This window comes from Felis catus, chromosome A1, assembly GCF_018350175.1.
Source record: "Felis catus isolate Fca126 chromosome A1, F.catus_Fca126_mat1.0, whole genome shotgun sequence".
Taxonomy (NCBI): Eukaryota; Metazoa; Chordata; class Mammalia; order Carnivora; family Felidae; genus Felis; species Felis catus.
Genome location: NC_058368.1, coordinates 196464591 through 196576065, shown reverse-complemented (window position 1 = coordinate 196576065; position 111475 = coordinate 196464591). Strand labels below are relative to the sequence as shown.

At 46.5% G+C, this 111475-nt stretch overlaps 4 protein-coding genes across 12 annotated transcripts; 2 read left to right on the top strand and 2 right to left on the bottom strand.

Annotated features, from left to right (window-relative positions):
* The first annotated feature begins 2159 nt into the window (after positions 1-2159).
* Positions 2160-22164, top strand: SLC26A2 (solute carrier family 26 member 2). Of its 2 annotated transcripts, XM_019810737.3 has the most exons (5): positions 2160-2428; positions 5767-5915; positions 11661-11838; positions 12916-13645; positions 15128-22164. In XM_019810737.3, exons 4-5 carry the CDS (start codon positions 12941-12943, stop codon positions 16646-16648), a joined length of 2226 nt encoding a protein of 741 aa, XP_019666296.1. In that variant the 5' UTR covers positions 2160-2428; positions 5767-5915; positions 11661-11838; positions 12916-12940; the 3' UTR covers positions 16649-22164. The 2 variants fall into 2 exon arrangements, with proteins under 2 accessions (XP_019666296.1, XP_011284417.1); XM_011286115.4 differs by lacking the exon at positions 5767-5915.
* A 5083-nt stretch (positions 22165-27247) lies between these two features.
* Positions 27248-33521, bottom strand: TIGD6 (tigger transposable element derived 6). 2 transcript variants are annotated; one of them, XM_003981401.6, is made up of 2 exons: positions 33386-33521; positions 27248-30249 (listed from the first exon to the last, which is right to left on the bottom strand). In XM_003981401.6, exon 2 carries the CDS (start codon positions 30164-30166, stop codon positions 28592-28594), a length of 1575 nt encoding a protein of 524 aa, XP_003981450.1. In that variant the 5' UTR covers positions 30167-30249; positions 33386-33521; the 3' UTR covers positions 27248-28591. The 2 variants fall into 2 exon arrangements, with proteins under 2 accessions (XP_003981450.1, XP_044892921.1); XM_045036986.1 differs by having other exon boundaries at positions 27248-30271; positions 33386-33511.
* A 442-nt stretch (positions 33522-33963) lies between these two features.
* HMGXB3 (HMG-box containing 3) lies at positions 33964-81144 on the top strand. Of its 7 annotated transcripts, XM_045036972.1 has the most exons (21): positions 33967-34100; positions 36749-36887; positions 37764-37938; positions 41495-41992; positions 43038-43136; positions 49062-49193; positions 53577-53723; positions 53820-53995; positions 55610-55785; positions 55926-56023; positions 58224-58322; positions 60920-61069; positions 64968-65269; positions 65786-65913; positions 70282-70413; positions 71320-71504; positions 74772-74991; positions 75831-75964; positions 76784-76900; positions 78510-78719; positions 79730-81144. In XM_045036972.1, exons 2-21 carry the CDS (start codon positions 36751-36753, stop codon positions 80195-80197), a joined length of 3783 nt encoding a protein of 1260 aa, XP_044892907.1. In that variant the 5' UTR covers positions 33967-34100; positions 36749-36750; the 3' UTR covers positions 80198-81144. The 7 variants fall into 7 exon arrangements, with proteins under 7 accessions (XP_019666259.2, XP_044892907.1, XP_006928059.2 ...); XM_019810700.3 differs by having other exon boundaries at positions 33964-34100; positions 36164-36887; positions 53577-53995; XM_006927997.5 differs by having other exon boundaries at positions 53577-53995.
* A 171-nt stretch (positions 81145-81315) lies between these two features.
* On the bottom strand, positions 81316-110511 carry CSF1R (colony stimulating factor 1 receptor). Its single transcript, NM_001009231.1, is given in 21 exon segments — positions 81316-82282; positions 82381-82489; positions 83355-83454; positions 83997-84108; positions 84189-84311; positions 85237-85334; positions 85433-85524; positions 87605-87767; positions 88362-88472; positions 88961-89065; positions 89189-89315; positions 94269-94384; positions 96137-96324; positions 96418-96538; positions 96692-96807; positions 99128-99314; positions 102925-103084; positions 103735-103871; positions 105520-105804; positions 106243-106500; positions 110359-110511. Coding segments are annotated over 21 exon segments (2943 nt in total). The 5' UTR covers positions 110408-110511; the 3' UTR covers positions 81316-82096.
* Positions 110512-111475: the final 964 nt, after the last annotated feature.

Here is a 111475-nt window from a genome sequence, read left to right as displayed (position 1 = left end):
AGGCAGCTCTCAGTTAGGAAATCCCCCACCGTTCCACCTCAAAATCCACTACTTGTCAGTTGCGTGACCTTGCTGAGTAACCTAATACTGTGATCCTCAGTTTCCTCACCTGTAATGTAGATTAAAATGGATGGAATGTGGGGTGCCTGGGTGGTTTAGCTGGTTGAGTGTCGACTCTTGATTTCAGCTCAGGTCACGATCTCATGTAACATGAGATTAAGCCCTGCACTGGGCTCTGTACTGACAGCTCGGATCTTGCTTGGATTCTCTCTCTCTCTCTCCTTCTGTGCCCCTCCTCCCCCCCAAAACAAATAAATAAACTTAAAAAAGAAACATATACTGTTTTAGGGGCACCTGGGTGGCTCAGTCAGTTGAGCATCTGACTTCAGCTCAGATCATGATCTCACGGTTCATGAGTTTGAGCCCTGCATCCGGCTCTCAGCTGTCAGCCCAGAGTCCGATTCAGATCCTCTGTCCCCCCTCTCTCTCTGCCCCTCCCCGGCTTGCATGCTCTGTCTCTCTCAAAAATAAATAAACATTTAAAAAAAAAAAGAAAAAATATACTATTTAAAAACTACAATGTATGGAATAAGAGAAAGAAAATGATAGCTGTTGTTACATTAAACCAGGTTGTACTGGTGTCTGTTACATGCAAGGATGCAAGGTGTACTCTTACGTTTGACAATACGGTGGATGTAGGGGTTAAGAGTGGGCTTTGCAGTCAGGTGTAACCGGGACAAAATCATATGACTGTCACTTATTAACTGGGACCTTGGGCTAGTCACCTAACATCTCTGAGTCTAGTTTCCTTACCTATAAAGGGAGAATCATAATATAGCACCTCCTTGAAAGCTGCTCTAAGGATTAAATAATGAATGTGAAGAGTTTTGTGCATCCAGAAATCAGCATCTGTTGCCATCGTATGTTCTGCAGCCTATAGGGAGTGACAAAGTACCCTACACCCACTGTCTTACTTGAGCCTCTCCACGACTGGGAAGGAAGGACACATCAGGTGCGTCTGGCAGGAAGGGGGCAGGCATTAACTACCTTTGATGCCCATTGACTTATGTCCAGTCACAAGGGACAGCATCAGGAGTAAACCCAGGTGTTCTGATTCCCCATATGACTTGTGACTTCCGGAAGCTCTGAATCTGATGGTTGACAGAACCTTGAGGATCATCTCTAGGCAAGAAAGGGAGTTCCTTAAAATTAGTGTGAAGAGGTTCATTGGAAAGGGAAGGAAAGGAAGTTAACCGTTTTTGCTTCTTTCACAGGTGCTCTTGACCTTCCACTCCTGTCCAGCGAACCCCCGCAGGCTATAAACAAGAGAGAATGAATAAACATATATTTGACGTCAGATAGCGCCCAGTTACGGGGCAGATCATTAAATCAGGATGGCACGTTCAGATGTGACTGGAAGGGTAGGGGAGAGAGGGTGGGAATTTAAACTGAGACCTGAGACAAGAAAGAAACCAGGCAGCAGAAACCAGTGGTCGGTCCCGAAAGAGAACAAGCTTGGCTGGCAAAGGAGGCCAGGATGGGTGGAGAGCAGAGAGAGAGGGACGGATGCCAGGTAAGAAAGGCGCCGGTCCAGAACATTCAGATCCTCGAAAGCATAGGGAGGAATTTAATTTTATCTATAAACGTCAAGAAAAGCCACTGAGGATTTTAAGCCTAGTTGGAATTACGTCTCATATTTATTTTTACATTTTTATTCACATCTTAAAAGGCGTCTCTGGCTAATTGGGACCTTCAGTGGAGAGTAGGTTACACTAATGGTAAAGCCCCTAACTTTCCAGCTGACCTTTCCCCATTTAGGATCTTCATTCCACATCTACAAAGGGAGAGTGGGAGGGGACAGGGTCCCAAGGGATCAGTGATAAAGGCCTTCCAGCTCGAAAAGGCAGAACACTTAGCCGCTCTAGACCGAAAGCTTCCGGGTCTCTCCGGACACCTTTGCCTTGCCACGCTTTCAGGGTTCAGGTGCAAAACCGCCGATAATTCCTCACAGCCCCCAGCGGAGAAGGAACCTCCCGAAGAACCAGGGACTCGCGGCCCTGCGGGGCAGCCAATCGTGAGGAGGAAAACAGCCAGGGGGCGGCACCCCCGCGGTCCGGGCCGCGTCATTGGCTGGCGGCCGCGTCGCTCGCCCGCGGGGCCACGTGACTGCCACCGTCCGGGCTGTCGTACTGGCTGGGTCTTCCGCACCTCTCCGCCGGTGCTTCCAGGCCGCTCTCCGCGGTCCCGCCCGGTGGGGCCCCGCCTTCCTCGGGGGCCGGGCGATGGGCGGGGAAGGGGACGGGCCGGTTAAAGGGAGGCCGGCCCGGGACCGGGCTACCTCTGCCGGCGCTGCTGTGTCCGCTCAGCCTCGCCACGGCGCAGGACGTGCCGCGGGGCCTCGTCGCACGGGGAGGCCAGGGACCTAGAGGTGAGAAGAGGGGAGGGGACGCGAGAAGGGGGGACGGAGCGGTGCCGGCCTCCATGCGGTCGGCGGGCCCCTCTTAGGGTCGTTCTGGCCTGTGCCGGAGACGTGGTGGCAGGAAGCCCGGACCAACGGTCGACGTGGGCGTCGTGGCCAGGCCGTTGTAGGTGGGTGTGCGTCAGGGTTGTACCTTCGGTCCGCAGACCCGGAGCAGGGTGAAAGCCCGCGTCTCTCGCTGCGGCGATTCCGACCCCACTCCTCGGCCTCAGGGCTACCCACCTTCCACCCCACATCACGCGGATGCCCCGCACCTCGTAGATAGCGGTGCTGCTCTGGTGTTGGAGCCCTCGTCTAGGCGTCTCAAACTCGGAAAACTGGGAGAAAGACCTGGGAGATAGGAGCCGCCGCCACCACCCACCGTCCCACCCTCGGACAGATGGGGAACCAGGCTTGGACACGCGAGAGGACCTCATTCTCTTGGTTTTTAAAACCACACATCTGGTTAAGTACAAATCAGGGACTGTACTTCGAGACTCATAGACTAAGTTGTAATCTTTCACTGGATAGTTGGGAGCACTGAAAGGACACAGAGAGGGAGGGCCGGGTCCTCTCCTGAAATTATACAGCATGTCATTTGCAGAGCTGGGACTTGTACCCACCTCTCCCCAACTCATAGAATATAAGGCTGAGGCCCCCCCCCCTTTTTTTTTGCACGGATTGGGGACCACATGAGTTGGGAGCATTCAGGACTTAAACTTTCTGGCACCCATTCTAGTACCTTTTTTTCCGCCCCCCGCCTTTTCTCTAGGGCTCTTTATGTCAAATCTGGAACCAGTGTGCTATCCAGTATTGGGTTAAGCAGAAGTTCTTTGTTTTTGAAAATCAAGGGGCGCCTGGGTGGCGCAGTCGGTTAAGCGTCTGACTTCAGCCAGGTCACAATCTCGCGGTCCGTGAGTTCGAGCCCCGCGTCAGGCTCTGGGCTGATGGCTCGGAGCCTGGAGCCTGTTTCCGATTCTGTGTCTCCCTCTCTCTCTGCCCCTCTCCTGTTCATGCTCTGTCTCTCTCTGTCCCAAAAATAAATAAAAAACGTTGAAAAAAAAACTAAAAAAAAAAAAAGAAAATCAAGAGAGAAAAGGAAAGCCAAACCTACCAGAAGACAGGAGCCCATTTTTTTTCCCCGTCAAGAATCTCGAAGGACGGACTAGTAACTGTCGTTTATTGAACAAATGCTATGTGCCGGGCACTGTGCTGGGTACTTGTGCTTTACAACAGCCCTGCAAGTTAGATAATGTTATCCCCATTTTACAGGTGAGAAAATGATGCTGAGTAAAAGGAAGTTTTTCACCCGTGCCATACAGTTGTTGAATAGTGTGGCTGGGATCTGAATAGAGGTCTGTTCAACTCCAGGACATATCCGGTGATTCTCCTAGTAGGGCCCTTACCTCACTGGCTCCGAGTCTCCAGGGATTCAGTCTTGGCTCTCATCCCTGGATTTGCCTGAGAAACCGCACTTGAATATCACTGTACTATAATGTGCTGCCTCCCAGGGGTAGATCTAGAGACAACACATTCAGGGCTGGGGAGAGGTCCACATTGGATTCACGAGGGGTGAGGATTTTGATCATTGACTTCACTTTTAGTGAGCATAGACCTCCCCCCCCAAGCAGATGCTTGCCACACTGAAATTTCATGACATAAACTTAGTTATGGCGCGTGGAGGCGGAGAGAGAGAGAGGTCACTCCTTTTTCTTTACTACATAGCTGTTCAACTGTCATTTCTCCATTCACTCAACAAATATTTGTCAAGCGCTTATTAGGTGCTAGCATGGCTCAAGACCCTGGAGATAACAGCTGTGAACCAAAGAGCAAATTGCTGCACTGATGAGAAAGACAATTAACCAAAAGTTAAATAAATAAATAAATAAATAAATAAATAAATAAATAAATAAATAAAGTATGAGATGGTAAGAAGGGCCATGGAGAAAAATAAAGCAAAGTAAGGGGGACAGGAGTACAGGGCAGGGATGAGGGAGGGAGGCGTGGTGGCAGCAGTGATGCTGTTTTACGTGTTGTGTCTGGGAAGGAACTGCCTAGGGTAGTATTTGAGTGGAAACCTAAAAGAAGCAAGAGGGAAAGCTATGAACACAGCCCCGAGCACCATTCTAGTTAGAGGGCCAGCAAAAGGAGACGGAGGTAGGCACAACCTGCTTGGCCTGTTTGACTCTTCGCTGGGATCTGAATTATTATTCTGGCCAAAGTACAGTTACAGAGATAAATTTTACATTGTTGCCGCTGACAGAAAAAAGAAAATGCAAACGTTACCAGCGCACGTGTGTAATGTGAAAGATAAAATTGATTTCATTCTTAATCCTCTGCCAAACCTGCTTCAATAATGTTGTGCCAACAGCCTGCAAGAGTTTTGCCACCTTCACTGATTAACATTAATAAGACTCAGAACTATGAGTTGAGCACTTGGCCACAAAATGGCAATTTGAACTAGCCCCGAAGACTTCTTAGCAAGGAAACAAATCTGGGGGGTCAGGTGGTATTTTGGAAAGAGAGGGGGCCTTGGAAATTGGAAAACGAGGGTTGAGACTTTGGTCCTCCTAGTTGAGGCAGTGACTACAACTTTGGTTTTTCTCATATTAGAGGAGAGGACTCATAATCTGTTCTCGGATCTGTTGAGGAGGCAAGTGGGAGGTGTATATGAAATCTTTTTGAAAGCTGTGACTGACTCTTCAAGGAACTATTATTTGATCGTGGCTTTACATGATGTTATTTTCCTCTGGTATTTTAGTTTTTCGTCTTACATTGATTGGGCTTTATACCAGAAACAATACGTCATAGTGGCGTTTGAGGTGGGCCTTCAAGGATTAGGAAGAGGACCAAGATAGATGGAGATAGGAAGGAAAGGCATTCCAGACTGAGTGAACAGCATGAGCAAAGGCCCAGAGGAACCAGGGATGCTTAATATTTTCCTAGATTGGTGACTAGAACACCAGAGCATGGAAGGAAGCAAAAGAAAGGCAGGTTCAGCTCGCTCAGAGAGAGAAGCCCGTGCTAAACTTTGTAGACCGTATGCAGGAGGAGGTGGGGTGCCATTGCAGATTTTCGAAGAGTGATCCAAATGGTTCGATTTCTTGTTAATGAATGAATGCTTCTTTTGAAAAAGAGGCAACACAGCATGGTGGTTAAAAAAAAATGACGGGTTCAGTTAGGTGTTTAAGGCTGAAGTACGTCTGGGGACAAAACTCCAAACCAACCAACCGGTGTGGATGGAGAGGTGCAGAAGTGCAGACGTAGCAAAACATTGACAACTGGTGAATTGTGAAATTGTTTAATAGGTGAGCTGTGAATATACCCGTGCTGCATGTATCATTCTTTCAACTTTTCTGAAGATTTGAGAAGTTTCAAAAGAAGCAGTCGAGAGACAGAGTGCGTGTGAATCACACAGGCTTTGCTTCCCGTCACAGTTCCACTACTTGCCAGCAGTGTGAGTACAGGAAAATTATTCCCAACCGCCCAGTCCACACCTGTTACAGCCTAGTTGTAACTGAGATTTTTCCACGTAAGTGAAGAGAGAGAGTCTTTTGGTAGGTGACTTGTTCACATTCGTATGAGGTTAATGTTAAGACTTCAAGTTACCCACAAACTTTAGATCTCGGTTATTTTATGGAGTCGCGATTTATTTTCCCTTCTGTGTTTTCTTTTGGATTGTTTCGTATTATTTTCTGTGATTCCATTTTATCTCCTCTGTTGGTTTATTAGCCATAGCTCTGTGATTAATGGAGTTGTATTAGGGTTTATAGTATGCATCCTTAATTTATCACACTCTACCTTCGCCGTTATTATACCATTTTGTGTATAAGAGCCTTTTAATACTCTGCTTCCTCTCCTCCTGGTTTTATGTTCAAATATATATTAAAAATGTAAAATAGACCACTTTAACCGTTCTCAATTTGCAGTTCAGTGCATTAGGTACGATTCACTGTGTTGTGCAACTGTCACTACTTTTATTTTTAAAACTTAAGGAGCGCCTGGGAGGCTCAGTCAGTTGAGTGTCCAATTCTTGATTTCGGCTCAAGTCATTATCTCCCGATTTGTGAGTCCGAGCCCCTTGCCAGGCTCTGCGCTGATGGTGCAGAGCCTGCTCAGGATTCTCTCTCTCTCCTCTCTCTCTCTCTCTCTCTGCCTGTGCACTTTCTCTCTCTCTTAAAATAAACTTAAAAAAAAAAAAAACTCGGAACACCTGGGTGGCTCAGTAGGTGTTCTCCAGCTCAGGTCATGATTTCATGGTTCGTGAGTTCGAGCCCCGCATTCAACTGCACACCGACAGTGCGGAGCCTGCTTGGGATTCTCTCTCCCTCTCTCTCTGCCCCTCCCCCGCTTGTGCTCTCTTTTTTAAAATAAATGAATGGGGGCACCTGGGTGGCTCAGTCGGTTGAGCAGCCGACTTCGGCTCAGGTCATGATCTGGCGGTCCGTGAGTTCGAGCCCCGCGTCGGGCTCTGTGCTGACAGCTCAGAGCCTGGAGCCTGTTTCAGATTCTGTGTCTCCCTCTCTCTCTGCCCCTCCCCCACTTGTGCACATGCTCTTGCTTGCTCTCTCAAAAATAAATAAACATTAAAATGATAATAATAAAAACCAGTCCACCCATTAACAACTTATTAAGTGCCTTCTGTGTGCCAGATTTTATGCTAGGTATTGTGAGAATACACGAAAAGTAGAAAACATCTCCTTGAACAATTCTTAATCTAGTTGGGAAGATAAAGCATCTCCCCAACAAATGTTTATTGAACATCTAAACAATGGGAATTCAGAGAAAAAAATGAGGTACCATTTATGTGCTAATATGTTCCTTTATGTGCAATATGTTCCTCCTCTCCCCATTTACTTTTCCAGTTTTGGCTTCTCTCTTGGGCCTGATACCCCCATTTCCAGTTGCTCACTGGACGTCCTCATGTGGACATTTGATAGAAATTCCAAACCTGTGAAACCTAAAGTCAAACTTTTTGTTGTCTCCTATCTTTTCGTTTCCTCCTCCGCGTTCCTATACATCATTCTTCCTTGTGTGTGTCGCACCTCACGATCCGTCTTGGATTTGTCCATCTCCTTTAGTGTCTCCGGTCTTGTTCTACCACTGAAATGTCAAGCCTCTCCCATCCCTGCCCTGCCTTGGAGTTTATGCCTTTGTCAGCCGTAGCTTACAGGATGAAATCTAGGCTTCTTGGGATCAAATACGAAACCAGTCTTTCACTCTAGTCTTAACCTCCTGCAGCTTGGCATTCTAGGTGACATTCTAGGAATGTCATTCTAGGTGACTTTTTCCTGGGTCTTGGATTAAACTGTGACCTTTTACTTGCCTGAGTTTCCTTTCCTTTCTTGTTTACAACTTGTTCACATTGGTCCACAGCTCATCCTCCACTCTCAGAATACGCCAAACCTCTGTTAATGGCACGTAGAGTGTTATAGCTTATCTGTTTATAATTGTCTTAGTCCTTTGATTGTTGGTAGAAACTGGGTTTCTTATTCATTGTAGCAAGAACTTACTGATCTATTATGTGCTAAGTATTGTTCTTGGTACTGTGGATACGAGAAAGACTATAAATAATAGTATTTTTTATGTATAAATACATTATATAATTTCAAAAGTCCCTGTGAAAGTGCTATGAAGAAATAAAGCCAGGTAAGGATTTAGAGAATGATGGAGTGGAGTATTATTTTATTTGGAATGGCCAAGGAATATCTCTCTAAGGGGATGATACACCGGCTGAGCCCTGAAGGATGAGAAAAAGCCTGCAAAGATCTGGGAGTGATTATTACAGGCAAAGAGAACTTGAGCAAGTGCAAAGACCTTAGAAAGGGAATCAGCTTGGCGTGTTCCAGAACAGCAAGAAGGCCAGTAGGAAATGAGGGTAGAGAGGTAGGCAGGATTCAGGTATTGTAGGCCATTAGAGTAGCCCAGATAAGATGTGATGGTGGAGGGGAGTGAAAAGTGATTAGGTTCAGGTACTTTGGACAGTAGGGAGCAGGTGGATATCATATTTGAGGTAGCACAGACATGACTTACTGACGGATGATATATACGATTAGTAGGTTAGAGGAAAGAAAGATTGACCCCTTGGTTTTGGGTCTAGATTCTAAGGCAGTGTGTCTAGCACAGTGGTTAGCTTATGATGCTTAGAAGGGACGCCTGGGTGGCTCAGTCGGTGAAGTGTCCGACTTCGGCTCAGGTCATGATTTCACGGTTTGTGGGTTCGAGCCCTGTGTCGGGCTCTGTGCTCACAGCTTGGAACCTGGAGCCTGCTTCAGATTCTGTGTCTCCTTCTCTCTCTGCTTCTCTCTCTCTCTCTCAAAAATAAGCATTAAAAACAATAAAAATTAAAAAGAAAAAGATTGTCCTCTGAAAAGGCACTTCAGTTTCACAAATTACAGAACTGTTATACATGCATTGTTAGTTAAAAGTATGTGCTGTAATTACCAACAGCAGAAATTGGTTTGCTTCTATCCAAATCTTCAAAAAGAAGTTGGCTGACTGCTATCAGGCTCATACAGAAAGGATGTAACCTCTCTTCTAGTCCAGTGCTCTAGCCTCTCAGTAATTCACACGGGAATTGTGTCAATGCTGCCTGTCTGCCACCTGGATCACACCGCTTTCTAGGTGTCACAGCTGCATGTGTGCAGCTTAAGAATAAAGTGAAGAAATGTCGTTCCTTTTTGTGTTACTCAAACTACCATTGTACTTTAATGTATGCATAGGTAAATGCACTGTTCAGACGTTTTGTTTTTTTCTTCCCCTGTGATTCCTGCCAGGTAATGTGGAAGGTTCAAGTATTTTCCTCTTGAACCTTTCCTTTTCTCACTCTCGATTATCAATGTTAATAAAGGGAGAAGCTGGCCCAGATGATACGGTAGACTTGTGTTTTATTGAACTTCATGGAAAGTATAGTTTGTATTCCAGCCTCCTTAAAATGGAAGTCTGGCTGTAGGCTCTATTCCAAGGATAAACACTGTCATGTCTTAATTTCCATGAAGCAATTGATGAATACTATAACTGAAAGCAGTAACTGGCTTAAGGAAGTGAGAGGATTTTTGTGCGAAAAGGGGTATATGAAAAACATATTCCAAAGGAGATATTTCCACTTGAAAATAAATATTGCTTTGCATTCTACTTTTCCTGTACTTGAGTTATTTGCTTAGCAAATATTTTAGCTCCTATTTTGGAAAGCATATACCTGGACGTGTTGGGGGATACAAAGATGAATTAGACTGGAGCTTGCTCTCAAGGAGCTTACTGTGTGTGAAGGTCACACCTACCATTTAGTGTAAAATAATTTTTAATGTAGTTTTATGTTGCTTTGTGTTTTAAAATCTGTGTGAAAAAGGAAAAAAAATAGTGTTGAGAGTTTTAGGAGGTGAGTAGAATAGATAAAGGAGACTATACGTGGCTTTTGGATTCAGACTGATGGCTGTATCAGTTCTACTTCTAGGACTGTTTGTGAATGAACACCTAAGTTTTTGAGAGTTAGAGGTGGAAAAGGGCCACGGCCAAGAGTATAGTAAAAGGAGAGTTGGGTACACATTTGTAGGTATCAGTCCAGGTCATTTGGGGTAGCAGGTAGGTGAAACTGGGATGTGTAGAGCAGCTGAATTCTAAAGTGTTTGGAATTATCTGAGGTTAGAGAAAGCTAATTAGATAGGTGATAGGAATAGTGCCTTGCTCAAAAAGAGCTATACTTAGAGTCCTAAAATCTGGATTTTATTAGCTGACTCAGTCAGTTACAAGCTAAATAAAGTCCTTTCACTTTTATAATCTATCTATATTTACAGTGAGTTTCTTATAGATAGCATATAGTTGGGTCTTAATTTTTAATCTAATCTGACACTTGGCTACCTTTTCATTGGCATGTTTAGAGCATTCACATTTGATGTGATTATTTTTATGTTTGTTTTAAACTCTACCATCCTGCCAGCTATTTTAAGTGTGTTCCATCTACTTTTGGTCTCTTTTTCCGCCCCTCTTTTTTTGTTTTCTTTTGGATTGAGAATTTTTTACGATCTCATGTTATCTCCACAATTAACTTACCGTTTATGCCTTTCAAAAAATTTAGGGGTTCCTCTTGGGCTTACAAATACATCTTTAATCAGAGCCTACCTTCAAATAATAATGAATCACTTCTCATCTAGTTTAAGACTTTACAATTCCCAATTACCCATTTTTTGTGCTATTTTTATACATTTTATTTTGCGTATGCTATAAACAAAATACATTCCTACCGTTGCTTAGATGTTTACCTTTTAGAGCAGTTTAAGATATTTTAAATTAAGACATGGATTTGACTTAACTTTCATTTGTTCCATTCCTTGACTTTATTTCTTTGTTGTGTTTTGTGTAGCCCTAGTTTCTGTCTGGTATATGTATACATGGTAGTGCTGGTCTGCTGGATATTCTTAGTGTTTGAGAAAGTCTTTGTTTCTCCTTCATCTTCTAAAAGATATTTTCTCTAGGTATAGAATTCTGGGTTGACAGCTATTTTTCTGTGATAAAGGTATTACGCAGTCACCATCCGATGTTTCTAATAAGTCCACTGTAACTTTTGTCTTTATTCCTCTGTATGTAATGTGTGTTTTTAATTTGGCCGTTTTTAGGCTGTTATCTTTGTTTTCAGCAGCTTGAATGTGATACGTGTAGGTGTGGGATTTTGTTTGGTTTTTCTTTCTGTATTTGTCGTTTTTGGTATTCTCTGAGATTCTTGGATCTATACTTTGGTGTCTGTCTTTAATTTGGGAAAATTCTTGGCCATTATGTCTTCAAATATTTCTTCTGTCCATTCTTTGTCCTCTCCTTTTGGGATTCCAAGTACACATGAGTTAGATTGTTTACTATCTTCCATAGCTCTTGGATGTTCTCTTACATTGTTGTTACTGATTTAAAAAAAAAAAATCTGTTTTTCTCTTTCTTTTTAAATTTGGGTAATTTCTATTGACCTATCCTCAATTTCATGGATTCTTTCTTTGGCTCTGTCGAGTCTGTTGATGATCCTGTCAGAGGCATTCTTCATCTCTATTACTGTGTTTTTTCACTTTTAGTATTTCATTTCAATTATTTCTTATAGTTTCCATCACTCTTGTACTTTCTAGTATTAATTTTTATCTTTTTCCTTCCCAGATAGCAGCCGTGTAGGGCAAGATTTGGATTTTCTTAGCTTTTTTTCTTATGCCTCTTTTGCATATCTTAGGTTTGGAAAAGCCCTTTGACCCAGGAATCACCAAGAGCTGTTCCAAAATAAAAGGACCTAAGAAATGTACTCCAACTAGGTTGACCTGAGTAGGAAGTAAGAAGAGAGTTACAGACCAGTTGCATTGAGGAATGAAGACCTGCTGTGTGTATCCACCAATCTGATTGACTTGCTCAGGGTAAGTTGTGATCTAAATCTGTTCTTTTCTTCTTTTTCTACTTAATGAGACCATCAAGTAACTATTATTTTACTCTTGTTCATTGGGAGGATCAGCTATAGCCCCTTCATCCAAACAAAATTAATGTGGATTACTTTGCAAGGGTGTATTTTTCTGTCAGTTCCGAAACAGGAAACTTTCTGAGTCTTCTGTCTAGTATATTTTGTCTCTGTTTGGCCACAGTCATAAAGTGTGTATTCATTTGTTCTTTGATCCATTCAAACATTTTGTAAGCCTACTATCTCGGAATTACTATATACCTGTTGGTGATTACAATGATGAGCGAGATATCCTTTCCTCCAAGAGCTGGAGAGACTCTTACTTAACTAACACAAGAGTATTATTAGTACTATAATGAAAGTGAAAAATACTATGGAATATAGAAGTATAGTGATTCACTTGGGCTAGGGGATTTGTCGGTGCTTTGTAGAAAGGGTAGTGTTGTTTAACTGGGTATAAAAATGATTAGAATCTTGATGGGCAGAGAGGTTGATGGCCATTCTAAGCTAAGCAAACAGCTAACACAAAGACACTGATTTGTGAAGTATCTGGTAAACAGTTTATGGTGTGTTCAAAAAGAAAAAAAAAAAGACCATCTTCTTTGCTTCAGGGACTTGCAGGTAGCAGCAAAGTTTTGAGACTAGATCCTGTTTTGCAGTATACCTGGGGGTGAAAAACCTGGAAAGAAGATAGTGATAGTAGGAGACAGGCCACCCTGATACCTTTTCTGGAGGGAAAAACTGCAGGGGAAGCCAGGCAGAGATGGGGAAGAATCCTTGATGGTTTTTACTTTGGGGAAGTCCTATACCCAATCAATTATTTGCTCTGACTTGGCTATTTTTGGTCTATATTTTGTGTTTGTTTTTGTTTTCCCTGATCAAGACATATGAGGCTCAACTAACTAAAGAAAGTGAATATAAGACACCTACCCTCGAACTGAACTCGTCTTCACTCTCATGGATGACAAATAGGACTGTTAAAATGTGTGAGCACTGAGAATTACTTAACCAGTTAATCCCGGTTTTTTCTTTGGGGCAGGAGGCTGAAGCATCTATCTCCAGAAATGTCTTTGGAAAGTAAAGAGCAACATGATCTGTCACTCACTGACTCATCTGAAGGAAATGACCAACACGGCCCTCTGTGTAACATCCCTCCGGAGTCTGCAAATGAATCAAGTACCGACTTCAAGCAGTTTGAAGCCAATGATGAATGCACACCTTATCGTAGGATCCATATGGAGCCTCAAGAGAAATCAAATACTAACTTCAAGAAATTTGTCATTAAAAAATTGCGGAGGACTTGCCAGTGCAGTCCAACCAAAGCCAAAAATGTGATTTTTGGTTTCCTTCCCGTTTTGCGATGGCTCCCAAAGTATGATCTGAAGAAAAACATTTTAGGGGATGTGATGTCTGGCTTGATTGTGGGCATCTTATTAGTACCCCAATCCATCGCTTATTCCCTCTTGGCTGGCCAAGAACCTATCTATGGTCTGTACACCTCTTTTTTTGCCAGCATCATTTATTTCCTATTGGGTACCTCCCGTCACATCTCTGTGGGCATTTTTGGAATATTGTGCCTTATGATTGGTGAGGTAGTTGACCGAGAACTACACAAAGCCGGCTATGACACTGCCCATACTGCTCCTTCTTTAGGGATGGTTTCAAATGGGAGCACATTAGTAAACCAGACATCAGACTGGATATGTGACAGAAGCTGCTATGCAATTGCAGTTGGCAGCACTGTGACCTTTATGGCTGGAGTTTATCAGGTAAGAAACAATGGAACGGGTGGTTGCTTCTACCAAAAGAAATCACCATACATGAAATCTCAGATCTGTAAGGGATCTCAGAGATCATAGTAGTTAAAGCTGTCATTTACTGAATGCTTAGGATATGTGAGGGATAGAGCCAAAATTCAGACCATAGTTTGACTCCACATGGAAGATAAGGCTGCTTCTCTTTCCTCAACCTTAGGCTGCCTCTGAACCAGTGAATTTCAGTCAGCCAGATTGTAATTATTTGGTTGCAAAATGTAGACCAGAAAGGGACCTCAGATCACCTAGTACAACTCCTTAATTTTACATGTTGAGAAACACTGGGTTTTCTTGAGATTGTGTGTGGTTCCTTATTGGCAGAGTCAGCACTAACAAGCAGGAGGAGGGTAACAGGATGAGGGTTGGCAGAGGGAGGAGTGCAGGAGGTTTCAAACCATAGATGCCCCCCCCCCCCCGCCACCAACCCCACTTTAGAATCATTGCTCTAGTAAGTGACTCTCACTAAAGACAGCACTTTCTGTGGACTGCTAGGGAACAAGTTGAGAACCACTATTTCATATGATTAGCCAGAAGAAAGGATTACAAATTAAATTCTCCTTGGGTCTCCCATAGAATCCGCAAACCTACCATTATCATCACACCCCTGTCTTTTAGCATCTGGGAGTCGATGCCAGCATTAAACCTTTTCTCCATTATAGGCATCTGGTTCCAATATGGGAAAGGGAAGAGTAGCTCACTTAGTTTGGTGCCTGGGAAAGAGGAAGAGAAGGGGCTGCTGTGCAGAGTGGTGCTCTTCAGGGTCCAGTTTTGCTTTTTTGTTATTATGTCTCACCAAGAATGAGGAAGGGCTCAGGGAAATTCTGAGGAATTATTGGGAAGAGGAAAAAAATAAAGAAGTAAAAATATTGTATCTTTGACGATGCAGAATTAATATGGGAAGCAGTTTGGCATAAGCACATACACACCGAATGAGAATAGTTTCTCAGCGTGAGGTTAAAGACTGTTCTATAATTTAAATGTGATTCTATTTTGATGTGAATCAAAATTTTTTTATTAATTAAAACTTTTATGGTAACAATTTATAATTTAATGGAAATACATGCCCTTGTCATTAGAAGAATTTTTCCAATTTGAGTTTTTGTAATTTTTTGTGGATCCTTGGAAATTGTTTTCTTGAGGTCTGAACTTTATTCACATTTCAGAGACATTGTACAAGAAGGTAGGAATCCTAAGTTCTTGTCTTATCCAGGCTGAGGAACAGTGGGACTTTGGACCAGTTGCTTAAGCCTCTGAGTGTCAGTAAAATGAAGCCTCTCTTCGTAAAATGAGAGAGCTGATGTATGATTGTGTTTTTTTCTACCTCTGACATTTTGTGATGCTCTGATGTATGTCTCCATGCAAGGCAGTGCCGGGATATTCGAGGATGTAGAAGCTCTTTTCCATTTATATTTAACACTTGTATATCCTTCCTTCCAGGTAGCGATGGGCTTCTTTCAAGTGGGCTTTGTTTCTGTCTACCTCTCAGATGCCTTGCTGAGTGGATTTGTCACTGGTGCCTCCTTCACTATTCTTACATCTCAGGCCAAGTACCTCCTTGGGCTCAGCCTTCCTCGGAGTAATGGTGTGGGCTCGCTCATCACTACTTGGATACATATCTTCAGAAACATCCATAGGACCAATATCTGTGATCTCATCACCAGCCTTTTGTGCCTTTTGGTTCTTTTGCCAACCAAAGAACTCAATGAGCACTTCAAGTCCAAGCTTAAGGCACCAATTCCTACCGAACTCATTGTCGTCGTGGCAGCCACATTAGCTTCTCATTTTGGGAAACTCCACGAGAAATACAACAGCAGTATTGCTGGACATATTCCCACGGGGTTTATGCCACCCAAAGCACCGGACTGGAACTTAATTCCCAGTTTGGCTGTAGACGCAATAGCTATTTCTATCATTGGTTTTGCTATCACTGTATCACTTTCTGAGATGTTTGCCAAGAAACATGGCTACACAGTCAGAGCTAATCAGGAAATGTATGCCATTGGCTTTTGCAATATCATCCCTTCCTTCTTCCACTGCTTCACTACTAGCGCGGCTCTTGCGAAGACTTTGGTTAAAGAATCAACAGGCTGCCAAACTCAGCTTTCTGCTGTGGTGACAGCTTTGGTTCTTTTGTTGGTCCTCCTGGTAATTGCTCCTTTATTCTATTCTCTTCAGAAAAGTGTCCTTGGTGTGATCACTATTGTAAATCTCCGGGGAGCCCTACGTAAATTTAAGGATCTACCCAAAATGTGGAAGGTTAGCAGAATGGATACAGTTATCTGGTTTGTCACTATGCTGTCCTCTGCACTGATAAGTACTGAAATAGGCCTGCTTATTGGGGTTTGTTTTTCTATGTTTTGTGTCATTCTCCGCACACAGAAGCCAAAGATTTCATTGCTTGGCTGGGTGGAAGAGTCCGAAATCTTTGAATCCATGTCTGCTTATAAGAATCTTCAGACAAAGCCAGGCGTCAAGATATTCCGTTTTGTAGCCCCTCTCTACTACATAAACAAAGAATGTTTTAAATCTGCTTTATACAAAAAAACTCTCAACCCAGTCTTAGTAAAGGCAGCTCAGAAGAAGGCTGCCAAGACAAAGATCACAAAGGAGACAGTGATTTTCAGTGGAATCCAGGATGAAGTTTCACTGCAACTTTCCCATGATCCTTTGGATCTCCATACCATAGTAATTGACTGCAGTGCAATACAGTTTTTAGATACAGCAGGGATCCACACCCTGAAAGAAGTTCGTAGAGATTATGAAGCCATTGGCATCCAGGTTCTGCTGGCTCAGTGCAATCCCTCTGTGAGGGATTCCCTGGCCTGCGGAGAGTATTGCAAAAAGGAAGAAGAAAACCTTCTCTTTTATAGTGTGTATGAAGCGATGGCTTTTGCAGAAGAATATCAGAATCAGAAAGGAGTATGTATTCCCAATGGTCTAAGTCCTTCCATTGATTGAGAAAGTAGATGGAAAGAATACTTATGTCTAGCCAGTAGGTTAGTTTGAAGTCTGTAACACTTTCCAGTTCCACAGCAGAAAATGTTGCACACTTGAAATTTTAACCTGATGATTAGGTATTATTCCTTTGAAGCTGATGGCCTTTGTAGATATCCACACATATGCAGCAGAGTAGAGCTTATAGTCAACCAGAATCAAAAAGAAGAAAATACCATGGTTTCAAGCTTTCTTGCAGATATGTGGTATTCTTGGAATTAAATGTCTATTGAATTGAACTGTAAAGTGACCCCCAAACTTTACCATCGTGTGTTTTAGAAGATTCGCATTTGGATTCTTCCTTCTCCAGGAAGTAAAGCTGTCGTTGACATTCTGAGAGGTGCTGGAGCCTGCTTGATAATGGCTCTTTGGAGAGGGAGTCGAAAGGAGGCAGGGAAACAGTGTTGTGCCTGCTCTTACACCAGCAGGTCGGGAGACTTCTGGAGCACCAGGTTCGTTCTTACTTGTGTTTCTCCATTCCCAGTCTTTACTCCCTAGACAGCAGTAAGATCTCTGGCTTTTAATACGAGAGCGCCATTCCTTGCCTTAAGGCAAGGAACCACGGGCACTATCTTATTAGGAGCTGGATGGCTGGGCAGGCTTGTGAAATCCTACCAGCCAGCCTCATATTACTTACAGCATTCTCTGCAATACACTTGATGTTTTGATTCATGCCTTTTTGTTTAGGATAAGTAGATAAGCAAAGGGCTCTTGCTCATAATCAGCCAAAATAATGGGAATCTGCCCTGTCTTTTCTGTGACCTCAATCAATCCCTGTTTCCGAGTATTTCTCTACCATTAAGCTCTGGTGTAGCTTTCATTCATCCATTGTTTCCCATGGAATCTGTCTTACACTGTTGTGGATTACCAGCAACTAGCTTGCCAGGTGGAAGGCAGAATGCCAACTCCACAAGTCTAGACGGCATTTTTAATGAGCTCGAGGCAAACTGTTGGATGGATTGCAAAAAGGAATGATTGACAGTTTCCCTTAAGAATTTGTATACTTAGCAGTGAATTTTTTTCCCCTTCCCTTGGCATTTTAGTGAGGGTCCACTGCGGATTGACAGTCTTTCTCAAGTAGGAGGTACTGTTCATCTTTACTCTGCAAGAATATTTTATTGTAACCAATGGAAAAGAATGCATGGAAGTGATAGCGTGCTTCCAGAAGAACATCAATAATTAATTGGTGGATGTTTTAGTGAAAACAAAGCTAATGCTTACTGTCAGGCACCCTATTGATGTCCAGTAAATATAGATGACAGTGACAGCTTTTAACTCTTTGGGCCACCTAAAGCTGTTATGCAAGAGGATTTAGAAACATCCCAAATTCTGTGGGTATATTATTTATGACAGCTGGCCACAGGTTGTGGCTCCAGGAATAGTTCCTTTTGAAAAGCAAGAATGTCTGGCATTGAAAGCTTATTGTCCTGTATGTGGACCTTGATAGACAAGGAAAAATACTGGTTTTCTAAAGTTAGGACGAGGAAACTAATGTAGAGGATGTTAAAACATTTAGCTACAGTATTTAAAGCAAGAAAAATAATTGCAAAAACGCAAATCATTTTTTAACCTGCACTACATTCTAAACAATTTAAATGTGAGACCCAAACCCCATGGGTAGGGCATCTATTAGAATGGGACACTTTAAAACATATTTAGCTTTCTTTTGGGCTCCATAAATTTCAAGTATTGCTTTTCTATTGGTGGAGCTCTGTCCATCTATTTACATGGAAAATGCCTTTCAGTTGTTAAAACAAAGCAGTTTCTCAGTAAAAAAGTTGGATTTCTGTCTTTGAGGTGATTGATTTCATGATTAAATATAATAGTACTAAATTTTGACATCCTTTTAGAACTTAAGTCTAGAATTTCAGAAATGTTAACTACCTTTTGTATTCGTGGGGTTTTTTGGTTTGCTTTCAGCCAATATTTGCCCTTTCTACCCAGTTTTAGGGATAGAAATAGTAAAATTCCAGTGTCTTGGTTGGTTATTTGTTTTTAATCCCTGTTCTCCCTCCCACAAGGCAGGTTTGAATCCCGACCATTATAGATGTCTAATGTCATGTGAGAGAGTAAATAAGTACATGTTCAAGATGACCCTGTCTGTAATTTAGCAAACACTAGCACAGCAAAGAAAAGTGTCCACAGAATTTGGAGAATCCCTTAGGAGTAACAGGGTCTGATTTTTACCTGGCATTTCTGTCCACATGTGGATATAAACAATTAATGGAGCTGTATGCAATTAGCAAATTCTCGAATTGTGTTCTGGTTTGTTCCTCTCCTACCCAAACAAACAAACAAACAAACAAACACAGATTCTGCTTTTGGTAGCTACTTACAAAAACACTTAAGATTTCACTAGAATTTATAGTTCTATCCTCTGCTTTGGTTGAGGTCCACCTATACTTACACATTGTTGATGGCTAGTGTTTAAAAAAATCAAATCCGAAACCAAAATCTAGTTCACCAACAAAACTATTGTTTTCATTTTCTTTCTTGCTCAAGGGCTTAGACCTTGAGTTCAATAACTGATACTTTACATACTTTATTGATACAAAAATATCTTGCATACCTTAAACTTTAGAGTCTAAATGAAGTGTTTTCTCATTGCTTATTGACAAATGTATAAAATTCTAAATATCTTAAAATGGTCATTTAATTGAAACGTAATGTGTACATTCTTGATGGTAAAAACTGGAAGGGGGGAGTATGCCAAAAACAGAAAGAGTGAGGGTAACTCTCAAGAGGAGTGAAGGGAATACACCATCGAAAAAAGACTATCTCTGACCAAATGGGGGAGAAAGGAGAGGGACTCAGTTGAATGGAGTCCAATCCCTGGTTGGTCCTGACTTTGGGAGATCAGGATTAGGAGCCACACCTTAGTTTTGACAGCAAGGTCGGAACTGGGTTCTGTTACGAGAAAGGGAGGGTAGATTCACCAAAGCAGAAAGAGCTGAGGAGCATGTGGTACCCCGGGGCTGGGGCAAAGGCCCAGTGGACCTGCTCCGGAGCACTAGACTGAGTGGCTATAGCCTCTGATGGTGGTAGAAGTGACAGATGTCTAGTTGACAAGTTTTGTTTAATAGGACCAAAGGAAAACAAATTTTGATAGTCTGACTTAGCTTTCAAACAGTAGTAGTCATTGAAGCCAAAATTTGTTGGTAAATTTACAGTATGGTACATGGTAATCTTTAAACATGTATCAAGAAGTTAGATGAGTTCATTAGACTAGTCTAATGCTAATGAAAATGTTTTAACCAGAACAACAATTCTCTGTAAGGGGATTTTTCTTAGCAGTGGGTCACTGAAGAATGCATTGTCTGGCTTTTAGCCCTGATCTTAATATGAAACTGAGAAAAACACCATGAATTTCTTGGGAACTTAAATTAGTCTAGAAGTTACAGTGATAAATTTGAGCTTTGTGATGCTTGTTATTGTTCTTAAGGATTGTTTTCCTTTGTGTATTGCTACAGATGAGCTATAGGGTTTTGTTTTGTTTTTTCAGCAATGTAGATAATATCTCAGTACTTACTGAGGATCCGTGCTGGAGTCTAGGGTCCTGCACCAAGTACTAGAACTATGGTACTAAATCTCGTAGATGGGCTATAATGGTAACCCTCCTAGGATAACACCCAGGACACTTGGAGGGGTTTATGGAGGGGCTAAGCTGAGCCTGGACTGAGGTCTGAGCAGAAGACCGGCAACTGAGGCAAACAAGGAGGCATGAACACTCCTGGTCTATTCAGGGAATGATTCCAGTGACATGGCAAAAATCCCATGAATAGGATTTAGACTTCGTTTAGTTTTTCTGTTCTTTGATGTTTTTCATTTTTTGCATCTGTTTTCTTTCTCTGTTTTAGTGATGCCTTAATTTGAAGCTGGGTTTAAAAAACTGCAAAGAAGAGGAAATCAGATCTAGAAAGCTTTTAGCCTTTGAACTAATTTGGCTTTTTTTTTCCTTTTGTACTAAGATTTTATTAGATAATCATGATTGGAATCATCAGGTGCTAATAACAAGAATGAAAATTATAATGGAACAGGCTCAAATAATAAGCCTACTGGTTTGTTATCATAGCCTATGATTAAAGTAAAACACTATTGAAATATTGTAAGTTAAAGGTACATTTTAGTTTTTAAAAAACAAACATTAGTAACTTTAGGGATGGAGAATTTAGATGTGGGAGTAGGAGAAGATTTATTTTTATAAGGTAATTTTTATCCTGACAAGGACTATTTTTGAAAAGTGTTTTGCACCTAAAATTTTCAAGTGAACATATTAAATACAGTTGGGAAAGTTAAATAAGCAATATACTAAATAGTGAATTTTTTTGATATGAGTTTTATTTTTCTCTTAATGACATAAGATAAGGAGATACTGAATTATGAAAACTAGAATAATGAAGGACACCAAATGCGTTCATTGGAGATACGATCTTTGCAAGTCTGCACTGGAGCATTGTACCTTTTTTGGACTTGAATTATAGCTCTTAAAAAGGCCAAATACTTACAATGTAATTAGTATAATCTAATCCAATATAAACAAAACACCGACGGCAAAATTTCTAACTGAAGGTTTTTTAGTTGGCAAATAGACAAGCAGACTTAGCCAGAAAGGATTTTTAACTGCAGCTTTAATGGACTTATTTTATGGGGCACGTGGGTGGCTCAGTCAGTTAAGCTCTGACTTTTGATTTCGGCTCAGGTCATGATCTCATGGTTTGTGGGATCGAGCCCTGCATTGGGCTCTGCACTGACAGCACAGAGCCTGCTTGGGATTCTCTCTCTCTCTTCCTCTCTCTCTACCCCTCCCCCAACTCACAATCTTTCTGTCTCTCAAATAAACTTAGAAAAATTTTTTTTACATTAACTTATTTTAGGGAAGTTCACACCCCCTTTTCCCCATCTCCCATCCCCCCCGTCCCTCACCCCTAAAATAATAAGATGCTGGGAATCAAAAAGTTCTTGCCTTTTCCATTCAAATCAGTTGGGGAATTAGTATTTGAATTCTGATGCTACCATGATTTCTCAAAAATTAGTGGGAACAAATCAATCTATATACAATGCTACCTTTTTTTGTCTCCTTTGCAATGTTATATACAAATCAAGACAATATCAGGGTGACAGGTGAATGAACGTAAATTCTCAGTTTTGCCTATTCCCTAAAAAAGTATACTGCCCTTTTTTTCCCCAATTGTTCAAGGCTAATGACGTTTGGGAACATGTTTTATACCACATATATCTTTTTTTAATTAAAGCAAGTGCCTTGATGCCATTCTATATAAATCATGCTTAACCCTCTATGGGATGAGAATGAGTTGATGGATTGCAGTCTATTGCGGGGGGGGGGGGGGTAGTTGGTTAATAGCAGATGTTTTTCTTCTGGAAGGATATGTTCATGTTGTTTATTATGTAAGATCCTGTACGTGTTGAGATCTAGAGGTGTCATTTCATTCTGCTAATAAATTGTTAATGCTAATAAAATATTACTCTGTGTCTAAATTATTTAACTGCTTCACTAAGAAATACATTTAGGTCACCAGTGATCTTTAAAATACCATCTCTTTACATTTGGAGAGGGATCCGGTCATTAATTTTTCCCAACTATGACAAGAGGATCTGTCCTTACAGAAAGGCATAATGCATAAAGAAACCCAGTTCTTTTGTCTTTGCTTTGTGATCATGAGTACATTAACCCTTTGGGGACTCAATTTTTTCATCAGTGAAGAGGGGAGGAGCACTAGATTGCTTGAGGAACCTTCTTCCAGTTCTCATGTTGCCTGACGACTACTACTCTGTACCATGTTGGAATCCAAAAATCCCAAACTGGCTAATGTCTCACTAGTCCTAACTCTGAATTTCAGTAAGTGAATTTTGCGCCACATTTTCCCCGTCAGTAAGTGAAGGCTAACACCTTATACACAGAATGAAGGAGTTGGACTGAATGGTCGTCTAAGGGCCCTTCCAATCTTGCTGTCCTGTGTACTCACCCTGTCTGCACGCAGCACCTGGCATGCAGAGCCTTGTGAAGTGCCTCACACACTCTGTAGCATCTCTGCAGGTGCCTTGGAGGGCTCTGCTTCCCCATCTGTCCTTTCAGTGCTCATGTTCTTGGTCTCTTCTCTCCTCATTTAGCATCATTGCTCGTTTTTAATTTTCAGATCTGATTGAGACCCATGAAAGTATGACTCTTGGAGAAATACCACATGCGCATGTAAAAATATCCACATCATTAAAAAGGTTGGTTCACAGACCCCACGTCATGACCATTTTACATTACAAACTCTCTCCAGATGACTACATCCACGTCTATGGCTTCCGTTGCTTTATTATCTGCATGCTCGTGGCAGCCAAACACGATTTCCAGCCTTTCTAGATAGAACACCAATCAGCCTGTCTATATATAAATCTCCAGAGCTTTTATTGGACAACTGTGCCTGGGTGCCCAGAGGCACGTCACATGCAACACATCCTCAAACTCCTCTTTTCCCGTTGACCTAGCTTGATCATGGCATGACCCAGCAACTCAAGCCAGAAACCTGGGAAATCCTAGAATATTCCTCTTCAATTCAATCACCAAATCCATCTCTTTCAACATCTCTTTCTTGCCCTGAATGTTCATTTATCTTCAGGACTATGCCACAGCCTGACTAGCTAATCTGTTTCTCCACCACTCAGCCTCCACACTAGTTATCAATTATTTTCTTAAAAAAAAAAAAAAAGAAAGAAAGAAAGAAAGGACATTTGCTACTTCTAAGTGGTTCTCTAGTGTTTTCAGAATAAGTTCAGAACTAATGCTGTAGCCAATGAGGCCTTAAAAACTTTGCCCTTGGGGCACCTGGGTGGTTCAGTCCGTTAAGCATCTATCGCTCATGGCTCATGGGTTCAAGCTCCACGTCGTGCTCTGTGCTGACAGCTCAGAGCCTAGAGCCTGCTTCAGATTCTTTGTCTCCCTCTCTCTCTGCCCCTTCCCCACTCATGCTCTGTCTCTCTCTCTAAAAAATAAACAGTAAAAAAAAAAAAAAAAAAACTTTGCCCTTGCTTACATCTTCAACCTCTTGTCCTGTCATACATCCCTTTGCTTGACATAACCTCTGACCTTAGGTGATCCCAAATGGGCCGTTTAAAAATACTGTTACATACGCTCTTGTTACGCTGTTCCTTCCACCAGGAGTTGCCTCCCAGTCCCATATGCCTAGCTTTTTACTAGTCTTTCCAAATACTTCTTACTAAATGTCCCTTGCTCTTGGCAAAATTTCCCACTGAATTCCTCTTCTCTCATGTAGGGTCTCCCTTTGGGCTTCATCTCTGTATATTCCCTAAAATGGCATTTACCATTCTGTTGTTTTTTCCTCTCTCCTCTCCTAACTGGACTCCTTGAAGATAGGGCCATGTATTTCATCCTTAGAGACTTCATGGCCAGCAGTGGGTATAAGGTCCAATGTATGACTATTACAAGCATGGATATGTTTGGTGGATAGTCAATTCTCTAACATTGCCTCATTTGCAGAGCATGTCTATCTGTCCAGGGTCAATTACACGGCCTGTGGTTATCAATGGTTGGAAAAAGTCCCTGGTGAAGGGGTAGATGTGCAATGGGGTGGATCACAAGGTGGTCCAAGTCACAGTTATTTCTTAGTTGCCCGAACAAGTCTCACATCCTGTGTCTTTTCTCTCCTTGTCATCCTTTTCAGTCTCTGCTATGTCAGAGAAATTACACATGGCCGCTTCTAAGGATTCTTAGATTGGCCATATTTTTCCATTATGTAGTCTTCCTCTGCCCTCTGGTGGCTAGAATATGCTACAACATTCCACTTCAAAGAACTATGGCCTCTGGCAGTAGGAACAATGAAGAGGTATGCAACTTTGGAATACATTATCTGAGCCTATTTGTTCTTTTGCATTGCAATTTTCTGGAAAGATTAAATGATAAGGAGTAAAACGGTTCTTGGAATATAATAGGCAATAATTCTTAGCTTCTTTCCTTTTTAATGAAAGAACCCATCTTAAGAACAGGACAAAGAAAACTTGAATTTTATCTAATGATTAGGCTGGGTGGTTCCAGAACACTAAACCCAGAGATCTGTTAGTGGAAAAAAAGGTCTGGCAAGGGAGGTCCCTGCCTCTAAATAAAGTAGCTGTAAAGTTCTGAATAGGGATGGAAACTAATGACCATAGATAGCATTTATAAAATACATAGTCTGGGCCAGGTATACTTTATCCTCTTAACAGCTCAGCTGAGGTGGGTGCCTAGTTCCAGAATATTGCCCTACAGAGTAGATTGGTCAACTGGGGTAAAATAAATCCTCAAGTTGGGGACGAGGGACAGGAGGGTCAGGGAGAAATCATGGCCTGATAAAGACAGCAGACTCAAAAGGGATAATATTAGATTCTTTTAGTTTAAAAAGCAAAGCATCAAACAAAAACCCTAATGTCCAACAGGATCAAAGGTTTATCCAGTGTAAACCAGACCGCAAAAGTTCTGCTTTAGATACGATTTCTATCTAATAGGATCTAATTCATATGATACATTAGAGTCAAGAATGTGAGATTTAAAAAAAATGTTTATTTTTGACAGAGAGTGGGGGAGAGGCAGAGAGAGAGGGAGACAGAGGATCCAAAGCAGGCTCTACACTGACAGCAGAAAGCCCGATGTGGTGTTTGAATCCACAAACCATGAGATCATGACTGATCTGAAGTCAGACACTTAACCAGTTGAGCCACCCAGGTGCCCCCTCTCTCTCTTCTTATTTTTTAAAACAAGTTTAAACACATATTTACTCAATATTACTATATGCAAGGCACTTAAATAAAGCCTTTCATACCAAAGTCTTGTGTGTGTAAATTCTGCAATACCTTTATATGGAAGGAAACAGTTGAAATTCTTCATTATCAAAGAACAGATGATAGCCTGGAATAATATATTTGAGGCAAAGATACTCATGGAAAACCTTTGTAAATTCTTTTAAATAGAGGACAGCCCCGCCCTATCTTCAAGTCATTTTCTGGTAGAATCAATGCTTCAAACAGCTTTTTTAAAAGGTGGCATTGACACATTACATGTGTATATCAATTCATACACAAATGTTTATTGAAGTGCCTATGAATGCCCAGCACAGTGCTAGGCACCATTAAGGTTACAAGGGTCCCTGCTCCCATGGAGCTTACAGTCTAGTCAAAGAGCCACAGAACATTGATAAACATTTAAGTGTTTGAGTGGTAGAGACAAAAAGTGCCAAGGACCTGAGAGACAGAAGGGTGCTTAATTCCTCAAGAAAGGCTGGGAGAAAGAGGACTCCAGTTAGTTCTTGAAGGGCCTTATGTTCAGGGCCTACCTAAGTAGGGAGCAGGGCAAGGCATTCAGGTAAAGGCACACCAGCAGACATGGGGTTGGAGTGGAAGAAAACGGCCTATCCAGGAGCAGCACATACACTGAATTGTAGGGAACAAGCAAGCTAGAAACGTAGGTTGTAGCTAACTCTAGAGGGTGCTAAAACTCAACTGAATGATCTAGTCTTTTTTTTTTTAATTTTTTTTTTAAGGCATTTAGGAGACACCAAAGACACGTGGGCAGGGGCCATCGCATGATGTCAATAGATCTGACATGTGCAAAGTGGACTTCAGGAGAAGAAAGGTGAGGGAAGAAACTCAAAATCATGTCAGTAACCCTGACACAAAATGGTGACCACAGGTAAGGTGCTGACAGTGAGATGGAACCCCAGGACTCAGCCAGAGGGCACTGTTTTCCTCTCCTAAGTATTAAGGATTTAAAAATATGTATAGTGCTTTGGGGGCGCCTGGATGGTTCAGTTGGTTAAGCGTCCAACTCTTGGTCTTGGCTCAGGTCATGATCTCGTGGTTCATGTGACTGAGTCCATGTCAGGCTCTGTTCTGGCAGCATGGACCTGCATGGGATTCTCTCTCCCTCTGTCTCTAAAAATAAATAAACTTAAAAAAAATTTTAAATAACGGGGCACCTGGGTGGTTCAGTCGGTTAAGCCAATCATGATCGGCTCAGGTCATGATCTCACAGTTTGTGAGTTCAAGCCCCGCAACAGGCTCTGTGCTGACAGCTCGGAGCCTAGAGCCTGCTCCAGATTCTGTCTCCCTTTCTTTCTGCCGCTTCCCCATTCACACTCTGTCTCTGTCTTTCTCAAAAATAAATAAACATTAAAAAAATTTTTAAATATGTATAGTACTTTTAATTATACTAGTTTGTTGAAAAGAAAAATATCCAAAACAAGGTTTTAAAAATCCATTTAAGCATTTTTTTGTGATTGTTGTTGTTTTGTTTAACATGGAAGCAATACTTTCTATAATTAATCTGCTTTATGTGTGTTTCAATTAAAATGACTACAGAAATAAAAATCACTGAATTGCCATGGGTTTTTGAAGTAACCACAAAATTAAGCTGTGTGTAGGCCGGGGGCGGGGGGGTGGGCACGGGGGGGAATCTACCCGACAACACTGACAGGTATTGTACGTACCTTCTAAAAATGAAACAGATGTCTCACATATTAGGAATAGATACCAGGGTTATAAAGGGTATCAAGGATATTAATAATATCCTTCTTTATGGGAAAGCAACTTTAATATTATAAATGTGGTCACAAGTTTATACAGTCCTAAATCATTTAAAATCAACTCAGCTCTAGCAGATATTTCTGAAGAACAAACATAAAGGCATAAAAGTGAAGTAATTTCAGTAAAGGTAAACATAGTGTGCCTTCATCTTAATCATAAAATCCAGGCTGGATTATCCACAGGTGTGGAGAACAGTGCAAATGATCCAAATAGAGGATGAGCCAAACCCTGTCACACATGTCCTCGCTACCACAAACTTCCCTCTCACTTTGTCTGGAAAGTGAGAGGTACACTGGGCCATATGTTCTCTCCCGTGATCCTGATTAGCAGGATTTTCTGATATTATACCATGCCTCCTGCTTTGTATTGTATCTCCTCTTTAATGCACCTCGTATTCCCCTGTGCCCCAGCTCCCTATAAGCAATAAGCCTCAAGTATTACAAGATGTGTCAATATGCTAGGTGGCTCCTGTTAATTCTTTGGGCACAGACAGATGTACCTCTACTGAATACCTGGCTAACTGGTGGGGCATATAGGAGAAAAGCTAGGAAGGTTGTAGATTACCAAGTCAGCAGAAAGGAGTCAACAGATCTGGAATAAGAACAGCTAAGGCTTTTCTTTTTTTTCTTTTTTGCTAGTGAGTGGGAGTTTTCAGATGGCCAAATGAAGAGAGAAGTACTAGAATCCAGCTAAACCAGTGGTTCTCAAAGTATGGATCCTGGACCACATCAATATCAGCATAACCTAGGAACTTGTTAGGATTGCAAATTTGGGGGCCCCACCTAAGACCCACTGAATCAGAAAATATGGAGGTGGAACCCAGCAATCTGGGTTTTAGCAAGCCTTCCAAGTGATTCTAAAGGGAGCTAGCATTTGGAAAACACTGAGCTAGACTTACTGGGAAAAAGTTGGCTCTAGCCCCACAGCGTGTTTGACTTTCCTGTGGCCAATCCAATAATCTTTTCTGCACATCGGAATTACCTGGGGAGCTCCACAAACTAATGCCTGTGACCCACCACCAGTGATTGTGATTTAATTGGTTTGGGATAAGGCCTGGGCTTTGCAAATTTCTTTGAAGATCCTCAAGAGACCCTAAGGTGCAGACAACTTGGGGAACCATCTGATGAATCAAAAGATAACACACATAGTAGTCAAATTTCATTTCCAAATACCGTTCAAGGAAGTTTCCTGATTATTTCAGAGGACTGGAACGTTGTCATCAAAATCTTAAAATTTAAGTTCCGTATCCTATCTTTAAACAAAAGCCAAAACTCACTTTATTCTTGTAAACTACATTTTCTAAATTAAAAGGGACAGTTAATTCCTACATTATTTTGTTTGGAGAAAATCTGTAAGTTTGGAGTCAACAAGAGTTTGTGTCACTTTTCTCATTAAATATTCATCTATGCCATTTAGTTGTCCAAAAACGGCATCAGGAACACCTGCACAAGTGGAAAGGAACTGTCTGAGTTTCTGTACACTTGAGATGGCCTCTGTGATGGTGATTTTTGGCTGCTGTGGTGAAGATGCCTCTCCCTCATCCTCACTTCCAGCTTCATCTGTATTTTCACCAGCCTCCGTGCCCTGGATGACCTCTGTGTCCATCAGATCTTGAGAGATGATAAGGTCATCGTCTGCAGTGACAAAGTCCTGGAAATTTATTTCATTTGGGACACAGGTGGCAATAGCCACGGAGTGCCACAACTCTTCAGTGGCTATCTCTGGTTCACTGGCTGCTGCTTCTGGGCCGGAATCCGTCAGTTCCATAGGGATGATGCCCGCCTTCTGCCAGCATCTCACCACCGTGGACTGCTTGACTGACCACCACGCTGCAGCGATCATGTCAATGGCCTGCCTCATGTCCACTTTTTCTTGATCCTCACTGCTGTGGCGCTTGAGGAGGATCTGTTTCAGGAGGTGGCTTCTATATAGCACTTTCATGGTGTGAATTATGCCAAGATTCAGGGGCTGCAGAACGGCAGTACAGTTGGAGGGCAGGTACCCCACCTGAATCCTTTCCAAGCGTGGCAGCATGTTGTGAGCCGAGCAGTTGTCAATCAGCAGGAGGATGCGGCGCTCTGCCCGCTTCATCCTGGCATCCACTTGCATCAGCCACTCGTTGAACAGGTCCTGCGTCATCCATGCCCACCGGTTGGCTCGGTAATCACAAGGGAGGGAATGGACATTCCTGAGACAGCGTGGGTTGGCTGACCTACCAACAATCAATGGTCTCATTTTTTCAGTCCCCGAAGCATTGCAACAAAAGAGTGCTGTCAACCGCTGCTTTGCTTTCTTGCCCCCTCTACAATGGTCCCCTTTAGCAGCAAGCGTGTGCTGGGGAAGCAACTGGAAAAACACTCCTGTCTCGTCAGCATTAAAGATATCATCTGGGCTGTAGTCAGCAATCAGTTTTATAATTTCCCCTGCATGCCACTCGTTAACCTTATCTATTCCTAGACCATTCATTAATCTGTCACTATCCTCTCTACAGACTGCTTTCAAAGCAATTCCGTGGCGATCCCTAAATCTGTTCAGCCAGCCCACACTTGCTTGAAAGTTGTCATAGCCAAGCATGTTGGCCAAGTTTAGTGCTTTTTTACGAATGACAGAACCAGTCACAAGAATGTTTTTGGCATGGATTTCTCGAAACCAAGCAAAAACAGCCTTATCGATGTCGTCATAGAGAGCGTTTCTCATCCTTTTCCGCTGGGGTCCTACGGATGCCTCCCGGACCTTCTCTTCAAACTTGGCGCGGTCCTTTAAGAATGTAGACAAGGTGGAAGGAGTGATACCGAATTCTTTTGCCACGTCGCCTTTCCTCTTTCCCGAGTCTACAGCTTCCACGACTTTCATTTTCTCCTCCAGGGAGAACTGCCGACGTTTCTTGTTCCCCTTGTTTGCCATGTCCGCAGAATGAGGGCCGGGCCACGATTACCAGGGCTGTGTGTGTCCCTCCTCCTGGCTTGTTTTGTCACAAGTGTAGAAAGCTGAGGAGACAAAATGGAGGACCTGTCGGGAACCAAAGATCACAGATTCCCCCTAAACGATGGGTCAGATTTTTCAAAATCCTACTAGGAAATGATAACATAAGGCCCAAATCAAGAGAAAACGGGATTCATACTACTGCTTTTGGTAGGGATTACTTATTTAGACTCATAGCGTGTTTGAAATAGAAGAGATCTTACAGAGGATCTAGTTCACTTACACTTTCCGAGCTTCTGTAGAAATAATAATGTCTGCTCTGATATGAGAGTAGATTGAAATAATAGACGGTGAAGAGGTTTGCAAATAGCAGTGTGCTGTATAAATTCAAGGGATTATTTTCTGACTCATTTTAAAAACAGAAACTAAGGCCAAGAGAAGGGCCTACCCAAGTTCACACAGCTCAGATTTCTTGATTCCGAATTCGTGGCATTTCTTCTACTCCATAGTCCTGCTTGAAATGCCAACAAAATGAGATCTTCAAAGCTCTACCCCTGTTTGGCTTGGAAGGATTTTCACTGTGGGGATGTTTGTGGTAGCCACACATTCATTTAGTGAATATTTATCGGTGCCAAGTGGCAAGGATATCGTGATGAACAACACAGTCAAGGTCCCCGCCCTTATGGAATATACAGTATGGTGGAGGAAGATCAACAGTAACTGAACAGATAAATAAGAGAATGATAGAGGGTGATATGGCTATGAAAAAAATAAACATGATCAGGCAGTAGCAGTTTTGCTAATTGCCTGTGCAGACAGTTTATCATGAGAGTCCTCACAAGACAGGGGGCTGTGACCTTCTACTGTGACTGCAACTTTCCAAGCGCTGACTTCTATCACCACCTCCACACTTATCTATTCATTCTTGGCATCCTCTACGTGCTAAGCACTGTGCTCGATGCCAGCCATACAGAGATGGATGGAACATAGTGCTCACCATTGAGGAGCGCACCAGGGACTCAGAGAAGACAAGCACTACAGTGTATGGAAAACTATAAAAGAGGTTACAGAGTACTCTGAGCTAGAACACAGAAGTGGGGATGATCAACTGGGTGGGGCATGGGCAGTGCACTTCAAAGAGGAAACCACTGATATTGGGTCTGAAAGTATAAACAACTAGGAATTCATGAAATAGAAGGAAATGGGTGTAAATGCAATAAAGTACTATATAAAACAAGATGGCATGGTCAGGAAAAAAAGTCTCTGGAGAAGAAAGCAAGAGCCAAATCATAGAAATTCTAGCTTGATCCTGGGACAATAAGAGGCCAGAGAGGTCTGTTTATTTGAATGACATGATCATATTTGCATTTTTTTTTCATATTTGCATTTTTTATTTAAAAAAAAATTTTTTTTTTCAACGTTTATTTATTTTTGGAACAGAGAGAGACAGAGCATGAACGGGGGAGGGGCGGAGAGAGAGGGAGACACAGAATCAGAAACAGGCTCCAGGCTCTGAGCCATCAGCCCATAGCCCGACGCGGGGCTCGAACTCACGGACCGCGAGATCGTGACCTGGCTGAAGTCGGACGCTTAACCGACTCCGCCACCCAGGCGCCCCCATATTTGCATTTTTTAAATGTTTATTCATTTTGAGAGAGAGAGCCAGTGTGAGCGGGGGATGGCAGAAAGAGAGAAAGAGAGAGAGAGAGAGAGAGAGAGAGAGAGAGAGAGAGAATCCCAAGCAGGCTCCATGCTGTCAGCACAGAGCCCTACACAGGGCTTGATCCCACAAACTGTGAGATCATGACCTGAGCCAAAATCAAGAGTCAGACGCTTAACCGGCTGAGCCACCCAGGTGCCCCAGATTTGCGTGCGCTTTAGAGAGTCCTTTGGTTGCAAAGTGCAGAACCTGATGGTTAAAATCATTTCCCCAAGAGGTGGCCCTAACTCTGAAGATGAAAGCAAGCTAGCCTAATAGGCCATAGACGGTTGGGATATGTTAATTTGAATGTAAAGGGAAGCTACTGAAGGATTTTAAGTGAGGAGAAAGATGACTGTTAGGTAAAGAATGGAACTGAAGGGGGTCAGAGAAAAGGCAGGGGAGACTAGTTAGGAGGCTGCTGTGTGAGTCCCAAAGTGAGAGAATGGTGACTGGGATTACAGGAATAGTGGATATGGTGAGAAATAGTTTGGGTCTACGTTTTTGTAGATCTTGCTGATGGACTGCATGTGAGGTGCAGGGGGAGTCAAAAGGTAACTCCCAGATTTCTGGCTGGAGCACTGAGCAATCCCATGGATGGTGGTACCATTTACTGAGATGAGAACTGATTACCGAGGAGATGGAAACCAATTACTGAAGATCTACTTCATAAACGTAACTTGTTACTTTGCATGCTTTACACAGCTTACACACGACAGGACTGGGATTCAACTCCTGGGAGACTCAGCACGAAGTCAGTGTTCTGAACACTTACAGAGTGCTACATACCCTGTTCTGGGAACTACCAGTATCGAGAGGAGACACGGAAAGAGAATGAAGCAAGAGCCAAGCCAAAGTCTCGTAGGTCAAGCTAAGTTTGAATTTTATTCTAAGTGAATGAAAAGACACTAAGTGATCTTAAGCAGAAAGTGACCGAATCAGACTTAACAGTGCAAAAAGATCACTCCGCCTGTTGTGTGGAGAGCAGATGGCAGAGCTACAGGAGAGGAGGTGGGAAGAGACTGCATCAGTCCAGGAGGAAACAATGGTGACCAGGATGTTGGTGACAGTGGTACATGGAGAAAAGTATGCAGATTGGAAATACATTTGCAAGACAGTGAGTGTCGTGCAGGGACTTGTACAAATGTGGAACATTCTGTGACACTGGCGGGAAAATAGTATACCATTCTTGTCTGATTCCAGACCGTCTCCACTTGGGTCATTCGGCTAGGTTTCACTTCAGGAATTCACTATCATAACTGTGTGTGGGGCAGAAGGACGGATTGGGGGCAGATCACCCGGGTGAGAAGGACAGCTTGATGCGGCACTAACAAGTAAGAATCCTATCCTGAAAAAGCAGGGACAGACTGGGCAAGGCTGGGGTCAGGCCTTGAACACCGTGCTGAAAGGGAGGTGCTGGGGCTCCGGACGGCCCGACGTGGCTTTGAGAGGTGAGGCGTGGCCTCGACCTCTCACGCTCGGCACAGCCCCGCCCCAGTTACCTGAGCGCCCTACGGCAACGCCCGAGGGCTAAGCGGCCCCGGCGTCCCACCGCGGGCGGCCGCAGCTTCCTCCTCCTCCCGGAACTTCTAGCCGGAAGCAGTCCGTCCGCCTTACCAAGCCCCCTCTAAGCATCTAAGGAGTTCCTATGGGCCCGCCTCTCGACTAGGGCTGGACTGTTGCGCTTGCGCAAAGGGTCGCACGCAGTCACGCGCAGGTGGCCGCTTCCGGCGCGCCGCGAGGGCCGCCGGGAAGGGTCTCCCTGGCGATCCGAGGTGTGCTGCTGCCGCTGCTGCCGCCGCCGCCGCCGCGGAACCGGTGCTGCGGCGACGCCCGCGTCCCTGCTGTCTTCCTCGGGTTCCCCGGGGCTTGACCCCCGGGGCCCTCGGCAGGCGTCGGTGAAGAGCCTGCGGAGCGAACCTGTGCTCCCGTACCCGCCTTCCACGACCTCATATCGCGACTCCGAGGAGGGGGAGCGAGAGGAGCTGTCGCGACTCCGCGCCGTGTGTCGCCGGGCGGGGCCGCGGGGCCGGGGCTCCTCCAGCCCCCGGGATGCGCGCGCGAGCCCTCGCCTCCACTTCCTTGTTGCCGCTGTCACGACTGGAGCCGCTTCTCGCCGACAGCGGGGAGCGCGAGTGCGCCGGCCAGCCCCCTCGTCGAGCCCTCGGGCCGGACGCCTCCGGGAATGTGAGCCGCGCGGCGTGCACGCTCCTCCGGGTAAGTCCCGCCCTCGGGCACCTCGCTGCACTGTGCCACCGACCCGCTGGGCCACCTCGAGTCGGGTCCTGCGGCTCTCGGAGCCCTGTTGCCACTTCCACAGAATAGGAGCAGTAAGCCTTAGTGTTCTTCCGCATTCGGAAGGGACGTCTGAGACCCCGAGAGGGGAAAGAACTAGCTCAAAGGCAAGCCATGGCCCTTAGTCGAACCGTCAAAGGCCATCTCGTGAGGTTATGAGGAGCGTCTGAAAGAACAAAGTGTCTCAGATTTCACGTATTGCCCTTAATCCTGTTTTACAGATGAGAACAGTGAGGCTGAGAGAGTAAGTAGGTTTCTCAAGGTCATAGAGCTCTGTGTGGATGCCGTTAAAATGGGTAACTTAGAATCCTGATCTTTTGCCTTCTAGAGCCCTTGGTTTTAACCTTTATATTATCCTGCCTTTTTTTGCACTGGTGTATTGAGGCCTAGGGTCTGAAAATCATCTTGGACCCAGGTTAAAATGGGGTAGTCAAACAAGCAAAAACCCAGGACAATCTATTCCTGCCCCCACCCCAAGGTGATTGTAATGACTCTGTTTCCTAAATTGTTTTTGCTCTGGGTGCTAAAATCTTATATGGCATTCTTTACAGATGCTTTCCTGCAGTTACTGCTTTTCTTTGCAAGACTCTCAAGGGCTGAAAAGTCAATTGATTAAGGGCAAAAAAAGGACAGTACCTACATAGCCTTGATTTGAATTCTAGCTACCCTTACCCTGTGAAGGCACTGGTCTGTCAACTTACCCAACCAAGTTGTGGGTTATATTCTCTTCCTGGGTTGCACTGTGACAGAATGCAGGGTTTATTTGTTTTAATGGGAAGGGAAATCATTAAAGTGACACAGAATGAGAAAGAACCTTGGGAAGAATGTGTTTTTGACTGGGGGTGTCTTTAAAGTTATAGGTGACACATTGTTTGTCTGCATTTTCTAGGGGAGGGTTTTTAGCTTTCATAGCATTCTCAAAGGTATTCTTGCCTTCCCCAAATTTAGCAGCTTACCTGTTTCAGCTTTTTCATCGCACATAAGGAACAACTGAAATTCGGGGTGGAGTATCGACTTGTCTGAGATCACATGGTTAGAGTTGAGCCTTGAAGCCAGGTCTTCGTGCGCTGCTCAACATGCAGTGCTCTTTTTCTCGTTATACCTTAACCAGGTAACCTCGTCATTTGTTGAGTGAGGTTTAAATGAGATGTGAGTGGGCTTTGTAATACACAGATGTCTCCTGTGTTTTCTGCTCCGACTCCCTCCTCCCAGAAGCCTAAGTTCTCTTCTGACAGATTTTCAGGAGCAACAACAGTGTATCATTTCTGTCTCATAAAATTGAAGTGGTTTCTGGAAACCTTTCTCCCTCTAAGGATGGAGTCTTTTGGGTAAAACTCCTACTAAGAACGTGGCCACAGATATACTAGCTCTTGTGGCCACAAATATACTAGCTCTTCTTGAACTCGTCATTCAGGTTTTTTTGTGCCTTTCTTTTTCCAGCAAAATCCGTTCATAGATTTTCTGTTTCTTAGGCCGGACAGTAATGTTGGTCTGTCAGATTGCCGTTTAAACCTAAGCTGTCCAATACTCTAGCCATATATGTGGCTAATTTAAATTCATTACATTTAAACAAAACCAAATTAATTTGGTTCCTCAATCATACTAGTCATATTTCAGGTGCTTAGTAGCCGTATTGGAGAGCACAGATACAGAACATTCCCATCATTTGCAGAAAGGGTATTGAACAGTGCTGGTTTAGAGGATTGCCAGTGGAGATGGGGAGCGGTGTAGTATAATGAAAGAAGGCTCGGAGAGTTGGCTTTTTCAATTAAAAAAAAAAAAAAATCTGTTCAGTCCCTATTTGGGTGTGGTGGCCTTAGGCATGTCATGAAACCACAGATTATTAATCTTTACTAATGAACCCTTTATTTTGTGTAGCACTTGACTATTCTCAAATAGACTTACTTCTATGGTATCCTTTGAGCCTTATCACTGTAAATCTGTAGCAAAGGTGGATGAGACATCTTTCTTTTTATATGTGAAAGACTCGAACCTGAACTAGCTGAAGGACCTACCTGCTCAAAGTCACACAAGCTGGCAGAGTGTAAAGAAATCTATTACATACAGCCACTTACTGCGTGTCTGAATGAATCATTGAAGCAGTTTGCTTAAGGTAATGAAACATGAGAGAGGGTCCAGAACTTCTGACTCCTGGCTAAGTATTCTTTTTACCTGTTACCATATGGAATTCTTATAATGTGGGGGCTATTCTTTGAGTTGAAGAATTATTACGTCCCATGAATGATTATAAGCAAATGGGCTGTCTAAGCTAGTGATCCTAAATTTGCCTAGTCAAAGGAATCACCTGGGACACTTGTTAAGCATGCAGATTTCCATACCCTCTTGGAGATTTCGGATTCTGAAAAGCTGAGGTGGAACCCTGGAATCTGTATGTTTGTTAAGTACTCCGCCCCCCCCCCTCCTCCTCCCAGTGCTTCCTAGGATCTGCTGAGTTTGGGAAATGACTGAACCTTAAGGGCCTGGCAGAGATAGGGGATCACTGGATCAAGTGCCTGCTGTCCTTTTTAGGATAGATTCTTGAAACTTGTTTGTGTTTGCCTTTGCTCTAGCCATGGATGCATCATATGATGGTACTGAGGTAACTGTCGTGATGGAGGAAATTGAGGAAGCCTACTGTTATACCTCTCCTGGGCCACCCAAGAAGAAGAAAAAGTATAAAATACATGGAGAAAAGGCCAAGAAACCCAGGTTAGCCAACACGTTTAGGTAGCTGACATTTATAAACACAAGCTGCTTGGAAAACTGTGTTGAGGAAGACCTTGGGCTGTGTCCAGATTCTTTGAGAGTGCCATGTCTGTTATTGAACGGGTGTGGTGTTGTGGGGAGAAGGGGATGGGAAGTAGGAAGTGATACCAGCAATTGCCATTCCTGGCCAGATTATGATCATGTTTTCCTGTCACTGGAAATTGTACTGTACAAATGGTGGAAGCTATGTACAAATGAACTGTGTTATGTATTATTGTCATTGTCGATACTGAAGCATTTAAAATCAGGCATTAATAAAACTACAGAATCATAAACAGTATCAGCGATGTCTATAAAGACTATCCATACTGTAGCTCTAATCTCCCTCTTAACTAAACACTCCAAACTTCTTGCTGAAGTTACCAGTTTCAGGTTACTTTGGTAGTTCATTTACTTCCCTTTCTCAACTCTGGGGAGGTGCTGTTCACCGGTGAGATGGCCAGAGGCTGTGTAGAGGAGTAAAGCATGTGAGTGATAACCAGATTGCGATCAGCCCCCTAAGTAACCTTTCCCTGAGAGAGGAGTGACAGGGCACTTGTATATCTTTGCTCATACTGGCCTTTAAAGCCAGTCATTCCTGTAGAAAATGCGGTCCATTGAAAAGTGAATCAGACAAGCTTCTGCTTCCAGCTTTCTGGAGGGAGAAACCTGTACACCGTCTGGGGCTGTTATTTAAATGTTTGTTTTGCTTCAGTCCCTGTTTGGTTAAATCCTTTGAAATAAAAAGCTAGGTTTTTGCCTCTTTACTGTCAAACCCTAACACTGCAGTATTTACTGGTCGAATGAGGGAAAATCTGAAGAAGTCACTGCTTCCTTTAGGTCGGCTTACCTTCTCTACTATTACGACATCTACTTGAAAGTGCAGCAGGAGCTCCCCCACCTCCCTCAATCCGAGATCAATAAGAAGATTAGTGAAAGTTGGAGGCTCCTGAGTGTGGCTGAGAGGAGTTATTATCTGGAGAAAGCCAAACTAGAGAAAGAAGGTTTGGATCCTGTAAGTAATTTTGTTTTCCAACTAATTTCTCCTCTGGGTCAGTGGTGAAGGCCTTGGGAAGACCAGCCTCCTATTCTCTTGTTTCCTTTTCTTGGGAAAACTTTGAGTCCGTTTTATCTTTTTTTAGTTTTTCTTTTTTAAGGTCTATTCATTTATTTTGAGAGAGAGAGCATGCACGTGTGAGGGAGGGGCTGAGGGGGGGGGGCGGGAATGAATCCCAAGCAGACTTTGTGCTGTCAGTGCAGAGCTCAGCACAGGGCTCAGTCCCACGAACAGTGAGATCAAGACCTGAGCTGAAACCAAGAGTTGGATGCTTAACCGACTGAGCCACCCAGGTGCCCCAAGTTTTGTCTTCATGTAGTAGCTTATATAGGCATTTTTCCTGCACAGTGTTCATGTTACTCATTGAACGTAATGCATGTGTGTCGTGCTGGTTGCTATCAGTTATAACATAATCAGCAGTTGGGCTTGGCTTGCAGAGTTTAGAAGTAGATATAGCTGCTTTGTATAATGTCACATTCTTCTGTTACCCGCTGGTGGTTGTGCACTGTGCCAGAAGCAGAAATGCAAGGTTAAAGCTGAAGATGATGGAGGAGACTGAGGCTTGAATTAAAGAATACTCTAGAGTGCCTTCCAGTTTGTGCCTGTCAGCCATTGTGTATTTCTAGTTCATAGTAACAAAACACACTGGCAACTGTTAATAGGGCTGGCTTATTTTTGTTTGTTTGTTTTTACTCTTTTTTAAGAGAAAGAGCTAGAGGGCACAAGTAGGTGAGAGGGGCAAAGGGAGAAAGAAAGAAAGGAAAGAGAAAATCTTAAGCAGGCTCAAAAGAAAAGAAAAGAGAAAATCTTAAGCAAGCTCCATGCTCAGTGTGGAGCCCAATGTGGGGCTTGATCCCATGACCTATGCCAAAATTAAAGAGTCTGGATGTTCAACCAACTGAGCCACCCGGGTGCCCCAGGGCTGTTTTTTTGTTCTGTTTTGTTTGTTTTTAACAAATTCCTGCAGGAAAAATATCCCGGTTACTGCAGGGTTAACCTTAACTCTTTTTTTCAGTTGAAACATTGTCTCTACTTTCTTTTTGGATAATATAGAGCAAAGGTTCTTCAGGAATGCAACAACTGTGTTACAGCAGAAGAGGTTGTGTTTTCCCTTAGTGGAGCCGTCTGCCAATGCCATTTAGATTATGTTGTCCTTAAATTGGCTTGGCATTCCTCTTCTGGAAGAGTTTTGTGCTATCTACGGTCTTGGAGATACCACTTTGTATCCCCTCCTTTAGATGATTTGTTTATAAATAATCTGGGAGACAATTCCTGTTGGAGATGGAAAGTGGAATTTAGGAATTAAGTGCATATACCCCTGTGGTTTCCCCATTATAAATTCAGCAACCTTTTGCCCTGATACGAGAAAATTTTCCCTATTCCCAGAGTGATAATAGCATTTAAGGGTAGACAGTAATATAGGTCCTTATTAAGACTTTAAAAAAAAATTGTTTTTAAATGTTTGTTTATTTATTTTGAGAGAGAGAGAGATGGAGAGCGAGCAGGGCAGAGCCACCGAGAGAAGGAGACAGAGAATCCGAAGCAGGTTCTGCACTGTCAGGGCAGAGTCCAACGTGGGGCTCAAACTCACGAACTGTGAGATCATGACCTGAGCTGAAATCAAGAGTTGGACTGAGCCATCCAGGCACCCCTTGTCCTTATTAAGACTTTAAATTTTTTTTTTTTAAGTAAATCATCTGCAGTATCCACATGGGATTTTATATATTTACCGTCATCTCTGCCACTACTGCCAAGAACATGAATAGATTATCTCTGATATTAACTAGCTGTGACCTTGGAAGAATCACTTAATCTTTGAGTCTTAGTTTCCTCATTTATAAAGTGGGGAGTAATAGTAACTGCTTACAGTGTTTAAAATAGATAACATAAAGCATCTAGCTGAGTCCTTGGCATACACTGCCTTCGTCGATAAATATCACTCTTTACTAGGTTAAGTGTCCAGTGGCCACATAATAAGAAAAGGTGGTATTTCATGAGCATCTGAACGTGCCAAGACTGGGGAAGGCTTTAGGTGCTGTTTTGAACTCTCCCATGTTGCCTGGTGTGAAGGTGAGACCCTCCTGCCTGCGCACTTTGAAAGCCTGTCAGAGACTTTGTGGCAGCTTGGCGTCTCGGCAGCCCTTCCAGTGTCTTGCCAAGTGGCAAGACCCGTGGTTCCAGCGTCATTCAGGCCAGCCTGGTTTCTCTGTGCGCGGATTTGTTGATTAAGTCCAGATCATTCTTTGCATTTGCTACCACTTAATCTTGTTCTCCTGACCTGTCTGCTTCAAAGGGTGACTTGAGAATGTCATTTCTCCATTATCTCTCCAGTAAAGGCTCCATAAAGGATTTGGCCTGTCTGCTTTTATGTTTCATCTGAGTGCTTCTTTTAACTTTCATCTCTGAGTGCTTCCTTTGTACCTTAAGTAGTCTCATCGACTTCTTGCTTTTGATTTATTTAAGGATCCTTTTGTAATGGACTTAGTGTTCCTTTTAAAAGATGCATCTGAAATTATTTCCATTTAATTTCAGTTCTCACTTAACTGTTGACTTTGAACTTTTCTGTTTTACTTATTGGGTAACTTTCAGTTTAATTTGAAAAAAGAAAACAAAAGCACCTTTTTCTTGGGTACCAATTAGCCATGAAGGGTTGTGCTTTTAATACCTGGTTTCCTTGCTCCTTAGAAGAGCTGGCTTAGAGTCCTAGCTTTATTACTTTCTAATTTTGTATTTTAAGAAAATTTACCTCCCTAAGTTTTGGTAGGAATAATTATAGTACCCAACTTAATAGTGTTGTTTTTAAGGTCGGGAAAGTGTTTTCTAAACTTTAAGATCCTAGTCAGTGTTCATATTTCTATCTGGCCCACTCCCCCACCCCCACCAGTATATTCAGGTCCTTGTCAGATATCCCCATCCATACACACTTTGTCTCATGATGTGATCGGTTCATCTTTGTAAGTCTGGGAGAAACCAGTGTTATCAGAATCCTTGCTTGCTGCCTTGAGTTCCAGTTTGACCTGTTGACTTGTATTTTAGGCGTTTTGGGATTTTACTGAACATTGTACATTCTCATGTTTCAATCTTCTGCCACTTTGGAATCCTAAAGTACCAGAGCTGGGAAGAACTCATAAATAGCTAAATTCAGCTTCTTCATTTTATAGATGGGGCAGCAAGACCTAAAAAGTGGAAAGTATTTGCTCAAAACTATGCAGATCTGGGATTCCAGCTCACAGTTCCAAATGCCAAGATCAGTGCCCTTTCAGAGTCTGATCTATTTTATCTGTCTGTCTCCTGTGTGACTGAGCAAGTAAGCTACATTGGTGAAACTGTGATTCAGATGAGGGTGACATTGCTGTTGACGGAGGCTGACCCTAACTAAGTCTTGGGGTCAAGAGAGGAGTCTTTCTGGTACCCTTTTACAGGGGGGGAAAAAAATCATCATACGTGTATGTCCATGCAGTCTCATGCCATTTATCTCTGCTTGTCTTCCCCTTCCTGGCTTACTCATCCTCAGAACTCTAAGCTCTCTGCACTGACTGCTGTGGTTCCGGACATCCCAGGTTTCCGCAAGATCCTCCCCCGCTCAGATTACATCATCATCCCCAAGAGCAGCCTACAGGAGGATCGGAACTGCCCTCAGCTAGAGCTTTGTGTGGCCCAGAACCAGATATCCCCTAAAGGGCCATCTCTTGTGTCCAGTGCTGCCCCGGAGGCAGTGCCCAGCCATGCAGGCATGGCAGAGCAGTGCCTGGCTGTGGAGGCCCTAGCTGAGGAGGTGGGAGCCCTTGCCCAGCCAGGTGCTGTACAAGAGATCGCTACCTCAGAGATCCTCAGCCAGGATGTGCTCCTGGAGGAGGCTTCCCTGGAGGTAGGAGAGAGCCACCAACCGTACCAGACAAGCCTGGTGATTGAAGAGACCTTAGTGAACGGCTCACCAGACCTCCCCACCGGAAGCCTGGCTATGCCCCACCCCCAGGTTGGGGAGAGCATGTCAGTGGTAACTGTCATGAGGGTAAGTGACTTTGGTACTGATGTCTCTTTTGCTTTATCTGAAATTCCTCCAAAGGCAGCAAGTGCCATGCGGTGGTAATTAAGAGTACTGGTGTGGACTTCTAGTAGGACTACAGTCCTCTTGAACCTTTTTGCCCCCGGGCTTACTCTAAAGTTCTCTTCAGTTTCTTAGGCACTCTTACCAACTCCTCTTGCCCATGATAGCTAGGGTTTTCTTCACATGAGATAGTCCAGAGGTAGATTAATAGCATTTAAATGATATGGGCTATCCATGAATCGAAGCCAGGATCTGTCAAGCTGTTAGGATTTTATGTTCCCTGAAGATTGTTTTGGCAAACACAATAGTACCTTGAACTGTTGAGGAGAGTGTTCAGATGGTCTTCCTGGGCATAGAGTGTGTAGGAAAAAGGAAGCTCTACTTAAGGCCAGATCGATGGGACTTACAGTTAAGAGGAGTCTCTCCAGTGGCATAAGTGTCATGCCCAGCTGAGGGGAAAGAGCAGCTTCAGTGGTCCCACTGCGTGGCTCCCCTCTATTACCCTGGGTAGTGTTGCATCCTTAGAGAGTAGGAGTTCTGCTTAGGCTGAGAGGAATGTAGGATGGCCTACATGTATGAGAGGAGAGCAGGTACCCCCTTGCGGAGGAATCTATGGTAGGCCTAAGTCCATTTTGTTTGTTGCCTCCCTGCTATTTATGATAATGAAGCATGCCACCTGCCTGCTTAAGGCAGATTGATAGGGTGTTAAGAACATGTGACAGGGTCAGAAGACTTGGATTCTTTCACTAAGTGCTTATGTGATTTTAGGAATCCTAAGTCTGTTAGAACCTCACTTTTCTCATCTGTGAAATGAGGATAGCACATTCTCTGCAGTAACAGTTTTCTCTTTATTCTAAATTAAAGTTTTGAGATGATCATAGATTCGTTTTTTTGGGCAAGCACATTGTTGTTATTGGACTTGATCAGTCTTTCAGTGTTGTGGGTGGCCCTGGGTGTTTGTTCTTTATTCCATCTCAGTAAAACCGTCCTTCTCTCCGTGTGCCCACAGGATCCCAGTGAGAGTAGCTCCTCTGCGCCAGCCACGCAGTTCATCATGTTGCCTCTTCCTGCCTACTCAGTTGTGGAGAACCCCACCTCCATCAAACTGGTCAGTGTGTGGGGAGCTGATGGAGATTAGGGCTCCGTAAGAATTCTCTTCCAGGTAGTTTTGTAAAAGTCCTAGTAACGTTAAGACAGTAGTACCACTGGCAAACTCAAATTATCTGGTCCAGGTATTTACTGGGCAGAGGGGTATGGGGAGGGTCTGTGAATGGGGTGCTGCAGGACCCTTAAACTCCTCAAGTTACATACGAACTTTTCTTCTTAAGAGCATTTACCTAGGATAGGTTCGGTACCTCTTTCCAAATTCTCAGAAGCATACATGATATAGAAAAATTGAGGGGCCACTGATCTGATTCAATCTTATTACTGTACCGATTAGAAAAAAGGGCCAGAGAAGAGAAAGGACTTGTTCTCCTAAGTATCCAAAACCACTGGGCTGCAAAACAAGCCAGAACCAGGACCCTAGTCTTTTGATTCTCAGTTAATGTTATTTTCCATCACATACTGCAGCATATGGGCTGAGATTTATCCCTAAATATTTCATGTTTTTTATGCTATTGTAATGTTATTCCAAAGCTTTTTTCTTTTTTTTTTTTTTTAAAGTTTACCTATTTATTTTGAGAGAGACAGCGAATGTGAGGGAGGAGCAGAGAGAATCCCAAGCAGGCTCTGTGCTGTCAGCACAGAGCCCAACGTGGGGTTCAAGCTCACAAAACTGCAAGATCATGACCTGAGCCAAAATCAAGAGTCAGACACTTAACTGACTGAGCCACCCAGGCACCCCAAAACTGTTTTCAGTATCTGATTGTTCACTACTAGTATATGATAATATAATTGATTTTTTTTGTATATTAAATTTGTATTTTGCAACTTTGTTAAACTCATGTTTCCTGGTAGCCTTTTTGTAGTTTCTGTTGCATTTTCTACATAGATGGTCATGTTGTCTGTGAATAAGGACAGTTTTATTTCCTCCTTTCTGATCTGGATTCCTTATTTCTTATCACCCTGTCTAGGACCTCCAGTATAATTGAATAAAAATGGTGAGAGCAGATATCTTTGTCTTGTTCCTTGTCTTACGAGGAAAGCATTCAGTCTTTCACCACTAGGTGTAATATTAGTTATAGGTTTTTCAAAGATACCCTAATCAAATTTAAGAAGTTCTCTTATATTCCTAATTTGCTGGGAGCTTTTATCGGGAATGGATGTTGGATTGTGTCAAATGTTTTTCCTATGTTTGTTGAGATGGTTGTAGGGATTTTCTTTTTTAGTTTGTTAACGTGGTTAATTTCATTGTTTTTCAAATGTTAAACCAACCCTACATTCCTGGAATAAACCCCACTTGGCATTGAGGTGTTATTCTTCCAGCATATCGTTGGATTTGTTTTGCTGAAGTTTTGCGCAGAAATTTTGTGTCTATATTCATGAAGGATGTTGGTCTCTAATTTTCTTGTATATTGCTTATCTGGCTTTAGTATCAGGGTAATGCTTACCTAATAGAGCTAGGAAGTACTTTTTCCTCTTCATTTTTCTGGAAGAGTTTGTATAGTATTGGCATTATTTCTTCTTTAAACATTTGGTAATTGCTGGTGAAGTCATTCTGGACCTGGAGACTTCTTTGTGGGAAGATTTTTAACTGCAAGTCCAATTTTTAAAATATGTATAGGACTATTTCGATTATTTTTTTTTAAATGTTTATTTTGATAGCGCGTCCATGAGTGGGGAAGAGGGGCAGAGAGAGAGAGGAAGAGAGAGAATCCCAAACAGGCCCCATGCTCAGTGCAGAGTCTGATTTGGGCTCTGAGGTCGTGACCTGAGCGGAAATCAAGAGTCGGATGCTCACCCGACTGAGCCACCCAGGCACCCCTAAATTATCTGTTTTTGAGTGAGCTTTGGTAGTTCGTCTTTCAGGGAATTTGTTCATCTCATATAAGTTGTGAAATTTATTGATGTAAAATTGTTCGAAACATTCCTTTATTTTTTTTTTTAAACTGTGGTAAAGTAGGCATAACATAAAATTTATCATTTTATCCATTTTTAAGGGTATAATTCGGTGTCATTAAGTATATTGACATTGTTGTGGAGTCATTACCAGTATCTATTTCCAGAAGTTTCATCATCCCAAACAGAAACCTTGTACCTATTAAACTATAACTCTCCTTTCTTCCCTCCCGCGACCCCTGGTAACCTCTATTTTACTTTCTGTCTCTGAATTTGCATGGTTTAGGTACCTCATATAATTGGAGTCATGCAAATATTGTCCTCATGGTCTCTCCTTTTTTCACTTAGCATAATGTTGTCAAGGTTCACCTATCTTGTACCATGTATCAGAATTTCATTCCTTTTTATGGCTGAATGATATTCCATTGTGTGTATATGCTATATTTATCCATTCTTAAACATTGATGGACATCTAGTGTGTTTTCACCTTTGGGCTGTTGTGAATATTGCTCCTGTGAACTTTGGTGGATAAGTGTCTGCTTGAGTCCTTGATTTCAGTTGTTTTGGGTATACACCTAAGAGTGGAATTGCTGGATCATGTGGTAATTCTGTGTTTAAAATGCTGAAGAATGCTTATCCTTCTAATATCTATAGACTCTACTGCTTTTACTTCTCTCATCACTGGTAGCAGAAATTTGGGTCTCTCTCTCTCCGCCCCGCCCCCCCCCCCCCCCAACAAGCCTGACTAGAGGTTATCAATTTTATTGACCTTCAAAGAACCAGCTTTTAGTTTCATTGATTTTCTCTATTGTTTTTTCTATGTTCTGTTTCACTGATTTTTGCCCAGGTCTTTATTATCTTTCTTCTTACTTTGGGTTTCATTTATTCTTTTCTAGTTTCTTAAGATAGAAGCTGAGGTCATTGATTTGAGACCTTTTTTTTCTAATATAGGTGCTTAGTGTTATAAGTTTCCCTCTAAGCACTACTTTAGTGGCATCCCACAAATTTTGATATACTTTCATTTTCATTTTGTTCAAAATACTTCTAACTTATTCTTTGACCCAGAAGTTACTTAAAAGTTTTTTTAATGTTTATTTATTTTTGAGACAGAGACAGAGCATGAGCGGGGGAGGGGCAGAGAAAGGGCGACACAGACTCTGAAGCAGGCTCCAGGCTCCGAGCTGTCAACACAGAGCCCGACGCGGGGCTCGAACTCGCCAACTGCGAGATCATGACCTGAGCCGAAGTCAGACGCTCAACCGACTGAGCGACCCAGGTGCCCTGACCCAGAAGTTATTTAAAAGTATATTATTTGCTTTCCAAATATTTGGGAGTTTTCAGATATCTTGTCTTTTATTGATTTCTGATTTAATTCCATTATAGTCAGAACTTTGTATTTTGTAAGACAATCCTTTTAAATTTATTGAGACTTATTTTATGGCCCAGGTTATGGTTTGTCTTGATAAATGTTCTGTGTGCACTTGAAAAGAATGTGTATTTTGCTTTTGAGTGGAATATTATACACAGATTAGGTCATGTTGATTGATAGTATTCAACTCTTACATCCTTAATGATTTTCTGTTGCCTTGTTTTATCAGTTATTAAGAAAAGACATCCACCTATCACTATAAATAGTATTTATTTCTTTTTCCATCTTTATTAATTTTTGTGTCATATGTTGACTCTTTTATTAAGTACTTAAACCTTTAGGATTGTTATGTCTTCTTGGTAAATTGACCCCTTCATCATTATGAAATGACCTTCTTTATCTCTGGCAATATTGTCTGCTATGAAATTTACTTTTTTTTTAATGTTTATTTTGAGAGAGAGAGAGAGAGTGTGTGTGTGTGTGTGTGCACACATGAGCAGTGGTGGGTAGGGAGGAAGAGGGGGAGGGAGAGAATCCCAAGCAGGCCCCACACTGTCAGTGTGAAGCCCGACAGAGGGCTCGATCTCAGGAACCATGGGGTCATGACCTGAGCTGAAATCAAGAGTCAGATGCTTAACTGAGCCACCCAGATGCCTTGTCAGTCTGAAATTTGAATATTGAGCTTTCTTTGCATTGTTGTTATTAGCAAGTTTTACCTTTTTCCAGCATTTTACTTTTAACCTATTTATCTTTGTATTTAAAGTACTTTTTTTTTTTGCAGCAGTATATAGTTTGGCTCTAAGAGCAAGACTTTATGACAACCTTCTATTTTTTAATTGTGGTATTTGGGCCATATACATTTAATGTGATTAATTATATGTTTAAGTTTAAATTTGTCATTTTACTGTTTTTTTATTCTGTTTAATTTTGCTTTATTTTGAATTGGATGTTTTTGATGAATCCATTTTATCTCCTTTATTGGCTTACTAGCCGTTAACTTTGTATTAGTTATTATGGTGGCTTTTTAGGATTAATATTGTACATTGTAACTTATCACGGTCTATCTTCTAAAACTTTGGATAAACAATATATTTTTAGATGAGAAAGTTGTATCTTAAACAGGAACAACCCCTGCAACCCAATTCAAAGGCCTGAGCCTTTGCTTTCCTGGAAATTGTTATTCTCTCATAATTTAATAAGTGTCAGCCAGACTCTTCCAGAAAAGCTTTTATAGATAATACTTAAGAATGAAACACCAGCCTTGAAAACTAGCATTTTTTTTCCTAAAGTTCTTTCTATAAGCTGCTGTTTAGGAGTCTTTCCAAGTTCATGGGAATTTATTTATAGAACTGACCTAACTTAAATTTTTACTCTGCTTTCTGGTGGTATTCAGAATGAATATTCTGTATGGAGCCACAGTCGGAGTGAAGATCAGAGAAGTTTTATATCCCAGTAATAATAATTTCTCACAAACCTATAGAATCTTCTACAGTTTACTGAGCGACATGTTTCCTTATTTCTTACCTCATTTGTTTTTCAAGAGATATCCATGAAATAGGAAGAATAGGAAGGGCAGGTGATTTTACAGAAGAGGGGATAAGGTGACCTACCCCCAGGTCATCCCGTGTGTCAGTAGTGGAGTTGGAACTTGAAACCCGGTCTCTTTCCCTCTTACCACACTACTTCACCCTCAACCTTGACTTGCTACTATTAGAATCACCTTTTCCCTAGGCATTCTGGCACAGGTAGCCTAGTGGCAGCTTGGTGTTTCTCCAAGGGAGGTTTTTGCTTTTTGGCCAGGCTAGGAAAAATGGGATTAATATCTGAGTAAACATCTGTAAGACACAACAAATCTGACAGGAAAATGTCTCCTTTGCGGCATTAATCAAGAAATGGAGCTTGGCTAATTTCTATTTGTAGCCGAAAATAAAAACCCATTGTAATCATGCTGTTCAAAGGGAAATCATTGGAGATGGTGAGAGCCAGTAGCTGAATATATTCGTATGCCGATAATTAAATTCAGTTGCATATCAAAGGACTTGATTTCTGTTGGAATTCCCTTTTTTTTTTTTAAGTGGCCATACTCTATTTTTATATCTCTGAACCCTAAGTCCTAGGTTCTCTGATTTTTAACTAACAGGAATGAAGAGGAAGCAAATTCTTCGAAGTATTTAGGGCTGTAGTGTGCAGCCACGTGCGTGGAAGGAATCTAGGACCAAGAATCAAAGACCTCTGGGTTCTAAGTCTAGGTGTGCCCTAGATTCACTATACAACTTGAGGTAAAGCATTTAACTGCTCTGAACCTCAGTAGTTACAAATACCTACTTCATAGAATTGCTGAAAGCGTTAAATGAGATATTGGTAAAGCGGTCAGCGCTGTGTGGTGCTTCATTAATTAGTAGCAGTTATTGCTGTGTCTATTCTTCTGATACCTGTGTAATCCTAGGCAGCTGTCTTTCCTCATTTGAACCCAGTTTCTTCATTTCTCAAAAGTGAACTAATTGTATCTTAGAGCCTTTCCAATTCTGACCATTTAAGATACCACGAATTGGCTATTCTTCTACAAACTGGTATCCTCCTGGCAGTTTTGTGCTTACAATGGTCTTCAGGATCTGAGAGGGCTTGCGCTGTGGTGTTGATTCTGACCCACTCTTTTCCTTACAGACCACTACATACACCCGCCGGGGCCATGGGACATGCACCAGCCCAGGTTGCTCCTTTACCTATGTCACCAGGCACAAACCACCCAAGTGCCCTATCTGTGGTAACTTCCTAGGAGGGAAGTGGATCCCAAAGGTAAGGTCCATTGGCCATTGCTGCTTTGGAAACCCCATAAAGTAGGCTCCCTGTTCCCCTTTAGAGCAAAGGACTTAAAAAATAAATATTTGTTTTTACTTTCTGACTATACAAGTAAGTCATTTTCATAAAATGTCATCCATAATCTTACACCATCCAAAGAAAAGTCATTATTAACATTTTGTTGTATCTTCTTCTAGTCTTTTTTCTGTGAATACACAAGTTCTGTAGCTTGACCTTTTTTTTTTTTTACTTCACATATCATGCCATTAAATATTCAAGACCATTATCTTTAATTGCTTTATAACTTCCTATGAATGACTACACTATGTCAGTTTATTCATTTCCTGTTAAATTTTTAACAATCCACCCTCCACACTGGCTGCTTAGTTACTCAGATGCGTAGCTCACATCTGCTCACTTTTTAGCTCAAAGTCCTTTCAGTATCCTATAGCTGCTATTAAAAGTAGAGGTCCTTAACCAGATATCTAGGTCTTTCATAGTTAACTCTCCAAATGTATACTTCTGTCTCTGTTTCTAAGTAATTGATGCTTGATAAATAAATGAGCATCAGAGCTGTGCCCCTGTGAAGTTCAGTTCAACACATTGCTTTGTTACTTGTTTTATACTTCATATTGACTATATAAATCATACATAACTTGTCACATTTTTGTATGAGACTGTAAATTGTTTAGGGTCAAAAGAACTAGAATCGTCCAGGATGGGATATAGAGGAGATGGTCTTGAAGGATCACTGGAATTTGGGTAGGTAGAAAAGGAAAGAGAGAGCATTGTTTTTGTGACAATAACTTAGGCTAGGTTTGTGTTTGTTAGGTGTCTAGCTCAGCAGGGTCCACATTTATCTGTATAGAGAAAAATTCTATAGTGCCATACCTTTTAAGTTCCTTGGGGGCAGTTTCCATAGAACATCTCTGAAAAATACTGGGATGGTGACTTTTGCCCTCTGGCTGAATGTTGGGAGTTCAGGGCATCACTAATTCCAGGAGACAGAATAAGTTAATACTTAAAAATACACTTCTGGGGGTGCCTGGCTGGCTCATTTGGGAGAGCATGAGACTCTTGATCTCGGGGTCGTGAGTTTGAGCCCTACATTGGGTGTGGAGACTATGTATGTATGTACATACATACATAAATACATAAGTAAACGCATAAATACATAAACTTCTAAAGGGAAAGAAAGAAAGAGGTATTTGATCTCTGTACCGGATTCCTGGCACTGAGTTCCTAAAACCCTAGAAATTTCCAGAGTGTTAGAGAGAAGAGTGTCTTTGGGAGGATAAGAAAAAAAAGTACACGTCTGGAGTCTGCTTTTCTCCGTTTGAACTTCTGTCTCTCAAGGATTTTAGCTATATAATCTTGGGCAAGTCATTTTATGTCTATTCTTGATTTGGTTTTTCTTTCATTTGTAAATGGAAATGAACAATAGTGCCTACCTCATTAGGGTTTTTGGATGGATCAAATGAGATTATCCCTGTAAAGTGGATGGTGCATTCCTAGTATAGATTAAATCCTCAGCAAGAGGTCACTGCTATCATTATTGGCAGTAATAGAATTACAGTCTCTATTACTGCTTTTTACACTATCAGTTCTCAGGGCAGGAAGGGCCCAGTGCTTGTGTGTTTCAGATTTTGTTGAGTTTCTTGTGCTCACCATCTGTCTTGTGCTGCTGTGCAGCCATTCAGTTTCCTCCCATCCTAATTATCCTCCCCAAAATGTACTTCCTCATCTGCAGTAGGGAGATTGAATAGGGTAGTTGGACTCCTCCTTGACCCTTCTTTACAGATGCACAGCAGGTTTGTCACATGACCTTATTTCTGATGCTTTTTTATGGAAGAGTCTAACTCATTCTGTAGCCTTGTCTCCTTCAGGTTCTCTTTTTACTTTGGCTTTCTTTTTTTCTTTTTCATTTATGTCTTTTTCCCTCCTTTGATTGAAATAACTTGAGCCATGGTTCTCTTTCTGAGAGCAAATTCACGTTGTGAAATCAAATTTTTATTATTAGCTACTTGTCCCCCATCTTTAAAAAAAAATTTTTTTTTAATGGTTATTTTTGAGAGAGAGAGACAGAGACAAAGTGTGAGCAGGGGAGGAGCAGAGAGAAAGGGAGACTCAGAATCTGAAGCAGGTTTCAGGCTCTGAACCATCAGTACAGAGCCTGATGCAGGGCTCAAACCCACGAACTGTGAAATCATGACCTGAGTCGAAGTTGGACGCTTAACCGATTGAGCCACCCGGGCGCCCGTAGGTACTTGTCCCCCATCTTGATTTGTTAAGTCAGATTCTTTTCTCCAGAGGTTTTTATAGAATTGCCATGTAAAGAGTAAATACTATGATTTCAGAATTTCATAGGATCAGAGTGAGTGAGTATAAGAAAAAAAAGGGTAACATTTTAGCATCAGTGCACTTGGAATTTTAGGGGAAGAAGTGACTTTGGTTATCAGGCAGTTCAATTTCCAAGTCTCTAGTTGAGGAAAGATAGATTCAAGAGAAGTGACTTGTTAAGTTCATGTAGCTAATTATGTCAGTGCTTTTCCACTAAATCACACTTCTCAGGCATTGCTATGCTGTTTAGCTGCAGAATTTTAAGATTTCTGGAGTTCTGATTTTTGAAGCTGCAAGTATAAATAGTTTCTAAAAGCTCCAAATGTGTTCATGCCTGTCAGGAAATGACTCACCTTTTCTTGTATTGTTCCAGAGTTTCATACTGGCTAAAATTAGCCCAAGAAACGTTTGGCACAGTTCCCAATGAGTTGGATGGAACAAAAGATAGTATATAAAGCTCTGTAGCCCAAGGCCTCACTCCTTTGGCTCTCTGATGGTGGTAATTGAGGTCTCTGAGCAGGCAACTGGTGGTATTTACCTTCTATCTTGAAAGAAAGTGAAATCTCAAAAGGGTAGGCTGAGTTAAGGAAATGTGAGCTCATTAGCTAGTTATTTTGCTCTGATTCCTTAAATTATTCAGTCTCCCTGAAGAGAATTTTTATCTGCAACAGCCTACTTAGTGGGCAGTGTTTTGCTCAGAGATTTCATTGCAGAGATTTAGCTTGTCTCTTGTTTTTCTACCAACTTTTCCCTCTCCAGCAGTCAGTAAGCTCAGTGCAGTTTACTAGGAATTTTTCTCTGTATTTAACTTGTCTTCACGGACTTATTAAAGTCTAATAAGTCTAATAAAGTCACACTTACTGTGTGTTAGAGAATCGGAGAATGCTTTACAGGAGATTTCTTAGGTCATCTATGTTGGTTCTTAACCAGAGGCAGTGTGCTGCCCAGGCCCCTTTGGAAGTGAAGGCGTTTTGGTAGTCTGTGACTGGGAGAGAATACTAAACGGTAATAACATCAGCCACAGATGCTAGACTTCTGCAGCATGCAGGGGAATCCTGCACCATGAATTGAGCCCCCCGAAAGACTGTTGTACTGCTGTTGACGAATGGTGAGAGGCCGACCCTCTTGTTTCATGGTAGCAAAGTGAGAGTTCAGGTGAAGGTTGTCTGAGGTGACATAAGTCATTAGATGTGGAGCACAACCTAGATAGAACCCAGCTTCTATGTTTATATCTCTTCATTTATAGCACTTTTCACTATTCACATGGAGTTAAAAGAACCTTCCTGAGACGACCGTGGTTTTAAAAAAATTGCTTGTGTGTGTAGGTAAATGTATGTGTATGTACGTACGTGTGTGTATAAATAATAGTATATTTCCACAGCATAAAAGCTAAGGCACCAAGGAATTTTTAAAGTAGGCTGACCTGAAATAGTGGCTGGGACTTATAGTGAGTTTGAATATTTTCTAGTAAGTAATTAATATACGTATGAGTTAATTTGACTGAGTGAGAAGTTTGTGGCGTGTGTGTAAGCCAGCCTTAAGACTCACCTGAAAGAATCTGGGACAAAAGATAGAGTTTTCCCTAACAGAATTGGAATTTTTGAGTCTCATCATGTGAGATGTGACTGCATTGGGATAAAGGGAACACCAAGATAAAGAGCTTGGGACTTCTGGGCCCAAATATGGCAACATATCAGCTTCTTTCTAGACCTAGAGAAGCAGGCTTTGAACAAAGGTCAGGTTCAAAATGCCAGCTTCATTTGCTGAAACCTAAAGAGGCTATCAATGAGAAATTTGTTAGAACAGCTGTATGCTAACCTGGGTGTTGAATACTGTAGTGAAGGGGACCTGAAGTCTGAAGACTTGGATTCTGGCCAGCTTTGTCTTGACGCCTGACATTAGCCTGTTCCTGCCTCTGGGTCTCAGTTTCCTAGTCTGTTGCCCATACGTTGTTGTTGTGAGGAGCAAACGAGAAAAGATTTGTGATGTGTTGTCCACTGTGAAATGCCAGATGCCTACAGGCATTCTTATTTTTTTTAGGAAAAGCCAGCCAAAGTCAAAGTGGAATTGGCTCCTGGTGTCTCCTCCAAAGGTTCGGTGGTTAAAAGAAATCAGCAGCCTGTCACCACTGAGCAAAACTCCTCTAAGGAAAATGCCTCCAAACTGACTCTGGAGAACTCAGAAGCTGTAAGCCAGCTCCTAAGTGTAGCTCCTCCGAGAGAAGTGGGTGAGGAGAATGAGTGGGAGGAAGTGATCATCTCAGATGCCCATGTTTTGGTCAAGGAAGCTCCTGGGAATCGTGGTACGGCAGCCACGAAGACGCCGGTGGTCAAGAACGGTGTGCCGCCTGAGGTCTCTCTGGGGACAACTGAGAATGACAGTCCAGGACCAGACATACCACCACCAGCTGAGAGGACCAGCACCTCCAGTCCTCTCCCTGCTCCCAAAAAGCCTGCAGGGTAAATGTGTTTATATGTTACAGGATTGTTTTTAGAATAGCAGGTTGGGAAATGTTCCTTGTTTTGTTTTATGTCGTTATTAGCATTACTGAGAGAGGCAGCAGAGCCCAATTAATGTTTCCTATTTTAGAGATATGGAAACTAAGCCCCAGAGCCACAGAATGATTTGCCTTTCCTCTTACGCTCTGCTGTCTGTGCGTTGCTGGCACATTCCTTTGCATCCCTTCTTGTCATTTTCCCAGAAGCACTTGCTAGGATCCTGTTGGTACAGGCTGAGGCCAGTGTTAGAAGCTAGTATCCAATCCTGGATAGTAGATTTGGAAAGAGAAGCCTTATCAAGGTATAGAAAGATTCTTGTCCTGGTGATCAGAGAATTCAGTTCTGGTTGTAATCTGTCTCTGACTTCTGTTTGACCTTGCGCATAGTCACCTCATACCCGTTCTTTCCTCTGAAAAATCTTGAGTTGGATATTAGAAAAATCTAATCCTTAATGGCTGACCTCATAGACTTTAGATTGTGTGTGAAGCATGCATAGCCCAGTGCATTGCAGATAGGAGGTGGTCCATAAATATGGGCTATTTTTCCTCCCCATGCCCTCCCGAAAGGCTTGACTGCATTTTTCATGTGGCCCCTTCCCAGAGGCAGTTGTGGTCTTGTAACTAAAGGCCCTTATTTGTTTATATTAGTGGTTCTCAATGGGGAGCAGTTTGCCCCCAGGGGACATTGTGGCAATGTTTAGAGACATTTTTGGTTGTTAACAACTGTGGGGGAGAAGGGTGCTGCAGGCATCTTGTTGGTAGAGGCCAGAGATACTGCTAAACATTCACAGGACAGGCTCCTACAAAGAATTACCCAGCCCAAAATGTCGATAGTGCCAAGGCTTAGAAATTCTGGTTTCTATTATTTGATTTAAAATTGTTTATTGTTGAATAGGAGATATATTCACATGATTCAAACTCAAAGGGTATAAGGAATATACACTGAAAAAAATCTCTTCTAGCCTATCCTTAAGTCATCCATTTCCATTTTCCAGACAACCCGTTTTCTCAAATTTCTGTTTTCAGAGATAATTTTAGACATATACTACAAATATGTGTATGTGTATATATATTTTTTCCTACCTTTTTTTATGCAAATGGTAGCATAACTTATGTATCTCTACATCTTGCCTGTTTTTATTTATAGTATACTTTGGGATGGTTCTGTATCTTTAGAGCACGAAGCTGTGTAGTGTCGACTGTTCGTTTTAGGCAAGCGTGTCACTTGACAAGAGCCTTCTGTGATGTAGGCTCTGTGCTCAGCATTGGACCTGCAAGAAAATGTGGATTTTGTTCTGCGGGTGTTTTAGCCTCCCTCATCTGGGAGACTGATATACTTTAAATACTAATTAGACGCAGATCAGATATTATAACTACACTAGCTGTTTGTATTCCTCACAGTGGGCGCTATTTTGTATTTATCTTCGTAATGACCCCTGAAATAATCTACCCTGAGTTTACTACACTGTCCCTCTGCTAAAATGCTATTTGGAGATTGTGCTTTGGTTTCTTCCACTTGGTCCAGAATTTTTAGGTTTCCCTTCTTTTTTTTTTTTTTTTTTTTTTTTTTTTCCAGAGTTGACCCGCTCACCCCTGGGCTCAGAGCCCCTGAGCTTAAGGGCAAAGCTCGGGGCAAGCCCTCATTACTGGCTGCGGCAAGACCCATGAGAGCAATCCTCCCAGCCCCATCTAATGTGGGCCGAGGCAACAGCATGGGACTGTCCAGGGCCAGGCAGGCCTTTCCCCTGAGTGGTAAGGGCTGGGACAAACCCGGGAGCGGGGAGCTGTCAGATAGGAAGGGGACAGCAGTGGGGTTGTTGAGAATGGAGCTGAGAGAATGAGGGGGACTCTGAATGCATTTAAGTCACCAGTTTGACTTCTGATTGTCTCAGATAAAACCCCCTCTGTGAGGACTTGTGGCCTGAAGCCAAGCACGCTGAAGCAGCTGGGCCAGCCAATCCAACAGTCATCACACAGCAGCGAAGTGAAGGTAAGACCCGTTTTCCAGAGGTAGGGCATCCTGGGGGCAGGCCTGCTGCTCCGAGAACAGGGCTTCTATTTAGTGTCTCAGAGCCATAGGCAGAAGCCTATTACATTGGAAAGTGACCTCTGGAATGAAGTTGAGCATGAATGAGTTACTTACTTTTACTTACTTTTTTTCTTATTATAAAATGAATGCACGTTTAAACTTTTGACTTGGAAATAATTTTTTTAAGTTTATTTTGTGAGAGAGTGTGCAGAAGGGATAGAAAGAGAAGGACAGAGAGAGAGGGGGAGAGAGAGAATCCCAAGCAGGCTGTGCACCCTCAGCAAGGAGTCCAATGTAAGGCTCTAACTCATGAACTGTGAGATCATGACCTGAGTTGAAGTTGGATACTTAACCCACTGAGCCACCCAGGCGTCCCTTAATTTAGAAACAATTTAAAATTTAGGAAAATAATTGCAAGAGTGAAGACAGTACAAAGAAAGTACCCATGTACTTTTCACTCATAGTTGCTTATTGGTAAGGTATCACCCATTTTGCTTCATCATTTGTGCTCATGTATGTTTCAAAAGTACATGTAATTTAAGGGAAAGTTACATGGCCTTTTGCTTCTTAATACTTCAGTGTGCATTTTCTAAGAATAAGGATATTCTGTTACTGAAACATTGATACAATACTTCAGTCTGTCATTTGTATTCCAGTTTCGACAATTTTACCCAGTTATGTTCTTTATAGCATTTTTGCACTCCAGTAGAGGGTTCATTGTAGGATTAGATACTGCATTTAGTTGTCTTGTTTTTTTAGCCTCTTGAGAAAATGAACGCGCGGTTGTTGTAGAAAATACAGAGAATTCAGTAAGGCAGAAAGAAAGTCAGTCTCTTGTAATCCTGCCACCCAGAACTAACTATTATTGGCATTCTGTGCCCATTCAGCCTCTGAGGCTTTTCCTAGGTTTGTGGGCATTTTTTTAATATAATTTTTTAAAACCAAAAATCATGGCTCTTCACGTTCTAGTTTGTAGCCAGTACAGTCCATTCATATTAATGCTAGAGGTTTTTTTTTGGTTTTTTATCCATATGTGACCAGAATAGTTATTATCAAAATTCCCTAAATCAGCATTTTTTTACTAGACTTCTTTTTTTGGGCCATGACCTGCAATAACACATTTTTACATCACAGCCCAGTAAACATCCATACCTGTATACATGAAAAGAATAAGGAAGCTATGCCCTTACTATATGTGGTTATTTTGGTATTTTCCATTTTGCAAATGGAAATGGTTTCAACTCATTAAATTAATTTCATGACCTGTCAGTGGATTTTGTGGCCTGTAGTTCAAAAACCCTGTTAGACCAAAATGGAATAGGAAACTCGGGCTGCCTTCTCCCTTGCAGGGTGCTCTGCCAGGCAACTCCCTTTGTTCCAGATTTGCCCCAAATAGAGTATCAACTGGCTTTTACTTTGAAGGCTGATCTGTCACCCAGATGTGGTGTCAGCACTGGATGCATGTGTGATTTAGATCTAGAAGGATCTAGTCTGCTTTTCTGCTTTGTAGATTTCCAGCCTTTAGAGTCCCTTTACTTGGGTAAACTCCCAGTCTTCTCTGTAAATAGTTTCCTTTTGACTGGTAACATTGGGTATTTGTTAAAAGTTGCAAGTCCTTTTGCTAGTCTTAGGCCGGTTAAGTTACATGAAATTTTATGTTCTGAATATCAACTTAAATTCGGTATTACAGAATAATTACTAATGCTGTCTTCATCTTTTTTTTCTTTAATAGTATAGAGCATTTGAAAAGTTCATAGATAGTGGTGAAAGGGGAAAAAGTCACGATCTTCCTCTCAACCTGTGACATTTTAGTGAACAATCTTTTCGAGTTCTTTCTATGCCAACATTATTCAACCACATATTTGTGTGGTATATGACTATTATAAGTTTTTCTCACTTGGTAGCAGTTGTAAATCCGATTCACAGTGTTTCTAGTATGCAGTGTTAGAAGCTGCACAGAAGAATGTGGCAACCCTGGACTTGAAAGTGACATTTAAACTTTTGGCGGGCTGGTGACTGCTGACTAGCATCCTAGAGCTCACATGGAGTGTGGCTCTACAGAGTCCCTGGGAAACTGTTTCCTCAAGCTCTTTCAGGACACAGGCCCTCAGGAGTGTGAGGTTTTATAGAAAAGCACTAAATCACTGGTTCTGATCCACAGCTAACAAATGGCCCGGGCAGTCGGACGTCACAAGTAAAAGTTGTAGAAGTCAAGCCTGATCTGTTTCCTCCATACAAGTACAGCTGCACTGTAACGCTGGTAAGTGTGGCCAGGTGATGGGTTGACAAGGACATGGGTTTTGGTTTTAGGTGGAGGGCGAGTAGAAGTCTGAGGGAGGTGGGGAGTGGTAGTTAGGAGTGAGAGTAGGGTCAGAGATAGATCATTGGTTCTGAAGATCCCTTCACTGATCCAGATGGTAGCCGCTGGGTGAATTAGCTAGGTGTTTTGCAGGTGAGATCTATAGCGTGTAGGCCAGCTGAGACCTGGATGTTTCTTGGAGTAATTGGACATGAGAATCCAGTCCAGCTGTAGCATTCAACAGTCTTTGGACCTTTTAGCCTCAAAAGTCTGTTATCCACTGGTAAGTGTGAGAAAGGTCTATTTTTCCTCCTTAAAATAGAGTCACAGTCAGTACTGGCCTCTTAAAGGATTTGAGAAATGCTTTGGTAAAGCATCTTTGTTTAGCCTCGCATTTCCCACAAACCTTTTCCCTCCCCACCCACCTTTTATTTTTATCCTTATTTACTTATTTTATATATCTTCTTAAAAAAAATTTTTTTTTTAACGTTTATTTATTTTTGAGACAGAGAGACAAAGCATGAACGGGGGAGGGTCAGAGAGAGGGAGACACAGAATCCGAAACAGGCTCCAGGCTCTGAGCTGTCAGCACAGAGCCCGACACGGGGCTCGAATTCACGGACCGCGAGACCATGACCCGAGCCGAAGTCGGCTGCTTAACCGACTGAGCCACCCAGGCACCCCTTATATATCTTTTAATGTTTGTTTGTTTTTGAGAGGGACAGAGCAGGAGTGGGGGAGGGGCAGAGAGAGGGAGGGATAGAGAATCCCAAGCAGGCTCCAGGCTCTGAGCTGTCAGCACAGCGCCGCAGGGGCTCGATCTCACGGACTGCGAGATCATGACCTGAGCCGAAGTTGGACACCTAACTGTCTGAGCGACCCAGGCACCTCATCACCTTTTATTTTTAACACAGCATATATTAACATCCCAATAAACATCCCAGTAAACAAACAGAGTGGGACTCTGGGGTCATCCTTTTACAGGGGAAGCCACATGGAGCAGTGGAATAAGCACTCAAAGGACTTAGTCCCAAAGTGGTTCTGGCTCTGCTGCCAGCATGCACATGACTTGGGGCAAGTAGGCATCTTTGCTTCTCTGGTCCTCAGTTTTCACCGTCTGTAAAATGCTGCATCAGTTTAGATATCATGTTGGGGCTCTTTTTTTGCTTCTAGCATTCTCTAATTTTATTGATCCTTAGATACCGATTAACCAGGTAACTTTTGGCAGGTTCTCTGCCTGAATTGAGTAAGATACACAGATTTTGAGAGAGCAGCTGGATTTTTAAAAACTCTTACCTGGTAAAGGCAGACAGGTACAGAACCATTCATTCCTTCATTCAGAAAATATTTACTGAGAGCCTGCTCTGGCCAGACCCTCTGCTAGGGATTCTGTAGTAACAAGACAGGACAGTATGGTGGACTAGTACATAGACTGGCCTGATCCTTAAGGAGAATATCTCCTTTATCCTGAATATCTGCTCAGGTTTCTTTTCTCGGAGACTAATTACTACCTTCTCCATGCCATCTATACCGTCACCTCCCTGTCCCTTTGACTACAGAAGGCCACTAGGGTTACTATCTGGGGGAGCTTCCCAGGACCTTCTCTTTTTTGATTAGATAGCAGCATGTCACAGGAGCCTAGATGCCAGAGATTTGAGCTTAGGTAGTCCAGAGGTCCTGATTGTCTTCAGGAAGGGTGTGGATGCTTGTTCACCACAGTCTTCAGCCTTCTGCTAGAATAGTTCTGCTTCTCTCTGCCAGTAGTCTGGACCCTGAGGGCATTTGAATTTCTAACATTTTTTTTTTTTTCAATGTTTATTTATTTTTGGGACAGAGAGAGACAGAGCATGAACGGGGGAGGGGCAGAGAGAGAGGGAGACACAGAATCGGAAACAGGCTCCAGGCTCTGAGCCATCAGCCCAGAGCCTGACGCGGGGCTCGAACTCATGGAGCGCGAGATCGTGACCTGGCTGAAGTCGGACGCGTAACCGACTGCGCCACCCAGGCGCCCCATGTAACATTTTTTTAAAATATTGATTTATTTTTTTGAGAGAGTGAGTGAACGTATAGGAGCATGTGTGAAATTGTGTGGGTGGGGGGGGCGGGGGCAGAGAGAGAGAGAGAGAGAGAGAGAGAAAGGGAGGGAGAGAGAAAGAGAAATCAGTCCCAAGCAGGCTCGGCACTGACAGCACAGAGCTGGACCCGGGGCTTGAACTCACAGACCATGAGATCATGACCTGAACTGAAACCGGGAGTCAGACGCTTAGCTGACTGAGCCACCCAGGTGTTCCATGGCATTTGAATTTCTGACACTAAAGAGTCAGCTCACTTGTTTCACAGATGGGGATGGACTTGCCAAAATTATACAGGCTGTATTAAGATTGAAAGGAGGTAACCACAGAGTAAGGATCTTGCATCAAGGCTCTTTGGAAGTTAGTCTAAATCTGGTTTTGCCATTGTCACTTTCTTCTCTGATTTACTGATAGCTGGTCATCCTGGTTTTTGACTCTGCCCAGGTGTAACTTTTGTGGAATTGAATATTGGTTTTGCTTTTTTAGGATTTGGGCCTCGCTACTTCAAGAGGCCGGGGAAAGTGCAAGAATCCCTCTTGTAACTACGTCTACACCAACCGACATAAACCGCGGATTTGTCCCAGCTGTGGTTTTAACCTTGCTAAAGACCGGACTGAGAAAACCACCAAGGCTCTTGTGAGTTCCTCCCCTAAACACATCCCCTAGCCTTGTGTTGGGCTTTGTTAGTGGACCTGTTTTAGTAGAAATAAAATGATTTCTTGGTACATGATCATAATTAGAATACCACAACTGGAACCAGTTTTAAATTCTGGACCTACCCTTCTCTTTGGGCTTCCTTGTCCTCATTATTAAGTTGAGAGAATTGGAGAACGTTCTAGCCCAGTGGATCAAGAGTTCATTCACCAAAGAGAATGGGAATACAGGCTTTACAGAGGATTCTTAAGGGGTGCCTCATGGCTCAGTTGGTTAAGCATCCCCTCTTGATTTCAGGTCAGGTCATGATCTCACAGTTTATGAGTTCGACCCCTGCTGGTTGCACGGAGCCTGCTTGGGATTCTTTCGCTCCCTCTCTTTCTGCCTCTCTCCCTCTCCTGTCTCTAAAAACTAAATAAACTTAAAAAAGTTTTTTCTTTAAATAGGATTTTGAAGAGAGGGACGGAAGAGTTACATTCTTTTAGTTCTGAGACCTGGTGGAGCACTGGTAAATAGTATTTTGGTAAACAGAGAATGCCAGTCCTAAGACTTTGTAGATTAGATCACTGCCTCTCAGGTTCCTTATAGAGCTTTTGGCTCAATACAAAGCTTCACTTCTAGCAGTTTTGGCAAATCTCTGAAGTTGGACCAAACTGTTTGGAGTGTAAAACACATTCCATTTGCCTCATTAGGGCTCATTTTTTATTTATTAGAACCAGGAAAAAATCGGTATTTTCAGAGGTCCTCAGACTTCACACGTGAATTTTTTTTTTTTTTTTTTAATGTTTATTTTGAGAGTGTGTACATGCATGTTCTAGTCGGGGAAAGGGAGAGAGAATCCCAAGCAGGGTCCACACTGTCAGCGCAGAGCCCAGCATGAAGCAGAGCCCAGCATGACGCTCAATCCCACAAACTGTGAGATTATGACCTGAGTTGAAATCAAGAAGAGTCGGGCGCTTAACCGACTGAGCCATCCAGGCGCCCCTCCACGTGTGAATTTCTTTAAGTGTATAGAACGTTACAGTACCTCAGGCAGCAGATGGAATGACTAGGTTGAAGGTAAGAAGATAGATCTCCCTGATCTGCCTTGGGAGGAAAGAGGATGGCGTACAGAACAGGTCAGGATCCAAGGTGGAGTCTGGCCACTCCAGATCTAAGCTGGACTTTGCAGGGTGGATACGATTTGGATGGAAGAGGAAGGCATGCCATACTCCAGGATAAGCATGGGTACAAGCGAAGCGCTAGGGAGCCTGGTGCTCTAATCACCTAGAAGAGCAAGGTGTGTGTGTGTGTGTGTGTGTGTGTGTGTGTGTGTGTGTGTGTGTGTATATACATATATATACGTGTATATATATACGTATATACGTATATATATGTATATATAGGGAGGACTATGCAAAATAAGCTGCTTGAAAGGCATATTGTGGCCATATTGTGGAAGATCTTTAACATTAAACCAGACAATTTATATTTTAGGCGATGAGGTCACATTGAATGTCCTTCATTCATTGTGAGGGCTAGAAGGTTGTGTCAGGAAGGAGGCATATGGGGGTTTGGGAATGGACAGGACTACCGAGGTGGTGAGAACCATTTCAAGCTAAGTTTTCTATGGATATGGCGGGCAGGGCAGGGGAGCTCCTGGCAGATAAATCTCACCCCGTGGTCCCAGGTTTGTTTCCATACCTGAGGTGATGTTCTGAGGTTATCCTTGTGAGAAAGGGAAATAGAACTAAAGTATGTGGGCACTGATGGCTTAGTGGAAAACACATGGGGACTGGGAGACAGCTGGGAGGACCCTCAGCTGGATGCCATCCCTCTTCTGAGTTTTAGTTTCTCCAGTGACAAAAGCGGGCCAGGTAGATTGTATCTGGACATTTTATTCTCAGGGCTGTGAACCCCAGAGAAGACTCAGAATTGAGCTTCAAATAATCTGTAAATCCCTGAAATAGCATGTAAAATGGGTCCATAGCTTCCATCACATTCTGTTCCATTGGCTGCTCTCTGCTGGCAGTGAGCTTCCTGGATCTTCTATGCCTTTAATGGGAGGAAAGAGGAGGTTTTCACTTAGTGTTGACCATATTCTGCCTTGACTCTGTCTTAGCTCCCTGTGACACCGTAATCTCTTTTAGGACAGGTGTATCTGTTCCCCCATGCCTTCTGACCTTGAAGTGTGCATACTCAATGTATTGATCATGGTCATGGAATGGAATTGAGTCCTGTATAAGTAGATGCTATGAACATTCCTTTCTCCTATTTGATTGTAGCAATTGGTGTGGTTTGCAGAGTGGAAATGGATGTTGGTTCCCTGGATCGAGGATGATGAGGTGACCTAACTTTCCAGGTCAGACAGGAATTGTTCAGGGACTTCTAGCCAATTGATTTCAAATCCTACTCTTGGAATTTTATATTCTTTTGTCTTTGGTTGATAGCTGCCTACCTCCAGTATCCTTCTGACATTATGTCACCTTTCAACTTCCTAAGTTTTAGAGAAATAAAATGTAATTACTATTTTTCTGTAAACTAAAACTGGTCTGAGACCCAAGGACCTTAGTGTGTAATGCTCTCTGGAGCCCCCTGGTGGCCATATGCTTCCTGCGCAGTTTGTCATTGGTAGCTGTAATTAAGACTGCAGCAACTCTGGGCTGGAATGGTCTTCATTCCTGTCTTTCACTGTGGCTCAGAGTAGAAGGATAGTATCCCTGCCAACTACTCTTCCAGCCCATAGTTCAACATAGACAGGGCTGGGAACACACTGTCTCCCAGGGCAACTCATTCTAGTGTCAGTCAGCTCTCTGCAGTTGTTCTTTTTCTTCCAGCAAGCATGCATTTGAATGCCTACTGTAGGTCAGGCCTTTGGAGATACAAAGATAAATAGAACATGGTCCCTTCCCTTGAGGAACACACAGTCTCGTGGGGGAGAAAAGTAAGTAGCCAAACTACAGATAAATGAGATGAGAGCTATAAGTGTGCAGAGTTCATAGAAAGTTCCTTCTTGTTATTAGGCAATTAACTTCTGCAAAGCAACATATTATATGTCCAGCAAATAGGAATTAGAATCTTTAGTGTGCTCTCATGCTGGTTTTGGGAATCAGCAAATAAACAGGAACCTTATACTCACTGAAAATAGGGGAACAGTCTCACCAGCTGTGAGACAGGGAATTCTGCAGTAAAAGGATGGACTCTGGAAACACGAGGGAGGGAGTGATTCCTGTTGCATTTATATAAGGGATCTCGGAGGAACCTCCATTTTTTAATGAGCATTTCAGGACCTTAGTCCTGAAAGCCTTTAATTGATATATGAAATAGTTCCCTTGTACCCAGAAGATAAAAGTGTTAAAGACAAATGCCTTAAGTAGTACAGATATTTGGTGACATATCAAAACTACCATTTGTAGAGCTTTCATTGTCTACCAGGTACTAGGCTAAGTGCTTTACTTGCAATATTTTGTTTACTCTGCATGATAACTCTAGGAGATTACTAGTACTTCATCCTTCATTTCATAGATAAGAAAATTGAGGCTCAGAAAGATTCAGTAGATTGCTTTGGGTCCCAAATGTATGGCTATTAAGTGGCATATCCAGGATTGAGACCCGGGTCTGTTATTCTCCAAACCTGGTGAATGGGAGCTTACCTCGGAAACCATTTCTGAGTGATGTGTATAATCCTCTCCTTTTACTGGTAGAGAACTTTGTGCCAGAGAGAGAACACCTGCCTCGAGTCACGCAGCGAGTTACTAACTGAGGTGGTTTGGAAACTAGGTTTCCTGCCCTCAGCCACGGATGGGCCCATCCCTCTGCCGCTGGCAGCCTCTCAGCATTTTAGACCAAGGCTGGCGGTGCCCTGGCTGTTTGCTGATCATTCAATCTGCTCCTTTCCCAGGAGGTCAGCTCACCGCTCCCAGATGTGCTGAGTGCCACAGAGCCCCTGAGCCTGGCCCAGAGGGAGGTCCAGCGCCAGTCCACTCTGCAGCTGCTGCGCAAAGTCCTGCAGATTCCTGAGAACGAGTCTGAGCTGGCTGAGGTCTTCGCCTTGATTCACGAACTCAACAGCTCTCGACTCATTCTGTCCAACGTGAGTGAAGAGACGGTCACCATCGAGCAGACCTCTTGGTCGAATTATTATGAGTCTCCGTCCACGCAGTGCCTACTCTGTAGCAGCCCATTATTCAAAGGGGGACAAAAGTAAGCACCCCTTTCAGATTTACCCTGTCCCTAGCTGCCATATCTTACTTGGCCCATCTTGCCCCTTTTTCCAAACTTCTGTAAAGCTATATCCTTTGAAGATGTTATTATTCTCTGCTTCTCTTAGGTTTCCTTTGCTTTTTCAATTGCCTAAAGTAAAATCATAGTGATTAGTAATGATCCATTATTTCTATTGAAAATGCCTGAAAGTTGTTGTCACCAAGTTAGGATTTCATTTACATCTGGACTGCCCGGCACAGTGCTTGGATTTGGGAGTTCAGGGGGATTGGTTAAAGTAGGTAATGGATCCAGAGTAGTATTAACTTAAGGGGTGATTCCACAGACCACATGCCACCAGAGCAGACACCCACCTAGAAAACCTTGGAACACGAGCTCCAGCATCTTCGTTTGCCTACTTCATTAAAATCTTGAGAACTTTGCCATTGATCACTGAGCCCTGGAACTGCATGAGTTGATTTCCTTTATGTTTTTCTGTCGGTGATGTTTTGGTACTAGCTCCCTGGCCGGGCCCCAGGAGTGCTGGCTGCTGACAGCCAGCCGGCTACAGGTGGTGACTGCCCAGGTGAAGATGTGTCTGAACCCTCATTGTCTGGCCCTGCACAGCTTCACGGACATCTATGCAGGTGGGTGTCATTGTCTGGCCCTGCACAGCTTCACGGACATCTATGCCGGTGGTATCAGCCTTTCTTCCTTCAAAGGGCCCCAAAACAGGCTTGGGAACAGCCTCTGTTGGTCAGACCTCTGGCTCTTTTAGCACTGCACCTTCCTTCAGATGTGGCTTCTGAGAAAGAGGGGATTTTTTTCTTGTGGATGTCTTGGTGCCAGAAGATTACTTCTGGGCTCTTATATTAGGGCTCTTGTATCTTGGATCTTTAGACAAAGTTAATTTTTAAATAATAGATCTTCATTGTGGAAAAAAATAGAAAATGCTGACAGGTACAAGGAAGAAAATAAAAGGGAATATGGGATTTATGGGTTTATGGTTTTTCTTTCAGCAAAAGTGGGGTCGTGCCAGATATTGTTTTGGGATATTCTTATTTTTTTTATGTTTATTTTCAGAGAGAGAAAGCGTGAGCCTGAGTGGGGGAGAGGCACAGAGGGGGTGAAAGAATCCCAAGCAAGCTTCACACGGGGCTTGATCTCATGACCATGAGATTGTGACATGAACCAAAATCAAGAGTTAGATGCTTGGGGCGCCTGCATGGCTCAGTCGGTAGAGCGTCTGACTTCGGCTCGGGTCATGATCTCATGGCTCGTGATTTCGAGCCCCGCGTCGGGCTCTGTGCTGACAGTTCAGAGCCTGGAGCCTGCTTCCGATTCTGTGTCTCCCTCTCTCTGCCCCTAACCCACTCGCATTCTGTCTCTGTCTCTCTCAAAAATAATTAAAAACATTAAAAAACAAATTTTTTAAAAAAGAGTTAGATGCTTAACCGACTGAGCCACCCACATGCCCCGGAATATTCTTTTTAAGTTTGGCAGTGTACCATGGGCATCTTCCTGTGCCAGCAAGTGGGGAAATACATGACCATAATTAGAGAGTGTATGGGACTCCATTTTAGAATTCTCTTTATAATTAACTCTTTGTGTATAGCCTTAATTATTTCCTTTGGACAAGTGCTCAAAACGGAATTGCTGCGTGTTTACCCATTCTCCCTGTATGTTCATCAGCAACAGACATTTGTGGAACATTCACCATGTACCACCGTTGTAAGAATTTGGAATTTGAATTTCATACGTACACTTGAGTGCCAAAGATTAGAGTATTTGTGATTTATTCTTGTCTTCAGAGCCTTACATTGCCTTGTTTCGTATTCACGCTCTCAATGTCTTGTATTGCCCAACTGAGTTTGTATTATTTTATGCTTTTGCCAGTAGATAATGAGAGTGCCATTTTCCTGCAGTCTATCTGGGTCAGTAGTACCTAGGATTATATATATTTTTGATTTTAGCTTTAATTTTAAATTTACATCAACAATAACATTTACTTCATTGTCGTACAGTCACATGAGTTCTGACAGGTGCACCGAGTTGTGTACCTGCCACCACAATCCGTATATAGGACAGTTCCATGGCCTAAAACATTCCTCCTGTGTGTAATCACCCCTGACCTCTAGCAGCCATCTGATCTCTTCTTCATTCCTATAGCTCCATCTTTCTAGAATGTCATTTAATCCAATCGTAGTATGTAGTATTTTTTAAAAATATGTTTTAAAGATTAAAATTCTTTTGAGTGTAGTTGATACACAATGTATGCAGTATTTTAAGGGAGTCTGGCTTCTTTCGTTAAACATCATGCCTTTGAAAGTCATCCACGTTGTTGCATGTATCAGCAGTTTGTTCCTCCTTCTTGTTGAGTAGTTTTGCATTGTGTGAAGTACCACAGTTAGTTTATCTGTTCACTTTTTGAAGGACATTTGTGTTGTTACCAGTTTTGGGCACTTTTGAATAGAGCTGCTATGAACACTCATGTACGGGCTTTTGTGTAAACACAAATTTCCATCTTTTGGATGAATACCGAGGAGTCAGACTGCTGGGCCATATGCTAAGTGTATCTTTATTTTTGTAAAGGAATTGCCAAACTGTTTACTTAAATGTTTGTACCATTTTGCATTATGTCCAACAGGGAATGAGAGGGTTTTTTTGTTCTTGTTTTTCTTAGCCATTCTGATGGCTGTGTGTAGTGGTATTTCTTCGTGGTTTTAATTTGTGTCTCCTCAATGACTAGTGATGTTGAGCATCTTTTCATGGGTTTATTTGCCATCTACATGTCGTCGTTGGTGAAGTATCTGTTCCATCTTTGGTCTGTTGGAGTAGATTGTTTTCTTACTGTTAAATTCTTTATAATTCTGGACCCATAAGTCCTTTGTCAGATAAGTGATTTACAAGTGTTTTCTCATGATTTTTGGCTTGATTTTTCATTCTTTTAAAGAAATCATCCACAGAGCAGAAGTTCTTAATTATGACAAAGACTACTTCATCAGTTGTTTCTTTTAGGGATTATTATGCTTTTTACAGTCTACGGTCTCTCTACGTCGGTGAAGACCATATATATTTTTCTGTGTTTTCTTCTAATTTTTATAAGTTTATGGATTACATTTAAGTTTGTAATTCATTTTGAGTTAATTTTTATATAAAGTGTGAGTATAACGTGTGAGGCCCAGATTGAGTTCTTTCTTTCTTTTTTTTTTTTTTTTTTTTGGCTTGTGGACATCCAGTTGTACCACCATTTGTTGAAAGATAGTCTTTTCTCCATTGAATTGCCTTTGCTTCTTTGTTGAAAAACAGTTGATCATATGTGCGGGTTTATTTCTGTTCTCTGTTCTCTTTCGTTGTTTTATGTTGTCTGTCCTTTTGCCAATACCACACTGGTCTTGATTACTACAGCTGGATAGTAGGTCTTAAAATCAGTTAGTGTGAGTCCTCCAACCTTGTTCTTCCTAGTTGTTTTGGCTATTTTAGTTCCTTTGCATTTCCTTTTTTTTCTTTTTTTTTTTTAATTATTTTTTTAATTTTTATTTTGAGAGAGAGTGCGTGCCAGTTGGAGAGGGGCAGAGGGAGGGAGAATTCCAAGCAGGCTCCGCACTGTCAGCACAGAGCTCTGGGCTCAAACCCACTTACCATGAGATCATGACCTGAGCCGAAATGAAGAGTTGGACACTCAACAGACTGAGCCACCCAGTTGCCCCTCCTTTGCATTTCCATGTAAATTTTAGAATCAGCTTCTCAGTATCTGCAGAGTCCTACTGGAATTTTAATTGGCATTACATTGAATCTATAGATCAATTTGAAAGTTTAACACGCTTAAAAATATTGAGTCTTCCAATCCGTAAACATGTCAATCTTTCTTATTAGGGTTTCTTTTATTTCTTTCATCAGTGTTTCATAGTTTTCAGCATGTAGATCCTGCATATATTTTGTTAAATATTTCATTTTGTTCAATTCTAAATGACATGGTTTTAATTTCTGACTGTTCAGTGTTAGTGTAGAAATACCGTTGGGTTTTGTCTATTGAGTTTTTACCCAGTGACCTTGCTAAATTTCCTTACCAGCTTTAGGAACTTTTTGCAGATTGGTATTATAATTTTTTAAAGTTTTGCCAATTTGATAGGTAAAAACTAGTGTATCATTTCCTAATTTGTTGCATTTCTTTGATTCTTAAGAGGATTGTATGTTGTTTTTTCTTAAATCTCTTTTGTGAATTTCTTTTGTTTCCATCCTTCATTTGAATATTTTGTTGTTGACAGAGTTATTCCCCAGTTTATCAGTTGTCTTTTAATTGTGGTTAAATTTGTGGTTTTTTGGGTTTTGTTTTGTTTTGGGACACAAAGGTGTTTTTTTGTTTTTTGTTTTTTTTTTCTTTTTTTAATTTTTATGTAATCAGATTTGGTATTCTCCTTTATGGATTCAGCCTTTGGTATCATGCTCGGAAAAGCCTTCCCCACTCCTTTATACCCTTCTGTAATGAGAACACATATTCTAGAACTTGCTTTTGTGCAAATTTATGCTTTATGTTTTGTGCAAATATAAAATCACCCTCTTTTATTTGTCTTCAATTGATTGTATTTAAATTTTTCTGAGTCTTTCATCTTCGGATTTTGTTAGTGGTGATTTTATAGTTTTTGTTACATCCCTGGGCTAGAGGGTACTCCTGGCCTTCCCCCACAGTGTGGCTGTTGAGAAGTAGAGGAAGGGCAGCCCCGCTGGTAATGAAGACTGAGCTGGGCCACAGGGACGGGTTTCTGTTTTTATGAAAACATTCTCTACACATTTAATTGCGTGCTTTTTTCATTTAACTGTGTATTATGGACGGCTCCCATGTCAGAGCATTTAGGTTTACCTTATTCCTTCTAATGCATAATTTTCTATTTGAGAAATGTACCATAATTAATTTAGCTCTTACGCTATTGCTGGACATTTAGTTTGTTTCTAATTTTTTGCCATTGCAGATGTTTTACCGTGAGTTTCTGTGTTGCTTCTTTTTAACTCTGCAGGTCTCTTTAATGTGGGGAACAAGCTACTAGTGAGCCTGGACTTGCTCTTTGCAATCCGAAACCAGATCAAGTTGGGGGAGGACCCCAGAGTGTCCATCAGCACTGTTCTGAAGTCAGTGCAGGAGCAGACAGGTACAGGTTGTCGTTCTCCCTTTGCCGTGCTAGTTCTGAGTTCCCTGGGAATTTTCAGCGCTGGGCTTCGGTTGAAAGAATCATCTTGCAGAAGAATCTGATAGTTCGGAAAGGAGACATTCTTGACTTCCCTGGTACTCTCCTCCTTTTGAATTTTACAAATGCCAAATTAACTTTGGGAAGAATGAGTCTTTCCATCCAGCCAGGGACGCCCAGCACGAGGTTAAGCTGACTCTTTAGAAGTTCATCCTCTGATCATATGGGTAGACAAGGCCTCACTGCATGTTGATCAGACTCACTCTGAGTACATAGCTTCTGGAGGTCTGCTACCGGTCCCAGGGCTCATGTTGAGACCTGAGGGTGGTGACCACCCTCCTTATTATTTGCAATTATTTTCTCCCTTGCTTTCCTTCTCTCTGTTGGTGCTTTTCCCTTCCTATCCCTGCAGTTTCCGTTCCCTTGCACCTTGCTTGCTAGGAGGTCATATAGAGTACTGCAGAGGTTCTGGGGTCAAACAGGCTTGTGTTTGAGTCTTGGCACTGCTACTTAGTGGCAGTGTATTTTTGAGCAAGTTATTCTCTGTGCCTCAGTTTCTCCAGTTGTAAAATGAGGATGAGAATAGCTTCTATTTCATAAAGATGTGAGAGTTAAATGAGTAACGTATTTGAAGTTATTTGCACTGTGTTTAGTGCCTAGTAGGTACTTAGTGCGAGGTGGTTACAACTCTGATTGGAATTGCCCTTTGGGGTTGCCACCCGAGCCCTTAGGGCCAGGGTGCTTGACCCTGGGGTGTTCTTAGGGGAGAAGCAGTCTTGCAGAGTTGCTGTTCTTGCTGGCCATTGGCTCGTGCCCAGTGGCCTCACGGTCTTTTGCTGTGACTTCTCAGAACTCTTGCTCTCCTTGCAGAAAAGACCCTGACCTTGGAGGAGCTGAGCCAGCTGCAGGAGCTGCTGTGCAATGGCTATTGGGCTTTCGAGTGCCTCACTGTCCGAGACTACAATGACATGATCTGTGGCATCTGTGGTGTGGCTCCCAAAGTGGAAATGGCCCAGAGGAATGAAGAAAATGTGTTGGCACTGAAGAGTGTGGAAGTAAGTATCTCCTGCCGCCTTTAGAACTGTCCTCACACTACGGCAGCCACCTTCCTTCATGCTGTCCCAGGAACAGATGGCTCCAGTCCTGCCTGAGAGAGGGGAGTGGCTTTTTTATCTAAGGAAGGCTGGATGGAAATTACGGCATTGGTTACTTGCCAGCAAATTTATTAAACATGAACCAGGTACACTTTTTAGACACTTGGGACATGGCAGTAAAAAACCTATAAAGTTCCTGTGCTCATGGGGCTCAAATCCTGCTTTGGGAATGTGGGAAATCCCCAAATTTGAGAATTTCACAGGAAACAAACATTGTTAATAATTGTATGTTCTATCAGTGTCTATATTATATGTAGTGGGTAGTAATTAAAAGTAGCATAGTGACAGTAAAGCAGGTGAGGAGAAGAGAGCAGTTTGGTGGAGAGCGGGATTCCTGTTTTCTAGAGGGTAGTAGGGGGAGGCGTCTCTGATATGGTGGCATTTGAGGAGAGATCTGAAGCCCACGTAGCTCTCAGGGGAGGAATATTCCAGGCAGAGAGAGCAGCAAAACATGGTCTGAGGTGGGCTTCCTCTGCCTGGTTGAGGAATGGCAAGGAGGCTGGTGGAGAGCGGTGGAGAGAGTGGTGGGAGGTGTGAGTTCAAGAGGCTTTGGGAGGCCAGACTCCATGGGGGCACATGGGCCCCTGTGAGGACTTACACCAAGTGAGATGAGAGCCATGGAAAGAAAGTGTGGAAAAGAGTGACCTGATCGGGGACTTAGGTCCTTAAATAAAAAGCGTTCGCAGAGGTAATACCAAACTCAGATGGGTTTTATACCTTAATTCTAACATCTCCACGAAATCTATGATTCTGATCAGAGGATGGTAAAAGCAGATGTATTTCTCCACCTCATTGTATAAGACCAAATAACCTTGAAAATAAAACCAGCCATTTACTATAAGAACAAATCGGAGCTGATTGTATTCATGAATATAGATGACACAGTGCTCTATAGGATAATAACAGTGAGTAGAGTAACACATCATGACTAAGCTTATCCCTGGAAACCAAGATTGTTTCAACGTTAGAAAATATACTAATGTAATTTGCTGCCGTACAGGTAAAAGGTAGAAACCCATATGATCATTTCATTAGATGTAAAAAAGGCTTTCATTATTATTTAGCACCAGTTTCTTTTTATATTTTTATATTTTTTAATGTTTATTTATTTTTGAGATAGAGACAGAGCATGAGTGGGGGAGGGGCAGAGAGGGAGGGTGATACAGAATCTGAAGCAGGCTCCAGGCTCTGAGCTGTCAGCACAGAGCCTGATGCGGGGCTCGAACCCACACACCGCGAGATCATGACCTGAACCAAAGTCAGATGCTTAACTGAGCCACCCAGGCGCCCCAACCCCAATTTCTGATAAAACTCTTAGTAAACTCAGAAGAATAGGAATTTTTCTTAACCTGGTTACATGGTGTTTCAAAAAATCCCATAGGTTCCTGAACTCTCTCCCACGATCATGCTGAGAGGTCTGGTTTGCATGCCTGTGAGTAGGCTAGCAGTAGCGTAGTGGTGGGGTGTGAGCTCCCCATCCCTGAACTTGCAACATGAAGTGTCTCTTGAGGCGCTGGACCTTCAGCTCATCTGTTCTCTACCAGGGGTGGGTGCGGGCCCTCTAGAGAAAAGCTTGGGTGCATTTTGGCATGGCCAGCTGAGCCTATTAGGGATTTAATGCACATGCCTCTGTTTCTTCCCAATTAAAAAAAAAAAAAAAAAAACATATATTTTGATTACGTATTCCTTTGAAGGATGGTGGTACATAACAAGACATATGAACGTAAGCATAGTGCTTCCTGGAGTCTTGTAAGTGTTGTTTGTAGATAAAGTAAACTATAAAAAAAATTTTGCTGTTGTGTGTTATGTCATCAAGAGGCTATTGCCCAACTTCTTCAGATCTGTTCATCTCATGGTTTTATAGTGTAGTGTTAATAGTAATGCAGCTAGGGTTTATTGAGCATGTTACTGCGTTTGCCAAGTTCTTTGGCTCTGCTCAGTGCTTTATTATAGGACTTACTTCTCCAAGCCTGTGAGATTTTTATAGATGAAGGGACTGAAGCCCAGGGGTTTTGTCCAAGCTCACCCTGCCAGGAGGGGTAGAACTGGACCTTGGTGTTGGCTGTCTGACTCCAGAGTCTGAGTTTGTAAGCACTGCTGTGCTCACTCCTGGGACCCTGAGCTCCAATTTTTGTTGTTGTTGTTGTTGTTGTTGTTGTTGTTGTTGTTCTTCTTGTTTTTTGTTTTTAAACACATCTGGCTTCGGAGACCATTTGGTTTCCAGAAGTAAACAGATGTCCACCTCCCTGCAGAGCTTAAGTCTCGTAGACCTGCCTGGTACCTGCTTGGTCAGATCAAGGCTTTTTCTCAGAGAATGGCGTAGAATTCCCTTCACTCTCAGTATAGGCATCTCTTCTCTTCTGTGGTACTTTCTAGAGACCAGGACTTACTTTATTCTCTCCCTTTTGTGTGTGCAGGGTGGTGTGACGGATGTGTGAGGGAAGCAGGTGGAGGCTCTTCTGATGTCAGGGAAATGGAACAAGAAGTTTCTGAACAGAACTTAAATTTGCATTTGTCCCTGAGGAGACTGTCTGGTGGCCTCTCCCCTCAGGGACTGTATAGAGGAAGACCGTCTGGACTGATGACAGTCACCACATCAGTTTGCACACACAGCAGCACAGTCAGCTGGCATTTCTCATCCCCTTGTTTTGTGGAGAGGGTGGGCTCAGTAGCTGTAAAGTGTGGTGGGACATCTGTGCTCTTTGCTCACAGCGTGCACTAGCGCCCTGGGTGGCAGGAACACAGGGCTTAGGCTTTGGAACTGAACCTTTGTTCGCATTCTTACTCTGTCCCTTACTGCACTAGTGTCACCTCAGACAGACTCCCAGACTTACAGAGCAGTAATCAGTGTCCAGCACATAGCGGGTAGTCAGTGGTAGTCCCCCTTTCCTTGCGAGTCACGGAGAGGACTAGACTATAGATGGATGCAGAAAGGACATAGGATTGTTCGGGTGTTGGGGAGTGCTGTAGTATGGGAGAGAGGAATGCAGCCAAAAGGCAGTTGGGTACTAAGATGTCAGGTCTGGGGGTGCCCTGGCCGTGCATGGCCGTCAGATGCCCCCCCCTCCCCCCACCTTTGTTGTCCGGAGTGTATCAAGAAGGGGGGCTGTTCTGTTGCTAATACTCTGTGGCTCCTACAGTTTGATCGTTTTTGTCCTTATCTTTTAGTTCACCTGGCCCGAGTTCTTGGGCCCTAGTGAGGTAAACGTGGAGGACTTTTGGGCCACAATGGAGACAGAGGTGATTGAGCAGGTGGCCTTCCCTGCCAGCATCCCTATCACCAAGTTTGATGCGTCTGTTATTGCCCCCTTCTTTCCACCGCTCATGAGAGGAGCTGTGGTCGTCAACACTGAGAAAGACAAAAACCTGGATGTGCAGCCAGTACCTGGTGAGATCACCTGACTCAGGTCAGGGGAGGGCCCAGTCCAGAGTCTGGGACATTTTCATGGCCAGACCGCATAAGTGGTGGGTGGGGGCGGTGCAATGGGCAGGCTCGCCTAGAGGGCTCTTTGGAGAAAGATAGTGACAATCTGTGACAAAATTCCCTAGAGATTAAAGTCATGGTGCAGAATTTTGGAGAGCTTCCAGCCAACTTTCACAAAACGGTACTTTTCCTTACCAAGTGGAATACATTTCCTATTTTATTTCATTTTTTAAATTCTGGACGTGACCTCAGATGATCTTAAAAGTATTTTAATACGTTGTGATCGGCTGGTTCTCAGACAGTGCTTCCTAACATTAGTTGCTGAGGTCTCACCTCATGTTTACTGTTTCAAGACCCAGAAACTGGTTTTCTTTTCTAAGACCTCCACATAGTTCTCTGTTGGCCAGGCAGGTTCAGGAACACAATGTACAGAGAGTGTTCTTGAAATGAGCGCTACTGCTCATCTGCTGCTGCCCTTGTGGTAAGCATCTGAGATCTTGGTTCTTAAATACCCATTTTGGGGTTCTTTGAGGACACTCTACTGGATCTCTTCCCTAGATGTTCAAGGGTAGAAAGCCGGTTCTGAGAGACTTCAGATATCTGCAGAAGTTAGAAGACCTTCTTTGAATCCACCTCCTCCAGCACCCGGGGCAGTGCTTGGGGCAGAGCCTGCTTCCACCGCCTGCTGTACTTAGGCCTCGTCCCCCCCCGCTTCTCATCCTCACACATGAGGGGCTACCCGTGACGTCTGTTGGCTGGCAGCAGCCCCCCCACCCCCCCTTCAACAGGGCTGTCTCTTGCAGGCCATGGCAGTGCCTTGGTGAGGCTACTCCACGAGGGCACCTGCAAGCTTGAGGAGATTGGCTCCTACAGTGAGGAGGAGCTACGGCACTTGCTGAGTCAGTGTGGCATCCCCTTTGGGACAGAAGACTCCAAGGTGAGTGTCGGGGGTGGCAGTGCAGATAGGGACTTTGCGAGCAGGCTGGCTGCCCTTTCTGGGCAAGGATACGAGCACCCGTGACAAGTGCCTTCACCGGACAGAAGGTGCGGGCAGTCAGGGAGGCCTGGGATGTGGTCCGCAGCCAGAGCATAACAGGAATGGGAGGCCTTTGCCTCCAGTCAGTTCCTCTGTGGGCCCAGACTCTGGGGTCAGGAATCCTGGCTCTCCCACTTACTGGGCGTGATCTTGGATAAGCTCCCCTACGTTTCTCAGCCTCATTTTCCTGGTTTACAAAGTGGCAATAACCAAACTACCAACCCATGAAATTGTTGTAAGGGAGGCACTTTGCAGTATGTGGTTATCACCTCTCCTGGCTCTTAGAAAGTGAATGCTGTTACATGCGTGAAGAGAGACAGTGTGTGTATGCATGTGTGCGTGCGTGCACACGTGTATGTGAATGTGTGTGTTTTACACATATATTATTTCCTTTTTTTTATACTAATAATGCTGTTGAAAATGTTACGCTTTCTTCAAGTTCAGACTCAAATGTTAGCTTTTTTTGAAGCATTCCCTGCCCTGTAAAAAGTAGGAAGACCCCAGGCTTCAAGAGTCTGGCACTTTGGTCATTCTGGCTGGCTCTGTGACCTGGTCCTTTCACGGCCCTCAGAGGACTTTGGGCTAGTGAGGCTCCAAGGCCCACTCTGGCCTTGACAGTTTATTCTTTTGCTGTGGATATTGAAGTGAGCATTTGGTGCTGCACACCAGGCCTGGTCCCTTAGCGTTTACTGCTCTGTTTTTAATCTTGTCTTGCTCCAGGAACAGCTCTGCTTCTCCTTGTTGGCCCTCTATGAATCTGTACAGAATGGAACCAGAGTTAGACAGCCCCCACCTCATCTCACGGGGGGTAAAATCTACAAGGTGTGCCCCCATCAGGTAAGAGGATAAGAAAGATACTGTGAATTTGTCCACACCAGATTGTCCACACAGGGAATCTGGTTGATCCAGCTCCTCCTGTGGGAGCTGGCACTTAGGTCACTGGGCAGCCTGCGGAGTAGCTCCTTAGGGGTCAGTTGCCAGCGTTTGCACTAGGAAGGGAGCCTGCATTGTCACCAATGAGGATTAATCCCCTTTCCACATGCTGGCCCTGCATAGCTGTTGAGGATTCAGAGGTGAGCGCTGAAGATGTCATTCCTCCACTAGATGATCTCATTCTAGAGGGGAAATAAAGCCACCATGGCTTATGGCGCTAGCTCTGAAGGAACTAGATGAGACCTGAGATAGAAGATAACAGAGAGGGACCTGCTGTCTGGAGCAGCCAGTGATAAGCTGTGGAAGTAATGTTCCAGCAGAGGGAGGGGTTGACCACTAAGTCCTGAGTGGGGAAGCCTAGTGAGCCCAGAGGAGGAAGGTTGGAAGGGTCACCAGAGGCCAGATCATGTAGAGCTTTGTAGGCCACAGTAGCAGTCTGGGTTTCCTTCTGAGAGTGATGAAGGGCCCACTGGACAGTTGAGTGGGAACTGGGGAGGCCGTAGTACAGATTTTGGTTTAAGAAGAGCACGCCTTATGTCAGTAGAGCCTGAACAGGGTAGACACTGGGATGACTCTGGGAACGTTGCACGCCGTATGACAAAGCAGGCCAAGGAAGACGCTGGGGTTGAAAACCCCTTGAACGAGTATTTAAACAGGGCAGAGATTGCCAGCACAGCCTTCAGTTAATTCAGGTGTGTGAGCGGACGTGGCGACTGGCTAGCCAAAGAGAATCTGATTATCAGCTTCTTTGACAAAAGCTGCGTCTGAAGGACAGACTTGGTGTCTCTCCCTGGCAGAACAGAGCCTGCTCAGAGGACTGTGCTCATGTGACTGGGGACTGTCTCGTGGGAAGCATTTGACCACACAGGGCTGTGAGAGCTGCAGAGCACAGGGCTGTGATAGGCGAGCAGGGTTACTAGGAGGTGATAGCCAGGACTGGTAGGGGTGAAGGTAGGGAGGTGGAGGCAGATGCAGGATTCCCCACTGTACACAGAGTTCCTCAGCAATGAAGTGGCATCTGGGGGCGGGGGGCCCTGTTGGTGGAGGTGTTTCCTGGTTAACATTGGGCAACATATCCGGGTCTGCTGGAGAGCTGCTCAAAATACAGATGCTCAGGCCCCACCCCCAGAGGTTAATTCCTTAGGTTTGGAGTGGGGCCCTGGAACCTCCATCTTGAACCAGCTGTTAGCTGCCGGTGCTGTGTGGCTGGGAATCGGAGCCACTGGACTCGACAGTGCTTGTTAGTGTGGAGGGTGGGGTTTGGAGCAGATGCCCTTGGGGCCTCTCAGCCTCAGTTGAAGACCAAATGGTCCCAGCTATTCTCTCAGGAAGTCGGGGACGAACTAACAACTTCAGTTAGGGACAGAAGTAGGAAGCAGGATGTGACGGGCTCTGGCAGGACGGCCATGGCTTTAGTCACAAAACCTGATTATTCCTGGGAAGAAGGCAGTGAAGACTCAACTCAGTCTGTCTGCTGATTGGCTGTGCTGTGTCCTCCCATCTCCCTGCCCAGGTGATCTGTGGCTCCAAGTATCTCGTGCGGGGCGAAAGTGCCCGCGACCATGTGGATCTGCTGGTCTCTTCCCGCCATTGGCCACCTGTCTACGTGGTAGACATGGCCACACCAGTGGCCCTGTGTGCTGACCTCTGCTACCCAGAGCTGACCAACCAGATGTGGGGGAGGAACCAGGGCTGCTTCTCTAGTCCTGCGGAGCCACCTGTGGTGAGTTCCCTTCTGAGGAACTGGAATAAATCCCGCAGACTCACCATGTTTCACCTCCTGGTTCTTTGGGAAGGCCTTACGGGAACCATCTCCAGCATCCTTTGTCTCCGCTACTATTTTGTCTTGATGCTCTGAACCAGCATGTACTCCACAAATTTTTACTGACCAATCCCTGTACGTGTGAGGCCACAGCATGTCACTGAAGAGTGCCCAGGATGTCCCAAACAGATATTTTGGAGTCAAAGGAGTTGCCCTCCAGATAAGCCTAGAAAATTGCCGCTTTTTGGAGACATCATGCGTGTTGGTGTACTAAAGACCCAGACCAGCCAGGTGTTGGATTTGACCATGAATATACCGCGTGGCATACCTGTTATGATCTAGAGGTACAGAGGCTTAGAAAACACCGGTCGTATCCAATCTACTCTTCTTACTAAAAGGGTAGAGTAAGGTCCAGAGAAAGGAGGTGGACTTATCCAGTGTCACAAAAGGAGATTAGAGGCAGAGCCCTTGTCTCTGCTTTTTGGTGCTTTGAACCAGGCAGTGATTCTTACCAGACACATGTGCCCTTTGCTGGAAGACATGTTAGGACCGGCAACAGGAAAAAGGGGGACATCATTGTCATCATTCATCTTTTCCTTATTCCCTGGGACTCACTGGCTCTGCGAGCTTGTGCTGGGCACTGCCGAAAGGCGAGTGAGCCTCAGAGAGGGCCCCCTTCTCCCCACTCCCCGCAGCCCCAGCCTAAATTGACTAGGCACAGTAGTAAGTGATAACAGCTCAGGTAATCCAACATCTGTTCTGGGAGGTGGCCTCTGTTGCTGTCCCCGTCCTCACGAGGAGACAGAGGCACCGAGGAAGAAGAGAGGGGACTTGCCCCAGGAGATGTAGGCATATGTGGAGACGTGAGGGTTTACTGGGCTGACTGACCCCACAGCCTTATTCTCCCCCACCACACAGCTTCTGCCTCAGTCATTCCCTCATGTCAAAGTGGTTTCTTCTCTCTCCTCTAGAGCGTATCCTGCCCAGAGCTCTTGGACCAGCATTATACTGTGGACGTGATGGAGGCTGAGCACTCCGTCCAGCACCCGGCCACCAAGACTGCCGCACGGCACATCGTCCATATAGACACACAGTCCAGTCTTGGTGACCCCAGTACTGGGCACCACTCTTCAGCCCTATGCCCTGAGTTAGCACCCTACGCAGCCATCCTGGCCTCCATTGCAGACAGCAAACCAAACAGTGTCCGCCAGCGGCCCATTGCCTTTGACAATGCCACCCACTATTACCTCTACAACCGCCTCATGGACTTCCTCACCAGCCGCGAAATCGTCAACCGGCAGATCCATGACATCGTGCAGAGCTGCCAGCCTGGCGAGGTGGTCATCCGCGACACCCTCTACCGCCTTGGGGTTGCTCAGATCAAGACAGAGGCTGAGGAAGAGGGTGAGGAAGAGGAGGTGGCTGCAGTGACAGTATAAGCCAGGCTCTTGCACCGGGACTGGGACTGCACCATCTCAAGCCATAGTGAGGCCCTTGCCCGAGGCAGATCCATCCAGGGAACCAGCAGGAATGTTCACCTTTGGGGAGGCCTCTAATGCTGGGACTGACCAAAGAGCTTCCCTTTCCTGAGCATGGTGGGACACGGGAGCCATGGTTCTCAATCTCCTGGGGGTCAGGAGAAGCACCAGGACACTCCTTACTAGCCCCAGAGAGCACTTAGGGGATATAGGATGTTCAACAGAGGGGAACGGAGGCTGAGGGAATGCTGGTAGCGGATGGCTTCCCTGGGGCCTGCTGCGGGTCCGGGTCGAGGTCCTGGGGTGGGCTGAAGCGGAGTCCGGCCTTCCGGGGGGGAAGGCCACTGAGGTAGCTCTTCCCACCCCAGGGAACACTCTTTCCAGCCCCTGTGGCCACACAACTTCCTTTTAGCCTGTTGCCTTTGACTTGGGGGCCTTTGGGGCCTCATTAGCTCTAGGGGTCCCTTCGGGCTCTTGATTTTCCCAGAGGGGGGATGCATTTCCTTCCTACTCTTCCTGCACCCAGATTTGGGGGAAGCTGAGGAAGGAGAAACAGCCACCGCTCTCTTCCAGGACTGTCTTCTCTGCCCTGAGCTTTAAGGAAGAGGACCCCCTTCCTCCTTTCCCTGGCCACTGCTGCTGCACCCCACATCCTTTCTGGGCCCTGGATCCTCACCACAGAAGGGATGTGGCCCACTGGCATGACATAACCTGGCGGCAGTAGGAAAAACTCCCTTCTGTGAAGGGGAAGCAGACTGGGCCATAAGGAAACAGCGGGACTGGCTCAAGTGCCTAAGGTTTGCTTAGGGCACGGGAATTGGCCGTGTGTTATTTAATTTATTGAGAGGAGTGGAGTAGGTGGCTTTTTTCCCCTCCTTCCCCTGCCAAGAATAAAATTTATTAAATTATCTGTTTTGGTGAAGCAAGAATCAATTCCACGCTCCTTGTGTGGGGCACAGTGTGGTTGAATGGCCAAGGTGCTGAGCTGGTCACTGGACATGAAGAAGGATGGAAGGAGGTCCCAGGGAATCCGCAGGCCCTCGTGTGGCACAAAGAACCAGAGGCCAGCTGTGTTAATGCTGTTAGTTTAATGACAGAGACGTCCGGCAGTGTGACTGTTAGTTAAGAGGAGTCAGCTTGTCGGAGTGTGTGCTGCTTGCTTGGTGTGGCCAGCCACACGGGTCCCCTGCCTTCCAGCTCAGAACAACAGGGTGGGGGTGGGGGTGGGGCAGAACCCCGAACTTTTAGCTGCCACCTGGCTCGTTCTAGGGACCAGATCCAGGGAGGGTGGGGCTGTAGAGAGAAGGCCAAAGGGCAGGGACTAGGAGGTACAGTTCATTCTTACAAAAGAGCCCCCCCCCTGCTCTCAGGCACTGGGCCAAGCACGTCTCTGAGCACCTGTCTGCTTTTGCCGTTTCACTTGGCTACAGGGGGGGTCCTCTGCCAAGGCCTAAGGAGCCTTGTCTTCTCAATGTTAGGGCACTTCATGGCCGTAAAATCAGTCCATTTCCAGTGAGACAAGGGAGTTAGGGAAAGGGGTTCCTGGAAGTGAGAACAAGGTTAAGAGAGTGAGCTGGGGGTTCTCCCAGTCAGCATAGCAAACATGAGGCCATAGCATTGAGAACAGTGGGCGGGGTGGGGGGCTCAGCCCTAGCCCCTGATTGGCAGTGATGGCCCAGGCCCTGGAAGCGGGGTCCTCCCGAGACCCCCGTGGATCTCACGTTCCTGAGTTTCAGAGCTGGGCTGGGCTGTTGAGTGAAATGACCAAGGGCAGAGTCTGTGGGTTCTCCCCATGGTGCCCCATCCACGGAGGAGTTGAAGCTTGGAGGAAGGGGAAAGCGGCGCTTCCCTGTTGTCCCCTCAGCAGAACTGGTAGTTGTTGGGCTGCAGCAGGGGCTGGGCGATATCCCCCTGCTCACAGCAGGCCAGGTGCTCGCTAGAGCTCTCCTCCTCGGGCTCACTACTGCTGCCACCGCCACTGCCAGTGCGGCAGCTGCTGCTGCTGCTGCTGCTGCTGCTGCTGCTGCTTGGCAAGTTGGTGTAGTTCTGAGGGTGGGAGAGTCGGGGGTGGTCAGTCCTGACCTCTCAGGCCCAGCCCGGCCCTGCTGGAGCCAGCCACCCACCCTGAGGCCGGCCCCACTCACCGGCACTCTCCTGTCCTCTTGGGCCTGCTTCTGGAGGAGGGAGCAGATCTGCTGGAACGTGGGTCTGCGGGTGGGCTCCAGGGCCCAGCAGGCCTGCATGATGCTATATCTAAGGTAGGACAGAAGCTGCCCGTGGGTCTGGGGATCCAATATGCACACATGCACACGTGGGCACATGCACACACACCCTTAAAGTCTTGCCCAGCAGAGGTCCTGAAACCTAGTGAAAAGTGTGCCTGACACAAGGCCTGTGCTAAGTCCTTGATATGCATTATCTCATTTAATCTCCCCAGTAACCCTTGGAAGCTATTTTCATCACGCCCATTTGACAGCTGAGGGGAGAAAAAGCTCAGAGATGCTATCTTGCCCAGGCTCCTAGAACTGAGAACGGGCACTCCCGCTGCCTGCAGGTAGGTCTGAGAGGCGGGCTGAGATGACTGTAACAAAAGACGAACATGGCAGTGAGCCGGCCACAAGTGCCTGGCCAGACACGGGAGCGGCTCTGTCGAGAGTGGCTGGGGAAAGGTGTGCTGGGTGAGTTCACGGCCTGCCGGCCCACGGGAAGGCCGTGGCGAGGGTAGGGAGGCGGCAATTCTTGGTGGGCCAGCTGTAGTGAGATGGTTAGGAGGCTGCATTGCAGGCTGGCTGGTTACACAGTGAAGGAGTGGCTGACACCACAGAGAGCCAAGATAAGAAATGAGAAGAGTCTGCCTCGACATAATAATAGAGTCTGACTTCAAAGTCTATCATTTGAGTTAGCACCAGTCCCATTTCAGAGACCTCTGAGAACAGCTACTTGGAAGCCAGCGGAAATCCCGCACTCCCTAAAATGGGCTTGTTTTGGCCCACTGTGGGGGAGATGAAGCCTGGCCCTGGAACACTGTGGACAGGGAGAGACTAGGACCACACACCTTTCCATCCCCTTCAGCCAAAGCCTGGGGAGTCCTCTCTCCTCCCTGGGGTCCCTCACTTACATGTTCTTTGGGGCGAATGCAGGCTGGGCCATTTGGTATCCATCCTTCACCAGTTTGTAGAACTTGCTGTTCACCAGGATGCCAGGGTAGGGGTTCAGCCCTGCAAAGGCCAAGAGCACGTAGGAGCCCATGCTCGGGGCTCACGTTCACCTGCCCCCACACCCACACCTACATAAGAGTTACAGTAGGCATAGGCTTCAGTGAAATTTGGGAATTTCAGTGAAATTCACCCCGGCCTCATCACACCACACAAAGAATTCCAGCACAGGCTTGGAATAAGAGGTTACAGGAGCTCGCTGAAGGGCTTAGCCCAAGTCTCTGTGCCTAGCACTCCAGAAGTGAGATGTGCACACTTCAGACAAGGAGGGAAAACTTCATCTGAGGAAGCAGCAACTGCACTGGCAGGCAGATGAAGGAACAGCCCAGAGGGAATGCCTGGCAGCATGGAGCATCTGCCCGGCCCACACGGGAGCTGCACTGCTTGGTTTTCAGACGCTTTGCCCGTCACTTCACTCCCGCCAGCCTTTCCTCTGCCCTGGGCAGCAAACACCCTTGGCTGGCATCCTTCGTGAGGTATAGGACACCATGGTAACCAAACACGGGTCAGCCCCAGGCTGAGCCTGCACTGGCCCAGTGGCTTACCGAGTGAGAAGATTTCCCAGAGCAAGATGCCATAGGACCAGACGTCGCTCTGAACCGTGTAGACACAGTCGAAGATGCTCTCCGGAGCCATCCACTTCACAGGCAGGCGGGCCTGGCACGGAAGACCCCGGTCACCTCGGACCCTGGCTCACTGCCCCCTCCCCAGCCCGGCCCACCCTCCCCAGCACTCACATTGCCCTTGACGATGTAGTTGGAGTCATTCATGATGTCCCTAGCCAACCCGAAGTCCCCAATCTTGGCCACACGCCCACTGGTCAGCAGGACGTTTCGGGCTGCCACGTCCCGGTGGATGCACTGACAGAAAGTACTTACAGAGTTAGTCTTGGCCCGTCCCCCACTTGAGCCTGAGGTGCAGGGGGAACAGCCAGGGTCCCCCCAGAATGCCTTGGGCTCCTCGTCAAGGGAGTGAGCATCAGTTTTGGTCCTGTACCCTGGCTCCCGTCCCTACCTGCTACCAAGAAAGATCCAGGTCTGAGGAAGTTTCATATGGCTGGAAAGTTGGGTGTTTAGAAACCACCATCACTGTGGCCCACTGGGCCTGAGCAGTGGGAGCTGACTCAGAGCCAGGCGACCCGCTTGTGCTCAGCAGCTATGAGCCCTGGTGCTGGAAACAGCCTCTGACCCCACCGGCTGCTGATAATAGCAGCTGCCACTTCAGGGCCCGACCGTGCCAGGCTTTTCCCTAAGCATCTGCACACACCGTAACCCTGTTTTGCCCTCCCAAATCTGCTGGGGGGGGGGGCGGTCACAGCCCCCACCTGCTGGGAACCTCCTGAGTTGGGCCTATTGTACACATCATCTCCTACCCTCAGGACAACTCAGGGAGCTTCCTTTATGAGCCCCACGAGACCGTGTGCTTCACAAGAGGACATAGTCGTCTTGTTCACGCTGTTGACCAAAACTGAAGGAACAAGGCCTGTTCTTGGAAACGGAGTCCTCTGTGGCCTGCTGCACCCCAGGGAAACAGGTCTGCTCAGGCTGGGGCCCTCACCGTCCTGAGTTTGAGGAACTCCTCAGGCATGGGTTTCTCCCACTCACCCCTAGAGGCTGTGTGGCCGCTGCCCACTTGCTCTCTGGCACCCTGGCTCCTCCTTGCCTTCACCAGGTGCTCCCCCTTCCTCCCCTTCATCCTTCATCACCCAGCCTCACGGGAGATGTGGGGGTTCAGCCACCTCCCACCTCCCTGGATGACCACATTTGGACCCAGTCTCCAACTCACGTTCTTAGAGGCAAGGAAGGCCATCCCCTGGGCCACCTGGCTCGAGAAGTGGAGCAGGTCCCGTAGCTCCAGTGGCCTCCCGTCCTCCTTGCCCAGGTCTGGTGTGGGGAGAGGTGTCAGGGCAGCCCCACCACACCCCAGCCCCCAGAGGCCCCTGTCCTCCGCCCTCCGCACCTGCCACCCAGCACCTCCTCACCTTCTTCAGAGAAGGAGTCATTTGAAGAAGAAGTGGAGACAGGCCTCATCTCCACATAGGTGTCTACACCCTGACTGGAGAAACCGCTGTCTCTATATAGGAAAAAGGACGTGGGGGCGGGTAGGTCCCCATTGCTATACTCACCAGCGCGGGCCTTGGCCTCCAGCTCCCCGTGTCCTCTCCAATCAGCAGGGAAGGGCAGGGACCTCAAGGTCAACTTGAACATCCCTTTCTGACAAGGAACCCCCCCCAACCCCAACTGCCACCACATTCTGTGTAAGCGATCATTGATCCCTGCTTGGCCATCCCAGGGAGGAAGCTTACAATTTGTTCTGTCTTTGGGCAGCTGTCTGCCTATTACAAAGTTCTCCACTTTTCCTAATGCCAGTCTGCCCCTGGGATTTTCCTCCTGCTGGTCCTTGCCCTGCCCTCAAGGGCCACACAGAAGTAGGCTCCCTTTTCCCATAACAGCCCTGCAGAGATTTGAGGATATTCTAGGGCCCCTTCTTTGAGCCTTCCCCACCTGGACAGTGGCTCTCACCACTGGCCAGCTTCACATTCAATCACCTGGGGAGTTGTCAACTCTCCCCATGCCCAGAACACCTCAGAAATTAGGGGTGAAACCCAGTCATTCACACTTTGAAACCTCTCCAGGCAGTTCCTGTGTGCAGCCTGAGCGGAGGCCTCTGGTCTAGAGGAGGGCTTCCTAAACTGTAATTCATGAGTGTAGGAGTCACCTGGGCAGTCTCATCTAAATGCTGATTCTGATTCGGCAGGTCTGGCGGGCCCGAGCTGTGTCTCTAACAGCTCTTAGGTGATGGCTGTGAGCATAGGCTTTCAGTCGTAGGTAGGTTGGAGAAACACTTCTCTAGATTGAATAGCCACTACTGTTTCTAGTATTCTAACAGGTGTGATTTCTGGCCGTCTCCCCTTCCTGTCCCCTCTGCGATGGAGATGCGCACCTTGACCATGCCCATACTCTAGTGTTCCCAGAAAGAGAAGGGAGTGTCTGATCTATGCTCTGACCGTGGCAAAACCATCCCCTCCCCTGGTCTAGAAACTATACTTCTAGCCTGGGAACCCGTTGGCAGGATTGGTTCCCATGCCATTTGCCCTTGAAGTGACCCCACTGTATGAATCCTTTCCCCATCTGCACATTTGAAGATAAGAAGTTAATACTTCACTTTAGTTCTCATTTTGATTTGACCTGGCCTGAGGTTCCAGCCTGCAGAGGCCCAGTGTGAGCCGCCCTTTCAGAGGGGTGTCAGAGAACCAGAAGAGGAAGCAGATCCTGCCAGCCCTCCTATTCGAGGATACTGGATGGAGTTAAATGGCCTCCTTCCCCTTTTGCCTCCCCAGGCTTGGCAGCTGACAGTGGCTAAAATAGGGGTTCATTGTACACCCTTCTTGTTCTGATCCTGTCTCAGCAGCCTGGCCCTGAGGCCCCACGACCCCCAAGACTGAGACTTCCAGGACACCACTGTGGCTCAGGTGAGCACTGGACCAGGAGTCAAGGGAGCAGAATCCGAGCCCAGGCTCCGCCTCTGCCCCTGACTCATGTGTGACATGAAACTGGCCACTTCCTCTCTCTGGTTCCCCATATGGCTTTGTCCATTTGTCTCCGAGTGGCTTCCAGGAATCACAGCAGTACAGAATAACAGAGACGGAAAGTCTCTGAGAGGCTCAACCCCCCAATGGCTTGCCTGGGAAAACCGAGGCCCAAGTAGATCAGGGACCTGGCCACAGACTGTTTTGCCCCTTCTCACCCAACAACCAACAGACTCTGTCCAGGTGCTCTGCAGCCCCTGACAGCATGGGAAAAACAGGGCCATAACCCCCAAGATCTGCCCATCTCTTGCTAGAGCCCTGAACGGATCTTGGCTGACCTTTTACGTACATTCAAGTGACGATACCATTAACGCCTGTCTCCACCAGACTATGAGCCCCCCATCTTTGCCCAACATGCTCCTAGAACATAGTAGGTCCTCAATTATTTGTTGGATGACAGAAATAAGTAGTAGAAAAACTGAGTTAGCCCACAGAAGCTGGGGTGACTACTCCCCGTGGAACGTGAGGGCCACACAGCCACCGAAGCCTGAGTTCACTTTAGGGACAGACCCTGGGGCTTCCTCCCAGTCCCGGCCTCTTTCCTGTCCTTTGCCAGGGTACTACCTGCGAACATATTTCTTCTCCAGGTGGATGTTCTTGTAGCCAGCGCCTGCCTCGGGGTCCTGGCCCACACTCAGGCTGGGGCCCAGCATGGCCTCAGCCTGCCTTCGCAGGAAGTTGAGCAGGTCGCCGTAGCAACAGTACTCAGTGATGACCAGAACAGGGCCTAGAGCAGCCAAGAGAGTGGGGTAAGTGCACTCCTTATCCCCCCCCCACCCCCGTGTGAACAGACATGGGGTAGGGCAACAGGACACCCTGGAATGGGGATTCAAGAGCCCTGAGTTCTAATCCTGACTGACTGTGAGCAGTTTTTCTGCTTTCTGTGCCTCAGTAACCCCATCTGTCTAAAGCAGAGGAATCTCAAATACCATAGTAGAATTCCTTCTTCAAAGGATATCTGTGACAGTTCCGTAGAGGTCAAGGCCCTGGGGCACCTCTGTGGACCCTGTGGTGAATGTCCAAGTGTCTTTGGGTGGGATCTTCCCTCCAGACCCCTGGAATTAGACTCCCTGCAGCAGGGCTTGGGGACCTGCACTCTTATTCCCCTCTCTGGCTGACTCTGATACCCACCAAAGTCTGAGAGCCACTGATCAGAGCTCCCAGAACTATCTATCATTCATAAACAGCTTCTGACCCATCCAGGCACCTGGTGTGGGAATTTGAGGAATGCTGAGATAGATAGGGATCCTTCCAGAACTTGGGGAGATGGGAAGATGGGGTGGGGTGGCCATGGACCCCGATGCCTGCCAGGACCCCTCACCTCCATGGGTACAGGCTCCCAGAAGGTTGACTATGTTCTCGTGTTGGCCCAGGTGACTCATGATCTTCAGTTCTGACATGAGGGCCTCCTTCTCATCTGCATGAGCAGTGGCTGGGAGATGGAGCCACAGGTCCCATAGATGGGGAAGGGCAGGACATACAGAGCCACACGGACAGATGGGAGACACCCAGGAGAGCAAGCAGGGCGTACCCAGGGCCCCAGAGTGACCAGTGACCGAAAGAGGGAAGAGGAGAAATGCGGGCACACAGATAGGAGTTAGGGAGGGAGAGAGGAGAGATGGCCTGTCACTGAGCTGCTCTCGAGTGGCAGGCAGCCAAGCTGTGGGCAGGCCATGGCCCAGGGTGGCCTCTGTGCACCCCAGCCTCTTTGGGGCTCCAAAGAGCCCCTCCACACCCAGGAGCTAAAGGGAGGCTGGGGCTCACTCAAGAAGCCAAGAGTCCTTGCCCCCAATCCCAGGCCCTGTCCCCCAGGCTGTGATAGGCCGAAAATGTGTCTCTCAGGGCAGGGCAGCCCCTCCCCTAGGTACATGGGCTCCTACCCACTCCCCCAGATTCCCGAAGCCCCTGCCCCTCACTCACACTTCAGCATCTTCACAGCCACCTTCAGGACGGCATCTTCCTTGCCCAGACCAAAGGCTGTGGCCTCTACCACCTTCCCGAAGGCACCGGCTCCAAGAGTCTTACCTGCCACACACACACACACACACATGTACACACACACACACAGAGTCTCCTTAGGTCCCCGCCGACAAAGGGCCCATAGGCTCCTGCAATGTATGCGTGGTGGGTGCCAAGACCTCATCTCACCAAACTGCAGGTTGTTTCGGGGGAACTCCCACTTCTCATTGTAGGGCAGCTGGGTGGGGTCGATGAAGGTGTAGCTGTTGCCCTCGTAGCTCTCGATGATCTTCCAGCGCACCTGGTACTTGGGCTTCTGCAGAGGAAGTGGGGGGAAAGTCAACCAGGCCTGCAGGCAGATGTGGGATCTCATCCCCAACCCCCAAGAGCAGGGGGTGTGGGCAGTCCCAAGGCATGGTGGGAGGAGGCAGGGGTGGCCTGAGATGTGGTGAGAGGGCCCGGGTCATCCCATGTCCAAGGCACTGAGAGCCCTGTCCTTGACTGGTTTGGCCTCACCATGTGACCTGCCCTTCTCTAAGCCTTGGTTTTCCCCACCTGTGCACTGAAAGATGTGAGCAGGGTCACCTCTGAGAGCCTCGACAGCTCTGATAACTTGGCAATTCTCGAGCCAGGAGGGTGGGGGGACCTCGAAGTATGTCCGTCTGTCCATGCATCCATCCCCCCATCCTCCCATCCAAATAGCGTCTGGGTTTATTTTCAATTGTGGCAAGATGCATACAACAGAAAATTTATCATCTCAGATTTCTCAGTCTCATGATTTGCGTGTACGGTTATGTTCATTCCCATTGTTATGCAACCAGTCTCCAGAATTCTTTGCACCTTGCACGACTAAAACCCCTTACCCGTTAAGCAGCTCCCCTTTCCTACCTCCCCTGAGCCCCAGGCCACGTATCCCTTGCATCTGCCTGCTCTAGGTACCTCATTTAGTTGGAATCACACAGTATGTGTCCTTTTGTGACTGGCTGATTTCACTTCGTATAATGTCTTCAAGGCTCCTCCGTGTGTCAGCATTTCCTGCCTTTCTAAGGCTGAATAACATTTCCAGACAAATATTTCACCAAACTCCTATTTGTGCCAGACGCCACGGATTCAGAATTAAAGAAGAGAAAGCCCTGCCCCCGTGGCGTTTGCATTCAGGGGGCTAAGACAGGCATTCAACTCAAATTAAATAGATAAATAGATAAATAGACAGATAAATAAATAAATAAATAAATAAATAAATAGAGGACATTTTCAACTAGTGCCGTGAAGAAAATAAAGCAAAGTGATGGAAAAGAGAGAGCGAACAGAGAGTGTAGGGCAGGGAAGGCCTGAGGAGGAACCAGCCAGGGGACTGGCAGACGAAGCACTTTGCAGGTAAAGTCAATAGCAGATGCATTGGCCTGCAGGTGGGCAAAGTCCTGGCAAGTCCGAGGGACTGGCCGGTGCCCGTGTGGCTGGAGGGAGGTGAGGGCTGTTCCAGAGACAGGAAGGTCTTGAGCGCTAGGATGAGCGGATTCCCTCCTAGCTGCAATGAGAAGGCCTCGAGGGCTTGACGCTGGTCTTTACACGGACTTTGCACTGCGTTTGTTTTAAGCTAGAGGGAGAGGGAGAGGGCAGAGCCAGATCTAGGAGGAGGAGTGACTGCCTCTCTCTTTCCTGCCCAGGGTGGCAGCTGCTTGGGGGCATCATGCCAGGGGGTGGTGCCCAGGAGAAATGCTGATGGAAGATGGGCTTTAGGTGGAAAGTGGAAGCTGGGCTTGGGCGGTGGAGGACACTGAGGCCTTGGGTCAGCAGTCCACCTCTTTCCGGTCAGCCCTAGGGGACAAGGACCAGCTGGGCTGTGCTTAGCCGCTGGGCTCCTTCTCGGGTCACCCAGCCCAGGGGAGCTAAAGGGTATGTGAGTGGGTGCTGGGGAGGAAGGCAGCCTGTGGCTGTGAGTTGCATCAGGTTAAGAGAAAAGACTCCAGATAGCTGTAAGGGAGAGCTTCCAGATGGTAGTTTGGGAGACGAGACTGCAGTTAGACATAAGGAAGAACTTCCAGGTTCTGATTCAGGAGACAGACTGTAGCTAAACTTAACATCCATGCTGTGACTTGGGAGGAGAGTCTGAAACGGGACAAAAGGAGGAACCTCCTGAGGCACAGAGGATTCAGGCCCTGCGTGTGGGTGCCTCCCCAAACCAAAACATGGAGAGAAAGCCGGGAAGGGATTCTTTGACCTCCCCTGGCCACTTCCGTCCCCAGGGGGCTTCTGTGGCCAAAGCTGTTTTTCCTCCTCACCACTTCTCCTTCTTCTGGCCCAGGCAGCTGGGCCTGAGTCAGCCCCCTCCCCAGAGCTGCTCTCCTTTCCCCACCCCCAGCCAGGCAGGGGATATTGGGGAAAGGGAGGGGGATCACAGGAGGAAGAGATTGGCTGGCTGGATCTCACAGATCTCTGAATCCCAGACTCTACCAGGAGGAAGACACAGCTCTCTCCCCGCCGCACCTCAGGCGTCCCTATCCCTTCCTCCGCTTCTGTGCCACCTTGGCTCCCCAGGGCTTCTATGTAGAGGGTCTCCTCGGAGGGAGAGCCCTTACAGGGAAGGTGGGATGGGCCACCTCAACCAGGGTTGCTAACGGGAGTAGTTCCAAAGAGAGTAGGGAGTGCTCCTTGAGCACCCCTGTGAGCTGCGTTCAGCCAAGCTGAACACTCAGTGTGCGCCATGTTTCTTATTCCTCGCGGCGGGCCCAGGCCCAGGCTCACCCCCACTGCCCCTCGGCGACTGAGATGGGCAGGGAGACATCAAAGTCCTGTGGCCCTCCCTGTCTAGGCCTGCTGTTTCTGGGCTGGTGGATGGTCTCTGTCTTAGGAAGGTAGTGACCTCAACATGTCCCACTGGAAACCTTGGAGACCCTCCTGTCCGGCCCCAATAGGCCTCCAGTCCCCAGAGGTCGGTTCTGACTCCAGAATCCCAGCTTGCACTCCTCCCTATCTCATCCTTTCCTCTTTGAGTCCCTCCTACCAGCCTGCTGACTCCTGACCTTTTCTCCTCCCCCTTTGGCCCCCCTGTGGTCTGGCTGGGGCCAGAAAGGCGATGACTCAGCCCTGAGGCAGAAACAGCCCTTCCCCCCACCCCCAGCTAGAGCCACCCCTTAGTCCAGGCTGAATTCTCAGTGCAGAGGCAAATCTCAGAACCCCAGGGGGCAAAGCAGAGGGGAATTGGGTGAAAGGCCCTGAGGCAAGGCCAAGGCCATCTTGACCCCTCAAGGTCTTGTCTCATGGGATGCCCTCCTTTTCTTGGCCTTGGATGGGCTCAGGGGGCAGCTGAGTTTCCTGGATGGGAAATGAGGTGTTTCCACATTCCAAAAATGGTCCCATGGAGAGAAGATAAGGTGCCCTCAAACCAACACTGGCCAAGGGCGCTGGACAGCCCAAGGTAGAAAGGACTGGAGAGGGAACTGGACCCTTCTCTGGAATCTCAGCAGGGGTGTCATGGGCTGAGGAGGCAGCTCTGTGGGGCACTGGGAGCAGTTTTCAGCTCTGTATAAAGAAGAAGTTGGCAATAATCAGAGCTGCTCAGAGAAGGAACAGGCGGCCACAAGAGTGAGTTAAGTCCTGTCCATAGAGGTGGGTGAGCAGGGCCCGCTGTGTGTGTGTAGTCAAGGAGATGCCCAACCTCAGACACCCCTCCAGTCCCAAGATGCGTGAGCTAACTCAGGTTCCCCAGTCAGCTTCCTCCTGGGACGAGGGCGGGCAGCTTCCATCCTGAGCTCTGTCTGTGCCCAGCACCCTGCTAAGTCCCCTACCTACATTCTGTTGTTGAATCCTCACGACAGCCTGGTAGGGTGGCCACCATTATTAACCCCATTTCACAGTTGGAGAAACAGAGACAGATTCTCCCAACTTCCCCAGAGTTCTAATAGCTGGAGACTGGCAGAGACAGGACCCACATCTATCCAACTCCCAACCCCAGACTCTCAGGAGGCTCTTGGAATGTCAAAGAAGACGTTACCATGGTACAGGTGGGGAAACTGAGGACCAGAGTGGGCAGTGAGTCAGCCAAGGTCTCATGGCAAAACAGTTTTGGAGCTGGACGCAGATCCCTGAAGTCTTGGTCTGAGGCCTTCGTTTGTTGGGTGCTGGCATGAACATGAGAGCTGACCCCATGGCCCCCAGGGTGCCCCAATATCCTGTCCACACTGCCTACTCCAAGCCCTCTTCTCATACTAAAACCCCCGAGGTGGGGAAGAGAAGGCAGCAGAGGAGGCCCACCAGGTGGTTATTCACCCCTAAATCACATTGCTCCCTTGTTCAAACCCACGGATGGCTCTGAGCCTACAGGATGGGGTTCATCTTCTTGGACCCCTCAACCTGCCCCACCTGCCTCCTCCCTCTTCCAGGGACCAGTATTTTCAGAACTCGCCTCTGTCTTTCCCCCCTCCCTCCCCTTTGCACACATTACCCTTCCCCGGAGATACCCTTTCCCTGAGCCTTGTCTCCCCCTGCTGCACACCCCCCACCCCCATTCTCCAAGGTCTGTCCCACCCATGCCAACCACCTCCTCCAAGCAGGCTCCCTTCCTCACCAACAGAAGAGATCCTTCCACCTCTGACCTCCCACAGGCCTCAGTATCTATTGCAGCGGCCACCATCTTTTGTGTAGGAAGGCAGCTAGGCAAGGTGGCAGAGGCCTCGGGCTGGCATGTGGGAGGCACCTGGGACCCTCGGGCAGATTCTTCAACCTTGCCACCCCCCAGTTTCCTTACTGTAAAATGCTGGCTGCTACACTCCCTGCTTCCAGATTGTTGCGAGGGAAAGATAAGATGATTCAGTGTTTCACGTGATGGTTAAAAAACATGTTTTTTTTTAAAACCCAGCCTCTGCCACTGACTGGCTGTAGACTAGAGCACTGTCTAAACCTCTCAGAACCTCAGCTTCCAACTCTGTAAGATGGGGTTAGTGATGCTATCTACATGCTGCCATTGTTGAGGGCATTAAGCTCTGTAATCCATACCCTGTCTTTTCCGGTTATTTGACTTGCAGCCATCTCCTGCTCTAGACGGTCAACCTTACGAGGCAAGAGCCTCAGAGGCTCTGAGTTTGGGCTCACTTGGCACCCAGCCACTCACGTTCGCATACAGTTGGCGCCCGCTGAAGAGCGGCTGGCTGAATGGGTGACAGAACGACTGGGTGTGCGGGGGCTAAAGGCTAGGTCCTCGCAACCCGGTGACACTCCCCCAGGCCACCAGGCGCCTGGCTCCCCACCCCGCCACCCTGCCCAGGCTCACCTGCTTATACTTGTACAAAAGCAGCAAGAGCAGCAGCAGCAACAAGGCCATGATGGACATGCAAGTGAGCAGCACGGGCGTGAAGAGGAGCTCGTCGGGGAGCTGCGTGTGGGCTCCTGGAAAGGGAGAGCAGAGGAGGGAGCCGGCCGAGGGGGCCTTCAGGACCCTCCGCCACCACTGAGAGCAGGCCACTGCACTGCCTGGAGCACAGGAAGTGCTCAGTAAATGCCTGTTGACTGAACAGTCTTCTCCCCCAGAAGCCCCAGACCCTCGCAAAGCCTTCCTGGAGACCCGCCCCCAGCCAGGGGCGGGGAGGACGGCCTCTCCAGTTCTGCTCATGCCTCGCCCCAAACCCTGCCCGAAGTCACAGCGTCTGTGGCTGGGGAACCCCTCAGGTCGTGCAGTACCCACTCCTGCCAGTGCAAGGAGCCTCTGCAGCAAGCTGGCTTAGTACCGGCTGTGGCTTCCACGCACCCGTGCGCGCGCGTGTGCGTGCGCGCGCGCGTGCGCACACACACACACACACACACACACTAGTGATGGGTGTTCAGCTCCTACGCCTTTGGGCAGCTCAGACAGACAGACCTGGAGGTTAGACTGGACTCTGCCTTCCCAGCATTTCCCTGCTGCTTCCTCGAGGGCCCTTTGGAACCACACGGCCCTTCTAAGGGTCTGAAAGCCTGGCTCATGGCCACTGGCTCTCTTCTTCCCAGACCAATAACCTTAGTTCTTTCAATGCGTTTGAAGGACGTAACTTCCATTTTCCACATCAACACCAGCGTGGTTCTGAGGCCAGATCTCACCTCTGCCACTTAGGAGGTGTGTGACATTGAACGTATGTGACTTCTCCCTAAGCCTCAGGTTCATCATCTCCCAAGCGGGAAGGAAAATAGTGCCAACCTCCTGGGGTCATGTGAGCTCGCTGAGATAATGACTGTAAGGTGCTTAGCACAATGCCTGGCACAGGGTAAGCATGCAGTGAAATGTCAGTATGGTCTTTTTAATACATGACGACCAGCAGTGAGACAGAGCAGCCATGGGCAGCTGCACGTGGAATCTGGCCCTGGTCGCAGCTGCCCCAAGGCACCTGAGGGGCCACCTCTGAGCCAGTCCGAGGCTCCCACTCTGTCTGTCTGCCCAGAGGGTCTCGCCGGGGCTTGCCACACAGTGGTGCTGAAACCTGGCTGTTGGAAGTCGGAAGGTGCTGTGGGTCTCTACGGCTCTGGGCCTCTCAGACCCAGACCTGGAGCCTTTGTGCGACACAGAGAAAGGCACCCCTTCCTCTAAACGGACACAGCCTGCGTCAGCGCCCAGTGCTGGCCATCAGCCCCACCCTCCGACAGCGGCCCTGAATGGACGGGGCTTGTGTCTCTGGAGGGAAGAGTCCAAGAGGGATGGAGAAGGCTGTCAAGGCTGGCCCTGGGGTGGGGATGGACTGTGTTCACTTGTTGCCTGTCTCTGTCACCAGGCTCTAAGCCCCATGGAGGCACTGCTCACCCGAGTGAGTGCTGGGCACATAGCAGATGCCAAATATCCACACTTGTGAATTGGTGAGTGAGTTAAAGCGCAGGAAGATGAGCGGAGGGGCCAGACGAGGCCACGCTCCAGGCTGCTTTCTTTCTGGGCCTCACAGCTTGCTGCCCTTTGCCCTTCTCCTCCCTGTGTCTAGTCCCATGCGGTCCAGACTCCTCCACCTGGCCTCTTCAGGAGACCTTTGGTCAGGAGGCGCCTGGAATCAGACCCCAAGAGGTGGAACACGATGGGGCTGGGATCTGCTCCACTCTGGCACTCTGGCCCTGGCCTCCAGGGGGCTGGGGCAGTTTCCCGAGCCCGCCTCCCACCATGGGCTGGGAGGGGCAAAGGCTCACCTATAGAGATGGGCCAGAAGGTCTGGGAGCTGTTCCCCACGCTGTTGAAGGCTCTACACTCATATGTCCTGTTGTGTTCCAAGGTCCCGATGGCCAGCAGGCTATGGACGATCACCTCGTGGAAGGGCACTTGGCTCAGGACCTCAGAGTGTGAGTCCTCTAGGACGAGCCCTGCAGACTCATCACACCTGGGAAGAGCAGAGTGTGGCTTAGAGCTTTGGGATGCCCAGCCCCCCTTGGCTCCGCAGCCCGGGGTGAAGAAGGTAAGCAGAGCCACTTACCTATCGGTGTGGCTCCTGCACTGCACCCACGTCACACTGGGCTGGGGGTACCCGGAGGCTTCACAGAGCAGGGTGTCAGAGCCATTGATGAGGGTCATCGTGACCCTTACCTCCGGGGGGTCTGAGGAGAAAGAGAGGAGCGGTAGAGGGAGGGATCAGCCCCAGAGGCCCCAACTCCCCTGTGTGACCACCCTGCACTGAGCTGCTATCCCTCCATCACCCCCACCTGCAAGCCCCAGGGACCTTAGTGCCCAGCCCTCGCTCCATCACTCACATCGCAGGGTGAGCTCAAAGGTCAGGGCATTCTGGCCTCCAGCGTTTCGGGCCAAGAAGGAGTAGCGACCGGCCTCCGAGCGCTTCAGGCGAGGCAGGGAGAGGGTCGAGGTGTACCTGCACGAAAGGGGCAGGCCGTCTGGCGTGAACCCCAGTCCTGGTATGGCCCCTGCAGGACAGTGGGCTCAGACAACCTCCCTAAAGGGCTTTGTTTTATTTTTGGTAAAGCGTCCAGGGCACAAAGGCCTTGGCTAAGCCAGGTCCCCAGGCTGAGTGCCATTGAGACATGGGAAAACCAATCCAATTCCCTTAATTTCTTCTCTCGTTTATGAAGTGGTTTTGTTCTGAGGTTTAGTAGAAATGATGTCTGTGAGGTGCCGACCCTGGAAGGCACATTAGCTGCTATCTCTAAAGCACCAGCCCTGCCAGGAGGGACCATGAGAGGGACGAGAGGCAGGATGTAGCCATGGGGCTACAGCAACCAGGGCTCAAGTCCTGGGGCTATCATTTCTTAGCTGTGTGATCTTAGACAAGTACTCGCCCTCTCTGACCCTCTGTCTCCTTTTCTGTGAGGGCAACACTGATGGTAATTAATGCACAGATTTGGCCTGAGGATTAAAGGGACATATATTCAGGGTGCTTGACACAGAGCCCGACTCATTGTAGGTATGCAGTTTAATGGTGCCTTTTGCTGCAGAAAAGACCTGGAAGCAAATGAGAAAAATGTCAGTTATCCTCAGCTGATTCCAGGTAATTTTTTGTTTTTTTCTTTTCTTAAGCCCTATTTTGGCATTTGTCCGTAACGGACGTGCATAATTTAGGTAATAAATAAGTTGTTTAAAAATACATTATAGCATCTAATTATAAATCCTACTAGACTAAAACCCATGGTATGCAAAGGGCAATCTCTTCCAGCCAGAACTTTGGTGTCCAGAACCCCTGCACTCATCTGCTTGGTAAGCTGAAAGAATTTAACTTCTTTTTGCCGGACTCAAAGTCACCGTTATGAACACATCCATCACATGAGCTAAGTTTGGTGGCTGTTTGGTGCCCCGGGTTATCTGCCCTGTGCTGGATGGCCCCACGCTACTGCGTTTTGGGGGAGCTCCATGGTTTCTTTCCACAATGTCCCTGTTGCTTATGGACCAATGTTTCACCTGTCCCTGGACTGTCCCCCTCCCAGGGGTCTATAGGTTCCAGATTCAGAACTTCTGCTTTAGACAAGGGGAGGCTCGAAATCCTGACCAGAATGGGTGAGAAGGAAACTGAGAAGAGAAAAATGAGGACAAGGAAACATTTTTGTTCTGTTGAACATTTCGTTCTGTGCTGATTCTGACAACTGGAAAGCAGGAGTCCAGGATTTAATGAGGTCTGGGCTTCAGCAGCTAGAAAGAGAACCCCAGAGAGTTCTGGAGTTGGAAGACGGCTGAAGGATTATCTGCCCCAGGGGATGGTAAAAACATTTCCTTGCCTGAGTCAGTTATAATGAAAATACTGTTTGGGACTGTGTCAAGAAGGACTCCGAGGCTGCATTTGGACCCTGAGGGAAAGAGTTCAAAAATGGATTAGAATTAGAGATATCTATCAAGAGTGTGGGAGGGGAAGCGGTTGCACGCACAGCGCACGCTTGCTGTCCTTGAATGCTGGACTCTCGTTCAAATAGAAGCGGGTGAAGCAACTATCGTTTTAACACGTGCCATGGTGTTTCTCCCGTGGAGGAGACTCTCTTGTGTAGAAGTCTACGCTGGTGAGGCCACTTTGGATGGGAAAGTAACACCCTGAGGACGTAAGGAGACAGGAAAAAGGGACTTCTAACATGTTGTGTTTGCGGGAGAAGCAAGAGTCTGGAAGTGGAGAGGTGGGAGAAAAGAGGAGATACAGTGAGATGGCACTTTGTGAGAAGAGTTTTGAGCCTGTGGACAAGAATAGCTAGTGAGAAATTCTCAGAAGCGGGCCACCACAGGCCTTTCAAGAACTTTTGATGTATACGTGATCATGTGATGTGAATTCTCTCTACCCCCCAAACCCATGTATGTGGCAGAGTCCCTGTGCAGTCCTTATTACGAGTGTGTTTAGTAGAAATCACGGAGCAGTGGTCTTCTGTATTGGGATCGGCCGCAAAAGAAGAGAATGAGATTAAGAGTTCTTGAGTGAGCAGGAGAGTGCACACCCCCAAGAAATGGTAGAGCTCTTGAGGAGGGCATTGGATCTCCCAAGGATGTGGGACAGAGGGGCAAGCCAATTTGATTTCAATCTCAAACACAGATGATTGATATCGAGGTTCTAAGATCAGGGAAAGTGAGACAGAGAAAGGGGAAGGGGTTTACTCAAGGTCACCAGCAAGGTTGAGACGTGACCCAGTCAGTGTCCTGCCTCCTGGCGGAAGCATTCCCCTTCTGGATGTGGGGCTCTCCAGATGGGAGCTGATAGGTGGTACCTGTATGTGTCCTTGATGGTGACAAAATCGAGCTTGTCCTGGTAGTCAGAGAAGGGTCCCAGATAGGTCCAGTTAAAACTTTCTAGGCCTGGGTAGGCCTCCACCTTGACTTGGAGATCAACCTTCTCACCCACAGTCACCTCCTGGAGGAGACTCTGCTCAGAGGTCAAGTTCAAGTAGGCACTCTCTGGAAAGCGTAACACATAAAGATCTGGCATTAGTGGGAAGATGTCTCAGTTGGTTTGTTCACTGGTGATCTACCCATTCATTCAGCCATTCAGCTGGACCCTTCCTGAGTGCCTACTATGTGCCAGGCACACAGCCCCCACCTCTAACCAAAACTTTCCCTCTGACATCTTCCTTCTTACCACTGCCCCATAGAAGCCCAAACTCTTCTCTTCACTGAGTCCCTGGGAGAACCTGGACAAATTTCGATTCTCCTTGCTACCTCTGCCTCCTTATCTGTATAACAAAGAGATTGAGTGTATTTGTGTTGTTGTAACTTTTTGAAACTTTTTCAGTAGCAAAAACATAAAAATCTGCTGTTTTTTTCAGATGCCCTCACCTATTTCCCCTTCTCCCGGTAATAGTTCAGGCAGCGAGGCTTCCACATCCAGCTCTAAGCGGGCATGTGACTCAGGCCAGCCAGTCAAGGTGATGCCCCCTTTATACCAGTGAGTGGTTTGGGGTAGGCACTTGTGCCCATGGGTCCATGACACTTATTTCCATGATTTTTGTTGGAGCTCTGAGAAAGGAGAAGCCCTAATTCCACTCGGGTTGTCAAGCCTGATGCTGCTAGGGGTCCCACAAGAAAAATGTACAGCTGAGAGTTGAGAAACAACTAGAAGCAACTAGACCCAATTTACCCGAAGCTCATATCCATGGGCTTTTTAGCTATAAGGCTGATGAAAATCCCCCTGTGATTAGGCCTGCTTAAGTTAGTTTCTGTTACCTGTGCCTGAAAGAGTCCTGACTTGTTTCTTCTAATTAAATCTTGCGTGAATTAAAATCAAGTTGCCGTGGTTGAATCTCAGGCAGAGGAGCTATGGCAAGAATCCCCATGTACTCAGCTTCCCCATGCCTCTAATGGAAGCCCCTGAAATGCTTTCTTAAATCCCCCAAGACTTTGCAAAAAGCTCTGGACTAGATGATATACAGGGGCTCCTCTCCTTACTCAGCTCCGTGAAATCTAATATTCACTCTTCCACCCTGTGATGTACCTGTTCCAAAGCCCCTGTGGGTCCCCATCACCTCCACTATACAGATATGCGTTTAAGGCTCTCTTCAATCAATTCTCCTCCTCAGGCCCATCTAGCTGTCTCCCCTCTTCCTACACACACACACACACACACACACACACACACACACGCACACAATGCTCCACCCCACCCATCTGGGTCTCCTAACATCCCATGAACACACCACACCACAGTCATTCCAGCCAAGCTTGGAGGTTTTGTTCAAGCCACTTTCTCCACCAGGAACACTGTCCTCTTCCTTTTTTCTATTTAGATCCTTCTCATCCTTCAAGGCTCCTCCCCATCAGGGGGTCTCCACCCACCACTCCAGGCCACAGGGAGCTCTCCCTCCTCTGGACTCCTGCCACCCTTCTAGACGACACATTCATGACGTACCACATCAACACTACTTTGCGCATCTGCTTCTCCCTTCGGCTGGTCATCTTTTCTGTCCAACTAATCTGTGAGCTTCCTGGGTGAGGCTTTCGTCTTCTCCCTTTACTCAAACCCACCAATGGGCACCCCATCTTTCTCAAGGGGAAAAGCCCAAGTCCTTACACTGGCTTACCGAGCCGAGCCCTGTGGAATCTGCCACCTTGCCCCCTCCCTCTTTGACTTCACCTTGTGCCACTCTTCCTCCCGAACTCTGCGCCAGCCACACCGGCTGACCTGTGCCTTGCGCGTGGTGAGCACAGTCCTGTCTTAAGGACAGTGCTTGCCGTCTGCCCGGAGCTCTGTTCTGCAGGATATCTGCCTGGCTTACCCCTTCCCCAACTTCAAGTCATTGCTCAAGTGTCAGCTTCCCAGTGAGACCTTCCTTGATGACTACCCGATTTAAAATTCTTTTTTAACGTTTATTCATTTTTGAGAGACAGAGATAGAGCATGAGTGGGGGAGAGGAAGAGACAGAGGGAGAGACAGAATCTGAAGCAGTCTCCAGGCTCCGAGCTGTCAGCACAGAGCCCGACACGGGGCTCAAACCCACAAACTGTGAGATCATGACCTGAGCCGAAGCCAGACACTTAACCGCCTGAGCCGCCCAGGTGCCCTTTTTTTTATTATTATTTTTCACATTTATTCATTTTTGAGAGAGCATGAGTGGGGGAGGGGCAGAGAGAGAGGGGGTGACCACCCGATTTTAAACAGCAACCCTATAGAAGTGATTTGGTTTTCAGGATTTGTTTTGCTCATTGCTGTCTTTTCCCAACTAAAGCACAAACTTCATGTGGGCAGGGGTCTCCGTGTCTTTGCAGCTGTATCCTCAGCATCCAGAACACCGTCTGACCAGAAGTGTTCATGGACACAAACGTTTATTGAGTGACTACTATAGACATGCACTAGAAAACACATAGGATTAGAACTCTTAACTGGGGAACAATTCTTTGGGCTCCTCTCCTCCTTTACCCCCCACAGCTCCCAGCACAGAGTGGGGCCCACAGCAGAGGTCGCGTCTACTGTGCATCTAGCCCAGTGCAGGTGCCATCATGGTGGTGACTGTCATGTTTCTCTCCCCTCCACCCCTCGTTTAATACACGAGTCATGGCCAGACCCAAATGACTCAGCCTGTCTTGACCTTTGCTTCTCCAGCCTCTGATCTCCCATCCAGTGCACAAGGCGTCAGACTGGCCTTCTCAGATAACATCTCCTGTGCACACTTAGGCAGCATTTACCCTGTGCCAGGGTATATATACAGATTCACTTAATTCTCACAACAAACCTCTGAGACAGTTCCTGCTCATACCGTTAGTATCCCATTTTGCAGTGGAGCAAGCTGCTGGTCGTCAGCAGGGTCAGCTTGGAGTGCTGCCTGGGAGTGTGGGCTCCCGGCCGCCACCAGGCACCCCACCACGCAGCCTGATCCCGCCATTCTCCTCTAAAGCTCTCAATGACTTCCAACCGGATATGACGCAAACTACCCGCCCATTTTACTGGCTGGATACCGCCTCCATCTCTGCGCCTCCTTGGCCACTTGTCACACGCCTCCACATCCCTGCCATTGTCACCTTCTTTTGATGCCTGAAATGCCCTCCGCTCCCTTTACCTTTGGGCCTGACATACGCGGTGTGGTTCCTCTTCCTTTCCCACCCTTCTACCTAGCTAACCTACCTCCATTCTTTTGGGCCTAGCTTAGGCCACACTGTCCGAGCCAGGATTGGGGGACCCCCTTGGTGTTCCCAGGACACCCCGTACTTCCTGCCTGATCACACTGGGTGAGCATTGTCTGCTCCTGTGTCCATCTGACGTGAGTGTTGCAGGCATGAAGGAATGAATGAGGGAGTGAGCCGCAAAGTAGGTCCCTCCTGGACACCGATCACAAAACAAAATGCAGCAATGCACTGTAGGAGCTCCAGGGAGGAAGCGAGGGATTCTGGGGGAGGATCTGGGAAGGACTCCAGAGGTGTGGCTCCCTAGCCAGGCCCAAGATAAGGGAAATCTAGCGCAGGTGTTCTTAACAGCGTCTCCTCATTCTCCACCATCAGCCCCCTCCTTCCCAATCCCCTTATATGCCTCCTCACCTCAGGATCCCCGTCAACCCTCCCCCATCACCCTAGTGCTCACCTACCACCCGGAAGACCATGGAGGCGGAGTGGTTGCCCCAGGCGTTGGTGGCCGTGCAGGAGTAGTTGCCAGCATCTTGGAAGCTCACGTGATCGAGGTTGAGGGTCAGGACTTTTTGGTAACGGTTATCATGGAAGTCGGATTGTTGAGAGATTGTGAGCTGTAGCCAGAAGGAATGGAAATGCTATACCAGGGTTGTTGAGGGATTAGAAAACTCTAGGTTCAAATCCTCAGCCTTTAAAGATTACTATCTGCCTTTTCTTGGGCAAGGGACTGAACTCTGAACCTTAGTTTCTTCATCTGTAAAATGGCACTAACACTGGCCCCTGCTCCTAGGGTTGTAGTGAAGAACAATGAACTATTACACGTAAATGGGGGGTAGAGTTGTGCTTGGCACAACATAGGCACAGTGGGACAGGAAGGGGCTCTTAGATGCAGCCCCAAACCATTCCCTTTTGCTCCCTCTGCTTCCCTCTCACCTTTATATTCCTGGGCTTCAAGGTGGCCTAGGAACCCCTTGCTAAGTCAGAAATGAACTGACCTCTGACTCTTGTCAACAGGCTGGCGCAAAGGTCATGGGTCAAGGGGGTAGAGTACCACCTCCCTTCACCTACAAGATTCAATGACATGAGCCTGAATCCTGGTCCTGAATCAGCTGTTGACGAGCAACGGGTGCACTCCCCTCTCTGGGCCTGGCCCATGCCCTCAGGCTAGAGAGCCAGCTCCCAGCAAGGCTGGGCTCGGTCCTGCCAGGCCTGGTGTGCTGGCAGGGTGGGCACACTTCACCCTGCTGTCTCCCCAGGGACTGACCTTGGTGTCTCCATGACGGAGGGAGACGTCAAAGTTAACATCAATGTTGCTGGCTGAGCACACGATCTGGGCAGCCTCTCCTTGAATCCGCACCAGCTCTGCAGGCTCCAGCGTCAAGGTTGCAGGCCCGGAGATGTCTGAGGCCAAGGGAAGCGACCCATGAACACCCAGGCCTGAGCCGTTGCTCTGCTCAGGGCCAGGCTACTGGCTGGGGCCCCCACCATGCTCCCATCCCAAATCCTGGGGGTGGAGGGTCAGCCTTGAGGCCCCAGACAACAAATCCTGTCTTTTGTACAGACTCTCTGAAGCCCCTTCCCTTCATCACCTCACCTCTCCCCAGTGTCACCCCATTTTCTGCTTTGGATTCCTGCAACAGCCACTTGGAAGGCCCCCACTCCCCCTTTGACCCCTGTACAACCCAGATGCCTCACAGCAGCCCAAGTGAGCTCTTAAGAATGTAGATTGCGTCACGTCTGTGTCCTGGGCCAGTATCGGGCGGCTTCCCACTACTCTCGGGATACAAGCCCGGGCCCATTACTGACCGCTGAGCGCCTGCCGCCTGGTGCTCACCACCCTGCAGCCGCGCCGGCCTTCCCACCTCACACACTGTACACTCGCCCGCCCTCCCGGAGCTTTCCCTTCAATGCTGCAAGTGGGTGGCCGCTCTCTTCCTTCAGATCTTTTGCTCAGAGAAGCCGTCTGTGACCAGTCAGCTGAATTTGCCTCACCCCACCCCACACACATCCAGCTTTCTCCAGCTTGGTTTCTTGTTCATCCCAGTTGAAACGTTATTTGCTCTCTAGTCTGTTTCTCCTGGAAAGATGTCAAATCCCCAAAGGCGACATCCCCAGCGGCCAGGACAGTGCCTCATGTAGAGCAGGTGTTGAATTAAAGTTCATGGCTATTGCTGTCATTGGAAGAAGATCTAATCCAGTTTCGCAAGGTCCAGAGACACTAAGGGACTCATCCAAGGTCACCAGGGCTCCAGGGCCCTGCCAGATGGAGTGCGGGGAAAGAGACCTAAGGACTTCCTCTGTCCACATAGTGGGGTCCTGTGACTTCCTGAACAGGTTTCATGGCCTTAAAACCCCAGGGCCTTGGGCCAACCATACCACTCTTACCCTGGCCCTCATTGCAGGGACCTGATTCCTGTCTCAAGCCCAGGTGTCGAGCCTGTTACTCACACCAATCGTTCCAGAAACCAGAATCCAGTCCATCAGCCTAGCCAGGGCAAGGGAGAAAGGAGTGAAATTTCACCACACCACGGTCACCCCCACAGTGAGAGCCTTCCTGTGTGCCCACGCCCACCTCCCCAGCACTCAGCTCCCCACCCTTCCTGCGTGTGCCCAGCACCTGGCACCAGGCCGGCACTGAGTGGGAAATCCATGTCTGAGGGTGTGGGGCCGCTTTGGGCCCTCCTTCTGTTCCTGGAACATTCAGGTCCTGTTCCCACCTCATGGCTTCGTACCTGCTGTTTCCTCTGCCGAGGCACAGCTTCGCACAGCCACCTGCTCCCCATCATTCATAGTTCAGCTCGAATAAAATGGCACCTTCTCAGAGAGCCTCCCCTCCCACACACACCCTCTCCTCCATCACCTTGTGAGACCATCTGCATAGCGTGTCTCATGAGCTGAGGTCACTTCCCAGCAGGTGCCCCATGGGCGACCATGGTACAATTGGAAGGAAGAAGCCCAAGAAGGGGGCACCCCGTTACTCTCCATCAGGCCCGGGCCCTGCCGCAGCTCGTACGTCTGCCGGCTCTCTGGCCCTCCCGGCCCCACGCACCTTTCTGCACTTTAAGCCAGATGCCCATCGATGTCACCGTCCTGCCGTCTACTCGCGCACTGCATTGGTAGACGTGATTCTCAATGAACTTGGCCTTGTGGATGGTGAAGCCATGCCAGGGCGAGAAGGAATAGTTGGTTTGGCGCAAGACGGGCCGGCCACGCACCCGCACCAGCGAGACGCCTGCCTCCAACGCTGGGTCAGTAAGCAGGCAGGGCAGCAACGCATCCTGACCTTCCAACACCGTCACTTCCTGGGCCAGCACCTTCCAAGGCCGAGCAGGGTCTGGGGCAGAGGGGATACAGGGTTACAACTGTCCTCCCTCCACCAGGCCGAGTGGTCCCTGAACCCTGGGGACAGGGAGGCTCAGAGAAGCTGATCGCTTGCCTGAGGTCACACAATACCAGAGAAGCTCAGCCGGTGCTTTAGAGTGGGGACACTGGAGCCAGGTTCAGCCCTATTACTTGATGCTGTGCGACTGTGGGCAAATGACTCAACCCCACCAGCCTCTGGAAAATGGCTGTAATCATGGAGCCTACCTCACAGAGTTATTATGAGGACTACATCAAACTGGAAGGACTGCACAGGTTTTTGTTAATGGCAGGCACTCAGTACATGTGGAACTGGCTTCTTATGGCTGTGAATATTAGGGCCCAGCCCTCCCGCCATTCCCAGTGGGACCTGTTGGGCCAGGCCTCTTGGGGGTGGGCTCAGAGTCCTCACCTTTGACATAGAGGTGGATGGTGGCATTGCCCCCCTGGGGGTTTCCAGGCTCAGTGCAGTGATAGGTCCCCGTGTTTTGGAAGGTGGCATTATTCGTGGTCAGGATGCTGCTGGGGGGATCGAGGTCCAGGTTCCAGTGGGGGGAGATGGGGCCGTCCCATTCCACGCTGCCGTTGCCCACACATCGCAGGGTCACTGTTGTGCCTGGCTCCACGACCAGCTCAGGGCCGCTGGGCTGTATCACTGGGACCCCTTGAGCTGGGGTTGGGGGGTGGCAAATAGACAGAAGTGAGGCCTGAGGAGACGCTTCCTGGTCTGATGATCCTGGCCTCTGAGATGGGGAGTGCCCTGGCAGGGGTGGTGCGAGTGCTGGCATTCAGCTGTGATTTGGAATCACCTTACACAAGTCCCTGTCCCCTCTGTCATGTGCTCAGCACCCCCCCACCCCCACCTCAAACCTGCTTGGGGATGGCTTGATGTCCAGCAGCCCCCTCCTCTGAGAAACGGAGACTGGGAGCTTTCTCAGCTTCTAGTCACCTGCTGTCCCACGGGGTCTCCCTCAGACTCCTGCCTCAGTCTTCCCAGCCTCCCCAGGGGTTGACCCCTTCGGCCCCATGGACAAAGCGAGCCGTGTCCCTTGTGCCAAGCCCAGGACCTGGCTCCAAGCAGGGGACTCAAACAAGCAAAGGAAAAGACAAATGGATGGAATGTTCATGGCAAAGTCCTCCGACTTAATCTATATGGGAAAGAAGAAAAGGGTCATAGGATCTCAGCCCAGCAGTGTTAGAAGGGTTCTGAGAGTCTTCCGTCATGCCCGCTCCCACCATTGGCCATCTGGTCTGCAGCACAGGGGGATGGTTCAGAGGCTCTGTGCCTCAGTTGCCCCACCTATAAAATGGAGGCAATAATTTGTACCCATTTATTGGGATGCCGGGAGGTTTAAATGCATGGAAAGCCTTTGGGACCTCACCTGTCACCAAATAAATAGTAAGGATTGGTCAGCAGTCCAGCCCAGCACCCCAGCACTGCTCTGTTTACTAGGAAGCCAATCTCTTTTAAGGAAAATTTGCTTGAAGGAGAAAAGAGAACTTGTAGCCCATATCAGGCCCTCCGGGAAGAAGGCCCGCTGCCTCTGCAGTGTCAGCATTTTTCCAGGGCTGAAAATAGGGGCAAAGGAGGGAAGTGAGAGCTGATTCAAGGCCTTGGGGGGGCTGCCAGGCGCCCCTGAGCCTGTGTGGGCGGAAGCACATTGCTGGCGTCCAGCCCGGCCCCCGGTTTCCGCTCAGCCTGCAGCCCTTCCCCCCACGGACGCTCTCACTTCTGTTTCCTGGCCCTCCTGGCTACTGTCCCCTCTCCAGGGGCAAGACCCCCAGGAGAGGGAGTGCCGCCTGCCGCACACTGGAACATTCTGGGTTGCAGCGCCTGGCTCTCCCACTGACCAACTGGGTGCTCCCGATGAATCTGACCCCTCTACTCTAGTGACAGGGACAGGGACAGGGACACTCCTCCCCCCAGGGAATTGGCTGAATTCAGGGTGTCTCACTGTCCTGCACGAAAGTCCCTCAAATGGTTATTTCCACCCCATCCCCACCACAGACTTCAGAATTGGAAAGATCTTCCGTGTCAAATTATTTCAGGATGACTCAAGTTCTGTTTTGATTTTATACCCATCAGAGGCGCGGGTTGCCTCTCTGCCTGAGCCTCTGATCAGCATGAAGAATTGAGCGAACTGGTGAATTCTGCCAAGCCCGCCCGACACCTGGGGGTTTTTATCCCTCCTGGGCCGTGTGACCACCAGGGAGAGGGGCAGGTGCCATTTCTGGCAGGCTGTCCCCAAATCCCAACAGAGCTGGTGCTGCCCCATTACAGCCACAGCAGTGCGGCTACCCCCACCCTGGGGTTTTACTGCAGGTGAGAGCTTAGACTATGGGGTCACACCCCCTTGGTCTGAAACTTGGTTCTCCCTGATGCTGGGTAGGTCACTTATCCTCTCTGACCCTCAGCTACTCTTCCATCCAATGGGATTAGTTCGTTTCCACCTCTGAGGTCTTGGGAGGATTCGATGAGGTAATACGCAGTCCTTGTCTCAGTCAACTGCTGGTGGCCAGGACTACTGCTTCAGTGGAGACATTTCTAACCCCCCTTCTGGTCCTGACACTCTAATATCTAAAGTTTTGAACCTTTAAAGGTCACAGTCTGTGACTGTACCATCGGCGATCTCGGATTCTGTGATTCTTGCTGTGGTCCCCTTCTGTACCTGCCTGGTCTCACAGGCACCTTCTCCCTTCCCCTCCCCTGCCCTGTCTCTCTAGTGGCTGTCTCGGCTTCCTGGAAATGTGGTCAGAGAAAAGTGTCCTGTTTTGTCTTGTCCTGTTGTCCCGGATATTCATGCAGAGCAAGGCTGACACCCTCAACTTCTGCCCCTAACTTCCCCCTGCTGGCTTGGCCAGTGGGGAGAGCCTGCTCAGGCCAGTCCTCCTTGGGCTGGGGGCTGGGGCTTGGCAGACACTGACCAAGGTCCCCTTCTGTGCCTGTCTCTCATCTCAGCTCCCAGGGTGTCCCCCAACTTCCACTCCTCTCCCTCAACCCACACACACATGGCACTCCAAGGCCTGGGACGTAGACCCCTCATCAGACCGGGATCTTAAGGAGCCTCTAACCATCTCTAGGGTGTTCAGAGCCTGGCCCTTGACTCCCTCACAGCAGCCCTCACCCGCCACTCACTCATGACTGGTCTGTTGGGCTAAAAGCTGAGGCTTCCAGCTTGCTGCCTCCCATCTTTTCCTTCTTCTGGGTCTGGAGGCTGGACAACCTCCCCACCCCCAACAGGGTTCCACTGGCAAATTCTGGGCATGAAGACAGGACAAGGCAGTGAAATAAAACCCATAGAACTTTCTAGAGAGAGGGGAATAGTTTTATCTTAATTGGGATGGTGGGTACACAAACGTATATGTTTGTCAAACCTCATCAGGCTGTATATTTAAGAATCTGTACATTCTACTGCAAGCAAATTACATCTCAATTAAAAAAACAAAAACAACCAGACACACTCAAGCCCAGAGATGTTGGGCCAGAAAAAGACCTTCAGTGGGGTGGGCCATCCCCTCATCGGGGACTAGACGTACCTCCTCCCCAGGATCCTGCAGCCCCAGAACTGTGAGGAGGCCAGAGCTGATGCTGCCTTCCCACCCTACTCCAGCCCTATCCTGGCCCAAGATACCTCCAAATAAGCATGTGATCAAATAGAACTGTAGCTACAAGCCAGGCCGCCAGTCCCTCACCTCCAGTTAGGCACCCTCCTGGGAAGGAGATTCTTACCAGTGTGGCTCTACCAGCGAGTTGGAGACAGGGTAGCAGCCTATGTCTGGGAGGGTTCTGGCCAAGGAGTCCCTCACTGCCCCCCCCCCAGGCCCTCCTCTCATCTCCTCCCAAATTCACCTCATGTGAGCCCTGGGCCAGAGAGGGTAACCTCTTATCTCTCCTTCCAGCCCCTTCCCCAAGCCTCTGGAGGAATGACCCTCCCCCCTCTGGTCTTTCCAAGTTGGGTCCTGCCTACTCTCCACGGCTCATGGGCTGGCAGAATTGGCAGAGCCATCAGGAGCTCTCTAGGGCCTCCCTACTAGGCATAGGTCTGGACCAGCAGCTTTGGCCTCTCCTAGAAGCTTGTTAGAAGTGCAGAATCTCACGTTGTACCTGGGACCCACTGAGTCAGGATGTGCATTGTGACAAGATCCCCAGGTAATCTGTATGCATAGCAAAGTTTGAAAAGCATCGTTTTAGTCTAGTTCACCACTGCCCCCAACACCTGCCATTGGATAGATGAGGACACAGCAGCCCTGAGAGCATCAGGGGCTTGTTCAGGACACATGGTGAGCCAACATCTTAGCTGGAATGGATCCACAGCCCTGGCTGGGCTGGTTCCACCCCACCCATACCCTCTTTTCCTCCGCTGCCTTTCCAAAGCAGATACCTGCAAACCTGTAGTCCAGGCTGGGAGAGATGCAGGCACAGAGTAGGGACACCCGTGAGGAGCAGGGGTTTACAGAGTCCTTGCACAGGGGCCGCCTGTGTCACTCATTTCCGCCCGCCCCCAACCCCCAGAGTCCCTGGTCTTACCATGCCAAGCTGTGGCCACCAGCAGGACGAGCAGAGCCCTTGGGCCCATGGCCTCAGTGGGGAGGCAGCAGGATGATGCAGGGCAGAGGGGTGGGCAAGGCCCTGGAGTCTCAGCGCTAGCTCCGTAGTGACCGGGACCACTGGGCATACGTTCCTCTCTGCTGTACTGGCTGTTTCTCTTGTTTTCCTCTTCCTCCTCCTCCTCCTTGGGCTGATCCCCTTCTTCCCCTTTTAGCTAGGCAAGGCAACCACAGAGTTTGGAAATCTTGGGTCTTTAGAAGAAAACAAAGCCATGACCCCCAGGGGGAGGGGTTGGAGTCTAGGACAGGGCCAGTCTGAGCCTGGGGGAGCTGGCTAAGTTTAGGGCCCTTCTGAAACCACCTCCCAAGGATCCTGGCAGAAGAGACATGCCCGAGGTCAAGCAGACAGTCAGTAGCACAAAGGGAGGGGGTCTCCAGAGTGACCAGGCAACTCTGGCTTAGCCAGAAGGAAAGTTAGGTTGGTCTGGGAGAGCTTCATGATAGAAGCAAGAAACTTCTATTTACAGGACACTCCCCAGCTGAGTCCTTTACATTCACTGATTCCTCTGGTTCCTGTAGAACCTTTATGTGATGGGTACTATTGCCATTCCCATTTTGCAAATGGAAAGACTGAGGCTCAGAGAGATCAAGCATCTTAAACTTCTCCATAGTTACATGGCTACCGAATGGCAGAGGTGGGATTTTGATCTAGGCAGCCTGGTTGTAGAACTCCCTTTACTTTGCTTAATTATTTGTTTGTTTATTTGTTTATTTTTACAAAGAGTCAAATTGTGTTGCTATATTTCTTCAGAAAAATAGCATTCCTCTGCCCCTTTCTTTCCTGGAGTCAATTGCCTTTACTCCTTTTAATTGATCCCTGTAGTATTTTCCTTCTTATTTCTAAGTTACATGGTTCTAGAGTTAATTCTTGAAAGTAAAAAAAATCCAATACAACATTGATCTAGGAAAGTGATCATTCTTTCCATGTACTCGGGTATATGTAATATATTTCATATATACTTTTTTTTTTTCCAGGAAAGTGTTCTGAACCTCAAGTAGTCATGAATACTAAACAAAACTGACTCAAGAAGAAATAG

What these genes read in the sequence shown, in the direction of transcription:
- HMGXB3 (XM_019810700.3), top strand. Translation starts at nt 36,751, where the DNA reads ATGGATGCATCATATGATGGTACTGAGGTAACTGTCGTGATGGAGGAA. An exon ending in GCTCCCAAAAAGCCTGCAGG is followed by an intron (nt 53,996 to 55,609) that starts GTAAATGTGTTT and finishes TTTTTTTTCCAG; the next exon opens with AGTTGACCCGCTCACCCCTG. An exon ending in GGATGTGCAGCCAGTACCTG is followed by an intron (nt 74,992 to 75,830) that starts GTGAGATCACCT and finishes TGTCTCTTGCAG; the next exon opens with GCCATGGCAGTGCCTTGGTG.
- SLC26A2 (XM_011286115.4), top strand. Translation starts at nt 12,941, where the DNA reads ATGTCTTTGGAAAGTAAAGAGCAACATGATCTGTCACTCACTGACTCA. An exon ending in TTATGGCTGGAGTTTATCAG is followed by an intron (nt 13,646 to 15,127) that starts GTAAGAAACAAT and finishes CCTTCCTTCCAG; the next exon opens with GTAGCGATGGGCTTCTTTCA.
- TIGD6 (XM_003981401.6), bottom strand. Translation starts at nt 30,166, where the DNA reads ATGGCAAACAAGGGGAACAAGAAACGTCGGCAGTTCTCCCTGGAGGAG.